This window comes from Semicossyphus pulcher, unplaced genomic scaffold (assembly GCF_022749685.1).
Source record: "Semicossyphus pulcher isolate SPU_LCO1_2020_fin unplaced genomic scaffold, fSemPul1.0.p SCAF_3, whole genome shotgun sequence".
In the NCBI taxonomy this organism is placed as follows: domain Eukaryota; kingdom Metazoa; phylum Chordata; class Actinopteri; order Labriformes; family Labridae; genus Semicossyphus; species Semicossyphus pulcher.
Window position 1 is genome coordinate 30818336 of NW_027211704.1, and position 126581 is coordinate 30944916.

The following is a 126581-nucleotide window of genomic DNA, read 5'->3' on the forward strand; positions in this document are numbered from 1 at the left end:
AGTCATTGCCTTTACATCAACAAACAGTGTTTACAAAGGATGCTTCAGTGGCCGAGGGAGCGGTGGTGTTCAATTACAGAAACACCGGCCGTCAACATCCTCCTCCCGCTCCTCCACAACGCAACTGTTGCTGCTGTGATATATGAGCTGTGTAAACTGTTAGTACTACGTTGTAACACCTAGAAAATGTTCACTACGGCTCCGCTGGATTCTCAGAGACACAGCATGTCAGGCTACAGAAGCCTGTTCAGACCAAACACAAACCTTATTTGTAAAGTAAGTTCGAACGAGGGCTCATTTGTGTTTATTTGTGTTGGTTAAACACATAATATGCTTCTTCAGAAATGATGGAAAAAACAAACACCATCGTGTCTGGGTTTATAACTTGACACAGCGGTGTCCACAGCTCTGTTAATTTCACTGCCTTCTCCAGGGACTGTTTTGATTTCCCTTTACTGCTGCTTCGAGCCACTTAAGGCTTACCAGTGCCCAGCTTGATGATCAGCTAGCTAGGTCAAGCTCAGCCTGGCACCTGGACTTCTAAGAAGATCACCAACTTCCACAATCCATTTTAGCTGCAGAGAGCCAGCGCAGCTGTATCTGGTTGGCAGATTGATTGTATCTCTAAACACACACCGGCTGCAATCCTGCTCACTATGATTGGAATAAATGGGTCTAAAGGATGCCGAAATAACTACATTATTATTCATGATGCAGATTTGTAAAAGTAAAAACTAAACTCTGTCAGGTCGCAAGAAGAGACATGAAAACGACCTCAATCTTGTTTTTTTAAATAGAGTTCAGAGAAACCATTTCTGATGCATTCTCAGGATATCAGGAGAATCTCTCGCACCTTTTACACTGCCAGTTCAAGGCGGGATTATTACGCCTCAGTTACATTCTGTCTTCTTTGTAAAACGCACGGAGGCGTACTGGCGGGGCAAAGTCGTTCCGCCTCTGAGTCGGCATCGGCGGTAGTAACAGCCGCGAAGCGGCGTCTGTGTAAACAGCGGAGCCGGCAGGGAGGAACAGCGCCGTGTGTGTGTGTGAAGCTTGCGCTGTTTGTTTACAACTCGCACATGTTTTGCTTCCACAATGCCGGAACGCTTTGTAAAAAACACACACTAGGGCGGCATTACGCCGGCATTGCTTGGTCCAATGTAAAATGACAAAGGCTGCATGACGGCGGAGTTACGGCGCTGTGGCTGAACCGCAGTGTGAAAGGGGCTTCTGATTTCTTGCTCAAACTATAAAAATTCTGGCCCAAGTTGTGTGAATACATGATGCATTTTGCGTCATTTGAATATTTGCATTTACTATGTAAAAGTTGCACAAAAAAAAATGCTACACTTCTGGGCAGATTCTGGGCAGACACTCTTTCCACATATATTTTTCTTTACAAGTTTCTTTTCATAGATGCATTGGGGTCTCTGAATAATGTAGCAATGCTTTAGGTTTATGTAAGCAGCATAAGTCTTAACAATGCCAACTTAATTTAAGATAAAAAATGTAGAAAGTTAAAGTTGGTATGATGGACGGCTTTAAAAAGAACAATGCTCGTTAGTCCAAGCTTGGAACAGTCGTGGAGTAGAAGCCAGTCAGAGACCAAACAAAGCTGGAGCACATTCAGAGCACTTTGCTGTGAGACAATAAACAAAAGACTTTCCAAAAGTTGTTCAAATTCTCCCAAAACTGACCCAGAATGTAAAAGTGAACTAGTTGAAGCTGCTGAATGTTTTATCAGTCTTTTACAAAGCGTAGTCTTTACTTTATTTTGTATTCAGGCAATGTCAGTCTAATGGGAAGACTGGGAAAACTTTCATTTAAACTTGGAAAAGTCATGCATTATTCCAGGGTGGGAAGCCCGGCAGTTAAACTATATAAGTCCCTTAAATGGGCAGGTTTTTTGTTTGTTTTTTTTATCAGGAAAAGTTGCACCGCTTCTGGTCCCCCACAGCGTCTGACAGTAATCATTTCCTTCTGATTAGTAACACATTAGTAACACATAAGTAACTTATTACTTTAAAATCCCAGCAATGAATCTTACTTCTCTGCAGACGGCTGGTGTGGCAAAAGGTTTTACTGCTCTGCCATCTGCTGCGGTGTCTCTCACCCTGAAGGTAGCTCTTTATAGTAGCTATTAATAACAGACTCAGTCATAACTTCAGGGCGGCAGTATCACTCAGCTGGCTGCGTGCTGCCAACGTTGCTTCCGGAGATGTTCGAGCTGCAAACTGAACCTGCACAGCTGTTCATTTTAAAGAGAGAGATTTCCATTTCTTATCTAGTATGAAATAAAAAATGTTACAGTGGAAATCAAATAAGATTGCTGGCACAGATTGTAAATCTTTGACCATATCTGCTCCACAAAAACATGTTTTATAAGACAGCTGTTGACCTCTGATTTTAAAAGACCGACTCACAAAGTTTCATTTATTGTTTTTCATTGTCTGTGCAGAAGCAGCAGCCGTGCTTACTGTACTGTGTCAGTTGGTGCATTCCCTCTGCTTGAGCTGCAGCCGGACAGCCCGGCTGGCTGGTTGACAAGAAGTTATTTATAGAGAAACCCCCAACAATGGCTGCCCAGCTAGAAGAACACATTCCTCCTCGGCTGATGAACTTCACAGAGAGGAGGGGGAGGAGGAGGAGGGTAATCATCACCCTGCACTCTCTTCCAGAAACTGTCCTTCCAGAAATTAAGACATAAAAGTCTCTCTGATGAGGCCCTTTTAAGGGATGAAGTCCTTGTGACATGACAGTAGGCTTCTGTGGACATGTTTCAGTGGTCAGAGGAGGAGGCGGCCACTTGTCGCTGCAGAGGAGCTGGGTGGGTGAAGGAAGTTCCCATGGTTGTTAAACTTTATGGCCCTGAAGAAATCACCCTGGGGTGACTGAGGTTGAGTCTGGATACAAGACAGGACGGATATCCGGGTCTCAGGGATCACCTCTACGTTTGGGTGGAGCTCAATAGCTTTGACCAAACGTGAGCATGTGCTTCCTTTTTCCTCAGCATGAATCAGAGCTATGTTGAGGCTGCTGTTCACTGGGCTGAGGTCAGATGTGACATCAGAACAAAGGACTATTCCTGCAGGATTAGAGATTTAAAACACGTTTAAACACTTTCTCTGGATTGGAAGTTGGATCCAAATTCTCCATTCGCATAAAATAGAGAGACAAAGGAATTCAGAGAGATAAGAAATGCAAACATCTCCAATCACGCTGCACAAACAATCCTTTGAGTCATGAACACTTGCTAAAGGTCAGGTCCGGGGTGGAATACGATGTTAAAGGGCATTAATGAGTGCAAGTAGCGAGTGACCAGGGCTATCATTATAAACAGTCACAGCTGCCAGACAGGAAGCTATTAAAGTGTGTGGAGTTAATCTGGATCGTAACTCAGATGCAGACAGGTGCGGCTGGCAGCAAACACATCATAAAGTATCTACAGTGGCACAAGCGATAACTTCTGAACGCACTCGAGAGGAGGAGCTTTAATGCTTCAGGGTTAAGTCGTAACTCATGTCTTCACCGAGACAAAGTGTTGGTGGTATCGGTTTCACACCTGAGCCTGGAAACACGGCTCAGACAGACGCAGTGATGAGGCAGGTCGAGTCATAGTTCACCACAAAGCAGAACAAGTACTCACAATCAGGGTTTGGCAAGTCTTCTGGCCTAATTCCTCCATCACTGTAATTTAATATCGCCACAACAATTAGTCGACATTGTGGACAAAAATTGATAACAAAAATAGTTGCCAATGAATTTAATTGTTGATAATTATTTGGTAACATCATCACAAGTGTTTTTCATGCTGTGTGCGGACATAACATTGTTTTCCAGAGCGGAGTTTGCTGAGGGGTGAGCCATCTCACATCCTTACTATCTCTGCTGAGAGGGGCCAAGCGTCAGGCAAACAAAACGTAGCAAAATGGCGGCGGCCGATGCAACACCATCGTATCCTAAAACTTCTAAATTCTGGGAGCATTCCACCCTCAATGCTGCAAAGAAAAGGATCGCCTGCAAGATTTATGAAGCGGACCTTGCGTATGACAGGAGCACATCGCGGCCGCTCATCCTTTGTTTATAAGGCAAACCTTTTAGTGAGTGATACATGTGACGGTTAAAGAAAGCAGGATGAGATTTTTTGTTAAAAACCACCACTTCAGAACGTACAGGACAAAATCAGTAATACCGCTTTGTCCACAGGGGGCGCTAAAATCAACACAAAAACAAAAGTTCCTCACAGGAGCTTAAAGTCACCATCTATTGCCGAATGAGGTAACACAATGGTGATTGAGCCTATGGCCCACTGATGAAAGCCTTTGCATTTGCAGTATAACAGGCTGGGTGTCTGGTGCAACTTTGCGGGGAAAAAAATCACAAGCGGCGCCCAGTTAGTGACGCGTTTTCCATCACCCAGCAGTGGTTGGTCTGCCAGAGAGGGTAGGCGGAGCTAAGCTGCTTTTCCGCTCTCTGCAAGTGTTGCGAGTAAACAGTAATCTACTATGGCTGAACAAACAAAGAAAAGATGGATGACTACAGATACAACTTCAACAATAAGTGAAAATCCAAAGAAAGAGAAACAAATTCGCAATGACTGTTTATCGCCATAGGCGCCGCCAAAGAGAACGAAACAGAGATCTTTGAGATTACCACATTAAAGAAAACACCCTTGTGAGTACCGTCATACAGTTATCCTGTCTTGATCGTTGCTTGTGTTGTATTAACTCTCAGATGTACGTCGCTTTGGACAAAAGCGTCTGCTAAATGAAATCGTAACATTGTAGTTATACTGGTACAAAATCATAGAAGAGGTCTGTTGTCTTTACAGCTTAAAACTACAGAATATATCAGCCTCCATATCAATAAGAGATTTTTGAGACCAGTGCCAATTTTAGAGGCTCAGGGCATTAAAACTGATTAATTAGCTACTTTCAGAAATTCCATAAAAATCCCAACTTATATTTTTAATCTTGTAGTTTCTGTGTTAACGGTTTAAATTAAAAAGAGATACAAGTTCAAGAAAAGTTGTTGCCATACAGAAACCTTTTCTGTTCAGTGTTGGACCTGCTCATAGCTGCAGCTGAGTAGTGTTACAAGTGCATGTGGAAGTTCTCACCACTGTGGGTTAGGCAAAGTATAGAGTAGTGTGTGTGTGTGTGTGTGTGTAAACCTTGAATTCTTTTGTATAATCCCATTGTTCAGGACAGTCACTGTGGATGGCAGCAGTCCAAACGAGACACTCATATTTACACAGAATAGGAGGGTGTGTGTCCACCCTCCTATTCTGTGTAAGTCTCACACACACACACACACACACACACACAGGTTATCATTACCAACTTAAGACACTGAGACACTCTCTTGGAAGCTGTATTTAACTGCTTAAAAGCCTGAGTGGTCGAGTGAGACAGAAGGTTAAAAACCATTACTGCCACAGACGGCCGGACGAGACCCTCAGCCAGGTGAGGGGGTCATCAGACAGAGGCAGGGCTTTATACACATAATAAAAGTCAGACTGGGCGCTGAGGAGAGGACAGATTAGGTGATAAGAGATTAATAACAAACCAAAGACAGTAGTGGTGGAGAGGACACAGATATTTGATATGTTACACTGATAAACTTTGAAAATAAGAATGACTCCACATCCAGCAGGAGGCTCTGAACCAGGACTAAAAACCAGAGGAGTCTTTGCAGTGAATGACTCTGCTGTTCCACCAGAGCTCCGCTGGGCAGGACGGCGGTAATCCTCCGGCAAATGAGCCAAACACAACCTTTGACATTGGTCTGCTCTGTCCCACCAGCTCCAGCCCTGCCCGCAGCAGATCCTGAGCCTATTTTGGACACAAGTGTGTGTGACTACAGGCCCAGTTCCATACTGAGGAACATACAGTATTCTTCCCACAAGCTGTGTGATTTGAGGGGTCATCAAGGACCAGCTGCTGCTATAGGCTGAACAGAGCTCTGCAGCAATTAGCTGTGTTTTTTTGCTGCTAGCCCGATGTGTAAACTGTGCCCACCCTGACCTCTGACAGAAGGAGACAAAATGTACGACACCATACAATAAAACTGATCTTAATCCAATATGTTTCTATATATATTACTGTTTAGAAATGGCTGATCTGTAAAAAGGTAGCGATACAGAATCCTAATAAAGTTTCTGTTGATAACCATGATAAATATTGGACGTTTTTTACTCAGCATGGATAGATCTCTGTCTATCACACAATGGATCGAAGGACTGAAGTCATGGGACTTTAAGCCCGCAGTCCAGCCAAAGCGCATCAGTAAGAAGCTGATTTTTATAGGTAGGCCTACATGACGGCTAGTGATGTAATGGATCATAGTTTATCCGTGATCCGTACCGATCACTCCCCACAGTTCGGAACGCATGTGATCGGCAGAACGGTGCAAAGTTTAACATCATGATATAAAATACGTGTTTAAATGCGTTTTTTTGCTGCCTCTAAATCCTTAAGCAGAGTTGCAGTGAGAAGAGACAAGACTGAGCGTTGTGTCTGACTCTTATTTGTAATGACTGATACCGATATTAAAAAGATGCAGCTTTTAATGACGAAGACTGTTGTAGTCCAATTTTTTTTACATGAAGTTGCATGTAGAAACGTTGTTCAGTTTAGATGAAGAGTGACAGTCAGAGGAGTAAAAAAGTTATTATTATAAATATCCTTTTTTTCTTGCCGATGCGAAATATGATCCGATTCATGACTTAAAAAACGTGATACGATCCGAACTGTGAGTTTAGTGATCCGTTATACCCCAGTAACGGCTGTGGCCCAGTGGTAGAGCGCATCCTTTTCTAATCGGAAAGTTGGCGGTTTGATGGCCAGCTCCTGCAGTCTACATATTGAAGTGCCCTTGGGTAAGACGCTAAACCCCAAATTGCTCCAAAGGCAGCCACCAGTGGGTGAAAGTGTGTGAATATGGTTGATTAGATCCTGATGGGCAGTTTGGCACTTTGCACAGCAGCTTCTGCCATCAGTGTGTGAATGTGAGTGTGAAAGGGTGAGTGTGACATGTAGTGTAAAGCAATCTGAGTGGAGTGAAGACAAGAAAAGCGCTATATACGTACAGTCCATTTTACCATATAAATATCTTCTACAGTTTAGGCAAAAGAAACCTCGGGTTTCTTTTAGCTTTCTTCAGGAAACACTTCAAACTGGTAGTTTTGTCACGTTATAAAAACTGTGACAAATATGATTTTTGGTCAGCCCTACACACGGGCTGACTGACTGACTGACTGACTGACTGAGTGAGTGAGGGTAGAGTTGCGACATCATAATGGCGGATAATGGAGCATATTGGACCTCCACTGACGCAACACTCTGTCTTTACAGCTCTGGATACTTTGTTCGGGGAGTAGGCGGGGCTGCTCCTCCTCTGCTCCTCCGCTGCTCCTCACCTACGTTCGCAGCGCGCACCTGCTTTCAAACACGTTGTCATCAGCCTTATAAGGACAGTCCTCGTAACACATTGACCACAAAAGCGCACATTGACCTGATGCGGTCAGCCACACACTAGGTTTTGACCTCGTCTTGTTGATTTAAAAAAATATTGTGATCAAATTATGACAAGGCAAAAGGCTGCAACAATCTACAGCTACTGTAAATTCCTGAGCATTATCTCTCGCCACACATCCGACAACCCAATAAATCAGAGGAAGCCAACAGAGGCCAGGTCATTAAGCACTTTGACAAATATGGGAAATAATAATAAGGACTTTATCGCTCTTAGAAGCAAACAGAAGCTGCAGTCTGTGTCTGTGCTCCACTGGACTGTGATATCAGGAGTAATCATGCTCACATAAACAGCACACAGCCACTGTCTAGCACTAACTCGCTGGGTAGGCTTAAACAATATGCGAGAGTCAGTGTGTGTGTTTGTGAGTGTGTGTGTGTGCGTGTGCTTGTGGTGGTGCACATCATTGTTTTCATGAGGCAATCCCTTCATAGAAAAATTAAAGCTCGTGTTTCTCATGCTGATTATGGTGGAGAGAACTGAGCGCACGTTATCTGAAAGAATGCAGAAACTCCTCTAGCGGAGACGGAAAGTAAGAAGGACAAGAGTTATTTTTTCCTGTCCGCTAATGTTCATCACAAAGTCACACAGCTCAGCAGCAGCAATGCGCACATAAGCAGCTGGGAAAGGGACGTACAGCTGGAAAGACAGCACTTAAGAGTGAGCACATAACACATGACAGCATAATGAGAACGACAGAGAGCAGAAACTTTCTGAAACACAGATGCTGAGTTGGGAGGGTTAATGGCTGAAAGAACCAAAGCCAAAGTACGACTACAACAACATTTGATTGAATTATTCAGAAAGTACCAGAGTCCCGATGCACATTTCTATTTATATATGCTGCCACCGTATTTTCTACAACGGCCACGCATACAACCGCCAACAAATGGCAACCTCCTCCTGCTGGCCTTCTTTACGTCTTAAATAATTCTGTGTTTTCTGTGCCTTTGTAGTCTCAATGCAACTAACTGCAGAGAAGGGCATCACAGCACACAATTTTGGACAGTCTCTCCTTGGAGGCATTCATGGTATCACTCCGCTGCACGCGAAAAGTGACAGAGGTAGTTGTGTGAAGAATGACGCCACTCTGACAAACACTTTGTTTGAAGCATACTGAGGCCTTTGGGCGAGCAGCACGAGCAGGCTGACAGCCAGACAGATTACTGAGAAGTCCACATTTGCAGGGATAGTCGCTTTTTTCCGGCCACTGAGCGCCTAAATTAGGTGGCCAAAGTACATTTTCGGTGGCCCAAAGGCAACCATATATAAATACAATAAATGCCAGTTTGAGGTGGCCTTCCTCAACTCCGACACTGTTCATAAAAATAATTCTATTTATATTTAGACTACAGGAAGGGCAGTCGACCCAAAGCAAGAGTAAGAGGCAGTTGGCCAACAAGATGGATGAAGAATCTAACCACATAGTAAGCATCCTCTAGGCACAGATCTTTTCTTTTAAAATGTCTGATGTAATCAGTAACACCAGTTTTCTCATGTCTCATGCCATATCTTTTAAATGGATATTCTCATGTTTTGTGGATTTCAAGTGAAAACTGCATAATTCTGTGTTTTTCCAGAATGATTTTTTTTAAAAAGGTCGCCTCTGAAATGGGCCGTTCAGAACAGCTGCAGGTTTCTACGTAGAACCTTGCTTTCACTGAAATCCACCAATCATTATTCACCATCATTCACCTCAGGCTGCCTTCATGTACTCGCTTGTAGTCAAGTCGTCAGCCAATCGTGGCTAAGGTCTAACCTTTGAATGGCTAAACGGCTTGTTTGTTTCAGGTGGAAGGAGAGGCTCCGAAAAATAATTAGATTAATATCTGTATACAAATTTTTCAAAAACAAATTAGAATAATATAAAATTGATTGCATAGCTAATATACGTCCCCTTTAAGGGCAGACTAAATAGTAGAAGCACCCATCAGTATCACGCAGCACAAATTACAGCCTCCGAAATGAACACAGAAATTAAACACCTCTCAAAGGTTTCAACCACAAGTGAACATGGGGACCTTCTTGAAGACGGGATTGATTGTTGGACGTATTTAGCTACGTGAACCCAATACAAAGCAGCGAGTGCATGTCACTCCCTGTTAAAAACATCATTAAGCCTGTAAATTAAATGCAGATTTCCAGTCCAGCAGTATTCACTGTTTTTCTATGACTTTTTAGAAACACTGCAGAAAGACAACAGTAGTGTCGTTACTGAGGTGTATCTCAAGGCACTTATATTGTCAGACTCTGATTTTACAACAAGACATTTGCACATTTGTCACATTCACTTGGTCTGTGCACCTTCAGCAGCTCCTGCAGCCAGCTGTGCCTCACCTCCACCTGGGTTTCTCTTCGCCTCACCTGATAAAGTGCTGGTTCAGGGCTTGTAATTCAGCAGGTCTAACGTGCTCTGAAGGCACACGCTCACTCTGACAGTCTTATCTTTTTTTTTTCTTTTTTGATGCTGTGTGTGAGTGACCTAACAAAGCCAGAAGCTGCTCCATATTCATGACTGCAGTCACAGGAGAGGGGACCAGACACACACACACACAGCCCCCAGGCCTTGACAGCTTGTTAATGCTGCTTGGCCTTACAGTACAGGATTTCATGCAGACAGCACTGTACTGACGGAGAATTTAAGCAGTAGTGCAGCCGTGATAGGGTGATGGGCCAAAGTTTCCTAGCAACAGTGGGAGAGACACTTCGCCTGTAACATCAACTTAAAAACTTCCTGTGTGTGGATCTCCAGTTAGCAGAAACTCCAATCCAAACTACTGCAGCTCATTTTTAATGATCCTGCCATTTAAATGAGATGATTTCCTGCTGTTTCAGGACATGTTACATTTTAACGAACTCCAAGACCACTGAGCCAAATGCCTCCAAATTTGGCACAGGGTCTCTCCGGATGCTGGAAACTACAAGACATCAAAGAGGGCTGCTGCAAAGACAGGTCCCCTAGAAACCAGGCATTAAGTAAAAAGAAAAGCTTAACTGCTGGTGTGCAGTGCATATGCAAGAAAGTGAAATCTAAGAGACAAAAGGACTGTTTGTGGGGGATCATCTCTTCTGGAAGCATTATTTTTAATGTTAGCACTACAGCAAAGAGATTTCAACTGACGGTTATCTGGGATTATCCACTGTCTGTCTGACAACATATTGATCCGTCTTTCATGTTTAAAATAACGGCCACCTATTTTCTTTAATAGTTTCAGGTTTCAAAACAACATTGAAACAGGCTGAAATCGATCCTCAGACACACGAGAGTCCCTATTATCATTCAGAATACAGCATGTCACTGTGGCATTAATATTTAAGACGCAAGACACAAAAGGCCGACAGCTGAAAGACGCTTGGAGACTCTGCAGCATCTCATCAGTTCCTGGCTGTCCCGTTATAACTATGAGATTATTTATCACTTCTTCAATCAACTGAATACTAATCTGTGCTTCAAGTTAATATTTTTTTGTGGACTTTAGTTTCTCAAACTGTTTGATGTCATTAAAAAAAACGGAAAAGCTTTAGGGTTTGTAACTGCTGCCAATAAAAAAGAAAACAATCTGCAGATGGAGTCCTACTTCTTTTTCTCTATTATCAGTTGATCATCGCATTCGAGGTCCAAGCCTCAGCCCAAATTTAAACCATCTAATCAAACACCCAAATCCAGCTAGATTTAGCAGCTGGTTCAGACAAATGCAAAACGTATCTTTTCCATTATTTTTTCCAAGAAATGCAACATTCAGAGACAAAGTCGTAGCTAAATGACCTCCAGCTTGTAACTGTACTTTAAACCATGAGGGATAGTGAGAAAGGACAAATATTTAGACTCTCAGGGAGCAGAAACATTGCTAGTGGCAGCATCAAAACACAAAAACAAGCTATTTTTGCATCAACAGTGAATGGGACAGCGGCCGGGGAGCCAAACAGCGACAGATGGATGTGATCAGAGACGGAAGCAGGATGGCCTCTGGCATCTCTCAGGGGAGACATGGACAGTTTGTACAAGCTGCACTGAGAGAATATGGGAGAACTGACCACATGGGCACACATGAACACAAAGACACCAACATGAGAAGCCTCGTCTCAGGTCAAAGAGGAACACACAGGAGTTTAGGGACTGTTGCTTGGATTAACCTCCTGGTTAACTGTGACCTCTGATCCTCTCTGAGCTCTTGGAATTTCTTGTCTAATTTATTTTGAAAATATTCCAAGGAAATTCAGTTAATCATGCAAAGCAGAGCTGGGAGAAAAACCGTTCAATTAAAGCAAATCCATAGTTTAGGAGGATGTTAAAATATGAAAAACTATTTGACTTAGACTTGAGGAGGGTATGGAACCACCATTGCTCTCCTGAGTTCCCATAATTCTTAGCAATGGAAAAAGTACTCCAGCTTTTCAAACAGAGGTAAGCTGCTGAGTGGGAAGTGTTTGGCACTGGAAATTAAACAAGACAGAAGCAGCCTGTAAGTCCTGCTAAAAAGCAGGTAACATTAACGGTATTAAACTGATTAAAATTGTACATGATGTTAGAATAATCAGATCTTTTTTAGGCCATGTTTGTCTATCCTAAAACACAGTCATTTCTTTGTTTCCCATTACCTCAAACACCGACATAAGCTACACAAGTGGAAAACATATTCATCAAATGTACAAAGTTTGTGAAACAGCTGTGATTTGTTAAGTTTGGTGAGAACACTGAGGGAAGTGTCATGAAAAAGATTTTGGTTAAATCAAGTAAGTTAGTTATGTTTGTAACACTGGAGCAGTGGACATGCTGTGTACACAAAGTCCTGTGTTAGTTTGACCCATCCATTGCCCCCATTCACAATTCCCAACTGGCTTTATCGCTGTAGTACTCAGCACTTCACTTCCTCTTTTTACTCATCATATTTTCCAAGGCCAATAGGGGTCTGCATTCTGACTCTAAACATAATGGGTTGTAATCGAGCGGCAACCCCCGGGGTTGAAAAATGAAGCCAATGAGGAAGAGCGAAAACTGCAGTTGTTCGAGTGCCCACTTGAGGCTCCATAAACCAAGAAATAACATTATGGCAGATGGGAAAATGCCAATTTTTACAGCAGAAATAAGCATGTTTACAGCCTGGTACAAAAAACAGTACATCACTGGGCGAGCAAGCAGCGAGTCCACTACTTCCACCACCACAAAAACAATCTCCTCTGTGGGTAACATGAAGTTAAAGTAGCTAATTCACAAGCTAATGGATCAGCCACAGACACAGACTGCTTAGCTTTGATAACTTGGCATTTGCCAACCCCTCTCTCCTCTCCAGCACCACCCTCTCATCAAATATGCCCACTTGGCTCCAGAAAACAAACATGGCGGCAGCCATATTTTGGCTACATTTACGCAGTAAAGAAACCAATGGGTGATGTCACGGTGGCTACGTCCATTTCTTATACAGCCTATGGTTGTAATAAGCTGTTGCCAATTAACAGCTAAACAAACCAGTTGATTTATATCACCTAGTAAAAATAACTTTCTCTTCTGTTGCAAAACAATACATAAAAACTTTTCCAAGACACAATAACATTTTACAGATATAACCTGAAAATAGGCCTAAAAAAGCCTTCCTGCTCCACTGGAAAAACAGACATTACAAATGCTTGAAACATTTGTTTCCTCAAGAGAAGTAATGTGAACCAAGACAAAAATCAGTCCTGTGACTCATTCACGCCGACACTCATTCGTCATCATTTCATTGTCCTAAACAGGCACTAAACAGGTAAACTGTACAGTAAGCAGCACAGATTTGGGACTGTGAACAATCAACCTGATTTCTTTTACTCAACGTGATGAAGAAAAAGTGATCAGCCCAAATTCAGGTTCTGGAAACAAGATGAGCTGTTCTTCTGTGAAACAGAGCTCAGTGAAGGATTAGCCTCCAACAGTCCTCTGAAACATTCAACAACTGTTATGAAAATGAATTTCCCACTGACATGGTACTCACCTCTGAGCATGCAAACACAATACACCCTCTCTCTCTCTAGAAACCAGCAGCATAATCCTCTTTTCCTTGCAACACTGCTCTTTTTCTGAGCAGCATTTTTACATATTGCTAACTGTTGCAACCTGAGGATAATCTTAAAGGCTGTGTTCTTGAAGGGCGGGCAGCGGAGGTGATTTTGCAAATCATGGACAGCATGCTCTCATGGAGGAAGGGCAGACCTGCACACAAACACAAACACACGCACACACTTTGGCATGTATAAAGGCTCCTTTCTGTGCCTGCCTGGGCAATAACAAGGGCAGTGCACAGGGAGTGAAGGGTAAATGTTAGTGTGGCTGCTGTGTTGTCTGGTCGTCTCTGAATGCTGTGTGTGTGTGTGTGTGTGTAAAACACACCGCTACACAAAGAGCCCCTTTGTCGTCCCATGCGGCTAATGCTGCTTTTCCATAGTGTTGCCTGCCTTCATAAACATTAGGGTGCGTGTTGCTTATGGAGCCACGCTTGTTGTGTAACGTATAAAGGTGGGAATGAGGCCGTAAAACAGTTTGAAGACCGCTGCTGGAGCTCCTTTTACCAGACTGCAAAAGTGCCTGGAGTGCAGTAAAGACTATATGAGCTTCTCCAACACGGATCCATAATTTAAAAAAATGTATTCTCTTGTCAAATTACAGCCAGCCACTCCACAGATTTGACGAGCCATGAAACCATAAAGAGAGTCAGGCATTCCCACAGCTGGAAGTTAGACAAATGGGATGATACCATAGACTTTATGAAAGATGTAGCCTCTTGGATTCAAAAGTGAAGCCAATGCAGAAGTGCCCAAAACTTGAATCCTTTTTAATAGCCTGAAGCGGGTGACTCCTCTCATTTTACAGAATAGTGTTGTGACGTTCGCAAACAATCCGATTCCTTTGAACGGCGCTTTGTTGCGAACGACGGGAACCGTGTCGTAGGAGCCGTTCTTTTTATAGTTGTGCCCAGATTTCACTGCCTGCCCGAGAGCCACTCCCCTTTACGCCGAATTACCAGGCAGCTTTATTCAACTGCAACTCTGCTATACTAGGACACATGCAGTGGAACATAGTGCCGATGGTGGGCAACTTTATAACCCTCTGCCAGGTTTGTTGTTTCTTTGTTAACATCTCTGTAGTCATACTGTATGAGCCGACTCACCAAGGTCTCCCCTCCTCTCGCAGAGCTCTCCCCTCTTCTCGTTGTTAATTGGACCGGAGTCCGCTATTGCAGCGAGGTAAAATGTCATCACGCTGACTCAAAAAAGGAGCGCCATTGCCTGTTGAAGACGGAAGACAGTCGGACCGGTAAAAATAGCTTATAATTGTTGTGCAAGCCCTCTGACCTCCATGCTCACCCCAGCTTCAGCACGGCTCATCAGCTCGGCTTCAGCACATAGGATCAAAAAGAGTACAACTCCAGAGTTGTATCATAAATTATTGGCAAATCAATGAAGTTGATTAATTGTTCCTACATCTTTCTGCTGTTTCCTTTTAAACATTAAAAGCCGGGAATTTTAAATACGCGTGTGTGCTCTCGGAACGGAGCCATATGACCTGGCTCCCTTCAAAGAACTGGAATTCCCAACACTGGTACAGAAGAGAAAATGACCCCCTACTCATTTGATGTGTCCCATCACTAAACATTTTCTTAATACTTTTATGGTCTCAATCAGTACTTTCAAACCAAAACAACATCGTCCTTTTGTAAATTTTGGTCCCATTTCAAGGGGAAAAAATGTAGAAAGCAGGTTATGTTTTTGGACGTGGATACCTGATATTGACAATATGATATGGAGGCGATCTCTCAACCAGTATAGAGGCAATGTGTTTCCACCAAGCCCATAGGAGTCACTCCATAGGCTTTAAAGCCAATTTGACATACTGCCAAACTGTGGAGTTAAAACTTCCTGGTCCATAAGGTGATGCACAGTGGCCCGGAAAAGACCTTTTCCAATCAGCGGATACATTTTCTAGGTACATCAATTTTCCACTACTTAAACTTTAATAGCGCTTATTAAAATCCTTCAGTTCTGAAGTTGTAAAATTCTCTATGGACATGCTATGGCGCATAACATTTGGAAGATCCAGGTAATTTAGTCAGGCTTTTTTGATTTCATGTGCCATTGAGCAGATTTTATAGGAAAGAATGGTGGGAAGTTGGATCCAGAACTTCTCTAACATCCATGGTTTCCACTCTCTTAAAAAAAGAAGATGGCGACGGCTAAAATGCCAAACTTTAGGCTGCAAAAAGGTAGTTCAAAAACCAATGGCTTGCAACACAATTGCTACTGACACTTCTTATATACAGTCTATGAAAGAAAGGTGGAAGATGTAGAAAGAAATTGAATGAAGCACTCAAGTCAGAGTCCAGCAAACATCCACTGAGGTCATTTGGGGATAATCTCTACCCTAAATACATTCCAGTTGACTTCCACAATCAGCCACCTCTCTTCACCGGGCTCTGCTAAATGCCACGGATTCCTCTTGGAGGTGAGCATGACGGTGCTTCAGCCCAGCTTTAGTGCTCCAGGCGGGGAGGAGACACCGCAGCCCAACAGCCGGTTATGGAGCTCGAGAGGGAAACATTTTTTATGAGCTGCTTATAATGCAAATGTAGTCAATATTTCAGGATATGTCATGGGGGAGGGTAGACCGCGTGAATCTGTGGGCGTGTGTGTGTGTGTGTCTGTGGCTGCACTCTAAGTATCTGTGCAAGTTCATATTGTTAGAAGCCTCAGTGCAGGGATATGTGTGTGTCTGTGTGAGAGAAGGCCACAGTGCGTCACATAATCTAATGTAACAATGATAACTACAGCGAGCTACCGTTCAGTGTAATACAGTCTAAGAACCATAGCACTGTCTAAAGCTATGAGTAATCTCCAACAACAAACCGCTCTGGCACGGTAGACCACCCTGAAGGTGGACTTGCCATCGTGGTTTTGGCCACCCTCTGTGAGCGTGCCCGTATGAAGCCGCTGCTGGGTGGAGAAAGGCATGCTGGTCCGACAGAACTGACAAACGGAGGAACTTCATGGAAAAGAGATGAGGATTAAAAACGAAACACAGATAAGAGCTCTGCACATTCCTGCCTGAATCCAGACTGCATAAATGTTGTTTACTTCCCAACTGACAGCGTGTGTTTGTGAGTGTGCAGCAGAGACATGAAGAGATATCATCACTGTGACTTTCTTTCACCTCTGCCTGTTTTACAAGCCTGAGGTGTACAAGCAGGTGCTGAAGGACTCAGGTGTTAGTCTGGTTATTAAGCAGCAGAGGTGAAGAAGGATGGAAGGAGAGGTAAAGAGAGGAGAGAGGAGTTACGCCTCCTATTTACCGCCCACCCTTCAAGTCTGTCAGTCACTCCATGAAGACTTTTCTCATATGAACTCCAGACAAAGTCAGTAGAAACAGATATACAACAGGCAATTGTCCATGTTGGAGGTGCTCTCACCTTCTGGAAACTCTCAGTTCGGTTAAGGCGAGTGGTGGCAACTGGGTAGAGCATGCAAGGTATGGAGGTGTACTGGTATGTGGACGGATGTAAAATCAACTCTACAGGCAGGCAAAAAAAGAGCAGAAGCAGCTAACACGCCACAGACTTTGTACTTAGGGGCAGGTTAAGTCCAGTTCAACTGATACAGACTCACATACAGCTCCTTTGGGTGATTTCCAGACATGTTCAGGGTCGCAGTGCTTGTGATAAAGGGGCTTTACTGCCAATAGTTTTCCCGAGATCTAGTTAAAGATACTTCTAAATTCTTTTCTCCCCAACCTGTCTCTGGATTACACTTTACATCTTTGGTGCATTTTAAACAAACAGTTTTTTGTATTTAGCCATTAATCAGTAAACAGACTGAGACATTTAAAAAAAAAGGAGGTCTAAGTGTAATCTCAGTTGGTCCATAATTTCAAAAGATAACCCACTATTTAGGTAATCTACTGAGTTGAACTGTCAAGAAAGCAATCCCCTTAAAGCGATGTAACACAGACTGTAAATAAGACGTGGTTGTAGCCACTGTGACAGTTTTTGGGATACCATGACCACATTTGGACGAGAGAGTTGCTACCATATGTATAAAAAGATGGACGACATGACAGCTCCCTAAAAGTGAAGCCAAATCGTCTCTAGGGCCTCATGCTGACTGGCTGCAGTGTAGGTCATAAAGCCCCCCTCCTCCATGTTAGGAGATGGGACATGAGTCAAACTATAAAATCAAAATACAAAATACACATCAATTACATTTTGCTGAAACATGGTTTCTGTCATTATAGTTAGTTCTTATCATGCTGATTTACGTGTGTTCATTTTTCTGTCCAGTTTAGTTTTAAGTAGTTATTTGATGCTATGAAAAGGATGATTGAGAGCTCGGTTGACAAATACTGCAGTCGATCTGTTCTGGATTAGCAGAGTGGAGGAGGAAGGCGAGAGGAGACGTAACTAAAACAATCACTACAGTCATTGAAGTTTCCCTATCTGTGAACGTCTGCTTCAGACCGACACAAAGTTGCTGTTCTGCTGTTAAACATGCCGACATGCCAGAACTTTGGCGTTATTTTCGGTATGTTAAGTGTGTGTTTTGTTAGCGGAAGCAGCTCCACCCGCCGATATTTACTCTGCAACTCTGGCATCAAATAACGTGAAATCGGAAGAAGGCAGCACCTGTACAATGACACCAGATGGAGACGTGTCATACATCGCCATGTCATGCTATGCCTCCATTCTGATTGACCAGTCGCCATCTTGTTTGCTAGACATCTTTTAGCAGCCAGTAAAGTTGCCCCCTGCTGGCCATCAGAAAGAATGCAGGTTTAAAGCACTTCTGCACTGGCGTCACTTTTGACACCATGAGGCAACATCCACTTCTTATATGCAGTCACTTAGTAACCATGTTACATATGTGCATCAGCATGTAAGTGCATCACATTTTCCTTGAGACATTGAAAAACAGTTAGCACAGAGGTGTCATTGTTTCCTCAATTAAATGAGTGAAACCTAGTGGCAAAGTAACCACACCTCCTCACAATGCAATAATATGGTACACGACGGCCCATTATTTACTACTTTCACATTATTTCTTTCTTTAAAAAAATGACATTCTGACTGACACAAATATACGACTCACTGACTGGCTATCAACATCCTTTGTCTGTCAATGGAAAATGGAAAAACAAATGAATAATGAAACTACTTTCCTCACTTCAGACTCACTCATCTAAACTCCATTTCTCACTCTGCTCTGTATATCATACTGGAGTCATGGAAGTACAGGTGCAAGAAGGCCTCTTTCACTCCCTCGCCATAAATAGTGCAGCATCTCTGCAGCAACTCTCGGTATTCAGAGTTAAATGCACACACAGGGAACATTTTCCTCTCAGCCCTGGCCTCATCTCCTACTGGGAATATATAGTAAAAATCTGCACAGCACAGCACAGCAGCTCGCTTTTAAAGGTGAGCCAGAAGGAACGGGGCTTAAATTATTTCTGTTAGACGAGACAATAGGGAGTGTAAAAATTTCAAAAGGTCTTGAAAATTTATCTGTGTTTGAAAAGAGCATGACTTTTTCCCTCTGGGAAGCACACAGCGAAGCTGCCTGTTATAGCTGTGGTTGAATTACTGCACAATAACGTCACTGTGTGTGCTGCTCGTTACATGGGGAAATTGTTTGGATTTTGTGGTTGTTGCAGTGTTCTGGGTAGAAGTTAAGTCATATTATGGTGAGTATTTTCAGCTGTGTGATGACTGAATGTTCATTGTGCATTCATCTAATGAGAGGTTTGAGGGACTGAAAGGCTTTCATTTGAAACCAGCAGAGGTGCCTTCACACTCTTCTTATGGCAGCTGGTGACGTTTACGGGCTAAAGCAGTCAAATACAAGCTGTGTAAGGCTGATGAACGCAGCGCTAATATGTTTGAGTACTTACTGAGCCCGTCAGCACAACATAATACAAAGATCAATAGAACAAATGAATGAAAACAGCAATTTACTTGAATGTTTTCCAATAACTGCGCAGTGAGTACTGGTGGATTCCATGAAACTGCACGTAATCTGAGGTTTTGTAAGAGCAGTAATTTGATTAATTTCTCAGCAAATTGCAGGTTGCAGCTAAAAAGCTACATTTTTTTAGGCAGCAGTGGGCTTGATTTTGCAGAGCCAGGTGGGGCTCTCATTTGTAACCTGCACAGGCATTAACACACCTACTGACACATAATGACTCGGCATTAATCACCTGGCAATTCATAACATATTAGGAAACTTCTGGAGCACTCCTACACGACTGACATAGGTGTCATTTTCTACGTAAGTAAAGACTTTATGGTAATTGAATATTCTGTGTACTGAGATGCTTGATAAGTACAGGCTAGGGCTGCAAGGTATTGGAAAAAAGTGACATTGCGACAACTTTTTATTATCACAGTGTGTTTTCATGTGCATATAAACAGTTAACAGTCATACTTATTATTTGTGACTTGTATCTAAATTAAGTCAATTTTCAACAAAACAAAACCCCCTTTTCTACTTTAACCACACTTGGTTCAGCGACACCCACATGAAAAGGCACAGAGAGCTCAGGTGGAGCGACACGTTTACTTATAAAATAAATCCAACTAGACTTGTGGGCTGCAGGTGTGTTATATGGAATGTAATCATACCATGTCATATAATTTTTAACAGTGTTCAAATGTATGTTTAATCAGCGTGATCAGCCTGACAGTGACGGTAACTTTCGGAAACGAAAGCTCACGTCTCCTACTTCCTGTCGACACACACAATCTCACACGTATGTGTGCTGCAGGGGAAGCCGCTAAAAGGAAACACTCCGCGGCACGTCTGCTCCATGAATGGCCTGTTTATGTAGCCAGGAGAACAAGTTGCCGCTGATAACGGGAATACACGCACTTATATATCACCTCGCGTAACAGTGCATCTGCCTCGTTCAGCCTGCCGACATGATCTGTGACGGCAGCAGCGTTGTGTGCTTGTTTACAGTTTACAGGCAGGTGACACACAGACTCTGCAGCACAGCGGTCAGTTCCCTCTGTGCTCTCAGATAGGGCTGCATTAATGTTACATCAGACTTTTTCTGTAGACTAGTCATTAAAAACGAGAAACTACCGAGTTTTCATTTTGCACCGAGCAACAATAAAGCAGCAGCTTGACGTGTTTCAGTTCATTTGCTTCACTATCGCACATCCTGCAACGTGACTGTTGCACATGCGCACATCGCAATTGCGATTGTTAGACGATAAATCGTGCAGCCCTGGTACAGGCCCAGATATTCAGTGCTGTTTTTGATACTTGGTGTTACAGACATCTGTTTGTTTCATCATAGATTTACAAAATATAGATTTCTCCTGCTTGTAACTTTGCAGCTTGCAAGGCAGCAACCTTTACAAGACTGTTTTTGTTTCATTTTGTGAAACTGCCACAATTCAGTGAGGTTAAGGCACCAAAACCAATGGGTTTGGTTTAGAAAAATATCATGGTTTTGGGCTAAATTATAATAATAAATCAAAGTTTTGGTTTAAAACAGGACACTGTGCTGTTATGGTCACAGAGCTAACTGAAGGCACCACGCACATTCTGCTGAAATGATCTGTATTTACGGAGAGCCATAACCAGCCCCAATGAAACTGTGATTTAAAGAACAATTATTCTAATTAATATATTTTAAGTAGGTGTTTGTATCATGTTCTAAAATTTCATCCACTGGAGAGTTTTTTTGTTATTTTAGTCAAAGAAAATATGCTAATACCCAGTAATATAAGAGGTACACTAATATATTGAAATTGCATTGTTCATGAGGCGTGAAACTCATGTAGCAAACTGGCACCTGCATTGAAAAGCTTAAATGATGCCCACATGTAGACACAACGGGGAATAAATGGAAGAAGAAAACTAAGGTGCTGGGTTTAAATGATACTTCAAGGTGGACAAAGACAGCAAGACCCGCCTGTACAGATTCACGCAGGAGTAATGTGTGTGTGTGGGTATGAATGTGTGTATGTGTGTACAATTGTTGGATGGTGAAGAAATTCTACAGTCAAGTCTCGAATCTCCACTCATTCATCATTGTGCTCCAGACAGCACAAGGGTCAACCCGCTCCACACACACACACACACACACACACACACACATACACCTCATTATACGGGAAGGCAGGGGATAACAGCACACACAGCCGCTGCTCTGAAATCACCCAAAGCATCAGTCACATCTAAACAAGGTCTGAGCGACCTGACCTTGGAGGCAGGCAGCACTGTGCTTTCATCTGGCCAGGAGGCAGGAACACAGGTAGAGACAGGAGCCAACAGAGCAGCTGGGACTGCAAAGCTAATTTACTAAAAAGAACACCCTCAATTTCACAGCATTTGTTAAAAAGAGCTGGAAACATAAAATCTGACCTGATCCACTGTGGTCCAGCGATGATGGGATGGAGGTTTATCCTCAGCCACACTTTCAGAAGAAGGGAGGTTGCCAGGTTCAGGACGGGGTGGCAGTCGATGGTGAGCAGTGACTTTCTAAAAAGAAGCAAAAGGACAAACATTTTCCTCATTAGTGTCTCAACTGCAAAAAAAAATAGATGATGCCAGTCAAACAGCAAAAAACCTGCTGGCCACTCTCAAGGTAGGAAAACATAACATCACAACTAATAAGAATCTTGCAATCCAACGAAGGAGAAGGTAGAACCCAATCCGCCCAATACAACACAAGTGTTTATCAATGAAAAATACATCATATATGGGAAAATTTAACCGATGCAAACACTAGGTAGAGACTAAATAGTACTAGAATTAACAGAAATGACCACAACATATGAACTAGGGCTGCACGATGTATCATTTGGGACTCCACAACCAGCTTGGTGACGGTACCTTTTGGAAACGAAAGCTCACCGTATCCTACTTCCTTTCAGCCCACACAACCTCACGCCGTGTGTGTGCTGCAGGTATACAACGCCACTAAAAGTAAACATCTGCAGCACGTCCGCTTCGTTACCAGTCCATACATGTAACCACAGCATTAACGAGTACCGGGACGAGGTGCCACACATAACTAAAAGCCTACCTTGATCATCCCACGGACATTATCTGTGACGGCAGCAGCGCCGCACGCACGTGTACAGTTTACAGACAGGTGAAACACAGACTACGCAGCTCAGCGGTCAGAACACTCTGTGCTGTCAGAGTGGCACTAATGTGATATCTGACGACTTTTGTAGATTAGTGATGGAAAATGAGAAAATGCAGAGTACACCTTTTGCACCAAGCAACAAAAGTAGCAGTTTGACATGTTGCAGTTAATTTGCCTCACAATCGTGCGTCCTGCGATGTGACTATTGCACATGCGTGCATCGCAATTGCAGTGGTTAAACGATTGGCTGCTAACCTGCCCAGTGAGCTCTAAACTAAGTAATTCGAACACACACACTCTGATGGCAACGCTTTGGGAGCAATGTAGAGTTCAGTAACTTCCACAAAGACACTTCAACATCCAGACTTGAGGAGCCAGGGATGGAAACGCCAATCTTCCCATTAGTGGACAACACTCTCAAGACATTGAGTCACAATAAAATCTCAACATTTACTGATGTTTTAGACGGGACTCGCTCATCTATCACCCATTGACCCCATGTTTATAGTAGCCAACTTGATCTTCCTACCGAGTCAAACCCCCTCCGTCTCAAGTAAGACCTCCACATTTGTTCATGATTACATGGGTAATGCACAAATAGTGTATTGCTTTCTTAGATATAAGTAAAAATAGTAACTAAGTATAACCTTAAATCTTTATATATTCAAATTCAAGTCAATAAAAACCACTCGCAGGAGTGAAGACAATTTTTACTTGGACTTTAAAAGCAAGGTCCCAGTCTGTGGTCCTGCGTGGAGGCAGCTCTGTAGACTGAACACTGGTTCAAGATCGCTTGGAAAGGGATCAATGATATAACACAGAGTCAGGCACACAGCTGCCCGAGCACTGATAAGCTGGGTGAAGTGTCAGTGTGTGTGTCACAACCTCCAACACACACGCAAACACACACACACACAAACACACACACACCTCTAACTCAGTGTTGTGACAAGCTGCCTCCTTGCAGCCCCGGGAGGTAAAACCAACGTCTCTCTCTTCACCCGGAGTAAAATCCATAACGTGCTACTCTTACAGAGATAAGCCTGGAGAGGCCACTGGTGCACCTCACCCCTCCATCTGCATGTAATGACGGCCCCGGCCAATTCCCAGTGAGACCAGTCCAAACCAAGCCAGAGTGAAGACAAGAAGATGCTCTTCTGTGGTGTGTATGTGGGGGATGATTAGGAGCTGGGACAGGTCACAGGCTTGATTTATGACTCATCCCAACCGTTGTGGGGCAATCAAAACGCACCAGTGGTCCCATTCTGCATCCATGTCCTCCTTCCCCCGGTGGCTTGGAAAAACAGGAGGACGTGTGCGTGTGTGTTTGTGTGTGTGTGTGCTGTGTGTTGGTTGATACTATGTGAGCATCTCCCTTCCCTTCTGTTCCAATACAGTGGATGGACTGCTACATTAAAAAGACAATAGGCACCCTCCCAGCCCCCATCAGTCTCCTGCTGGTACCAACAATGACTACTTTGTGCATCTGTGTCAGTGTGTGTGTGTGTGTGTGACATGGCTAAAAATGGCCATCACTAATCAGAGCTAACAAAAAGATGCCCATTAACATTACAGATGTCGCTAAATAATGACCAAACTGAGAGAGTGCATCACAAATTCGAGCCTTATTATCAGGACGTCGAGCAGCTGTTAAGACAGATAACATAGGAAGCCCATCACAGATATAAAAGCCTGTACCTTTAAAAATGAAAACTCCTATTGGATTGACCTGGAAGAAAAGTAAAGTCCTGTTAAACTGTGTTCACACCAATTGTGAGGTAAATCTTCACCGTGTGCCACTAGCCAACGTTTGAACGTGGGATTCTTTGTGTTTATTTGTGTTGGTAAAATACAAGCTGCAACATCTGGAGGAGCATACAGCTGGGACAATTTCACCACCTTCTCCTGGGCATTCATCTGTACTTAGGTGATTATTCCTGCTACTTTAGTCTGCCCAGTGCCCAGTCAGATGACCTGTACCAGGATTTCTTGGGTGGCTGAAGAGTGCCTGTCCATTTTTCTCTGGTGAATGGTAGTTTTATGTATCTAGCTGGTCACGCATTGGCTAAATCCTGGTTAACTAGAGCAGTGTAAAGCCAGAATACATACATTTTGCTGTGATTTATATGCAATTAAAGGGTTGAAAAGTAATGCCATCCCAGCTCCCAACAGCGTGATCTGAAGATGATTTAGCTTCTTACTGATCCCTATAATCAGACATCTGCATGTAAGTTCAGCTACCAATCTGCTCTAGATCTAAAATTTTACTTGACACGAATTCCCTTGAAGCTGTGTCACGAATGCTGTTCAGTGTTCAGATTTCCCGACTTCCTCGAATGCATCAGATCGATCTGTTCAACAAACAAGCATTTTAAAAGTTTTCTTCTCCGCTTGAGGACAGACCTGACAAAGCTTGAATTTTACCGCATCATGATGTTGAAATTTCGGCAAAGGTAAGACCCGTTAATAACAAGCAAATCACAAGAAAACGGTTTATTTTTCTTTGACAGAGCAGCACGCGGAAAAGGAAGTCTTGACATGAAGACATTTATCGCTAACCTCCCGGCGCGTTCACCGGTGACCCCAGAGGCTATATCGTCTCAGACTATAGCGAGATAGAGATTGGGAGAGTCCCAGACTCTGCCGAGCTTGGGCGACTCAATGTTCCAAAAGTTGCTCGCTCAAGTTGATAAAAGTTAATTTATACATTTCTTTACATTGACTTTGTGTGTTAATGAGCCACACACACACAAAAGAAACCTTTGCTTTTGCATTGAACACACCGATACCTTATTAACAGGCAGAGTTTCACAGGTTTTATGATTATTTTTTTGTTTTAAATACTATCGAGAGATGATCCAACAGCTACAAGTTACAAGTATAAATCACAATTGTTGTGCTTACTCAATAGTTCTTTTCATTAGTATGTTTACAGTGATGGATGCAACAAAACACAAAACCACACACCAACACAATACAAGACAAAACATATTGATAGTTTTTTGGTGTGATAGTTTGTCCCCTGCTGTGCCACAGACGAGCTCCTTTATAGATCAATAAAGAGGACGGACTGACACACACACACAGACTATAGCATCAGCCTTCACTATACAGCCTCCTCCTCCTCCTTGTGCAGGATCAAAGCCCTTCAGCCGAGTGTACAGCTCCTTTCTTGCAAGTTGAAACAGGATAATCACCAGTCAGGTTAGTGTGCATGCTTGTGTGGTTTTGGCCTACAAGTACACAATCAGACAACAAAAGACCTCCAGCCAGAGAATACAACCACACCCTGTGACTGCCATAGACGATCAGCAAACACATCTCTCTTTGCTCTTGTCTACAGTGGCAGGGGTATTATCAGTCTGCGCCCTTAAAGTTACAGCGGACGACATAGCTGGCTCCGATTCCTTTTCCTGTTGACTTATTTTCATGAAAATGTTATTTCTAATATTTTACTTATTTTTTTTTAGACAGAGTTCTTCTGACAGTCATCACACTTCCATGACCTGAGAGACGATCTACCAGGTGGCCTCTGGAGGGGAGCCACCTCTGTCGTGCATTTGCTGTAAACCTGAAGCCTTGTTAACTTGGAATCACAAAGACAAACACTGAGTTTGTAGACTCTCTTTGGTTAACTTTCCAAGCAGGCAATTTTCAGTTTTATTTCAGACAATTGTGCCTTTGTAGTCCTGGTCATCATTCTCAATGAAATGATTACATTTGTGGACATGGCAGCAAACAAAGCTTCAATCTTTAGAGCGCTAAAATAGAAATAATCTGTCAGAGCCGCCATGAGTATTTTTACTTATTTCTTTTTCTTCTTTTTGTGCTTTTATTGAGAGAGAGGAGAGTAGATAGTTTCGGAAACAGGGGAAGAGAGAGTGGGAATAAAGAGTGGCAAGGAGCCGACAGTAGTTAAGACAGGGCTGCCACATCGAGGACTGAGCCTCTGTACATGGGACACACAGTTTAGCCGCTGAGCTCAGCTGAGTCCTTTCTTATTGGAAAATGCTTCATATGCAGAGAATCTGTACAACCTAAGCTAAAAGATTATTTAAAGTGATAATCTCAGAGATTTTCATTGAAATAAATGTCAGTTAAGTCACTATCGCCGCATGAGGGAACACAATGGTGACTGAGTCTATGGCCCACTGATGAAAGCCTTTGCATTTGCAGTATTACCGAAAAAGTGGCGCCCAGTTAGTGGCGCGTTTTTCATCAGCCAGCAGTGGTTGCCAGAGAGGGTAGGCGGAGCTAAGCGGCTGCTTTTCCGGTCTCTGCAAGTGTTGCGAGTAAACAGTAATCTACTATGGCTGAACAAACAAAGAAAAGATGGATGATTACAGATACAACTTCAAAAATGAGTGAAAATCCAAAACAAAAAGAAACAAATTCAACGCTCAGATGAAGGCAAACAGTCTAAAAAGGAAAGCGACCGTCAGCAAGGAAAATGCAACACTGTCTGGATATCTGGGAAGTCGGCTCCCACAATTACCGTTTATCGCCAAAGAGAATCTTCCAGATTATCACTTTAAGTCAATTAACCATAATAATTGACTTGTGTGTGGAAATTGTGATAAATGGATAATTACTAAAATTGTAACATGTTTTCCATCAGATTGAAAGAAAACAATTCTGAATGAAAAGAAGAACAACATCTGACATCTGTAGTTGTACATTTACAATTATTTTTGTAACACTGGGTTGTAATTGGAGTGTGAATTTATGATTTAAGGCCAAAATGTTGAAGATATTCGCCTTAAGTGTTCATGACACATTGTCTTCACAGTGATGCAAACGACGGACAGCTGACACGGAAACATAAAGCCCTCGGCAACGGCTGTCGCCAGCGTGGAGGCATTTAAAACAAGTGAGAGGATTTCAGAATCTCAGTGTCCCAAATCTGCAAGACCTAATTAAAAGGATTGACTGGCTCCTAACAGTAGCTCTTGCATGTGTTGATGTGGTTCAGTCCCACGCCACTAAGAAACAACATGTTTACTTCTTTGTCTGAAACCAACAAGGAGACGGAAATATTTGGATTGGCTGTTTTAAGCTCCACAACAACTCCCTGTGCTGTATCTTACCCCCTCTTTTGTCAACGTGTGTGTGTGTTTGTGTGTGTGTGTGTGTGTGTGTGTGTGTGTGTGTGTGTGTGTTTGTGTGTTTGTGTGTGTGTGTGTGTGTGTGTGTGTGTGTGTGTGTGTGTGTGTGTGTGTGTTCTGGGTGCTGCCTTGGTTATGGGAATGATATTGAAGGATGGACAGCCTATTTTCACAGTCTCTCCCACACACTGTTATCTGCACAGTGGCCTGACAGCAGCCTAAGTACTAGTCATTACTCTGTCCTCCCTGCTGGCCGGCTCTGATAGGGCCAGACTCACAGCAGCAGCAACGCCATGACTGATGCTGCACACATGTCCACACCAGTAAAGCGCTCCACATGTAATCACACATTACAGAGTAAATTCATGGAGAGTTAAACTGAAATCCATTTTTACAGTAGTTTGTTTGCACTGAGGTGATGTTCAGAAGCTGACAGCTGTAGTAGAGCTGCAGCTTCAGTGTCAGCGAGTTTGGGTTTGCTGTGTGTCTCCTCATGCTGTGATGTAGATGTGTTTACACAGCCAGTAAACAGCAGATGAGGATACAAAGTGTGTTTGGTTTCACAGGCTGCTGGTCCTTTGGAACTGTGGGCTTTGAAGGTGTCAGGTAACAGATGCACAAGCTGGCAGTAAACCAGAGACCAGCAATGACACACTCAAACACACACACACAAAAAACTAGCTAATCAACATGTTAACAAAAATGCACAGTCACACTACAGTGCGGCTCCAATTCCCAAATGTCTTCATTAATTTTTCTTCCCAGCGGCGAGACCTCTGTGGTCCGGCCGGTTCTCTGAGCTCTACAACTACCATCAAAGACGAGCGGCTCCGCAAGCAGTCTGCTTTTCCAATCAGCTTCCTTCAGGCTGTGTGCACAATCGGTTCAATTGGCCGCTCTGTTCTCTTGTGAGTTTCAAGAGTCGGCATGTTAGCAGGGTCATTATGGAGACTCAGCACCCCCCTGCTGTGATAGGGCCCACACGCCCCTGTTTAATTGCCCTTCCATGCTACAAAGATTGTCCGGGGCATCCCATTGTTATGAAACGTGTTTGATCGTTTCATTGAAAATTAAGTATTCTGTGAGCTTTACTGCGTCTCTAGCTAACATCACACAGAACTGACTGATAATGTCGCAGTCCTCCAAAAAAATAAGGTCCAGTAGGCACCCTTAAAAGTCCACGTTGTTGGCGCATTTGGGTTGAATCTGTAACTTTTTCAGGAAAGCAAAGTGACATTGCATCAATGAGCTAGGCAAAGTTAAGCCCCTGACTCACAAAAGCAACATCTGAGGACACGCAACAATGAAGGCCAACTGTTGTGACGCCTGATGTCTCCCTTGTCTGTGCCAAGAAGTTGCACTTGAACACACCACCAAGGCTACAGCAGGCCACTAACTAGCTGATTTGTTCTGCTATTGTGTGAGAGGAAATAAACCTCCTTACCTGCTGGTGGCTGTTTTCACTACTCAACATGCAAAAAGAGAAACTTTGTTATGACAAAGCAGTATGCCTACCGTTTTCAAACCACTCCAACTCACCAATCAGACGGTTTCGTAATAGAGCTACCTGTCATCACTTCTATGTCTGATAAGAGGGTACATAAATCACTGGCCTTGTCAGCCTTTGATGTTTTGCTTGTGGAAGATGAAAGGACTAGTCGTTCGCCTGATTTCCTCGATCCTGTTTCTCTTCTTGTGCACGGATTCAATTAGCTGAACAGCCAATCAATTTTATTCCTCTCAACAACGGGCTCCTCCACCAATTAAGCATGCTCAATTTGCCAAAAAGTCGCAGACAAGGGTCGATTACCGCAAACAGTGAAGGAAACACAACAAAAACAAAGGCCAAACATGCTAGCTGACACACTGACACCCAACTATAGCAAATAGCTCACTGCCTGCCTGGTGTGTAAGGGTCCTGAGCTAGTCATATGTGAGAGAGCGCTCATTCCTGATACATTATCTTTGTAACTTAAACACCTTATTTCAGCTGACTAAGCGAAGAGAAAACATTTGTTTTGGTGATAACTTCCCAGACCACTGAATTCCTGTAGTATAAACTGCTGTATGTGTGTCTTGGCATGAATGTGTTACTCGAGCCTGACTTCCTGGATCGCATTTCATTGTCCCATCAGTACTTGAAGCAACATGTACCCACACATTTTTTCAACAAAAGATACGGCAATGTTATAGCTTAATTTCCTAAAAAACTAAGCGGGTTGAAATTCAAGGTCTTGGCTGCTTTGCATTACTTTTTTAACTCTCTATAAACGTAAAAAAAAAAACATAACTATATTTTTCATATTAAAAGCTAAAAAAAAACAAACGATCTAAAAACGGTCAAGAAACAGCTTGATAATTTAGACCACATGTTCCCACATGTGATGAAAAGCTATGATCCTGTTACAAAAGTGGTTCATAATCGGTGTCATTGTTCATTTCAATTTCCTCATTTACAATATGAAGGCAGAACATTCAGCCCACGTTGGACAGTACTATATACATAGGGGTGGGAATCACAAATCACGGTACGATGCAAGGCTCACGATAGAGTGATTCTGCAATAATCGATATATTGCAAGACAATTCTAAAATGATAAATCACGATATGTGATTAACTGAAGAATACAAAATGCCCCTAAAAGAGTGAAGTGCAGGATTAATGTGTTCCTTCGCTGCAATTGGGTGTCGGTTTCACTGAATTTGGCACATAAAATAAAAATGTACAATAAAATATATTTTTTATATAATAAAATGTACAGAACAATAGAACAACTGTAGAAACAAATTAGAAAGTGGCTGGTCAGACCGATTCATTTCTATTAACATGACCTCATTCGTGTCATAAGCGTCACCACAAGGAGTCATGAAGTACAGACATGGGGGGTCAAATTTGCAGGGAAATTTGTTAAGAGCGCCATATATTTGTAAATTAAAATATCGATATTTGGCGCCAGCCTATCGATAATTGTATTGCGCGAGTCAGGGCGACGATATATTGCCTAATCGACAATTCGCCCCAGCCCCTAATACACGCTCTTTAGACTAGAGGGGCTGTGGTCTTTGCTGCCTTTAATGCGGGCATTGGAATTTGAGTTTGAGTAGTTTTGCTTTTTGGCAGTTCTGCATTTTAGCATTTTCTGGCAGTCTGATGTTGATGAATGAGGGCGCACACTTTAACATCGTGTGTGTGTTAAAAAAAAACCTGGGACTGTGCACATCAGCACATTTTATCTCAACCGTCTGTTTTCACTGGGAATAAAAATGTGTCCTTTTAGAGGTATTCTTTACTCTGACTTACGTCATTACTTTACGATGGTGGGACTATGTATGTGCACTGTCTAAACTGCGTATTACCAAATGCCCTGTAGGATGATATGAGCGTAAATGTGTGCAAAACACTGAGATAGGGCTGCATCTGATCTGAAGCCAGTGCTGCACGTATAGGGGCTTTTCTATTATAGTAGGGTTTCGAGCAATGCCCTGAAGAGCCACGAGCAGGAGAGTAGCGATGGCACAACTCCTGGATGTGATGACACGTCTCTTTTGCGGGGGGTGGGGTGTTGTGTTTCTATAAATATCTTTTTGTATCCATAGACCTCTCCCACCATTAATTTCAGCACAAGAAGGCCGTAGTTTACAGACAGCTTTTAAAAGCCTGGTCATGTGGGCATCCTGCAGCTTTTCCATGCTTGGGTTTCTCTGTTAATGCTTAATTGGTCAGTGGTGTAACGCAGAGGGAAACAGTGAGGATGGGTTCCAATCTGCCAGCTGCCTCCCCCCCAGAGACCAGTGCCGGCGTCTGTGTGTAAATGTGCGCGCAGTGAGTTGGGGGGAGGGTGCCAAATGGCGAGTGTGTTGTTCTTTCATCACTGTGTGAGAGTGTGTGTGTGTGTGTGTGTGGGTCAATGGGTCAAGCCCGCTCCCTGGGGACTAGCGGACATTATTGATCAGCCTCATATGTGTGTTTAACTGTACCTCTGGGTATCATCTGGCCTCCATCCCTAATTTGTCCATTGTCTCTTTCCATCTATTCTCTCTCTTCATCTCCTCACTGTACCAACAAGCCTCTGCTCCATCCATTTCCTCATTGCCCCAACCTGCATTGCTTTTCTCTCTCGGCAGCTAATTTAGCTTTCTGTCTCTTTGCTCTTTCTCAGTCTGTCTATTAATTTAGTCTGTCTTGGATGGATGGGGGCAGGGAAGAAGAACTGAGACAGAGAGGACAGCTGGTTAAATGAGAAAGGTGAGTGTACGGGACAAGGTGGAGGATGGGAATTACTGAGAAGCAGAGAGAAATAAGAGACACTCGTCTTTGTTAAGACGTGTCTGTCTGGGAAGACTTCATCTACTACATCCTTTGGAAACCTAATGAAACCGTCTTAACCAGAAAAAAAAAGCAAACCATTTGAACACTATATCCCCTTCAATGTGGAACACTGGTGCTTTCAAACCAAGGCCCTATTTTTACATATATTTGGGTCTCTGACTAACTGGTGCAAAAAGTTTGGAACTGCTCCAGTGAATTTCTTCAGCTACAGGCTGCTAAGCGGGCTGTAATATCTGCAATGAAAGCAATGTGCAAATGCATCTGATGAATCCTGACCAAAATACACCCGCTTTGTAAATATTGGTAAGATTGTATTTTATAACCATAACCAGAATCGGCCATTACATCACTCTCCCCACAGCCACCAGACTCCATTGACTTTAATCTAATCTTGCAGAACACAGAGTTTTTGGTCTACTGCTGTCACAATCAGTTAGTTTGTTTGTGGTATTGTGTGACTTTTTAGTTTTACAAAGGTTAGTTCAGAGCCAGCACAATCTTTCAGCACGCAGTGGACAAGCAGCTCCTGTGTTCATCAAGGTAAAATTAGTGTTTTTATCACTGGAGTCTGGAGACTGGCATCTCTGCAGGGATTCTTCTTTTGTCCCAAAAGAATACATCTGCAGCCATCACAGCCGGTCCTGCAGCTGCCAGTCGAAGCGACCGAGTGCACCAATTCCAAAACCTTTTCAGTTATCTGGACAAAAATAATAGTAAAAGGTTTAAAAATACCTGAATGAACCTTTAATGCTAGACATACCACGGGCGTGGACAGTGTAAAATCTTATAACAGATGGGAAGCAAATCCAAACAGCTGCTAAGCCCCAAGCCTCAGCAACGAACAAGCAAATAATCAAAACCAAATACGAACACCACAGCAGAGAAGCAAATGGCATATCCTCTCATTTTAATACATTTGAATAGCAAAAAGCAGAGTGTGTTGCACGCCAGGCACAGCTGAGAATGCCTAATTAGGGGTGAATCTAAAAACATTTCATACAGAAGTGTTTTTTGTTGTTTTTGCTCTCTTGTTTCTTCTCTGGGGGTTTTGGACACATTTGCATGCACAGATCTGGGGAGTGGATCACTTCAATTACAGTAAAAGTTCTTTGTAGCTGGGGATGTTTTGGTTAAAAGCTCTTCCACTCCAAACCTCCTTGTTCCAGCTTTTTCCCTTCAACGTCAGCAGAGTGTGGAAGGGATGACCCACTTTTTTTTCACCTTTTCACGGCTTCCCCCACTTTCGATAGCACAGGATTCCAACATCAAAAGCAATACACTGCCCTGCAAAAAGCACTCAACCCTGCTTGGGTCTAATGTCCTTAAGGTCTGGGGCATCTTCAAGGAGGAGGGCATTAGAATTAAATATGGAACTAAATGGAAAAGAGCTTCAGGCCGCTGAAAAGCCCCAGTGACTGAAAGTCATGGGAATGGTCAAGCAGTGATTGAGATTCTGCGCCGTGCTCAGCTTGTCCGGGAAGCCCAAGATGAATGTAGGTGACTTTAAATTTAAAAGAAGAGGACACAATCAGCGAAATGAGTGTCTTCATCCCTCCGTCTTGTTCGTGGAAGTCATGTGAAGTTCAGGCATAGATCATGCTGCTCCTGAGACGAAAATACAATCAACAAAAAAGAAGACAAAAGGACGACTAAATGACATGATTTGATTATATCGTCCTGCTTGCTGCGAGCGTTTCCAGCTGCCTCGCTCCGGGAAAGTCACCTTGTCTCACTGGGGGAGATACGCAAGGGATGGCGCTTTGCATTACATCACTGGTTTATTTAATACGTTCATGTATTGTCAAACAGCGAGAAGAGAAACACGGAAAAAGACCTTAAAAAATGCTCAAATTGTTGTGCTTAGCTCGGTTATAAAGAAGAGAACCCCGGAGCCTGATGCTGCTCTTAGAAAAGGCAGCATCTTTGTCATTAGAACATTTATTCCCATGGAACAAATGGCCTGCCAGTGATTTACAGCCCTCTGGGGATGGATTTATGATTAGCAGCCACTTTCTGAGATGACCACATCCTTCTGGGATACACACAACAAGAGGACACCGAGTGATAATGGATGCACTACTGACGGACTTACTTAAGTACTCACTTAAGTACTGATTACAAACATCATTACATCCCATGAGGTTGACTCTGGAGGGAAATAGTGCAGTTTATTGTTTCTGCTTTCATCTACTCAAAGGCAAAGCAGAATATTTTGTCTATTTATTAATCCTCCCATGCATTGTACTGGAGCAATCATCACTTACATCAAAGAAGTGTCCTCTGTAACCTCCAACAAAGCAAAGGGTCAACATTTGTTTCTGATCTGAATAAAACTTTATCATTAATAAAGTTCAGCATCATCACTGGGGTCATCCACATTTTTACTTTTGAAAGTATCCAACTGAAAAATAGTTCCCTAAAAACAAAGAGATGTACACAGCCTTCTCTGTCCTGGTGGAGGATAAGACACCAGAAATGGGGGAGAACAGACCAGTGCAATAACCTCTCTCTCGCACAGGTAGACTGGGTGGCTTACCTGCCTGTCTACATCATAGACTGTATAAAAAAGATGGGCGACAGCTCCCTAAAAGTGAAGCCAAAAAAAAAAATCAGATCGCCCCCTGCTGACTAGCTACAGTATATGTCATAAAGCCCGCCTCCTCCATGTCAACAGATGGGACATGAGTCAAACTATAAAATCAAATTACACGTTAAATACATTTTTCTCAAACATGGTTTCTGTCATTATAGTTAGTTCTTATCATGCTGATTTATGTCCAAGTGTTCATGTTTCTGACAAATGTATTTTTAATTAGTTATTTAATGCTGTAAAAATGATGATTGACAGCTCTGTTGACCAATACGGCTCCTGCAGCCGAGCTGTTCCTGATTAGCAGAGTGGAAGACGATCGGTGAGAGGAAACATAACTAAAGCAATCACATCATTGAAGTTTCCATATCTGTGAACGTTAACCTCAGACCAACACAAAGAAGCTGTTCTGCTGTTAAACATACCAGTGTGCGGGATCCTTGCTGTTTTTTCGCTATGTAAAGTGTGTGTTTTAGTTTGCGGAAGTGGCTACAGCAGCGTCACCCACCTATCTCTACTGCACAGACTCTGGCTCCAAAATACGTCACCATCGCAAGATGCCAGCGCCTATCACAGGGGCTATTTTGGCATCAATTCTGTACAATGAGAGCAGTCTAAGTTGTATAATATTTATACAACTTAGACAGGCTTGGAGGATGCTCTCCCTGAGACAATCCTGATAATAGCCTCAACTAGGGCAGATTTGACCTACTGCACAGAAAAAATACATCAAATGAAATCAGCCTTGCTGTCTTTTTGGAAACTTGACATATCTGTCATTTTCAAACCATTATCTGCTGTACCGATAATGTGCAGATAATATTGTGCATTCCTACTCGTTAACCATCACCCTGACTTGACAAATAGAAAATGACACAGATGACACTCCATCTTGGAAATATGCAGAGTAATCTTAGACACTAGTGTTCTCTACACTAGTTTATAAACATGAGGAAAAGTTTCCTAATTTTGGCATCCCTTGTCTGGGTCAGCAGTATTTTGCTGTATAGCAGCTTGCTATAGTCGCACCACAAACTTGTCATCTACACAGCAGTGGGTATTTCCACTGTGAGCCTAACAAAAACATTCATTAATCCACATAGGTATTGGGCATGGGTCATGAATTACGAATATTTGAATAGTCTTTAATTTATAAAAAACAAAAAGTTGAAGCCACAGTCATCTCGTTTTAAAAATATATATTTTGCTTTGTTTTTACCAGCGCCTGGTTGTATGTAGTACTACTGCCAGACAGTGGCATGCCCATGTGAAAACTGTTTGCTAACCGCCATTAAATAACAAAAGAAGAAGAAAGCAATAGAGCCAGGTGCTTCTGCACTGATGTGGAATAGTTCTGAGTGAATGTCGAATAGTATTTTTGCTCTAAATGCCCATCCCTAATTGGAATAGGAAAACAAGCAACCTTATCTTGCAAGGCGGGCTCTCACGGATCAGCCCAGCATGCCAATTCACCAAAAAAGCCTGAACCCTACCAGCCAAAACTGTCTTTACAAAAGGAGAAAACTGACTTAGTGGAAATGTTAGAGCGACTCTCGCACTGGTATGAGACAGGACTTGTCGTCATCACTGTCGTCATTAGCAGGTCTCACCTTGCTTTGAGTCTCACTCATTTGCCGGCAGCACCAGTTAACATCAGTCTGAGAGGATTTTTCCACTTTGTTGAGTCTGTTTCATGTGGAGCATTGGACACACCTCATGGAGCAGCCAATAGCTGTCTCATTCCAAACCCTCTTTGGAGTCTGTGTAGACAAAACAGTACAAACCTCTTTTACCCAAGAACTACAAATAACAAAGAAACACCCGCACAAACCAAGCGCTGTACCCAACAGAAGGAACAGGAAGTGATAAACAAAACTTCCAATCCAACTGCAAAGTATTTCAGAGGCTCAGGCTCAGCAGTCCTCAGATGAAGCCCATGACTTGAGTTAATCTGGTGACGCAGTATGGGCTCATTTAAGCAGGTTTATTTGGTATCATTCCAGATTCTTTATCAAGCCCCCTAATGTTAGTTAAGATGTCTGATACCCTTAAAAGCACACTAATCTGCAGTCCCCTATCTACCCCTCCCAGCTGAAGTCTGCACGGGGCGAGCCAGAGCAAAGATTCTGAGCAAGGTTCAGAGAGACCTGCAGCAGCAGATGTGATCTAACACATGGTCATGGTGCAGGCTGAAGAGCCTTTTGTTCTCAGCACAGCATACCACACATCAACTACATTTACATTTGGCAGCAGCTGTTAAATCATGTCTTTGTTCTAATCAAAATAGCATGTACGGAACTGGTGTGTAGAGCTTTTTCAATCAGGCCTCAAATCATTTGGTGAAATGAGATGGTACATGTGAAATGAGATCATTGTTGAGTAAAATGGATTACTGACGGGGGTGGGGATTTAGGTGGGGGGGTTACCGGAAAGCCAGCTTTAGATACCTACAGGGTGGTTCAGATTTATACTACCACGTCACATTGCTGAGGTTGAAACACTACATGGATCAATCTTATGGCATCAGGGCTTATCATGCTATTATCATTTTCCACACATGGCACATCTGTGGCCTCTGCAGCTCCAAAACATAGTTACATTTTTAATTTTGGGTCTCATAAATGTAAAGCCCCTTTCCCACTGGTCAAATAACCCACTAACACCCGGCTTTTTTGCTTAGTGGTAAAGGTTACAGTCGGCATTCAGACCCAGGTCAAATGCCTCTGCAGTAGACCCGGGTGATTATCGCCTCGGCTCCGATCGGCATTGATGGAAACACAAAACCTGTGTCGACACGCTTATCTCCGCCCCCTTTCCACCGCGATGCTATGCTCTGTCAGTAGCTTCTGCGACTCCTTGTCATCTCAGTTACAAATTCCTCCCGTCTCCGTCCGAGCAGCGTTTGAACATTGTTTCAAATTTGTCGCCGCCGAGTTTGATATGTAGACTGTATGAGTCATAGAAACAATAAAGACCTAACCACCATAACATCTTCACTGTTTACTAACTCTTTACTAACTCGTTTACCGTTTCCGGTGCTTTTGGAACGTCAAACGGTGACGCAGGAGAAGAGAGACCGAAAGGAGGATACTCCACTGGCAATGGGAAAAGAGACAATTGGCATCTATAAGCGGGTCTTCCGGGGAAATTTCGGTAGGAACGGTATAATAGTAAGAGACTATAAAGTATAACAAATAAGTTAAAAATCAAACATCTAATTGTCTGTTAACTTTCGTGACGCTGTTGGAATTGGCTCGAATATTCATGCCACAAATTATGCAATTATTAAGCAAACCAATCATAAGAATATTGAATGGCAGCAATCCAGCTCTTTGCAGCCAACCTGGGTGTCATCTGCGGCTGATTATTGACGGCTCCGTGTGTTGAGTGAATGGTAAATGGACTGTACTTATATAGCGCTTTTCTAGTCTTGTGGCCACTCAAAGCTGCTTTTTCACTACATGTCACATTCACCCCATTCACACACTGATGCCACTGATGCCACTGAGGGCTAAGTGCCTATCAGATCTATGCACATTTAAGCACTGATGCCTTTAGGAGCAATTTGGGGTTCAGAGTCGTGCCAAGGACACTTCGACACTTCGAGGAAGCAGGGAACCGAACCACCAACCTTTCGATCGAAAGGTGATCGACTCTACCACTGGGCCACAGCCGCCCCATTGAGTGTTGACCATGGTTGTATATTTGCAGCCGTAGGAGTTCAGTGCAGACCCTTGATGATCATTTTTTGCATGCAGCATCTGTGCTACCATTGCATGTGCATGCTAACTGCTAACTGTGATAGCAAAGCCTTTTATAACTCGCCATTCAGTGAATTAAATTAATAATTTTCTCAAAGGCATGGCTTCAGCATGGCTGCATAATATCATGAATGCATTTTTACTATTTCAGGATACATTTCCAGAGGCTTTAAACCAGCCCTGTGCCTCAGTCTGACAGAAACAGGACAGTTACAATAATGGGCCCTGGCCTGCAACCAAACTGAAAATAAAATCAAAATGAATCATGCAAGAATGTAGCCAAACAGAAGATCCAATTTGCGTTTCCTTTTGCTAAATCAGATCAGAGACAATTGGTTTCAGGGATTCTGTGTGCCGTCTTGTTTTGAACTTTTCTTTAACACATCTTTCACTTGTACTACTGCATCCTTTAAAACAGAAACACTGTCCAGTATTTCAGAAAGTATTTCAGGATCTGGTTGTGTCCCAGACTGCCAACGGTAAGGAAGCCAACACACCTGAAAATACACCACACATTTCACTCTCCAGCAGTGTTTCCTGTCTACAGTGGCGGATCATTTCCCTGTAATCTAATGCCCGGTCTCTCATCTCCGGTAGCCTCAGCTATGTGCATGTGTAGTGTGTGTGTGTGTGTCTGTGTTTCACGGTTTAATTCTCTGAGAACAGTGAACCAGTAATTTGCTGATGACGACAGCAAAACAAGTGATTACAGATCATATTCCTAAACTAACCTGACTCAACATCACAAGTATGAAATCGTTTGTGCGGACAAGTTTGTGTACTTTTGTGTGTGTAGATGAGTGTTGGGGCTTGTATGTTTTGCATGCAACACAAGGTCAACCAGTGAGCCACCAAGCAAATGAGGTGTGTTTGTTCAGAGAATATGTTTATATGTGAAAATGTGTCCCTGTCCTTTCAGAGAAATTCTGTTAACAAGAGTGCAAGTCCTAGTGAACTGCACATGCATGGATCAATGTATTGGATCAGAACATTACATTATCATCTGATACAAAAGCAAAGCAGGGACAACTGATTCAGACCAGTCAGAAATAAATCGGTTGATTCAGCTGATTCAAATATTTCACTGGATGAGCAGATAAGGAGAAACAGCCACTTGTTTCCTGACTGGACGATCGGGCTGAACGATTATATAATCATAGTTTTGCTCCTATAGTGTGCGGATTACGCCAACCATTACGCCAAAACAGCACACCAAACACTAACAGATTCCATTCTCGAGTCCCGACTCTCAACACTGGAAATCTCGCAAAACTCTCGTGGTCAAGCGAGACTTTAGAGCAAACAAACATGGAGGACGACAGGCAGGAAGAAATGGCGATGATAGTTTTTTGACTTTTTACTGAAAATTCAGGGAGAAAAAAGAACAAACTGTGGATGAAGTGATGGAGACGGCGTGAACACGGGATGTACGCGTTACTTTATGCTTCACGTTTGTTTTGTCACCGTGGCTGTGGTTGTTGTGCTTCCTTCTTCAGTCAGCTTGTTCCCCATTGGCTATTATTTCGTTCTAGGTGACAATCCACAGACTGCATGCTCAGCTGTCATCGGAGTTCCCCCCCACATAACGGATCGTAAATATTAAACATGTTCGATTTGAAGTTGGTGCGGTCACAATGTTCCTCCGAGCAGATCCGGGAAAGTAAAGTCACTCTTAACATCCCTCACAGCACAGGAACATCTGACAAGATAATCTTTAGAACCATTGGAAAAGTCCGGACTTCGCTCGAAGATTGTCGGAAGGGGGGAATCGGGCCCAAAACTGGCAAATTAGTGAGTGATGAAGTTACACCATTGGTCTTTGAAAGTGAAAAGACTTGAAGGTTAGTTATACACTGTAAATCACAACTCTGTAAGCACAGCCCTCTGAGCTTTTGCTGGTGGGTTAGTCCTTGGCTCGCCCCACTTAATTCTTGGGCCACTTTGTTCTCACCTTGTACTTCGGATAGCTGTGATTGGATCATCAGCTACCAAAAAAGCTTTTTGTCGAGCCAATTGAAGGAACCAGTGGGACTCATAGACGGCTGCACTTATACTCATGAGTTTGGTAATTTATATTAGCCACAACCACCTACAGCATAGCACATCGACCATATACATCCCAGCCATAATCAATGATTTTCAAAGCTGCTGGGCATGTTACTTAAGCATGAGTAAATAGCTCATTTGTTTGGAACTACTTTTTTCAGCAGCGGATTAATGCACATTTGATGGTCTGTAAGTATTCTTTGCAGCAGAAGGGGTTTGGGATGGTCCGGCAAGTTCTACATGACTTCACTGAGCCAAACTTATTTTAGTGAACAATAATCCGCGTACACTTTGACACCTCTGTGAACAAGTCTAATCAGCCACTGTTGTTACAGAGTCACACTGCTTACAGCACAGTGTTCTGTTGTATTTCAGTATGCTTCCCAAAAAAAGGCCTAAGCCTCTGTCCTCCTGCTGAAGGACACTTGGATGGTGTCTCAAACCACTAGGTCAATCCACCACCCGGATATAGCCAAACCTGAATGATGGGGTTGGGGTTATGAAGCTGCTGACAGTCAGATGCGACCCAGGGCGTTCTGTCCATTTGGCTGGATTCATGGCCCACAAACAGAGGTTATGAGAAGACATAAAGGGTTGACCTACCAACACTATCCGCCTTATTCAACCACAAACACTTCCTGGCTTCCCCCTCTCTGGCATATCCTCCAACCAGGTCCTCCACACTCTACCCCGGCCTGGGAATAAATAGTCCTGGCTCATATTTCACAATGTAATCAAAACACTGGGCTTTGTGGGAGCGCCCAGAGGATAGGAGCCTGGCAGAGCGGTGGGACAGGGAGGAGGAGGACTTCGACAAGGAGGAGAAACAAGGAAGGGGGATTAGGCTTTAGTTTATGTAACCAAGGTCAGCTGGAGGAAAAACACAATAATCCTTGGCGAAGGCAAAAACAGTAAGAGAACAAGGGAGGAGGGCTGGCCAAGGGAAGGGAAATATGAAAACAAACAGATAAAAGTCACAGCAGGGAGGCCTCCGTTTGCGTGGCCTGAGCTTCTGGTTTGGCGTGGGGAGGAGTAATTGGGAGCAGTCGCTGACACTTTAAATAGCTGCTGACTGTGGTGGGATGCGGTTTGGGGGGGAAGTGGACTTGACACCACAGGAGGAAACTCAGATCCCATGAGCCATTGTGTAATTCAGATGAATTGAGGGGAATAGTTTAAGAGGCTTGAGTGTTCATCCTCTACACAAATCTAGCTATTTTGGTGCAAAATATCAGCAATTTCCAGAAAGCAAAATCCTCTTTGTTATGAAAATGAAGATGAGTGAGGGCTTCAATTTTTCACGCTACGTATAGGGAGACATATAAGTTTCCTACCCAAGGAAGTTCAGTCCTCCTTTCCTGCCATTCCTTATCCTTCCACGGCTCCCATGAGGATTTGTCCGAAACTGCAGGAAGACAAGCAGAGAGCATTTTTACAGCTTTCTTCCATGAAAGCCAAAAAGCATGACATAGAATACAACAAAAACTGAGCAGGACGCATAACGTGGAAACAGATGATGTTAGCAGGAGTCAGTGGCTGTAATATTCTCCTCTACAAAGTGAGCTTAAACCATTTGCAACGCCTGCCATTTCATCTTAATTCATGCTATGCAGGTGAGGGCCCCTTTTCTTCATACAAGGCAGCTATTGTTCAGCATGACAACAAAGACCTTCCAAAACACAGACAGAAAAGAGCAGCCACAAAAGTCACCTTTTAAAAACCGGACAAATGGCTGCCACAGAGAAGAGAGCGTGGCACAACATGAGACACGACCTGTCTGTAGCTTTTGTAACATTTATAAAAAAGTGAGTGGTTAGGAAAAAAAACTGGAAAAATGTGTGATTTCTGCTCTTCTTGCAATGGAAAATTAACTAATGTGTAATAGAAAGTGTAAAAGTCATGGACATGGTTAAATATCACTGCAAAATCGATTTGACATGTCTAATTCCACGCATCTCCTACCCAATCAACTCCATATTTCGAAACAGCCCCTGAAGTATTTACATTCTATTTACAGTCTGCAAAACGCAAACAACAGTATCATAAAATGTGCCCACAACCTAATTCAAAAAGGCAGCATTGGGGTTAACAGAATACAGCTACAGTTTTATTCAGAAAAACATGCGTCCAAATAGTGTCATTGAAATATACTACAATAAACTAACAGAAAACTTAGTGTTTGCTGCTCAGTAGTTGGAAACAGCCTTGGGAAACCATTTAGCAAAATCAAAATGAAAGTGAAAAAAAAAAAGTCTTATTGAACACTTTCCACTGAGTGAAAAGCTGAGTGAATCATGTTTTTGAGCACTTTTGATTCATGAAGGCCACTAACAATATATAACTTACTGTACCAGCTGAAACCTGCAACACTCTTAACCAGTAGGGGTCTAAGTAATGAGAGACTGCAATAAATTAAAGTTAACATTGAGAAGAAGAAAAAAAGTACTTGTAAACTGCTTTAACTTTATTAATAATTTTCCCATCTTCTAATCAAATTATCTTGCACAAGTGTCATGACTGGTAATGTCTGTATTTGTCTGTATTTTCCCCCATTTTTTTGTTTGCAATAACAACAGCAATTGTCTAGTTGAATTTTGGATTCAGGTCAATCTTGTAGGTAGGATAACTAACTTTTTCCACATTTGAACGATAGCTCAAATTACAAACAGAGTTCCATTAAACATCTGTACTGTAAACATCCCAGCTTGAAAAAAAAACCAAGCTCCATGGTCCCTATTCTGGAAAACAGATAAAATGAAATAAAACCTTCTTGGCAGCAGCAGTATTATTCCCTTGCCACAGGAGATCCGAATGACTGTCATTGTCCAGGAATGCCGCCTTAACTTGGACGAAACTTGGTGAAACCTGGAGGTTTTCCAATCCACCCACAAGGCTTTAAAAAATGTGGTTTTAAACGTTTAGCCCTCTGCCAACTGATCCCGCGGTTCCTAACTCAGCCCACTGGCTGGGATGTGTTGGTTCTTGTTTTACGATAGTTGCCTCAGGTGAGAAGCTGGCTCAGATGCAAAACTAACTTGTTCTCATTTATCTTTGACCCAGACAAGAGGGGTGAGGCCAGGAGCTGAGCTGCGTGAAGACGAGTTAGAAGCTTAGAGTGCAAAGAGTTTGGTGGAATTGTAGGTTAAGATTGATGGGCTGATAGGATTGACATGACAGGAACAGGAAGCATTGCTTGTCTTTTCTCTAATGTCTGTTCCCCTCAGTGAGTTTCCTATTGAAGGATTAAAGTCGACTTCAATCACACAATGGTTCATCAGGCTGAGCAAACAGAGGCAAGTTATCAGAAAGCCTGGAGCACCTTTACTTTGGGAACGTTGGTGAACACATTCAGAAGAAGTCCTTCAGCCAGTAGCTGTTTTGCTGCCAAACCAAATGAAAAAAACATATGTTAGAGCATGGTAAAGGGGCGACTTGAATTCAGATGCGTTTATTGGCTTTATTTGATGCCATGAAAAGGGACTGTGCCAATGTCAGCCAGCTCCCTGTTGTTTGGAAATGTACAGTGACTCAACTGGTGACATAGCTTGTTTGCTCGACCTCCAAATCCTATTACAGAGGGACATCAGACCCAGGAGTCCCTTCAAAACACATCCACAGTTACAAATACACATGGACCTTTTGACATTGCCGAGAGGGGACCAACTGAGATCAGGTCAGATTCAAATGTGAAATAAAATATAACTGCCACAGCAGAGCACAGGCAGGGGAGCATTCTTCTCTGTAAACAGGAGAAATGTCCTCCAAAGCAGCTCAAACGGTCACAGACAGGATTCTCGGGAGAAAACAAACTTTTAAAAAAGTATTTCCAGACATTATAAAGGGCTTAAATTAGTGTGAGCTTTCGACCTTGACTTGGCAGTGGTGGTGAACTTTGGTGCACATGATAGCACCATCATGTTCTCTTTTTTTTACTGCTTTCTTAATTTTGTCTGTTCTGAGGAGCTGGAACAAAAAAATTCTCAAACACATCAAAAAACTTGTCTCTTCACGGGAGGAAATGACACAGCACCACCAAAACCAACAGTGCCACCATTCCTGAGGTTGTTAAGCTGTCGGCCTTTAAACTAGCATTGACAGTGTGCCTTGGGCTGCAGCCGCTCTGTAATTAAATACCAGAAATTTCAGCTTTTTCCCTCTCTGTTCCTTGGAAAATATACACAGGGTCTAAATACAACTCCTGCCCTGCCCTCTCAAGCTCACTGGCACAGGACTGAGGCCATCCTGCTTCATTCCTCAACTAACATCTGGTCATTCAACCTCAGAATGAATGAAGGTTATACGAACAATTCCCACCAGATATAAGGCACAAGAGGCGGCTTTGGTGTCAAACTGGAAACTGTGTTGTGGTTAAATAGGTAAATGTGTTACTGAATCCAAAAAGCAGAAACTGGAATTACTCTGTGTGAGCACAAGGATTAATCCTTTAACTTTGTAGTGAACTAATGAGAGACTGGGCGTCTATCGCTAAGCCTTAATGAGATAGAGGATGAACGTTTTCCAGCGACAGCTTGGTCATTAAGTCTAATTGTGTTCTCGCACTGAACATGACAACCACAGCGCGCTGCCTCTTTGGCCGATTCATTCATTTGCAGTATGTTTTCTAATGGCATGCAGAAAGGGATAAACTCGTCACCCTAATCTGACAACAACACATGGAAAGTGTGCCAATTCCCCCAACTCGTACTAGTCCTGATTGATTTTTTAAGTCTGTGGGGGAAACACGCAAGGGGTCATCAGCGAGGCCTCGTCTGCTGGCTTTAATTAACAGCGCTATTCTGTCCATTCTCACTGTCCTGTCTCAAATGGGGCTTGAAATGGTTGATTGTCTCTTATCTATAAAAACACTCCTACTTCAAAATAACACTGAACTTAAGGTATATTGAAGAGAATTTTCTCCGTTGTAAAGACATTAAAGTCACTTTACATTGTTGTCTGTGAAAAAAGATTAAAGCAAAAGTGTATATGCGTTCCCCCTCCTTATTGATAATGTTTGCCGATTACCACCTTGGACTCATTCTTCAGTCATTCGTCAGTTATAAGGACCTTTTACTACGGTATCATTGTGACATTGCTGCAATGAAATACAACATGGTAAGATGGTACACCTACATGATATGTGGAACATCTGAGATACCACTGTTGACATCGTCTCTCCTGAATCCAAAATAATTACAAGTATCAGAAGAGCTGTTCTTTTTTTTCCACCAGGTTTTCAACGAGCAAATTTTTCTCACTCACCTCTAAGTAAGTCAGTAAGTAAAATGTATTTATATAGCGCTTTTCACAGACATGTAAAATGCTTTACGGGGACATCACAAACAGAAACATGAAAGATAAGATGGCCGTATGAGCCACACAAATAAAAGCATGCAAAAATGTTGAAACACCATCCCCTGATGCATTAAACAATGAAATACACAGTAATTGAACAATATGCATGTTGATTAACCTAATGCCTTAAAATGTTTTGTATATTTTCAACTTCTTCCTGAACCATCAAGCTGCTAACCTCGCAGTCGCAACCAAAATTACACCAACTAATCTGAGTGTAGCTGATGGATAGTCTAGCTCGGGCTTCATCTAAATGACCAAACATCTGTTGGCTGCTTTCTCTTAGGGCCTGTGATGCGACTATAATGAGACCCAAGTTTAATAGTAGTGAAAGTATGCTTTAACCTTTTTAAAACCTTTTTTTTTTTATGGTTTTCTGAGCATCTAGCAAAAGCCAGAGCCCGTTCAGGCTGGTAAAGTGACAAAGGTTAATCCTGCATTGGTGGCTGAATTTAAGGGGTCAATGCACAACATCTGACCTGGCTCTACAACATCCTCGCTGCAATGGAACAAAACATTTGTGTTTGGTGAACAGGCGTTATCAGTATTAACCAATAGTTATTGTGGTGACATGTGGTAACATCAGACACACTATGACACATTCAGAGGCTGGAAGATAGAGGAGCAGAGGAGGTGGAAAAAGATAACATGTTGGGGCAGGTCACAGACAGGAAGTGTGAGGAAAGCTGAACATAAAACTGTTTATGGAATTTAATTTAGCGTAATTGTACGTTTCAGCAGAACAACGCCTGCGGATTTGAATGTCAACTGTGAAGACAAAAGATTAACCCACTTATTCACATATTAATAACCTAAAAGGTGGGTTGAACACACCTCTCTTGTATGAAGGGGGCTAAAAAGGAAAGAGTCACTGTTCTACTGTCTGTTGTTTCCCCCTGCTTCCATCCTCTCTGGGTTTTACTCTCCTCCTGTCCCCAGGCGCAGTAACCTGGTGTGTCACGACTGTCAGCCACTTTCACACATGTACAGTTTTCACACAAAGTCAAAGACTACAGGGCTCGGAGTCAACCTGTTTTAGTAGCAGCACACAGCGGGTTTGTGTGGCTCGCAGCCACGAACAATCAATTTGCTGAAGAGGATGTCACGCTTAAAATCATCCAACAGCAGCAAGACAAATCTTTACCTGCAGCATCAAAAGCTTGTGTTGCAAAAATTCTCTTGAAATTCAAGGAAAGTAGAGCAGCAAATGTAGTGTGAACTTGTTCTTTTGCTCTCAGATTACACTCGATAATGAATCGGATATGCAGCGGCAGCAGCTGAAGCCCAGGGGCAATCGATGGGGATACCCCCCCTCCTGCCACTGTGCCAGACCCATGAAGCCGACAGTATTTACTCCAGTTGTTAAACAGGCCAGACCCCTTCAACAAAATCAGGACAAGTCAGTTTGACAGAGTGCCACTGACATTTAGTATACATCATGACTCAGATGCTCAGCTCAAGGTCCAAACTTTTGTAGTTTCCATTTTTCATACAGTTTTACACAGAAAGTAAACATTTGCTGCGCTGCAATCCACCCACATGACGTACGTCTTTATCAGTCTGATTTGGAAACACAAAGCCGGGCCAACGCCTCATTCACTACAGGGCAGGGATGTTTCATTTTCTTTTTAAATATGGGAGGAAAATCCTATCATGAACATCCAGTGTTTCCACTACTTTAAAATCAGCAGTGGCAGCCACATCAATGCTGCCACCAACATTCCCACGGGATTTCCACATTTTGAATTTGACGAAACCGTCAGTCTCAAACACAGAGACACTCCTTTTTCTGTGTAAAAGTGAGGCTCAACACTGTCCACAGTGGGAAAAGTAGAAGACTTACTGTGAGCCAAATCAAAGTTTCAAACTAGAGTAACATGAAGCATTGATGGGAACAGCTTCTAGGCCTAAAGGTAACTGAAAAAATGAATATCCAGTATTAAAATTCATAAAGTAATAGAAATGTCAAGTCTGTAAAGACTGTAAAGTCTGTAATGACAATATACTGAAATCACTTAATCTAAAACATTAAATTAGACCCCAAAAAATAAGGTTTATTCTTTTCTTCTTCAGCCTGAAACATACTCTATATTCTTCAAAATCCCAAACTAACTCTGAATGAATCCTACCACAAAGTATTTTGGTCGTATCTCTGCAAAGCAAGAGTGCTGGAGAAATGTACTCAAGTGTGACAGACCAACTGACAAACAGAAAACACAATGCTTCTAGCAATAGCTACTTCATCTCCTAATGACGATGTGATATGATCAAAATATGCTGAAAGGCTATTAAATAGACCATGAAGTGAGAAGGAGTTTATATGTGACTCCTTCCAACACTCAACTTCCTGCTGCAGCAAATACAAGTATACTCATGCACCATTCATTACAGAATGTTGAAAATAGTGCCCAACACTTGAGTCCTTTTTAAAAATGAAAAAATATATTAGTGAGGCTTTTGTAAAGATTTTAAAATGTTTAGTGCCACAGCCAGGGTAGGGAACTGGAGATTTGTTATCAGTCTAAATAATGGGTCACTCTAGTTGCACTATTGTTAAATGAATTGAAGAAAACCTGCTTCTGAAAGGGGGAATTCTATACTGCTGCGAGCCCCTGTAAAATAAATTAAAGGGTTTGTGGTTTGCCTCGAAAATGTCGTCTTTTTTTAATGTTATTTAATGTTTTTGAGAGGGATAATTGAACTATGTCTATTTAAAACCGAAAATGTCTACAATTGTTTCGGACTCAGCAGCTGGCCATGAAGATGTGTGTGTTTGTTTGGACACTGCCTGATGTTAAGAGACACACAGATATGATTCTAAAATACCATCTAAGTAGCAATTCAAATATCTATCTGCTGTGCTCACATTATAGCTAATTTCAGTATAATTTCAAACAACTTTCTTTTACAGCCCATCTGCTTTTTTGATTAAATAAAACTCATGCTGGACAGGTTTTCCTCTGGAGCTGCTTGTAGTCACTGTAGCTATGAAAATAGTTTCGGTTAATGCATCTTAATTACACTTCTTTAATCCAAAGATTTCTCCATCAGAGTCCATTAAAAGATTTGAAAAACAAGAGTTAGGATATCAGAGACTGTACGATCCTGTAGTAGCACTAATGAGAATGAGATCTAAAGAGGCCATCGCCTTTTGATTGCCTTCGACTGTGCAGGACATGGGGTCACGGGGTCATTAGAGTAATCAGTTTGTGGTCTGTGATCGATAAGCAGCAGACTGAACATGGGGCAGGGGCAGTATGGTCAGATGATGTCATCAGTGCGGTGCAGACTGGGTGAACAGCTGGGCTTTGTTTTATTTAACATCCCAGTGTGGAGAACAGGTCAATCAGGGGATTTATTCATATTTTTAGATTTACATTTTAGATAGCCGAGACCCTTTGGATAAAAGCATCAGCTAAATAAATGTAATGAAATGACGATTGAGAGCTTTCTACATGATTACATCTAATCAGAACCACTGGTTTCCCTCTGCCTCATCACAAGGTAATATGAAAGATGGGAGGATATCTGTGGGCAGTGATTTTAAAACGTTTCAGTGGCATTACAGTCCACAGAGCTCTGCCACGTTCAGTGATTTAGTTTTTGACTAACAGCTTAACACATTTCCCCTCATGCACGGGAGTGAGCGGTGCCAAAACCATCGCCCTGTGTGCCTGGATGGTAGGATTCTGTGTGTGTGTTTTCTCTTCATGTGATTGAGTTGTTGCGCTTGAAGGTCCTGACACCGTGTTCCTGCAGGGTCTCACTGGGACATCTGGGATGAACATACTCACTTCAAAGTCTTAATGCGGTTTGTTGTTAAAAATGTGTGTGATCTGGAAAAGCGTCAGAGAGTTTGGGTACATTTTGTGAATTTGTATTACATCACACTCTTTAATACCCCAAACATTCAGTTGAAAAGTAAAAGTTTAGTGTTTTTGCATGAATCAGCCAGGAATGTTTGAGCTGACAGGTGATAGAAGACAATTCCAGGATTGTTCAGAGGAGCTATAACTTGTGAGAGGGGCAGTTTAACAGCCTTACATACCTTGTCTGGTATGTTCAACTGCATGGATTTTTATGTCAGCTATGCTCCAGTTTCCATTCAGAAACTTCAGGATCACAAGCTAATATCACTAAATACAAATGTCAAGAACCACCAAGATGCATTGTGATGTAATCACTCAGAATCTCTTGGGGAGGTGGTCTGGAGGCATTTGACCACCTAGCGTTTTCAGTGTAAAAGCTAATGCAGCCTGATGTATCCCCGACAGGGTAATAAACAGGCCCCTGTATGATAACTGCAGGACATGGTGATTGCTTTGGTGACTGTGTGCAAGAAATGCTTGAAAAATTGAAGATCAATCTCAAAGAGTTGGAATCATTGGACACATAAAAGTAGAAGTCGTGTTCTGAAAGAGGTCTGAAATGCCTTAAACCTGCATTATTTCAATGGCCAGCAGGGGGCGACAGCACTGGTTGCAAAAAGAAGTCTGTTTGTATGAAAGCAGATGAGAATGACCCCAGGTTGAAGTTGACTTACAACCACATTAAACATTGTCCTAATGATTTTATGGTCCAAGTCGCCAGATTCAAGTCTTTTTTTAAAAAGCAAAATGTGTAATTTCTACTTTATGGTGGATTTATAGTTAAAGGCGGTGGGATGTGCAAACTTAAAGACACTCTCAAGGAGTTAGCCGCTTCATTTTTTGTAAGCCCACATTCTTTAAGGCTAGTTTTTTGTCTTAAGAAAATTAGCCTCGCAAATATTATCACAGTTACCAGGACTTACAGATGCACCTTGCTATCCAAGCCCGGGCTAGCGTTAGCTGATAACTAAGGGTTTGCTAAATCCTCAATCCTCTCAAGCTCCATCCCCTGGTTCAAATGTGGACACTTCTGTCTCCCATAAAAAAGATGGTGAAGGCAAAATGCCAACCTCTGGGGTTAAAAACTGTAGACCACAAACCAATGGGTGACGTCACGTGGCTACGTCTACTTCATAGACATACAGTTTGTAGTTTCAAAAGCCTGTACATGTTTGTTAACTCTTGTGATTTGTTTTGTTTTCTTAGCTAGACAATCATTTAAATTAGCTTTCCAAGCATTATTCCAAGCTAACATAAATTAAAATTAAATAAAAAATAAATTAAAATATTCTACACAGTGACACTTAAAAAGACCTCCCAATCTACCCATGTTAAACCTTTGAGTGAAAAACAAACCTGTACAAAACCAGAATTAGAGTACAAAATGTGGAGATGACTGCAACATAACTTCATTCCCAAAAAAGCTAATGTTAAGGCACGTGATAATTAACAATCAGTCTGAGCTACTCCAGTGGAAACAATGCCTAATGTGTTTCTGTAAAACACAGCAATAACGTCAGAAGAGGAGGGGTAGTTTGTGCTGTAAAACTTTTACGGCTCCCTTCAATGATCATCACTCCTGCTGAGTAACGCATGAGGCAAACCACCAACATTTTACTGCTCTGCTCTTTGTCTACATTAAGGCAAACTAAATGAGGGGAGGCCTTGTTGGACAGATTTTAGGATTATTTTCCCCCCTGTTTATTTCAGCCAATAATAGTAGCAGTTTTTGTTTTATTACAGCAACACAACACCATGTGTTCCGTTTCCACTGCTGGAGTAAGCCTCTAGACACAGTTTTATTACCTCTGCTCATTTGTGTAACAATTAACACTACACTGCAGCCAAATGTCAGCAATAACCAAAGGATATGTGGAAAAAATGATAGCAAATCACATTAAAATAGTTATTATTTTGGCATTCATCTCTGCCAACTCTTGTTTAAACATTGTAAATATTAAAAGGGAAAATTCTGCTGCCTTTCCATATTCACGAAAGTATATTATGCAACGATATCTCTTTACACCCTTTCTCTACATCTAATGGCCTATCAATACAACCTACTTATGTCGCTATCAAAGTGGCCTCCAGTCAAACCATAGCTGTGTCAGATGACACAAAAACATTGTGGTCTTTCATGACACATTAAGTTGAGTAGTTCTTTTCCTGCACTGTCTTTGATTTCCAAAGATAAAGTCTTTTTAACAGTTTCAGCAATTTCCTGATTTTCCTACCCTCGTACATGGAAAGAGTGATACAAAAGACATAAAGTCACTTTAATATTCTTGATTTATGGCTTTCCTTAAAATGTAAAAAGCTGCTTGGGGGTGACTAGTATACATGGCTGGATTAACACCTACTGCACACTATGGTTAATGAGCCTTTACATGTAATTTCCATGTCAAACAGGATCAGTCTACACTAGTGCTATCAGATCACCCTCCACGCTGAGGCTACATCCACACTAGCACATTTCCAATGCAAAACTAAAAGCATCTCTTAACAGATGGTGTTTTTGCAAGAATAAATCTTCGGTCATACCAACGAACCTTAAACTCCATATCACATGGCTGTTCACATACAGGCACTGGTTCTCGCACCAAAACAGCACATTCTATTTAGGACTGACAACCTCACTGGACATTAGAATCACTTAAAAAATAGCTTAAAGCCCCTGTGAGGAGTTTTTCACTGATTATAAAACAGACTGAAATGAATTCTGATTACTCTATATGACCGTCAGCAACAAGATTGATTATTTATAATTATGTTTGACGCCTGAAGCCGCTGGCAGGGGGTAGGTGTCAGAGGAAGCAGTTATGCACGCTGCCTTTGTTTACATTTTAGAGGGCAAAAATGTAAAGTGAGTGATACATTTGATCAGATATATAGATTTGTTGTTAAAAATCACCACTTAAGCATTAACAGGGCCTTACAACCATTAATCTCTATGCTAATATGACATTAGATTAAACATCCCTGGGGGGTACTCGTAATACAAAAAGCAGCAAACAGCAGATATTAGATTAATTGGTGAGAGAGACCATAAAGAATAAAACAGGATTTAACCTGAAAATAAAAATACAAAAGGACAACTAACCAGTGTGACCCAGACTGATGTTATTCAATGCTAATTGGCTAGCTAGCGCCCACAGAGATAGACACCTGGGGGAAACAAAGTGCATATAGAGGAGGAGTGTACTAAAGCAGACCAGGTGGTAAAGATAAGAACAGAGACGATTGTTCAACTACACTTTTACCATTGTGCTGTAATCTACTCTATAATGATTTGACTTAAAGACTAATTTCCATCACATTTCTGGTCTAAATGCAGCAATGAGAAGAGTTTTTAACAGTTGGGTGTAGACAAACTGGACATGCAACTCGCACGTGTTCCTGCAGATTTTCACTCCTGGACCGACTGTAAATGTCAGTACTGATGTTGGAGTTACATGAACTTGGGAGGAGGGGTGGACAACACACATACACACTCACAAACCCCCCTCAGAGTGCTCCATAACCCTGCAAACAGAGGCCTGGTTCATTTGCAGCCAGATTACGGCTACTGAGGTGGACCGGGTGGAAAAGATTATTCCTAGTAAGCAAGAGAGAAAAAAAGACCTTAAGCTCTCCATTAATAACATGAAGAGAGTTTTATTCATGAAAGCTGTCTGAAGGCTCATTGGTGTTCACACAGAAGCCTAGTATGAAGTAAAGTGTACTCTACATTACAACTTTATCGCAGACACAAGCACAGACACACAGCACATAGGCTGAACAGTGAATGAGTCGCACAGTTTGGTGCAGGTTTTCACCAGGATTACAGTACAAAAAATGAGGAATGCAACCAAAATTTCAGATCGGCTTAAGAAATGTCCAAATCAAAGCCTTGCAAATCCAACCCCGCGAGGCTGACGGTGCAGCCTGTAAACTGTGTGCAGCAGCTCAGCTTACCAGCAAGTGGCAAAGGTTGCCAGGAAACAGTGTGGGCTCACAGGGCGTTCACGTTCACACACAGATGCACAAACACACAGATGCAGTCACATATTCATACAAACATTTCCACACGAGTCTGAGTACCTCTGTGCTGGTAAAAGCTTCAGTACGGGGAACAAGTCCCGCTGAGGGAGCGTAGTGTCAATACAAGGATTACAGAGCCCTGTGACCCCTGACCCCTGTGGGAGCGTGAACCAACAGGAAGTGTCACGGTAAGACGACACATGATGGGCAGGTTGTAAAAATACTGCTCTGCTGGGGCAATATGTCTACTGTCTACGAATAACAAGTGATACCTTGACGATATAACATGAGGTTAATGCTTCCTACAGTAGCCATGTGATAATAAAATAAAGGCATTTTTAAAACACCAAACATTTACTGGTTACGGCTTCAAGGATGTGAAGACTTTCATCCATTTCGAACAGGGCTGTGTAAAGGACAGAACCTGGCAATATGTCTGTACATACACTGGTTATGACTCAATATGATGCAATATATTGCAATACTGAAAGCAAGGAGATAAAATGCAATTTTCTATATCTGATTTAAGGGAACATTTTAAAGCATAAAGAGCCATTTGCATAAAACCTGACTAACAAAATGTTGTGTTCTTATGCAATCACAACTGAAGGATCTGCATTTGTGTCTTTCCCAGTCCTTGTAACATCCAACATCTTAGCACTTCTTTTTGCACAACAGTTCTAAAACTTCTAAAATGTAAACTATTAAAAAATTATCAATAATAGATGGAATATCACAAAACATGCAATAGCAAGGGCATTCATATTTTCTTCATTTCCTATCACTGCATAAAAAACATCATAAAACTCCAGGGCATCAATATTATCTTACACCAGTCATTTCATACCACTGTAAAACCAACTGCAGCTCTGCTGTTCATGCTTTCACTTTAACTGGACCAGGGTAAATTTATGACCTTTGCTTATGAGACCCTTTTAAAGCCCACTGTATCATTTCAAAGGGCACGGTGTCCTTTAAGCCAGGAGCAGTGATGTTCATCTTGCATGCCCAAAGCTAGGTAAGGTCGTTCCAGGCGTCCCAGGAACATTGTTCTGTACTAGTGGAGTTCACCAGCAGCCGGCCAAGGTCCTGAACTTTTTATACGCCTCTCCAACATTCGTCTTTGGCTTTCCATAGCAACCCCCTTTTCCCAGGCCGGAGGGTCCCTCCCCACACAGCGTTTAAAGGGAGTTTAAGGGGGGGTTGAGTCGATTTAGGGGGAGCTGTCTTGAGAAAAAGGGCGTTTCTGGGGAAACTGAGCGGTTCTCTAAGAGCTTTCATGGTTGCCACTTGGCAACAGTTGGCTGTCGGTATTTCAAAATGCTGATTTTCACGCTTGCCTGCGTGCCACGACAAAGCCACACACACTAACATGAAGGAAGAAAAAAAACCCCGGCTAGTGTCACCACAGCAGATGCCTCTCGTATTGTTGCCTCTGGAGTCAAAAGCTAATGCTAGCTGCCTGACGTCATGTAAATGATATTCAATTTCAAGCGTGCTTCAGGGTCCATTCATGTCAAACACAAGTCAGGATGAAATGCCACCTGTCTGACTGTAGCCCTGTGATGCAAAGAACAATGCACATAAGCAGAGGCGATTTCACGCTGATTACTAGTCCATTAATATGCCCATAAATCTCAAAGTTTCTAAATAAAAACGTCCCCACAAACTTTAAAGATAACTCCACTAAGTCTATTTTCAAAGGAGTTCTCTAGATGCCGAAACCTGAACGTTATCTTCCAGATGGTGGACACTCCTCTTCAGCCACACCAACTCACCTGTCCTTCCTCCGAGGAGACAGAAGAGAAGTCTTCGGTAAACACCAGCTGTTTTCAAACTGTCAAACAGGAGGAGGAGACACTCACATCCTTCTCTCACTCTCCTCCCCCCTTTCCTCTTTTTTCGAGGTACGCCCTCACCTCTCTAACCCCCCGCTTTTCCTCACATTCCCCCTCTCTGGTTGGCTGGTCTTTCAGCCTCCTCTTCAACAAAAGAAACAAATGGAGGCAGGGCCACTTTCCCTCTTTAACCCCCCTGCAGTGAAGAGAAGAAGGGGGTAGAAAACCTGCAGACCAACCCCTACCAAAGCTGCAAAGGCCTTGCACAGCAAAAAGTGTCTGCAAGCAAAATTCTTACACAAAACGTATGCAAAAAAAACACATGCAAACAGCATTCCAGCATGTTCTTCTGCCGAGTATGCATACTAGTTTGCCGGTGCATACAGTAAATGCAAACAGCTGTATATTTTGTCTACTGCCGAGTTGTTTACACATTCTGATCAGTTTGGACATGCACAGCCCAAAGTGAATTTCAAAAAGTGCAAGGAGTGTCCATGTACTTTTAAAGCCGTTATACGTAGTTCTAGTTTTAGTCTTTAGGAGTGAGGGTGTTTGTGTGGGGTGGGGCCATGCTGGCAGCTTTTTACGGGTAGCTATTTTTCCAGTGTGGTGCTGTGCCATGCTGTGAAACAGTCCTTTTCCACTGCAGGAAGCTAATAACACGAAGCATAACATGTAGCCATCAGCTCAAACTCTGCTGTCCAGTGTTTGTGGGGCTAAAGCTGAGGTGATATTAAATGTAAGTTCCAGCTTCTTTCAGGCGTTGCTCACATAAAAATTTCCCAAAAATAAAGACCCTAAAGAAAACAGTTCAAGTAGAACAGTTTAAAATAGTCCTGGCCATCATATGTAGTTGGGAGCGGGAGGCATTCAGAGGTGGCTGTAGTCAGCGATTAGAAAACAAAAGATTTGTCAGGGTGTGGCATAAATGGGAATACAAAACACAGATGAAACAAGATAACATACAAAGAACCACAATATGAACAGCTCAACTTCTAACATTGCTGTATGTCTCATAAGCTTGTACTTCAAATAGAGAAGAGAAGAGGGGCAGTGGCTGTATGGAGGTGTGTGTCGTTGCAGAGTTGAAGCAGGAGTGGTGAGATCGTCGAGTGGCTTCACAGAAACAGAATTCATCCAAACTTTCAGTACGTCAAACCAAGAATGAAAAGATCAGATTCAATTTGATTTTTTGCTGTTCACACAGATATGAGTCACACATGAGCAAAAATTAATCAGATTTGGGCCACATCTGCCCGCAGACTGAACGCAGCCTCGGGGGCTGTGTTCTAATTTACATCACATTTTGTAATTTTGGATTCTGATGACAGTTTTCTCTCAATATTAAAACACTGGTGCATTTGAAAAAAATGACTCAATTAAAGGAAACTTTCTTTCTCTGCATATTTGGCTCCAAATTAAAATCCTTTTGAACAATATCCAGCCCCGCACAGCAGTTTCCACATCTCCAGCCATAAAATAATGATAACATAAGCCTTTCATCTAATCTTGTGTCTAAATTTATCTGGGTTTAAAATGAGGGTCCATCCGGATCAGATTCAGTTCAGTCTTAGCTTTAAGACAGAAGAAATAAAGCTCAGATAATGGGTCGATGAATTCATGCCTTTAAGTGAAGGACCTGTTTTTGTGTGTTTAGATATCCTCCACCCTCACCTACCCCAGGTGGAGGTCTCATCTCGAGTGCAGTGACAAAGCCCTTCTCATCTGTGTCACCCTATCTCACCAGCCGGGCCTCTTTCTCTGAGGGCTGTATACAAACGGCTGCTTCAGCTCCACTGATGGGAAGTGATACGGAGCATGGGTATGCATGAATACAGGCACGAGGGAATACTGAGAAAATGAGAGCCGCGGAAAGTGTCAAGTGTTGATGTAGGAGCGGTGAATTGTGGAAAGGAAGGATAGGGGGAAAGTTTTGCACTCGAGTCTGATTGAATCAGAGTCAGAAAGAGACAACGTGTATAGAAAAATATAAAGGAAGAGAATACAGAACAGATCAGGTAAATGCCCTCTGGGAGCAAAGAGTAATGCAGAGAAAGGAACCACTAGTTCTTGTTCTTTTTCCACACTGTCGATTCCCATTTAAAAAATTCTGTTCATGATATTCTTAATGCAACAAACAATACAGACACACAGCTTTCTCAACTAATGTTCGTATATCATAATACCCTTTAACCTCAAGGGATGGATGTAGTCATAACAGACAGGGACATGGACAGTGTCTAGTGTTTTACTACACTGGGTGTGAGCCTGCTTGTACTGTTGTGGTCCCACATGTTTGGCAGTGCGTGAGGTCTGTGCATACAACCATGAATTCTGGGCTGCACACGGACAATTTGCATGGAATCTGACATTTAGATCATGCAGGCTATTGAGGCCACAAGGATTTGGCAACTATGTTGCATTTGCTATGAAGAATAAGCTAATTAGAGCATAGACTGTATAAAAGACCATTGTACTTATATGAGGCCAAGCGCTGCCATCTTGCGCTGGTGATTTTATTTGTGCAGTACAGATCGACGGGTGGAGCCGCGGTAACGATGGCCCGCCCCTTCTGCTCACCAAAAAACACGTCACGTCGCCGAATTTACCAGAAGAACAGCTTCTTGTGTTGGTCTGAAGCAGATATTCAGACATGGAAACTTCAGTGACTGTAGTTATTGTGTTAGTTTCGTCTCCTCTCGCAGTTCCTCCTCGACTCTGCTACTCGTGAACAGATCGGTTGCAGGAGCCGTATTTGTCAACAGAGCTGTCAATCATGGCGTTAGACCCTTTTTTTAACTGATAAAAACTAAACATGTCAGAAAAATGAACAAAATGACAGAAACCATGTTTGAGAAAAATGTATTTGACGTGTATTTTGATTTTATGATGACTCATGTCCCATCTGTTAACATGGAGGAGGCGGGCTTTATGACCTATACTGCAGCCAGTCAGCAGGGGGTGATAGAGAGGGTTTGGCTTCACTTATAGGGAGCTGTCATGTCGTCCATCTTTTATACAGTCAATGAATTAGAGGCATACTTCAGAGCATTTGCAAACATTTTTTTCAACATGCTTTACTGCAGAAATTTAGAATTAATCTGGTAAGCTAATTTTAACTACTAAATATTGAATGAGGTTTCCAAAAAGTGTTGTCTTCTGTTTCAGCCTTTCTGTTGATGCATCCATTGTTAATCCCTCTTGAAACACAGCAGCAAATCCTTGGACCAGCTGGGCTAGTGTTTAAAGAGGTTTGAACCTACACATGGAGTTGAATACAGGTAACTTCTTGTTCAATGTCGACGTGCAAAACTTTCATACTTGTTCAAAAACCTAAATGAAGCAAATACAGAGGAGATGTGCCTCCAGGGGAGAGGGTGAACCACAACCACACTGAATCCAGCCAAACACTTATCAGATTAGATGTCAACACAAAAAGATCACATCACATCTGGTCCAGACAAGGTCTGCCACCGAAACACCAAATTGTACCGAAGCAACTTAAATTAGAGAGTAAACAGAACCATGTGCACAGTCCCTATCTGTTTACCAATTCATTATTGGACTTTGAGCCTGTAGCATTTTCTATGTAGAAAATAAAAAACTTTTACTTCACTGACGATTGGGATAACACCACCGACTTAAGCTAGCTCAATATATCTCTTTTACCAAGCCTTGAACCTCTCCCAACTCTCAATCACTTTAATCGTGTCCTATTTCACCCTTTGCAGTTTGGGTATAAAGGCGGGGAATTTTCACACAAAATCTTTCAATTACCAAAGTTTTGATGCTCTGGTACTTAAAAGTTCTCAGTCAGTCAAGTTCAAGCTCAAGAAACAGACCCGGCTTGTGTAAACCATCAAATCATATGTACCCCTGTTACAACTCTGACCTTAAGCAAACACACAAGCCTCATTCATGACAGAACAGAGTACACATAGACACATAGACACACACACACACACACACACACACACACACACACACAATGAGCGGCATACCCTGATGAGTTAATAATTCACAGTCTTACAGAGCACTTCAGTCGCTGCTTCAAAGGGATTTCAACACTCAAATCTATTTAACAATCCACAGCACTTCATGTATCTGGGTTCCCATTTACATATCTGAATAATGAACAGGCCTCCCTGTCTAATTAAATCCTCAGAGAGTCCTGAGGAGGGTTATCGCTGCTCTTAATATCAAAGAAAATGCTCACCCCACCCAAAAAAAAAATCAAGACTTTGCTGATTCAGATAACAGACAAGGAAAGACAGGAGCTGTATCCTGTCCAGCTTAGGGCTGTGTGTTGTAATGTTCACCTCAGGCAATATACAGAGAGATGTAAGTTACTCCAAGTGTGACTCGCAGTAACCGGAGAGGAGTCTGAGTCTCCGGGCACAGCAGCACTCCTCACGCAGGCCTACCCGTTAGCAAAGAGAGACAGGAGGAAATCATCATATATTCATGTTGCTGCGACTTTAGGGGATTTCTTTAATCAGCCCGAAACTCTCCATCAATATGCAAAAAAACTAACTCAGCCGCTCTGAGTTGTTTTTTTCTTTTATCTCAGTGTTTGTACGTACAAATGTGCATAATCACTGCATGAATATGCAAATGTAACACTGCCACAGCTCAAAACAAAAGTACAGTACATGCGCAGAGCTACTAATTTCATTTAATGATGCATTTAACTATCTTTAAACAATTTCCCTCTTACACTGACACTTACACACTGCACTCTTCTTGTATGAGGCTATATTTAATGTCTGCTATCTTGAGGTGGTGGTGGTGGTGGTATCTAGCAGGAGGGGGCACCTCGTATCAGATTCCTTGCCCGTCTTTTATCCCTCCGCTCCGAGTTTGCACCACTAGCATATTGTCCCTAATCTCGGTGCATCTGTTGGCTTACAAAGCCCTATTAAACAGCCAGACCGCTCTGATAAGGTTAGTGACTTAATGCTCAATGACATAATTAAATTGAGTATTTAATCTCGCTATGTGAGCTGAAGAGCTCTAGACCCCTGCCAGGCAAGCCGAGCGTTCACATGTCGAATCTCCACTGGCCTTTCACAACAACTTGTAACTTTAATCCCTTTTGGGGTGATCGTGCTCTCCAATGGGAAAGATAAAAATGGGTGCAGGGAATGATCACCCCATGTTTTTCCTCTCTGCAGATTTCTGCTCCAATTAATCTATTAAGAAAGTAAAGAGAATTGAGGTTTGAAGATATTAAAATGGGGGATCACACTGAACTACTCAAAGAAATTAATATAACAGATATAATATTGATGTTTTCAGTTAGAATTGGTATGGTCAAAATAACATAGCATACTGTTATATTTGTTCATTGTAAGACAGGAGACATCCAACGATCACAATCCATACGGAAACCATGATCTACCTTCACAAAACCTAACATTAATGATAGACCAGGTGTGCCATTGCAAATACGTGCTCCTTTAATTGTTTTTAACGATATAGTTTGAATGGAGATTCTTCAAACGATGGCAAACTTGTATTTATAGCTGTTACAAATCACACTCTAAGGTGGTGCAAAAGCTAAGCCTTAATAGGCCATTTTACACAACTTGTTCAAGGAGGGACTGTTACGCCATTATTCTGCCTTTACATTAAGTATCAAAGGTATGGAGGCCGAATGAGGGGGCCAAGTCTTTCAATTATTTAGCCAGCAGCAGAGGTAGTAACAGAGCCAAACTGAGGTGTATGAAAATGGGGGAGAACTGTGTGTGTGCACGTGACGCTAGTGCTGATGAAAGCGTCAAGCCTTTTTGGCTCTTGTAAAGCCAACAAGCTGTGTAAAATCACACACTGAGGCAGCGATATGGTGGCGTTATTTGGTTCAGTATGAAAAACAATTACGCTGGCCAACAGCAGAGCTTCTTTACTGCTCGAGTTACGCATCTTTACATAAAAATGGCTAATGACAAGGACCCAAATTCAGACAACATTGCTCAAAAATGGGATAAACCACATACCTTCTAATTCTCTCCTCAAAGGCATTCATGGTATTTCACTAAAAGTGAAAGACATAGTGGAGTGAAAGATGTATAAACAAATTTAACCGACACACCTGGTAAATCGCTGTGTAAAGTAGACATGCTTGTCAGATCCTGTTTCTCCTCAAGGTGGGAAATTAGCCCCAGCAATCAGGCAAATACTCGTAAAATATAATCGGTGCAGGCAGCGGATTTACTCTTGAAAGGCCGAGCAATCATTTGTCAGTGGCTGGAAGATGCTCACTATTTTAAAATCATAACTATCACAAACAGGCCTGTATCCTACAAAACAAACATTGCCCTCACAGCCTCAGTTTGGCAGATGACACCATCTGATTAAGTTTTTTTACAAGGATGTTTGGCTGGTAGCAGGGTTATGATAAAAGGATCTGACACCACATGCTCCATGCAGTCCCTCCAGTTGCCAGACACAGACCACAAGAGCAGTCGACACCCAACCCCCCCTTCACCTTTTGACCTTTGGCACCTTGACTGTGACAGAATTTGTAAAGTGAATCTTGTTTATTGGAGAGGCACTTAACCACCTCTGCTGTCACAAATCCCCGTCTGTTAAATGCGGCCATCTGTGACGTTGTTACTTAACAATTAAGTGAAATTAATTGCATGAAAGAAATCTGATTAGTTTAATATTGACAAATGAAAAAGTTTAAGTGTTGACAACTTTTAAAGTCTCCATCGTAAGTTGAACTATTTCTTCTTTGTTCTTCCACAGATTCTACACAACAGAAGAACTGCCCATAAATTCTTCTTTAATGTCAACCCTTGAAATTCCAGTGGCACGGTTTGCAATGCAAGGTTTTATTTTTTTCTGCATGCCTTCCTTAGTGGAAAGATTGAAACAACAAATAGTCCTTTTTATTGATCTGGCACCCTTTTAAAATTGCTTTTTTTCCCATCGTAGGTCACTGCGGGTCAAGCCTCTAAAGGGAAAATGTACACACATAATGACGGCATTTATACACAAGGCCAAAGGTCATTTTACAAGTCCAGACAGCTCTGAGTGCTGGTGTCTGACTTTATCCAGGTACAAGTATGAAAACGTGCCAGCTACTAGTTCTGATAATAAACAGTGTTTCACTTCAGGGGCAATGAAAACATGGTCTCCACTCAAGTCTCAGAGCCTCCACTTAAACATCCTTTCTATTTTAGTGCAGATACACCGGCTCCATTCTGCTGTCAAAAATAACTTAATCCCAAAACAAGTTGGTCTTACATGTTTTTCCTAATTATTTGAAGTTATTAACAAAATACAGAGATGTTTTTTATGTAATAAAATGGCATTCTGTGTTTTGTTTCATTGTAGGAAAATTTGTTTCCATTTAAAGGCACAGACAATAATGTGAGCACCCACCAGAGCAAGAATGAACAATGTCTGGGCTCATCCCAGTTTTCCCAGAGCTTCCCACAATCTGAAATAAATGAGCAATCATCATCATCATCTGGAGGGTACATACCATCTCATTTCCTGGCTTATACTAAGCCATCAATTATGTTATGAGGCAATTGGAGCAGATGGACGTGGCTTAAGAAGGCACCAGACTGTGAGAGGAGATCAACACCCCTGGGACACAACAACACACTCTCACTGGGCGCCCCTCTGATGAACTGTCAGCCATGACACTTGTAACCAAGAGTGTGTTTATACTGCACAAGTGAAGGAACTATATTAAGAAGAAAAAAAAATGAAGCGCTGCAGAAGACCTTTAAGAGGACAATTATCAACCATAGCACACATTACTCCAGGTGATTGCTTACATTAACTTGTACTTCAGTTAATGCCTTTAAGCTTGTATGAAGGTGGCATTTTCACTGACAACTGTATTAATAAATTGGAGTTATTTTGGTGGAATGATCATCCTGGTTTGCACTACAGTTCTCAATTCCAATGACTTGCTAATTGAAAATGATATCTCTGTCTCCATCTGTGCTGTAGTTAACTGACACTTGGCACATTTTGTGTTTGTAAAATAAACATCTATCTTTCCACAAGCCACCACTCTCATAAACAGTTAAATCACTCATATGGTGTTAGAAACAATCCCAATGCAATAAGCCTGCAACACTTAACATGCATGTACCTACAGATTATAAACATATATATGATTATACTATAGTTTAAAGACAGGCCACTGTATAAACTAGATCTACGGTCAACCTAAATTGTTTTTCTACTTCATGTATAAAATACTACTTATAGTGCTGCTGTTCATTGTTGCTCTTTAAAAGGTTAAAGATATACTATTCATTAATATCTATGTTTTTCAAACTGATTCTATTTATACTATTATATGTTATATGGTCACCTGTATGTTTTTGAAAGTGTAAGACTAATTTCTGCTGTTCCATGAGCAGATGAGCATGCAGAAGTTGACCGATTAGGATTTGGTAAGTCCAAGTAAGAACAAACACAAACACTCAATAAAATTAGCATGAATTACATGAACTATTAGGCTTTTACAGTAAATTCGGCACATACATTTTACAGAAATGGGGCACAATTAACTGGTAAAAAAAAAATCTCACAATCCTTGTTAGGTTGATTGTAAATTGTAATGGGTTTTATAGAGATGAAATGTGACTACTTTAATGGGAAAACCAACTATTTTGGTCGTAGAAAACGTGAGGAAGTTAATGATTGACAGAAACTGCACAGTTTGAATAAAGAAACCCGAGTAAAATTGACTTTGTCCATCAAAGACATGAACCGAGGACGAGTTAAGTGAACTTCTGCTGGTATATTAGTTGTTGTGTATGCCTTTTTGTTTAAATAACGATGATTTTGAGACTTTATCAGCACATGCTAGTGTTGGAGATTTTTTTGAGCTCACTTCCAGGGGTGGACAGTAACAAAGTAAATGTACTTGAGAGTGCTGTACTTTACTTGAGTATTATTTTTGGGGGAAACTTATTACTTTTACTTCACTACATTTTAAAGACAAATATCGTACTTTTGACTCCACTACATTTCTATGCATGTTCCTGTTACTTGCAACTTTTGCTCCAAAGTCATCAGATTAATTTTCGAAAGACAATGAACTGTGTTTGTGTAGTTCTGCATGTGCTTTGTCTAAGTGGTGTTGCTGTACCTGTACCTCGAGCGTCTCCATGGTTAAGGTAGAGCAAACACAAAGCAGACGTCACTCAGATCAAGCGGTGCATTTAGTGCTGGTAACGATGGCTATCTTCCATGTATTCTGGACTGCACTCATATATTGTGAAAATATAACATATGAAAATAATGTGAAAATAATTTTTTTCAAGTAATTTGAATATTTTAAGCTCCTGTGAGGAACTTTCGGTTTGTGTTGATTCTGGAGCCCCCTGTGGACAAAGCCGCACGTCTTATCTCTTTGCTGACTTTGTCCTGCAATTTATGCCCTGAAAAATGTAAAGGCAGCGTGCAGTTGATCGTTTCGTGTGACACCTACCCCCGCCAGCGGTTTCAGGCATTAAAAATAACTATATAGAAATAATAAATATTGTTGCGATAGTCTGGTTTGCTTTTGTAGGTCATATAGAGTCATCGGAATTAATTTCAGCCCGTTTCATAACCATTGAAAAACACCTCACAGGAGCTTTAAGTATTTTTAAAAGCAAGTGCTCCAGTACTTTAACTCAAGTAATAATTTTACTGAGCAACTTTCACTTGTATTGGAGTAATATTGGACCAGGAATATCTATACTTTGACTCAATTAATGAAGTTGTGTACTTCGTCCACCACTGGTCACTTCTTAATGAATTACTGTTAAAGAGTGTTCACACCTCCAAAACGAATTAACATTATTTATAGCCTGGAGCAACAACGCCTAGAGGAAGTGTAGCCTACTGGATAAGTTAGTTAACTTGCGTGAAGCACACTGCTCACCAGTTATTGCGCTACATTGGGCTCTCTTAGCGTTAAGTTAACAGTTTGTGTAGATTAATTAGCAAATATTAGCAAGTGTTTAACTACACACATAATGATGTTTATGAAGAAGTTGCAACAAAAAAACTTTATCGATACTGTCACGAGACAAAGTCATTAATTCAGAGGGAAAACAATTGGACAAACACGCAATTGTAATTTAAACTGATAAATAACAGCAAAAGTAGCTTCTGCTCAGAAGAGGCGGACTACACAGCCCAGTGTGCCACTCACCTTGTCCTGAGAACAACTCTTCAGTCACTTGCTCCAAACGCTGGCTTACTCCTCGTTACAGCGAAGCAAACAACTTTTCACCGTTTTCATTCAGAATATCCAATCTGTGCAGGACCGGTGCTTTCACACGCAGACAAATTACCCGAGACCGATAAGGTAGTTTCTCGAGGTTACGAGATCTCAAATTCCATTGCCATTCAGTCCAGACTTGCAAATCTCCTCTGAGGCATCCAACTTTGACTGGTTTACACACCTTACTGAAAAAAATCAGTGCAGTTATTCCGTGCAGTAAAAAGTCCCGCTTAGTTTTGTTTCTTTCCTCTGCTTGGTTTCACCCAGCAGGTTTCTCCCCCACATGTAGCCGGTAAGTGGTGGTGGCAATGATTTGGGGCTTTCAGCGGCCAGCTCTCCACAGGCGTAAAAAGGGGTTTGGCAAAGGGGGATATAGCGTGCTGCATTCACGGGCTCCTCGTACTTTTAAGAACCAAGCAACTTGTGCCCACCAAACCAGATCAGGTACATTTCAAGGACTATTGAAAAGTTTTAAAGGACATTACTTGTACTAAACATAAGTGAAAACAAAACTATAGCTTTTGAACACACCTCTGTTGATTATAGGGATGCAAGATATTATTGGTACGTTATTGGTATCTGCAGATTATGTATTGGCAGATATGTCATTTTTCAGCCGTTGTTTGCCGCCAATAAAACAACGCTTTAATTATAACTAAATGCTCGATGATTCCCTAAAAAAGCTTGACGAATATTAAAGTTTAATTTGAAAGAAAATGTTACATACATATAAATATGGCATTTTGTACATAAACTAAGTTGTGAATGTGTACATTTTAAAAAGCACTGTATCATGTTATTTCTGCATCTGCCAGTGGGCCACTACAATAAAAGTAGGCATGATATAAATTCCATTACAGGGGAGACTTAATGTTCTCTGCAATTAAGTGGAAAAAAACATGTGCTATTATATCGGTATTGAAATCAGCAAAAAGGGTTGAAAAATATTGGCATATCAGATATCGGTAAAAAATGCAATATTGTGCATCTCTATTATAGACGATTTGAACTGTTCTCTGCCAACATATTGCAACTCAAAATCTAAACTACCAAACCGTAGTTAGTTCACACAGAGCAGAGAGGAATGGAGTTCGGTCTTGTAATATTTAGGCTTTCACTGTGTGGGGGTTTATGTGTGCTGCCATGTACTGTAAATACAACATTTCCCACAGCATTTGAAGGCAGCATTAGCGGGATATGACTTGTACATGGTGGACCCCTTCTGGCCAACCAGAGAAATGCATCCCATTCAGCTCTTTTCCCCAAAGTTTGTCATCACAGACCTACATTATAAACTATCATAGCATCAGCAATAAACCACCTAACAGTAAATACATTGTCAGGTCGATGCAGCTGATGCTTTTTTAAAGGTACATGCTTTTGTGTAGATACACTGATTTCAGTGTATTTGACATCTACCTATCTCTCTCCAGGACCCCAGGGGATGCATGTCCCATTATTTAATACAACTGCTTTTATGTTTCCAAGCTCTATAGGAAAACTGTTAAGTCCGCCAATAGCAGAAAATTAAAGATTAATAAATAAAGAGATTTTCTTGCACCAGCCTAAAGCTGTAATAGAGTATATGACAAGGATTCATTAAGAATTAAGCTGGAATGGCTGAAAGTAAAGCTGTAATCTTTGTCCTATGTTCATTGATGTTGTTCAGTCCTCATCCCTGCGTTTACAGAGGACGTGTAACGATCTGAAACATCACATGCATTTCAATAAAGACCACACAGAGATCACAAAACCCTTCGAGGACGATCTCTCTCCCACTCTCTCTCTCCCTCTGTATCTTTGTCCCCTCTTGTGAAAAGACGCCTTTTATCTCCCCTCTCTTAATTCTCCTGTAATGAAGCTAAACTGAAGCTGGATAAGTCACACTCACTTCAAAGATCACTCAGCCCCACCCGCCATTGCCAGTCTTCAAAAAAAAACCCGGTTCAAGGACAAGATAACAACAGCAGGGTGTGCTCTGCTCTAGTCTCCACTATACTACAGCAGCTATGATATTCCTTTATAAATACATATCTGCAAATATTGCAATCAAAACATTGCACTTTTACTCTTCGTAGTAGTGCAATAGAAGCCAAAATGTAAGATCAAAATATGTTGGTAAGAAGTTCTATTTTCCCCAAAATGCTGATGCATTGTGTCATTAAACTTTCAAGGCAGTTTTGTTCTTCTTTTAGTTAAAATGAAGACCAATGCTCTTTGGAATTAATTCTCGTTCTGAGTCAGACTCTGCTGAAGGGATGAACAGATGTCTTTGTAAAAACAGAAGATTACGGTGCTTACACTACATTACATGCTGTGAAGGCCACAGAGTATGATTCACATCATTTTCATCCTCATTAATGAGCCCTAACATATTATGAATGCAAGATATCTCTCAATATCGATGGAGAAATGCTTTATCATTACATATCTGCTCATCTCCTCCAACATATAGCAAGTAAATCACATTTTTTTATAAAACCAGTTCTTATATAACGTTGTAAAAATCCTCTGACACACATGAAATGTCTCTCATATCTCTGGTTTGGTAAACCAGATAACTTTACACAACTATGTGTAAGGTTACAGCACAAGAGAGTCATACGTCCATTTGTCAAAACAAATACAGAAGCAGAACACAATTAGACACACACTGTGTGATGAACTGTATAAATGAGCTTTAGGAAAGAATCAGAATCAGAAATATTATTTATCTTATTTATCTCTGGGGGGGGGTTCATGTGTTACAGTTGCTCTGACACAGAAAGAGGCATGGAGAAATATATGGTCTTAAATAGAAGTAAGAAAACATGTCAAATATGTGCATTATACAGTATATACAATGAAATAAGGAATAAAGATAAAGATTAAATGCTGAGAAGTGGATCTATATCTAACAAATTTGCATTTAAACAAAAAGGTGAAGACATTTAAAACATGTCATATTTACTTGATGCAGCAATTAGCCATCTATATACATAACATTTTAGGTAGGTAATAAAGTTTTTAAAAAGTTTTCAGTAACATCTCATACCCAGGAAATCTAGGCTATGGCTGTTTGTGTGGATTTGTGTTTTCCTTTCTAAGCACAGGCCTGCATTCATCGCAGAGGGAGAGAGAAGTGAGTCTGAAAAGTGAAAAAGTTGTAGTGTGAATGAGCACGTCTGTCTGTCAGGAGCAACACACTGTATTCATGTCCCTGTGAAAAACACTGACCCATTCATCTCCAAACTTACACACACACACACACACACACACACACACACACACACACACAGCTCGCGGTCACTGAGAACCAACTTGTCGTTAGAGAGGCTGGGTGGGAGGGCTGGGATGGGGGAGGGAGGGTGGGAGTCTGGTTGGTAGGCGCTGGATGGCTGGGGGAGGTGTGGGTCAGAGGGCAACCCCCCCTCTCTCCTAATATGCTAATTATCACATACCCAAACAGTGACAGACACTCCAGCCTCAGCTCTAATTCATGGAGTATATTTGCAGGACAACTTTCAATCAATGACCTGATATCCATTTTTTAAGTTTGTCATAGATATTTACAGCTGACGTGATAGTTATACATCACCTTAGTCTCCTTTTAGATTGAATGAACAGTTCACGGGTCTTAGAAACCTGCCATGATGTAAGATGTTATTTTACCAGGGGTTGTTTTGTTATGGGGATTTGCAGCAGCATCCCCTGAGACAGAAAGTACCAGAAGAACTGCCTAAGTACAAACAAGATATCACTCAGCAGCTGGACTATAGATATTTATTTATTTGATTTGTTTGTGTTATTTTTGCACAGGATGTACAGTGAAAGTTGCAATAGTAACCCCCCCCCCAGCACAAACAAGCAGTCTGCAGCTCTATTTTATACTTTGACAGTAACAATGGGAGGAAGGTGATTTATTATGCCGTCCTCAATAAAGTGGTCAAAGCAAAACATGTACAATTTTTAACTACAGTAATAATAAGAAGACACCAGTCAGAACAGTTAGCATAGAATTAAATCAGCATCCATATTTGTTTTAATGGGTGGGTTTTTCCCAAAGTGTAAACTACATTTGGTCAAAAGTTTATCCCTGAGCCAATGAAAAACTGATGGTGAGGCTTCATATCCAATAGCACCACCATGTGGCTATTTGTATGTCACACAACATCAGAAGGATATGAAAAATGTCTAATAATTTGCTCCATTTGCTCAAAACAGATCCTTTGAGACCACCACTTACTCCGCTTTTCAGCAGTGTTTATTATTTAGCAAAACAAACATAAAAAGTGACTTTATAAAACCTCATGATAATATTTGTACTGTAATTATCATCCAACATTCATACTACAATTATACATATTCTCCTTTCCACACATAGTTCATCATGTTATGCAATAATTATGTGCAATAATTTCTGCTACACTGTGCAATATATTATCTCATACTGGTTTTAATCATAATACAACACACCATGTGTGTTTTTAATTTTAAAAAATGAAAATTATCTGAGCAGAAAAATAACCCCTGGATCTTTTGACAAGGAAAAATGTGTGAATAGTTTTTTAATTATTTTTGTTACTGTTATTATTTATATTGTCATATTTTTTAAATCTTTTTATTGCCACTTACTTTTTGTCTTTTTTTATTTATTTAAATTGCCTGCTTTGTGGGCTGCTGTAACGAGTAAATTTCCCCTGTGGGGGATCAATAAAGCTTAACTTATCTTATCTTATCTTGTTAAAAAATAAATGAATAAAAAGCAACACAGATCAAACAATATGATACAAAGTGCCTAAGCTATTAAATGCATCATGAGGTCAGGTTCTTTTGCTGTCTAGATTTGTTTTATAGGTGGATAGTTGGTGAAAAAGTAAAAAGTAAAAATCCTTTGAAAGCTCAATTTATTTATTTATTTGCCCGTGTGTTTTCAGCATAATATAAGTGAGTCGTCCATTTTAAAATATGTTTAACATGTTTTAATTTTATCACAAATTTCTTTTGCATTGGCGACTGCTCTCGGTCATCTTGGAAAAATGACATCAACATCCCGTGATTTGCTGAGAATTGAATACTCCTAATACTGTATTTAGAAAGAAAAACAGAGGAACATTTCTAAATGACCAAAAGAAGCCAACCTTATTGATTTCATAATTTAACTTATTAATTTTAATTTTAGAGATGTCTTTATTCTGCTGAAAGTGTTTTTAGTTTATGCATAGTGTAGGCGTCCCTAAAATTAATGTAGGCTACAGATGTTACAGATCTGCTTAATTCCTTTTTTTCAGTGTGAGACAAGAAGAAAAGAACAACATTACATTTTACAAATTTTTATTGTACATTTTTCCATTAATAGATGTTGGAACTGTCCTCATCTTATCAGCCATGACAGAGCATTATGAGCTAGCTAGACACACAGACTTTGACCAATGCTAACCCAGTCACTTAGAAGCCAGAAAAACAAGAATAAAAAATAACAGTTAGTTTAGAATAATTTAAACAAAGGTTAATGATAGTATGTCAGTTTATAATTTCAAAAATGAGACTTGGTGCAACTGTCCCCAGTCTCCCGTATGATCCCTTATTTCTTATACCACTCGCATTTTCCAGTAGATGGCGAACCCGCACTTGCAAAAAGCACCTGAGCACCTCCGCTATTGTGCTCAGGGCTGTGTCAGTGGTATCTGTACTCACATAGCACCAAGTGACAATCAAATATCTCATTAACTTCTTCTCTTTGAACCAGACAGAAAGATGGACTAACAGCTGTATTTTGTAAGATTTTTTTTTTTTTGTCATTAGTGAGATAATATGACAACAAACAAAAAAAACCCCGTGACGTTTAGAGAACATAACATAATAAGCACGAAATAAGAAAATAAATAAAAAACTAAGTTAAAATGAAGAAAGAAGTGGTTTAAAAAGTACTTATCATGATGATACTAAAGTAACACAATATAATGTAAAGTAATATACCGGTAATATAAGATGTCTTGAAAAAGATTGATGCCACAGTGTTACAGGTAACAATGAGGAACTAAGTTTTGAAAGCATAACTATAACTGGTATAAATACAACGGAGGAACTGAAATAAAAATATAAACTAAAGAAAAATATGTGACTAAAAAAAACTATGAAACGCCTTGCTTCCTCTTTTATGACGGCGGACACGCGCAAATAATCATTGTGCGTGCGCGTTTCCGTGAGGCAGAGACAAAAATGGCGGCCGCCGCCGGATCAGGTAAGTCGACTTAAGCGACAGTTTAGACAGTATCTTTCATTAATTTTACTTTAGGGGCACCATTTTTAACATAGCACATTAGCTGCATAAACGCTTAACCATTCATATGAGTTCATATGCTGTGAAGTTTTGACTCTTTAAAGGACTCTATGTGAAAGAAAAAGCTCTCATTAACGCTGCTAGCTGGTTCATTAGCTAGCTAAGCTAACCCTCAGTCTTTGAGCAACACCCGGCCGTCTGCATCAGCTTTAATATAAGATGCCACTGAGAAGCTTGCCGGTCAGAGAAAAGGTTACGTTAGGATTAAATCCACACCACAGATCACGGTTTTCTGGGGTGTTGGTGGGTTCCTCAGCTCTGTATGCGGTGACGCCCGTCCTTAGCATGATGGGCAGATAAGTTGTTTGCTAAGATAACGTTAGCCGGCAGGACAGCCTGTTCAGCAACTGGAGAGTCATTCCGGAAGAAATGCTCAAAGGTAGCTTGTAACGAAGTTTCTCTCCCTTAAACACCAGAATTTCCCTTAACGCCTCAATGAATACATTTAACTAAGACAAATGCTCTTTGTATATATGTAGGTTTATTGTATTTAATAAGTATATTGACACACTCAAAATAATTTGATAATTTACGAGCGTTAAGCCAATTCATTGGAAGCGAACACTACATCTGTGTGTTCAGTCTGAACTTCTTTAAAAACGCGAGTTTTGCCAACAAAATGTTACAGTTGTAAACAGGCTTCATGGAAGTGGTTTGTCAGTCAACGCCCCTTTTTATTGTCAAAGACATTTGCTGAGATTCTAATGATTTCCAAGGTTCCCACAATCATGGAAAACCTTGAAAAGTTATGGAATTTGAAATAGTGTATTCCAGGCCTGAAAAGGCTTTGAAAATTGATTTAAAAAAAAATCCCCTCAAGGTTTTGAAAAAGTCTTGAAATGTTTTATTAATTAAATCATACTTTAAGTTTCTTTGGTCAGCAAGCTTATCATGATTTCCTTAAAGAATCTATGGAACCAATCAGCCAGCCAGAGGCTCAGTAACTGTCTCTATGAAAATGCCACTCGTTGTTCATTATGCATTTGGCCCTTCTGATATTCAAATTTCCGGCCACCTTCCAGCAAGAAATATACCTACTTTAGCGTTATCACACAAAAACTCTGTAATGGAAATTTGGTAAAACGTTATGGAAAATTTTTGAAATTTCAGAAGTGAAAATTTGGGGGAACCCTTGATTTCAGTTTTATATGTGCTGTAAACCAGCGACATATCACAGCTATCACAGAAAAGCGTTATCAATTCAAATGTATTCGCAGTGACAACACAGATAACTCTGCATCAACATAAATTGCTTTTCAAATTTCGGAAAAAAATCCCTTTAATTTACAAGATTATGATGGTGCATTTATTGTTTAAATGTATTTGCAAGCGGGAAAAAAAATGCATTTTTGCATTCAAGAATAAATCATATTAAGAGTGTTCATGCTATAGGCCTAAGACAAAAAAAAACTTGCATAACAGGTAAGCTAGAAAGCTGAAGTATAGGATTAAAGATCTTCAATAGGTTACACCTAAGGGTGTGTATAAGTCAGAAAACTCTTAACAGGTTGTAGGAGTATCCTTAAGCTTAATTTCACTAAGCAATCATGACAAATTCTGACTTTATTGACTTTTGTAAAGGAAGCATGATGTGCACTCAAAATATTATTACAAGTGCGTGATAAGGCAGAAGTAATACATTTTTTGAATTCATTCCTTATCTGTGTGTGAAGGCGTTATAGTTCCACGCAACTTCCGGCTACTGGAGGAACTGGAGGATGGTCAGAAGGGAGGTGGAGACGGTACAGTGAGCTGGGGCCTGGCAGACGACGATGACATGTCACTAACTGACTGGAATGGCATGATCATCGGTCCACCAAAGGTGAGCCACTCCCAGGGCCAACAGCATTTTATTTAGGCCTAAATCATACTGCTCTTCTCTTTCAATGAGCTTCCAGCATTGCATTGGATTAAAAAAAATATCCTCCAATGCCCTGAAGGACAATCAAAACCGTGTTCAGGATTGTTCAGTGTTGAAAAATATACAACTTTTATGTGTGCTCAAATCACTAACAGGTCTAGTTTTCATTAAGTTTGTCCTTAATAAGTAGAAATCTGACTGCAACAAAAATCAGTGCACGAAAGGCACATGTTGCATGTGCTTCGTTGGAAAAAAACCCAGCAACTATCACTAAAGCTCTAACGTTAGGATTGACTTCAAATACCAAGTTATTTTTTTACCTACCACATTGAAATAGTGACCTGAGGTAGGCAACAGGCCCCTTTTGTAGTTTGGGTGAACCTCCCACAAGTCATTTCATTAAAGAACACCCTCTACTGGATTGTTGTTGCCAGAACAGTAGAGCGCAGAAATGTCAGCTGAATATTAATTTAGTGTATGGTTATTTAACCCAAACTATTGTCTACCTAATACAAACTCGCAGAATAATTTGATTTTCAATGCAAAGCAACACTGGAAAAGGCACACTTCATTTCAATTCTACAACTTGCAGCTGGTGGATTTACATGAGGGAAAAGCAATATGATGTGATGGGTTTTTTTGTCAGTCGATAGTTCGGTCCTGGCATCTGTAAGCACTAACTTGTGGTATGAGTAAGGTGACCATAGAACTTGTGCTTGTTTCTAGGCACCGGCATTTGTTTCCAATGCTCTCAGCCAATTCTATGCAGCAATTTTTAAATGCTTTAAGTTAAACTGAGACTTGCTGTTCATGCAGATCACGCTGCGGTTGTCAGTGTTGCCTGGCCCAATCTCAGAGGAATGCACATTGTTCCAGTATCAGGCAAATGATATAATTTGGGAATAAAAACAGCAATTCAAATCCTATACAAATGTGTTAGCACTAGCAACTTTGAAAATTAGAAACCGCAGCAGGGTTGTGCAGAGGTGTGTCAGTGTTTGGTTGAACTTGTAAACATAACCATTGTTCGACATGTCAAGTTTGCAATCCTGCTAGCTACCGGTGCTGCAGCTAGTGGTAGCTGGCAGCCTACGGTAATATTGATTGTTATGAGGGTGGCGGCTGCAATGGCGATCATGACAGTGCATGTCCTTGAAAAAGCTGAAAACACAGAGGAAAACACAAAACAGCACGGTGGCATATAGTAAATAGGGGACATTGTAGCCGCTTGGACCCGGAAACGGTTAAATGCGGAGATGTGACGTCACCACTTAACAACCAGATAGCACCATCATCTGGACAAAATACCATAACACAATGACATGGCTCTCTCTGCATTTTATTCTGGTATATTGGTTGCACAGGTATATAAGACGCAGCCCACTTTTTAAATGAAAAAATAAAATCTATATCAACAAGTGTATGGACACCACACATCATTCAATTTCCTTGCCTCAGCCTTTAAGCAAACCTTGTCATCCTTTCTTTTATTGCAGACTGTCTATGAAAGCAGAATATACAGTCTGAAAATAGAATGTGGACCCAGATACCCTGACCACCCCCCTCTTGTCCGCTTTGTGAACAAGATCAACCTGAACGGCGTACACAATTCAAATGGTGTGGTGAGTATCAACATTTCAGCAAGAGTCCGTTCCTGCCTGTTTGATCACCATTGTTAGATCATTTGTGCACTGTTCCGCTTACGTATCGTGCTAAAAAAATTAATGCATTTAATAATAATGTCATATTATTTTATACCCACACAATGAAGAGTTTTTCTTTTATCTGTGAGTGCTTATAATTAAAACTTCTACCCATCCTCTCTCTTTAGGTGGACATAAAGTCAGTGACACCGCTGTCCAAGTGGAAAAACTCCTACAACATCCGGATTGTACTGCAGGGGCTCAGGCAGCACATGATGACGAAAGAGAACAACAGGCTGTCCCAGCCGCCTGAAGGCCAGGTGTACAGCAACTGATGCTCCTGCTGCATTCCCTCCCTGCCTAACACACACACACACACACACACATACACGCACACACGCACACACACGCACACGCACGCACACGCACACACACGCATACACACGCATACAAAGCATCCTTAATACTTAATACTGATTCTACCACTTTCAAAAAACAAAACCATCATATAATCCAAGACTCTCGACTCCCTCTTCCTTCCTCGGGAGCCTCCCATTGGACAGAGGGAAGGATGTGCAGGTGAACCCTACATCCTCTATCAGTGCCCAGTCATTATTACAGAATAAGAATACTGTACATCTTACTAATGTTATTTTTTATTATCTTTGTGTTCTACATCCAGATTGTAAAATAACAATTGACCTGATTGAGTGTACCAATAATGTGTGTGTGTGCTGGATTCTTCACAGTTAGTCCCTGGTAACGACTCGCCACGCAGCAAAACAACTATTCTTCAGCTGAAATGTTAATCGTTTGGATCATTCCGATTTGTCTTTTAAACATCTTACAGAATGCCTAAACTGATTCCCCTGAAAGATAACAAAAGCACCCTAAAATAATGCTTTGCTTCATCTCCCAGCCAGCGTTAGCCTCAAATTCCCCAGCTTCCGCAATCCCGACGATGTGAATTTGACGGGCCTCTCTAAAACGAGTGCATGTCCGGTACATGGGGATAAACTGCTACTAGACATTCAGCGGTGTATGTATCAACAGGGCACTACTGGCTCATCACTCATGTTTTCAGACTTGTCTTCTGTGTGCCATATGGTTCATAGCGCTTCGTGATAGTGATTGATTATTAGCAGCCAGTGGGAGGGGAGGGTAGGGGGATGGGAGGGGGGGTGCTATAGGTCTTTGTGCTTTCTCTCTTCAGAGAACATAGAGTCTAAACGCAGGATCACCACTGTACTTTGGTCTGTCGGAGCAGGAGGAGTTGTGACTGTTCTTGTTTGCTGTTTTTTGGGTTCTTGTTTTGGTTTCTTTAGTCTCTGGGCTAACCTGAGTTGTCTCATCTCTCATACAGTAAAAGCCCACTGAACGCAATGTATGGATTTGGATGTTTATTTTATAACAAGGGTTGAATCTAATCAGGGTGATGGTGACCTATTGCATGGGTTTATTTGAATTAAATGTTATTACTTTTGCACGCCTTTGTGTCGTGATTCTCTGAGGCAAATTTCAGTTGACTCTATTCCGATGGAAAAGCAGCAACACAACTTCTGCTGAAAACAAAAGTAGATAGACCCTGAAAAATACTTTTTGAAAATGGAAGCATCACTTTAACTTTATATAAATTACAAACTCTAAACAATTGAATACCTTGTTTTTTACCTGGTCAACTGTGAAGTGATTTCCATCTATAATGTCAGTCTTAACATCAAATTCTTGCCAACGTTAGACTTTCAAAGTAGTTATTAATTGTTTTAATTTTTCTGTTGCATTTGACAAAGACGGCAAAAGTAGTCAGAAGTAAAGTAGTGCACATTTTAAAGCTGGGGTTCTCAAACTTTTTGGGCCAGGGACCTCTTACATGGAAGGACCCCCTCATAATCGTAACAGCGATTAAGCATATGCTCACTACCAATACCACGTATCAACCTAAATACTTAAATAAAAAGGAAAACATTTCAATTAGAATCATGTCAATACCACTCGTAAAACAGAGGGTCATTTTATTGAAATTGCTTGTGGACTCAACTTGACAGACTGTTCAAGTAATTTTAAAAGCTTTCAGAAAATAGTAAGACAGCCGCAGGAGGATCAGTTTCTATTGGTCCAAAGCTGGGTGGGTGGGAGTAATGGACACAATATGCTTATTTCATTGATGCAACTTATCCTCTTCTGTAGACATGCAGTTTTTAGTGATACAGCACAATTTTATAATTCATTATAAATTTATTATAATTATTTCGCGGACCCCCAGGCTATGATCTGCCGACCCGCATTGATTGGAGGTCTCTGCTTTGAGAACCACTGTTTCAAAGGAGAGGTTGGCAGTTTTCCAATCCTTAAAAATCTGCAGCTTTCCTACAACATGATTTCATAAATCAAAATCTTCTTAATTCAGTGTAAAGTGCAAACTTAAATATACTTTAAACAAACACAGTGAGTCGTCCCCCATCACTTACATTTACTGCACATGAGATCTTTTAACGGCATTAATGAAAAGAACAAATTTTGACAGAAATGTCTCCGATTGCTCCACCTTGTCTTGTGTGACAAGTCTCCAGAGGCACAGTTTTACATTTGAAAAAGTTTGCTCCTTATCAGGATCAGAATCTGCTTTATTGGCCAAGCATGTGTACACATGAATTTGACTCCAGTCTACAGGGCTCTATGTACGGACAAAATACACAATAGAGCAATAAGACAGTAGTGCAGTTATAAGCAAGGAGTGCAAAAAGATTAAGATAAATATAACAGCTATATATACAGTATGTAGCTACAGGTGCATAGTTTTGTGTTGATGCAGTGTAATGTTTACACATGACAACAGTGTTTTTAAGCAGACAAAGTGCCCACCACCATGGCATCTTACAGCTCTGTATTTGTATTAGTATTTGTTGCCAAAAATAGCTTTGCATTGATCACATTATAATGGAAATTGTCGTTATTTTAACATTATTTTTACAGAATGAATAATATGAATTATTTTAAGATTTATTTTTATTGCAGCTGTCATGCACGTCTGCAGCTCAAAGTGTTTTGCAAAGAGGAAAATACATGTACCAACTGCTTAACATGGAAATAGACAGAATTGCCATAAAAACATGGCCAAGTGCCTAAATATTAAGATGGAAAGTAAAACCCGCTTGATAATAAAATCAGCCAGAAGTAAAACATTTTAAATGCAAAGCACAATAAAAAATAAAAGGCTGGATCATAAAAGTGCAAGTATAAGACTGAAGTAAGAGACAATTATGTAGCTCCTTCAAAACATATAAAGCTTGCAGGTTTGCTGGTAGATATTGGTAGTGTGTTTTGGGGTGTAATTTGCAAAGGCTGAATCCCAAGCTGTGGCTAGGAACCTCAAATAAACCAGCAGTTGGTGATCACAGTGTTTTTGCAGGCAATAGAAGTTTTGACCACATTTTGACCACCTGCCTAATATTGTGTAGGACTAAAAGAGCCCTGACTCATCGAGGCATGACTCCACTAGACTTCTGAAGGTGTGCTGTGGTGTCTAGCACCAAGACATAGCAGCAGATCCATCCTGTACTGTGTGTTCTGACACCTTTTTATCAGAACCAGCATTAACGTTTTCAGCAATTAAAGCTACAGTAGCCCTTCTGTTGGCTCGACCACCGACCATGACCATGTCGCCGTTTCACTGGTTTTCCTTCCTTGGACTACTTTTGGTAGGTACTGACCACTGCAGACCAGGAACACTCTAAAAGAGCTGCAGTTTTGGAGATGCCCTGACCCAGTCGTCCAGCCATCACAATCTGACCCTTGTCAAAGACGCTCAAATCCTTGTGCTTGCCCAGTTTTCCTGCTTCCAACACGTCAACTATGAGGACAAAATGTTCACTTGCTGCCTAACATATCCCACCCACTGACAGGCCTTGTATTGAGGTAATCAATGTTATTCACTTTACCTGTCATAATGTTATGGCTGATCGGTGTAGCTTGATCCCAGCCCATTAAAGGGTTTTAAAAAAAGGATGACTTTAATGGTCCAGTTCACTGATTTTCAACCTCAGTCCTATCATGCTATTATGGGGAGCTAATGCCGTTATGATATTAAAAAAATGCAACTTCGCTCTGTACCTTTGGAGGACGCTTTCCACTTCACCAATTGGACCTGGAATACCTCTGCCAGACTCATCTCTGCGTCATCTGGCGGAGGTCAGTGAGCTTGCTAAACTACTTCCTCAACCTAGGACGCCCACTTCCGATGTCATGTCCTGTTCAAAATCGTCAGGTTTGAAATGTAGACTGCAGAACCGAAAATATTTTAGACGATCCACCGGTATATTCTCCAGCCATTTCTCCACAGCTATGGTGCCAAATTCAAATATTATTGCTTCTATCAATTACAGAGAACACCAGCTTTGACTGACAGTTGCTTTTTCCAGGGGCCAATTGCTCCTTTAAAATACATTCTTGTTGTTACAAGAAGAAATAAAGAAACAGAAAAACTTCAGGGCTATTGATGCTAACATGCACTTTCCTTGTAAAAAGTCAAAGTGAGAGAACCCAAAGCACCAGAACGATGCAGTTTCATCCATTACATCAAACCGTAGCACATTGTGAGAGGCATCAAAGGTAAAAAATAAGCTTTGGAGTTTGTATAGAGGCCAGTGTGCCCTGCACATACAGCACTTCTCGTCCGTCTTACTGGTCTGACAGCAAGATGCTTCTGTAAGCGTAACCAGACGCAGCATCCCCATTCAACAGCTGTTGTTGCTTCCATTTGCATCTTCTCTGCTGCAGGGAAACAGGACAAAGAGTGGCACGTGACCCGAGCTCTAGGGAGAAGAGACTAGTGAATCAATCACAGTGGGTGATACAGCTGGGTGCCCTTCACATGCTTTTATACCATACACAGAAGCTCTTGAGGACTTTCAAGGAGAAACAGTTAGCTTTGTGCAATGCTGTATACAACAAAAACAACTAAATGGACATAAAGGCATTAGAATTTATCTGACATGGATGATGCCCTATTGATCCGCTTGTACCATATAGTCAAATATTCAAAACTTTATTTAAAATTTAAACAATCTTTTTACCATTTTTTGGACATGTTTGCTGAGCGGGACCATCTTAAAGGTGAAACATGTCACAGTTCCACATCCAGTCCCTGTAACAACCCTTATCTGAGCTGGACAGCTCGGTCCCTGTGTGTGTGGGATAGGCAAAAACTAATGGACAAGCCTTCAATCACTTTAATTGTATCTTCTGTGATGGACAAGCTCCACATTCGCCTAACTGTATCAAAGAAAGAAAGAGAAGACAACATGGTGTGTCACTCAATCAGCATAATTGTATGTGAACAATCTCCATTCAACCTTGGGGCCATCTGACACACTCTAAGGAGCAGGAAGGAACAAGTTGATTTAGAAAAGTTGAGCAACCAGTGGTTCCCCTGTGTCCCTGCACAAGACCACCCCTATGTTTTATTGAATTACAGAACAATTTAGAGGATATTCTGTCATGCAATATGGAAATTGTCCTTTCTCTGAGTTCCTGACACGATCACTCCACCACAGGAGAATTTAACCAACAAAAAGGGAATGATCGACCAAATCTAAAAACCTGATTACTGTGCACACTGTATGAGTGTAAAGATCTTGTTCACACATATAATATCTTGGATTGACAGCCTACATACATTATTATTATCCCATAATAGTATAGTTTTGATATACAGTGTTTGTGTGCTCATTCACACATATATTGTTCCCCCAGTAAAATAGCTTCCTTCCTCTGACAAAAACACAAATTTACATGTGTGTGCACAAATATGTATATGTAAGGATCTTGTTCCTGAAGTGTAATATCTTGTTAATCCTGAATAACAACTAATAACTTGGTTACATATATTCATGTTTACATGTTACATGTGTGTGTAGAAATCTTGCCCAAAATGTTATATCTTGTTCCCTCAGGCTAACAACCTGTTATATATTTGTGCTATCACACACTCTATATGTATGTAGGGATCTTGTTGCAACCCTGTTGTTTCCCCTTCGACCAGCAACCTATTTCCTGACCTAATTTGACAACAGGGTTGTAGGGATCTTGCTCCCACAATGTAACCTGGTTGTATGTAGGGATTGTGTTCTTTCTTAACCACCACTACCTTCTCCCTGTGTTTGGATCTAACCCGGAATCATAACAGGTATCAACATATGTTCTCATCCCAGGTCGTCAAATACGGACCCTTTATCACACACCTTTGACATCTCATTCAGAAACACAAGGTAGGTGTCTTGCATCTCATACAGACACATGGTAGTGTCTGTTTTCTTCCTGTCCAACACATGGTGATCGTCACATGGTCGCTTTCTTTTTTAGACTGTTTGCTTCATCTGAGCATCAAATTTGTTTCTTTTTCTTCTGATTTTCACTTATTGTTGAAGTTGTATCTGTAGTCATCCATCTTCTCTTTGTTTGTTCAGCCATAGTAGATTACTGTTTCCTCGCAACACACGCAGAGACCGGAAAAGTTGATTGTGATTCTTTCCACCAAAGTCGCCACAGACATCCAGTCTGTAATACTGTAAAAGCAAAGGCTTTCATCAGTGGGCCATAGGCTCAATCACCATTGTGTTACCTCATTTGGCGATAGATATTGACTTAACAGACATTTATTTAAATTAAAATCTTCGAGATTATCATTAAGGTTAGGGAAAACATCATGGGATAGGTTAAAACAATAATGCATTGTTTACTTTTGGTTTTGTAAGGTCTGGACCTCGTGCGGACCTACCCTTTCACACATGTAGCACCAGCCAGAGACTGACCATGTAAGGCCATGTAGGACACGGGTTTTTTTCAAAGCATAGCTTTTTCTTTGCGTTTTGGTCTTTCATTCACACACAAACGCCATTTTAGGTCACTGAAATTGATCCTTTTCAAAACTCTGGCCAGGGTGAAGTCTTTTAGAAACTCCGTTTCCACGGGGACGTGTAGACGGAGTAAACGGCGTTTTTGGCTCTTCACGTCAGGCTGTGTATCGTTATCTCCTTTGTGAGGCGTCACAAATGAGGCGACATTCCTTGCAAAACGACGGACGTGAAAAAGACAGTGATGCTTCTAACCTTGCTAACAGGACTTTTTACATGTTTACACATATATGTACTCGTCCACTATATTGATATATCGTCCCCCTTCCTCGATGCGCCATTGCAGCCCACCAGGTAGTCTTCCGGCAATAGACTTTTTCAGGCTTTTGATTGGCTGAGATTTTATTTTTCCGTCTTTCTTCTTTCCATGACCGGGTTATATCACTGCCTGTTGGTGTGGCATTCTCATGACAGCGTTTCTGTTGTGTTTTTGCGTTTTCATTTGGACAGGGATTTTTTTTATAACCGTGCTTGTGTTGACAGAGGTTTTTTAGAAAGGAAGGAGGGAAAAATACCTGTGTACGTGAAGACATGGCCTAAGACACGTTCTCAACTACTGAAAATGCTCTATGTGGTCTAAGCTAGGGATGATGCCTCAAATAGGGTGTTAGGAGGAGGAGGACATGTCTGTGTCTATGACTGTTTTTGTGTTTAAGGTGCATTTTGACGTATCCATAATATTAATGAAAGAGTAAAAGGCAATATACAGGCAAGCAGAAAGACTATGAAGCAGCAAATCACCTGTTTAGTTCAAACTTCAGCTAACTTTAAGGGTACAAAGATTTTTCCCTGGAGGGCTGACAGATCAAAGCATGTTTAATGTGTATTTTATCTGAATCAGACTTTTGTGTTGTCAGCCCCTCTGGGTAATGTCCGGACATGTTCCAGAGTGCAGTGCGTGTGTGAAAGAGGCTAATGAGTCAGTGACAAAGCATCGGCATTTGGCGCCTTGGGGATGAGAACAGACTGCAGGCCCGTCATCAATACCACCTGCCAAAAAGAAGCAGTTTCCCACTAGTGTCCTACAAGACAACAGGTTTGATTTCATTTTTCTGCCCTGCTTGTCTTCCCCTTTGACTGTGAATAAGATCAGATACATTCTGCAGAAGCTTCGAGGATAACTTAGTGTATCTAAGTGAAGTTGAAGATGACAAGAAAAGTGACACTGTCTAAGAGGACCTGAGCGATGATTTATTTTCCTTTTAAGCTGTGACTTTTACACTTAGTGCAAGTTGCTTGGATTTGTTATGAATGGACCAAACACAGCTAAAGAAATGGATAAATTCCTAAAATGTCAAATCAATATCACCTGTGTGCTTTACCCCCCAAATGTTGCCTTCACCATCACTAATTATCAATGAAAATCTTCATTCACCATCTTGATAATTAACTCCATTGGCTGGATTGCACTCCATTTGTTACATTCACATGTAAAGCAGAGGGTGTGTGTGCGTGAGTGTGTGTGTGTGTAGACCAGTTGTCGGAGGTGTCAGATGGTCGCTGACACACACACTCCCACGTCCATTCTCCTGCACGACCCGGTGTGTGTTCGGGGCTCAGCAGAGCAGTATGGAGGAGCCCATCTGCTCGCGAGGTCAATACCACTTTCTCCATTCTTTCTCTCTCTCACACACACACACACACACACACACACACACACACAAACAGAGCCCCATGCCGGGCGTGCCAATTAGCCAAATGAGACAGATTTTTCCTCAGTGGTGATTTGCATTTTTTATGGTGAGCACATGGTTTTAATATTCACAATTAATAGGCTGAAAAGAACATTTTTGTCTTTAAATAAGCAGAATTCTTTTACACTTCAGGCCACAAAGAAATATTTGCTTATGATTATTATTTTGTTAAATGTGATTATACACATATTATGGCTTATATAAGAATTCTTAGTCAAAATGTAAATAAGTAGCCATGATTTTTATTTGTACACTTACTGTCCTTTAGCGACAGCAACAAGTGAAGCTGACTTTTGATCACTTTACTGGTTTCATTTTAACTTTTTACACACTTGTTAAATTTCAAATTATAAAAATATCTCCACGGGGGAAACTGCCTTTACTCACTTGAATAAAGCTGACTGCAAAAAAGTACATACATTCTTTTTTTAACTGCGTTTAGTCTTGTGTTTAGGTGTTGGGTGTCTTTTAACACTGCTTTATGTGTGCTTCTTCCCGTGATACTGGTTTCACTGTAAATCTCAGTGGAATGACAGGCGGCCAACCCAGTCTGACCAGCTCAGCTGATGACGAAATATACTGCTCTCAGTTTCATCTAGACTTAACTATTTCCTCTCTGATGTTGGAGATCATTAACAACAAAACTACCAGGTGAGTGTAAAACAAATCTGTACTTTTATCAAGTACACATGTGAGAGCAGGGCAGAGCGGATTTATAAGAGAAAAGAAAGCAGCACAATAACAAGGAAATTGCCTTAATGTGATGTCAAATGCAATAAACTATGGAATAAATATGATGGACTTTGGCTGGTCAACGTTAAATGGATAAACAATCTCCACTGTCTTGAGCTCTAAGTGGAGGGAGGTGTCGCCTGCAAACTTCACACGCATGACAGACTGATGACTGGAGGTGAAGATGCTGGTGCACAGGAAAAGAGTCACGTGCTGTTTTCTGAACGTCAAGGCCTGAAATAATTTCATCCTGACTGAGAAAATGAATGGACTTATAATAGTTTCAGATAGCCTCTGATGCTGTGTGTTGTTTTTTTTAAGGCATTTGCTTTCTGGATGTAAACAGAACACTTGATTGAAGCACTTTTATTTTTTAATCATTAACCTCGACTGTAAAGGCTCCGGCACACCTGCGGTTTCTTTTACAGAGGTACACATAAGGAAATATATATATTATATATATATATAAATATATATATTATATATATATATAAGAGAGAGAAGTCAGAAATCCTGTTCCTTTTACTTGTTACCTTGTTACTTGTTGTATAAACTTTAGTACTGATACAACGTTTCAGACCTTAATTGAGAGGAGATAGTGGATACACTCAGAGACTCACAGAGGCAAAGGGCCGAGGATGGGAGTGGAACCTGGGGCCGCTGCTTCGAGGACTGAGCCTCTGTACGTGGGGCGCGTGATTTTTAGCTGCTGAGCTAAAGCAGCACTCACACCTGTTTGTTCTTTGGTTTTCAAAAAGCATTAGTTAAAGCATGAGACCAGCTTTCACCAGTATCAAAGTCCTGCGGGTTGTGTGCCCATCACCCACTCGACCTCCTCCCTGAAACTTGTGTGTGCAAGAACATAATACAATAATCACATTTGTTTGTGACAGTTAAGTAGTATATAAATAACATGTTTTGTTTGTTATCAGCACGTGCCCTGTTACATTCTCGAGACACATTCAGAGTCTGCTGGAGAAATGTACTTAAGCCACATTTCACACTGTGTGAACAAGTCAGGATTTTGTGTGTATGTCCTCTGTGTTAAATTTTGCACCCCTGCGTTCTGAAATCTGGCAGCTTGATTTTGAATTTACTTAGTAGTGTTGCCATTAATAACCTTCCACTCCACTCCTTAACAAAATGAGCAATAAAGCAGAGTGAGTGTTTGGGAAATGGAGAGTCCTCTGAGTGGGGTCACCGGGGCTGTAAATTTCTCCCCCCGTGTGACAGAGCGTCTGCAGCCTCATGTGGCCCGGCCTGCCTGCGATCTGCAGTGTGGATGGTTGTAAGGTGACGGAATGTAAACCCCCACCGGCACCCCTCCCTCATCCACCCTCCACCTCCCTCCCTCACACACCCACACTCTCACCCTCAGCACCATTATGAAATCCCAGCAGATGGCCAGGAGACAAAGGGTATGTGAGGGTGAGAGGCCCACATTTCCCCAACCCCACCTTGTCCAGCGAGAACTCGGCAGTCTGTTGCCGTATTACAGCTGTAACCCTCTGAAACTTCTCTCTCACCCCCCCTCGACCCTTACACACACACACTTTCTTGCCACGTGCCTCTCAATTAAGACAAATCGACAGCGCTTACTCCGTCCCTTGTTCATGCAGATGTGGTGATTTAGCCTCCTCTCTCCTACAGCGGAACAAGCTCCTTTAATGTGCAGACATTAGCCTAAATGATTCCTGGTGTCCTTTATCAGGCGAGAGCTCCCATTTGGGGCCCGGCGGCAGGTAATTCTTCTTTTAACAGTGCAATTGAACCGGCCAGCGCTGAAGGGCTATTTGGCGAAGAGCCATTTTGTGTAAGTGCTCTCAAGGCCGGCGAATGACACTTGTAGAGACAATGTCACCCCCACTGACACCATCAGTTGATTGTGTATTGAACAGATATGCAGGAGCAGTGTAGGCCCCAGGCCAGGAATATGCAGCATTATTGGCAGGGCAAAGTCCAAGGCGAGCGTCCGGGGACAGACGAATTCAGGCGAGCTCTGCGGAGGTCTCTGTCAATACCAGGTGCCAAGGACACCAGGACAGAGACTGGGGGGTGATAAACCAGCTGATTTAACAAAGTGAGTTGCAGGATCATTTTTTACTGACTGCAGCAGAGCACAAACACTTAATACAGAGGAGCTTTCAACAAACCAGGAGGAAGTCCTTGTAAAAACTGACCTTCTGAGTTTGATATCACAGAACCTGAGCAGAGAAAACATATCTACAGGGCTAAAAACCAACAAAGGGAAGGGGAATTCATTCTGTAAAAACAACCCTTTGGAGTAACATCAAACATTTTGAAAAGAGTCTGAGACTTTCCTGACATAAAATAGGTTAAATATAATGGCCAAAAATACAGCTATTGAACTGACACTTTACCTTTATTGTTAGCTGTTTCCAACTTACTTTATAATTCCTTTATCCTGGTCAATGCTCAACAATTTTGTGCACTTTTGTTGAAGCACTGCATTTAAATCAATGAGCCTCTAAATGACCGGCAAACAGTTATTTTGGTTTCTAGTACCAAAGATATTTGACATGCTGATATTTCCAGCAGCTTTACTGATGTTTGATAGCTACTGTTCCTTTTTAAAGCAGGTCTTAAGTGTTACTCTCACAAACAGAAATATTGAAATGAGATTATGATTTGAGGAGAGGTCACAAAACCAAAGAAGCTGTCTCAAGGAATAGTTTCTGAATGTGATGCCCCCTGAGGCAGTGAATTGTTTTTAAATTCATATTTACTGATCTCAAATACCATCGACTACTGTCCGGCAACAACTTAGTTTTAGGAAGTGTAGCCAGTGTGCTTAGAATATCTGGTCCAATACTTCTGCTTAATTTTCCTCTTCCGCCCCCTGTTATTGTTGACAGTGAAACTTGCAGCTGCACTGTAATCTGCACTGCATCTCTATTTAACGTATGTAATGTTTTATTCAATTTTATACTGTCAAAAGCAGTGGTTAAATCGTGTGTCCCATGTACAGAGGCTATAGTCCACAATGCGGCCCCTTGCCGTGTGCAATCCCCACTCTCTCTTCCCCTGTTTCCGACACTATCCACTGTTCTATGCCCCTAAATAAAGGCATAAAAAAAGGAAACTAAAGCATTTAAAGCATTTTAAATTCCCTCTGTGTTTGAAATGTGCTGTAACGCTGCTCTGCCTTTTCTTGCCTACAGCAACCAGAGATGTGTGAATGGAGTTGGATGAGGGAGACTGGATCTGTCATTCAGCTCATACAGATTAATAAAAAGCTAATCGTCATCTAATGATGGCCCATGCATTTAAATTGTTTTTATCTCTGCACATACCATGTTTTTATCATACAACCAAGCTCGCTTAAGCAGGACTGGTCAATGCTATAGTGGAAATCAGAACGCCTCCAAGAACAGAAATCTCTTCCCTTGTCTACAGATGCTGCAGTCACAAGCAGATATCTGTTAATAGAGATAACAATGAGGCTAACCAGGCCTCGACTTCAGCTCATTAACATACAGACGTGAGGTTTGGGTTGTTCTTCTCTGGCACTCTTTGTTGAAGGATCAATTTTAAGCAAATCGGTAGATCGGTATTCTGAGTTTTTATAATTTAGAATATTTAATCTTGTAAATATTATTCATCTGTTGTTTTACTTGCGAACGCAAAGCTTCATCTGCCATCAGGCATGTCATCATTCTCACCATATTTCCACTTCATCACTGTGGTTTTTCCATTTTGGACGGCATCTGTAGCTCTCGCCCCGCTGCTCCCCCGAGACTCTGGCCTGCACCCGAGCAGAGGCCAGTGACACGTGTGATTGATGACCCCCGAATGAAGAGGAGAGAGATGGACAGATTCCTTTTATCAGGATTGAGGTCTGACTAGATTAAAATGCACTTGTACAACGCCTCCTCCCCCCTTTTTTGGCATCCCCGTCGGCCTCTTCAGCATCCCCATTCTCTCCTCTGTCAGTCACCTCACCTGACGGCTGGGACTTTTTTCCCTCATCTCCTCCTCTGACCTCTCCTCCCGCCTCTCCACTCCAGGTGACACGGTGCAGACAGGGCCGATTGTGCGAGACTTTAACCAGTCACTTCCAAATTGACTTAAGGTGTTTTGTTATTTGCTTGTGCGGACGGAGAAGTGTGCGAGACAAATCTCAGTGGAACGCTCCTAACACCATTTGCACAGAGCTGGTTGGTTAAAAAAAAGGGAACGCAGCATGAAATGTGTTGGAACATAAATCACAAGTCTCTCTGCAGCTCAACCACAATCAACCCTTTAAAAACAGCCTGCAGAGTGAAGAGGGGAAATTCTCCGTTTTCGCACTCACTAAATGCTGATTAAAAGAAAAGAGACAATCACTCTCATTCAGCGGCGTGCAGCTGCCTCGCTGTCAGATGGCGGAGTGGGAGATTTCTGTGGAGGTGCTGAAAAGATGCCTCAGTGAAAAGGACCTGCGTTTGTTTTTCAGATGGCTCTCTAATGACTGGATGTGATTAACACAAATTATCTCACTTATCGCAGCTCAACAGGCGGAGATAGACAGTCTCTGGGTGCTTTTCTCTGCAATGCTACTTAACATGCATTTAATCAGACTCAGCAGGCAGAAGCACACACACAGGGAGGCCAAGACCACATTTCTCCAGCAGAAATACTCCGCTTCTAGTTTTTAAGCATAATATTATTTTTCCAGCAGGGTAAATTCCAGGGTGTACCAGCTTTTTCACGATATTGGCAAAGCATTTTTCATCAGACAAATGTAGTAGTACGTCTTTTATTAAACTATCTGTGGGTTCTTTGACACTAGATATTTTTAGTTTAAACAATTATTGGTGAAGGACATTTTCTTGTTCTTTCAGCAGATATTTTTGCTTATTTTAAGAAATATTCTCCCCACTTACTCGCTTTTTTCTTTGTTTTTGGAAGCTGCTTCTTTGCAGTAAAACCATCTGTGCATGCTTTATTTTGTTTTAAGAAAATACCATTCCTTTTGCTTCACAGTTCTGGGCTCCAGCTTCAGCTTTGACCACCATCATGACCATATTGTGTGTAAGTTTTTCAGTACTTGAGGGATAATTTTTTGGGGTGCACATCTTCTAGTTTTACTCAAAGATTGTAGGTCAATCACCTGAGAAACTTTATGAATCAGCCTACAATAAAAACATGTTAAGACAAAACAACATTGTGACCGACCTAGCTCTGAACAGTCAATATGAGCTATCACCATCAAACTGGAGTCACATGGTCCCAGGTTTAAATAAGGTTAGACTGAAGCACTCTCTTGTTCACCGGTCCATTCTGGGATTAAACATCGAACTAAATCCCAGATCAAAAGAACGTTAAAGGGCCTTGAACACTGTCTTCTGTGTTATAAAAAGGTTATGTCGAATGTATGTATGTTTGTATCGTGTCCTTAACTTTTATGTTGCAAATGGAGCTGCTGTGATCCAAGAAATCTATTACCTCCTAATAAAGTTCTTTAGAGCATCTAGCTAAACCGCTGTCTTCTTTTATAATGTCTTATTTTCTTTCTGCTCATGCCTCATACCTCATTGGATTTTTTTTTGTTGTTGTTGCAAAATACCACTGCATCCTCGAAGATCTCAGGAATGAACTTTGTGCAATGTTATTGTAACTGACAGGACCTCTGCCCAGAGTTAGAACTATGTAAGTGTAATAATAAACTTTTACTCCTGCTGTCAGGAGTCTCAGAAACTTTCCAAAACAGTTGTCTCTTACGTTTTAGCTAATGTTACTCAAACAGAGGGAAACAATGCATTTGTTTAGGACTATTTTCAGAGGCGGACTAATCCACATGTGGTACTTTAGTGTGCGTTTGGACAGCATGACAGTTATGTGGGATTTCTTACAACATAAATACAATGGAGTTGCATGTCACAGGATCTATGTGTTGATGTGTTGTTAGTAGTTTTTGGACAGCTATGGAACTTCTTTAAAGCTGCTATGAAGAACTTTCAGTGTTTGTTGATTTTGGCGACCCCGCTGGACAAAGTGGTACCTCTTATGTCTTTGTTGATCTTGTCCTGTACATGTGTAAGAAATGCTTTTTTTGTCACTGGCTGTGAATCTTTGTTGTGGGAAATATAGAAAAAGGCTGATTTGGCAGCACCTCGTCTGACACCTACCCCCCGGCAGTGGTTGTAGGCATTAAAAATAACTATAAAGATATTATCAGTCTTGTCACTGATGGTCTTGTTTGCTTTTGTAGCTCATATAGAGGCAGCATTATTCATTTCAGTCCGTTTCATAACCAGCTAAAAACTCCTCACTGGAGCTTTTATACACGTGTCGGTAGGATCGATTCATTATTATTAGATATCAGATGTTTTGTCGCCATCTTTGAGATTCTTTCACACTACACCAGACCACAGCTGATTCCTCTTCTGTAAACATGTTGCTGCTTGAGCCACTGAATTAAAATCCCCCCCAACAACATCTGTCTGTGAGATTATATATTTTTTATTATCCAGTCAAACTGAACTGTACCTCACAGAGCCATCTGTGACCGAGCTGCCCAGGCTGCGTTTAAGCTGCTGTCGTCTCTCTGGCCAACCAGAGTTTGACCCCGTGACCCCGCAGGCACCAAGAGGTCAGCCCGTCACAGCCGACGGACCGGAAGTCACCGAGGGGGCCTTTTTATTCTGATGAGGGTTATATGGTTCCATGGAGGGCCGGGGGGTCTTCAGAGAGGCATAAACCTGCCAGGGACATAGAGAGGATGACAGTGTAAAAGCTGTAAGCTGATTTACTAAAATACAGCGTTACTAACAGTTAAATGAGTTTTACTTGCATTAGTCCAGCTTCAGTTAAAATGTAATCTACTTTCCTTACATATGGATGTCACGCATTTCAACTACATAGACTGATAATAAATATTAAATGAGACAGGCATAGTTAACTGTCAGGAGGTAAATTGGTGCCTTCGTGACACTTGCGTTTGGTATTGGTACCAAAATCACTTTTTACAGCAAAACTTTATTTTGAAAGTCTTGTTATTTCCTGTAAAACTCCTGGAAAGAACTTTGTAATTTATACCAGCTAGATTTCCAACAACAATTTCCAACAAATCTGTGTTACCGTGTCTAACCTGTCCTTGTTTTAAGTGTAGTATGTCGATTTTTGTGTCTGTACATTGAGAGTAAAAAGTGAAGTACAAATTCCTTGTATGTGCCCACATACTTGGCCAATAAAACTGATTCCGATTCTGATTCTGGATTCTGATTGATCCAAATCAAGCTCAATTTTGACACTTCTGTTAAAGCCGACTGTAGATGTGCAGTTGAGGACAGCCAGGGTTATGTCCTCTTTTTAAACACAAGGTGGATAAGAGGTAGTGTAAATTATGTTTTTTATTATCTAACCAGGTAAGGATAATTAACGTAAATTAAATGTGTTTTAAATCCTGAAATATTTTGCTCTTTTGATGTCAAAGAAACTGAAGGGTTGTTCTAATTTATTATCTTTAAGGTTATACGTTTGTTTGTAGAGCCTGCAGAAATGTAAGGATGGTTTCTACGTTTCTACTTTGGTTCCTGGTCTGATTTTCAAAATAAGGGTGTCTTGTAAGCCAGTTTTCGGCTTACAAGAGGGCCATTTTTTATTTCTTTCCTCTGCTGAAGTGATTTCAAAATATTATTCATGCTTCGTCTGACAAAATAACTTAAAATGGTTTTAAAATAGCTTATAAAAAACTGGATGAAAACACAACATAAAGTTTCACTACATTCATATTTGCCCCCCAAAAAACATGTGAACAAGACAAGTTATTATTACTTTTTACCACCCAGGCTCAGGTTACTACTAAGAGTACTGAGATTCAACACAAGTAACAGTAATGCAGATATTTGTATGGAAGTCACCGTCTCTGACCTGAATTTGACACAAACATTTTAGTAATTTACCAAAGATTTGAATCAATAAAGAAGAAAGCAATATTCATTCTGTCAAAGGACTGACTAAACCAGAACAAATAAAATCTTCTTCAAACAGCAAATAAAAGCAGAAAAAGATCAGCACATCGGAGGATTTATTGTGTGTGCTTACTACTGAGATCATACAAGTGATGCTGATGCAGATAATTGTATGTAAGTTACAGCCACTGTGACCTAAATATGATAAAAATAGCATAATGCTATTTTAACAATGATTAGCATTAATAATGATATCAGAGGAGGTGTTGGTGTGAGGAGGGTTGGGGGTGCATTCGGGGTAGCATAAATTGTGTAAGCTACTTCATTGAAAGACAATGGAGGACAAGATGTTGTGTGTAGTGTCACCCACGTGCTTCTGCACCACTATTGTCTGCTCTCCTTCCCTGTGAGAGGGGAGACGGAGGGGTGAAAGCAGGAGGAGGAGGATGTGGGAGGAGGAGGGTTAGCTGACTGCTGTGTGTGCATGTGTGTGTGTGTGTGTGTGTGTGTGTGTGTGTATGTGCAGGGAGAAGCACAGACGGCTCGTGGTAATTTGATGTGTGTCCCCGGGGATGTTTGATGGATTAATGCTAAGCAGCTCCCTCTTCCAACGCACCACCTGATCTTTGGGGCTCGTGCCCCACATATAAAAGGCTGCAGTAGTGCTGAGCTCAGCTAGTCCAGACATCTCTCTCTCTCTCTCTCTCTGTTTCTCTGCCTCTGTTTCCGTCTTCCCCTCCATCCTCTCTGTCCTCTGCTTTCTCTCTTCTCTCTCTGCTGCTTTCACTACATCTTCTCTTTCTCTTTCACGCTTTAAAGCATCTCCAGGATTTTTGGAAACCCTATTTTTTTTGTACCATTTGTTGTTTGTCCTGACCAAGAAGGCCGTCTGGAAGCCTGGTTTATTTCTGCTCTGTTCTTCTTTTTTTTTTTTTTACATCCTCAGTCTGTTGACATTTTTCTATGAGGCTGTAGCATCAGTTTTTCATCAGGGTGAAAAAAATGCCACGCTCCTTTTTGGTGAAGCAGCCGAAGGTTCACGACTTCTCGTCTTCCAGCTACTACCATCAGCAGCAGCAGCAGCAGCAGTGGGACGACTCTTACACTGTAACACATGCCATCACTGAGTCGGCCACCAACTTGGCGGTGCGTTTGAGTGAAAATGGTAAGTTGAGTTTCAACTTTTTCCTTCATTTCTGCTGCTTTTAGCTCTTTAGTCCTGCATTTGAAGATGGTCTTTGTCACAGAAACGGTGCAGAAACAACAGACAGGCTTTCATGCAAGTGTTTATGTTGTTGTCTCTGCTTTCTAATCGCTCATGGAAACCCCCAAAAAGCCCCCCGCCGGCATCACTTGCCCCCCTTCTGTACGCCTCAGGACTTTTGTTTTCTAACTCGGCGGATGCTAAATAGTATTCAGGTCACGCCGGCTCAATCTGCTTAACACTCAAACCAGATCACACAGCAGCCTTTGGCTTTAATACTATTGTGTACATGAATGATGAGATATACGTGCGCACACACGGCGGGCATTAGGCACGAAATGTGATGCAAGCCTTTGTCAGGTCCAACTAGAAAGGAGGAGAGAAACTGGTGAGAAAGCAGATAGCCACATGGGACTGTGTTGTCCTTAGATGGTGCAGTTGCCCTTGAGTCTTTCCTCTTATCATCCCCCCCCCCCCGACTCGTTCATCTCTCCATCTCTCTCCATCTGATCCTGCAGGATGTTAGATAGCCACAGGGAGTAGGATTGCAGCAACACAATCCATATGTGGAGCAGCGAGAGGTGATGGAACAGGGTTTTTAGAGGATGGGTATTGACTGGAAAATAGAGAGTGCTGCAGGTAATTCAATAAAGTGCAACATGAGCAGTACAGTGGCAGACAGTAGATTTCTGCACAGGCTGGAAGTGAGAGCAACCCAGCGATGCAAACAATATGTGTGTGCGTGTGTGTGTGTGTGAGTGTGAGTGTGTGTGTGTGTGTGTGTGAGTGTGTGTGTGTGTGTGTGTGTTTGGCTTTGAGAAACATCCAAAGAAATGTATGCTTTGAGCAGACCCCCCCTCCTTCCCTAAACCACCAGCAGCATCACAGATCTTGTGTTCGAGTTGAATAATTTGTCCCCCAGATTTAGGATGCCAGCTGTCTGCTTCCCTTTGTGTTCCAGTGTGTGTGCGTGTGTGTGTGTGTGTGTGTGTGTGTGTGTTGTATGGGCTGGTAGAGAGGGGGGGATTGGGCTCAATATACCATTGACTGCTGTTAAGATCAGACAGAATCCCCCCCACCCTCCACCAAACACACACACACCCTCCCTTTCCTTTATTTTGCCAAATCGCAGTCCCCCACCTGTCACTCAATCTCCCCTTACTTTGCTCATGAACACTGTGAAAAAGGGCACAGATGGAGAATGATCTGATTAAAATGATTTAGTGATTGAGGGGATTTCACTGCTGAGACGCTCTGTTTTGATCACCCGCCCCCCCCCCGGCTCCTCCTCCTGCCCCGTCACAGAGTCAGATGCTGCTGATGCTCGTGTTCGACGCAGCGACAGGTGGATTGAACAGAGGAAAAACTCTCCGACTGTTTTGTCCCTGTCAGCACTTTCTCTTTGACTCTGTTTTTCCTCTCTTATCGTAGCACTTGTAGGAGCCAGTTGAAGTATTGATTAGGGCAGAACTGTGCAGCAAAGACTCATTAATATTTCATCCTCAAAGCTTGCTGAACCTGGCACTTACAAATAGCTTCCTGTATAGGTTTCCTATTGATTAGAGGGCACTTTTCTTCAGAGGTAACGGAGATCATGAGCGATCCCATTCCTTTATTCCAATGAAAAAAATATGTTTACACTCTACAAGTAACAGAGCTGCAATGAGTAATCAATTAACTCAAATTATTCAAGTAACTGTTGCAGATTTGATGAATCATTTTGGTGATTTTTCAAAGTAAAAATGTCAGAGAGTTGCAGGTTTAAGCTTCTTTAATGTAAGGACTTGCTGGTTGTTGTCATTTTAAGAATACAAAATCTTGGGTTTTAAATTGTTGGTTTGAATTTGAAACAGTGCGGAGCATGTTTAACAACGTTATGACTTCTTAAAACTAGGCGGTCAATTTAATAATCCTCAAATTAATTGATTATAAAAATATAACTTTGTTGCAGCCCTGCAAGGTACAAATATTAAGCTTTAAGTTGCTTATCAGCCTGCATATTGTCTCTTTGTTAGTCATTATAAACCACTTATTAACACCCTGTTCTGCATGGCTATATTCTGTTACTACTAGACCATTAACATAAAGTTTCCTCTCACTAACCTCCTAATTACTGCATCTTGGTTGTTAGTAAGTAGGTTACTCAATATGCTTTACTCAGTATGGACTGAATCAGGTCGCTCTGCCCCAAAACTGAGCAAAGCATAGTTCGACTTCCTTACTTACAATCATCCATCCATGTTCAGGGTTGCGGGGGGCTGGAGCCTATCCCAGCTGTCATTGGGTGAAAGGTGGGGTTACTGGTCGCCAGTCAATCACAGGGCTGACACATAGAGACAGACAATATTTCGCACTCACACATACGGGCAATTTAGAGTCATCAATTAACCTTACAAGCATGTCATTAGACTGTGGGAGACCCCGGAGGGCACCCACGCATGCAAAGGGAGAACATGCAAACTCCACACAGAAAGGCCCAAACCAGGGTTTGAACCAGTGACCTTCTAGCTGTGAGGGAACAGCGCTAACCACTGCACCACCACGCAGCCCTTACTTACAATGAATGAGCAGTAATTAAAAAGTTTTTTATATATCTTATTTGCTGGACAAGTTTAAAACGATGATCTCAAACCACTCCACCTCACTGTGCAGCTGCTTTCACTGAGTTTTGTCCTTTTTGGTTTGCTTCAGCTCTGCATTTTTTTCCATCTAAACATAGTTATAAATGAGGGAAACCTCAATGACTTTCGAGGCTTAAATAAAGACATGAATGAGTGACCTACAAAAGCAAAGCGCACCTAGAAGATGTTCTCATGTTCATCTATGTCACTGTCACATTTTCCGCTCCAAAGTTGGCAGTGATTGTAAGTTACACAGTTTAAAGAAAGCAGGAGGAGAGTTATTGTTAAAGAATACTACACGTGCATGTTAAGGATCAGCAAAGAGATAAAATGCACATACTTTGTTCTCTGGGGCCAAAATCAGCACAACGTGAGAGCTCTGCGTTATGTAAAGCTTAATCAAAAATATGTTCCATCTGTTTATTAAATGCTTTTTTTTCTTTTCCCAGGCTACATCCACGATTACATCATCCCCTCAGTGTTGACAAGCACAAAAGAGTCAGGTCATGAGCAGACCGGGCTCTCCACAGGGCCCCTGTACTCCCCGGGAGGCAGCGGCGGGGAAGAGTTCTCCGATCACGACATGGAGCATCCAGACAGCCCCGTCTCCAGCGGCACAGTTGAATCAGACACCAGCGGCCATGAGCTGGAGTCCTGCAGCATCAACACCTTCCTGGTCTCGGACGGCCGCTCTCGCAGGAGGCCCAGCAAGAGGTGTCCCTGGAAGCGAGGCAGCCAATCAGACAGCGGCGAGGATGTGGAGTCAGCAGACTGCAGCCCCGCCAAAGGGAAATCCAAAGGGCGCCACATGTGCGGCGAGTGCGGCAAATCGTACGCCACGTCGTCCAATCTGAGCAGACACAAGCAGACTCACCGCAGCCTGGACAGCCAGCAGGCCCGGAAGTGTCCCACCTGCCACAAAGTGTACGTCTCCATGCCAGCGCTCGCCATGCACATGCTGACCCACGACCTGAAGCACGAGTGCACGGTGTGTGGGAAGGCCTTCAGTCGACCCTGGCTGCTGCAGGGCCACATGCGGTCCCACACCGGGGAGAAACCGTTCGCCTGCGCCCACTGCGGCAAAGCGTTCGCCGACCGCTCCAACCTGCGCGCCCACATGCAGACGCACTCGGCCTTCAAGCACTACTCCTGCAAACGCTGCCACAAAAGCTTTGCCCTCAAGTCCTACCTGAACAAGCACTACGAGTCGGCCTGCTTCAAAGGGCACCAAGAGGAAGATGACTGCAGCTCTGAGGACTGAATGTTCATCTTTTTCATTTCTATTTATACACTTTTGAAAAGTTCATACATCAAAGTCAGAGAAAACTCACCACTTCTTCTTCCTCCTCTCAGGCTTGTCACCTGCATGCATCATAATCCTGCCTTTTGATGAGCAATAACCGCACTCTAAATTATTCAGGAATTATGAATGAAATCCATAAAAGTCTCAGTATGTGAAATATTTTATATTGTTTTTATAAATTGAATTGCAATAATTAACATGCCAGTATTATTTTATACGCCGAGTAGCTCTTAATTTACCTCGAACATTCTTATTCGTAAAATGATGCATTTGTGTATTTATTTATTTATTTAACTATTTATTTGCCAATTTTTAAGATTATTTATTTATTATTGGTTGATGTATTTGTGAATTTAACATGGATTTATTACAAGCCATGTATTGGAATTGTTGAAAACAAAAGCCAAAATATATTCTGACACATTATATTTCTCTGTCTGATCAATTTGGTGATGACAATAAAACTGATAAAAATCAATTATTTCTAAAGCTTCCTTTACTCGTGCCTGAATATAAGCAGATGAGACACACATACACTTACATTTGAACAGTTTTTAAAAGATACAGTTCACTTATATTCTACATGCAATAATGTCTTGTGAATGGCTTATTCACATGCCTGCCCAATGACTGTATATATAGACTCCATCTGCTCTTATTGTACGAAATTGAAGGCAAAATAGCCCCCGTGATAGGCGCTGCCATCTTGCGATGGTGATGTCATCTGGAGCCAGAGACTGCACAGCAGACATTGGCGGGTGGAGCGGCCGTAGCCACTTCCGCTAACCAAAACACACACTTAACTTACCGAAAAAACAGCAAGGATCCGGCGTGTTTAACAGCAGAACAGCTTCTCTGTGTTGGTCTGAGGTTAACGTTCACAGTTATGGAAACTTCAATGACTGTAGTGATTGTTTTTGTTACGTCCCCTCCCGCCGTTCCTCCTCTACTCTGCTAATCCGGAACAGAGCAGCTGCAGGAGCCGTATTGGTCAACAGAGCTGTCAATCATCCTTTTGACAGCATCAAATAACTAATGAAAAGTAAACTTGTCAGAAAAATGAACACTTGGACATAAATCAGCAGGATAAGAACTAACTATAATGACAGAAACCATGTTTGAGAAAAATGTATTTGGCGTGTATTTTGATTTTATATTTTGACTCATGTCCCATCTGTTAACATGGAGGAGGCGGGCTTTATGACCTATACTGCAGCCAGTCAGCAGGGGGCGATTTTCTTAGGCAGGCGTCTATGTGCCTGCCTAAGAAGTGCCAAGCATTACTTAAATCATATTTAATGAAAGCCTTTAAACAGCCTTATTTTTAGCACCAAAGTTTCCCAAATGTCCTGTTCAAATCTCCACTGGTTGGTTTGGTGTTAGGACAGCATTTAAGACGTGTTCAGACCAAAAGCGAAGAATATATTTGCCTTGTGTCTGTCGTGTGTTTATTAGCATTGGTTGAACACAGCCAATGAATTTTTGGCCTTCCAGATATGTTAGCAAATCAAACTCTGTCATGTCTGGGATCATAGTATCCCCAGGATTTGCACACAGCTGCGTTAATTTCACCACCTTCTCCAGGTATTTCGTCTGGATGAACTTTACTGCTTCTTCCAGCTACTTCAGGGTGATCACTGCCACGTCTGATGACCTGTTCGCTAAGTCAGACTCTGCTCAGCTCAGTACGAGGATTTCACTGATGGAAACCCACTAGTGTCTCTGATGGGTGACAGTTTCACTGCAACAACCAAGTGACACAGCAGCTGTAATCTGGCTTAATATCAAACAACTTGTTGTTATCTCAATGGAGGTCAGACTGAACATTTCCAGTGCAATCTCAGGACGTCAGGAAAATCTACAAAGCTGAAGGGCTTTTGCAACACAGCTTCTTTCTCCCTCATTGTGAAATTTTTCACACAAAAAATGTCAACAAAAGTCACTTTTCTTTTGGTCTAAACACACCTTAAGAGTGTTTCTTTAGTTTAGTGTTCAGAGTCCTGAAGACAGAAATACAAAGATTAAGTTAGTCAAAGAAAACTGAGGCAGAAATATGTTTTTTTCTTCCCTATTTTGCGACTGCTTAGGTTTATTTTATGACCACTTTTGGGGTTTCATCCCGCATTGTTGACATCCTCTAGTTTAGAACACTAAATGAACAGTGACAGGTTCAGGGTGTCTTGTCTCTGACATGTCCGTCAGGTCTCAGCCTCTCAAAACGCAGTGAAAGTGTAAAAAAAGAGATGTCTGCAGTGCTCCCCCTGACCAGCAGAGAGGGCAACCTTATAAACCCCACACAGCCAACATCTGACCCCTCCCTGGTCCCTGGACAGTCAGGGCTATACACACATGAAGAAGATCAATGTGCTTGTCCAAACAGCAGTCAAAAGCTGAAAATCCACAGCAGGGGGTGCAGTCTAAAGCCTGCCCTCATCCCACCCACCCTGCCATGTTAGGAGAAGCATGAACGGATCCCCAGCAGCACAGCGCTGCAGCATGACCACAGGATGTGCTCCAGGTCAGGTGTCATGAGAACTGGACTGCTGGTCCAGACCAGACACAACAAGGCCTCATGGGAAAAGCAGGAATGTGTCTCAATAGACCACAGACTGGAAATGGCTATTTTCAGATACAATGGCCATCATTAAAAACACATACTCATGTCTGTACTTACATATAGTGTACGCGAGCACCAACACACCTACACTATATAAGGGAGATGAGGGTCAACTCAGCCTGATGGAATTATCACAGTTCAGCACTTGAGCCGAACCGATGGAGGTCCAAGACCAGATTTATTCTTCAATTGTCATTATCAAAAGGATTTGATAAGGTATAAATCATCCAGAAACCAGAGTAGTGTGAGCCTGGACTTAAGATATTTCCCTCGGAGGTTGACGGAGACCAAAACAAAAATAAAAACAGAGAGAATATTGGACTTATATTTATCAGCTGGACAAAAACATGACTCCAAATAATTGCTTATGTTGAAAAAGGTGAAAAAAAACAGGTACACAAAAACTGAAAAGCCTCTATTCAATTAGCTATTTCATCATGAAAATGCAAAACACACTGACAGGTCATGTTAAAAAACAAGCTGAGTAACAACCCATGTGTAGCGGTGGATGACAAGGGCAATTGCGCTGCAGCAGTCATCAACAGTCATCAAAGATTTCCATTAAAGGAAACAGTTTGCAAATTCAGAGATGATGCAAATTCATAAACACATGCAAAGAATGCAATGACGGAAACAAGCTCACAGGTGCAAATACAAGAACAAAGTCACCAAATGGCTTTGCAAACAAACAGACTAAAAACTAAAGGGACAAAGAAACACTGCTCACAAATCCACAACACCTAAGGCGCCAAACCTCATTCACCAGAACAACTACAGAAAAGAACTGAAGTCAGTGTCTTCATTTAAACCTGGATATACTGAGGCATGATTGCTAATGTTGATTCCTAAGTGTGGGATGTGTAAATAGGCAAGTTGGCTTACACAGTAGACACAACAACTTCCATCCATCCATCCATTCTCAATAGCACCCTCTGTTCGCAAAGGGCTGGAGCCTATCCCAGCTGTCATTGGGCAAGTGGCGTATACCCTGGACTGATCACCAGTCAATCACAGGGCTGATACACAGAGGTAGACAACCTCTCACACTCACACTCACACCTACGGGCAATTCACCTAGTCACCACTGAACCTAACGAGCATGTCTTTGGACTGTGGGAGGAAGCCAGAGTACCTGGAGAGAACCTACACATGCACGGGGAGAACATGCAAACTCCACACAGAAAGGTCCCCTTCGAGGTTCTTCTACCTGTGAGGCTACAGTGCTAACCACTGCACCACCGTGCAGCCCCAGGACAACTTTATGAAGTAAAATGTCAATGTTGAGCAAACTGCTGCCAAAAAAAAAAATTTTTTTAGAAGATCTAAGAATGCACATTTTGGTTGATCAAGGGAATCAGTTAATCATCCAAGTTATTAACAAAGCACACATACACTGAGCCTTCACCCACATATCTTTCCATAGGAAAGTCTGACAAGGTGTAAAGTACGGCTCACTTGAGCCTATCATGGACTGTTCTCAGACCCTCAAAAGGATATACCCATAAAAACAAGCACTCACGCTGTACTGTACAAGTCTGCAAACATGAAACTTCCTCCACAGACAAAGGAGCAGAGCATGACTGCAGGTCAACACGGCTTGCCAATCAACATGGAGGATACGAGCGCCGTTTTCAGAGCAGGCAGAGTGACCTCGAGGCCAAAACGGATGAGTCTTTTTATAGCTGCCTTGATCAGATCTCAAGCCTTGTCAGTTACATCATGTCAGACAAGCTTTTATGGCCACCATGTAGATGTCTGTGGTGCGATAAACTCTGCTGACCCGCAGAGGCCTTGTCTTGGAGGTCCCAGGTGACTCCTGAGGAAGCCGACAGACGTGGGCTGAAGGAACGTCAAGCCCGGCCTGTTGGACATTAAAGGCAGCGGTGGGCTTCTCCAAAAGAATCATTGCGTGTGAGTCAACTTCCTGTATTACAAGGGCTGACCTGATGTTCTGCCTGTTTTGGGGCCTTCGGGGATCCCATGGGAGATGATGACACACCAGTTCATCAGCCCCAGGATTAAGTAACACCTGCTTCTTTTAATATTAGCCCCATAAAGTAGCCTCAGGGTGTTTATTTAAGCTCTTACAAGTTTAAAGAAAGTGTCACCTATAAAACTGCGATTTTCACATTTGGAGCTCGAGAACAAACCCTCACAGTGATGTAATTTTATATGTCATGACAACTTGGCATCTTCAAATAACGAAATTGTCTAGTTAAGGTTTCATGCTAGAGTGAGACAAGTGGTGGATGTGGCTGCGGCCATTTGTTGAACTTTTACTGACACACCGGCCCACCTGTCCTTGTTACTCAACGTGTCAGAAGCTGTGAAAGACGATCAGCGTCTTCAGGAGGGAAAAAAGGGGAGAAAGTGTGGGAGAGGGTGGAGGAGCAGGACAGATAGATGAGCGTTATCTTGAGGTCACATTTAGGGTCAAAGAAAGACAATACTGTTGCTACCATCTTGGGGTTACAGTAGCTTTAGTCAGCAAGAGAAGCACCAGGAGACATTTAACCAGATGATTATCTTCTGCATTAACTCAAGGCCTTAATGGGTACATTAACAGGTTTCACAGCTGAATGGGGACAACAGCAAAATACAAAATTCCTTTAGATAATTTATTCCCATGCTTTCATTAAGGTAATGGTCAACCTTTTGGGAAATAGACTTTTTGAAAGTTTAACGACAAGATTGACAGGTCAAGCAGGCAATGTAGCGTAGCTTGGCTAGCCTGACTGTCCAAAGTTTCAAAAAGCTTTGTATCAGCTTAACTCAGTTTAACAAACATTTTACATCTGTTTCAAGTGAAGTCGTGCAGTAGTTAAGTGGTAGTAGTTTAGTTGTCACACGTTGCTCTGTGCTTTCTGCTGTCTCGTTTTTTTTTTGCTTTTGGAGGCTTTGGACCTGCCTGCCTCACCAGAATGTTTCCCATTACCAGCCTGCCTGCATGTTAATAAGCATAAACCACAAAAAAACCTGACTTTTTAGATTAGTCAAAAGAAAATGCTCTTCTTTATGAACAGATGGTGGAACCACTTTTGGGATTTCTCAGCTCATGACAGTAACTATGTAAATATACATTTATGTATAGTTGGTAATGGCTGCTTTCTGCATTCTCCAAAGTCAATGTTGTTACTTTGGCCGAGCTGTTGCTTCATCTGTCTGCAGAAACTGATGCACCCTATATTTACTGTTCATTTAAAATAAGTTAAAGAGATAAACTGCGCTGTTATGCTTAAAGGGGACATATTTCAGCTATGCAATCAATTTTCTATTATTCTAAGGTGTTTTTAGATCACATTGGTAAAGTCTGTTGTGTTTTAAAAATTGTAAACATATTTTAACTTCCTCCTGAAATTAACAAGCTGTTTTGCCATTCAAAGGTTAGACCTTAGCCACGACTGGCTGAGAGTATTTGGAGTGACCACGTAGCCCTTCCCCCACGTGTGCGATCCCACGTCAGGGAGTGGCAGCGCTGCACTGTCACTCCAAAGTTGTAGAAAACATGGCTGCTCTAGGATCGGTTATTTGGCCTTATATGTACGAGCCAGAATCACCAGGAGGTATCGGAATGATGAGTTGAAATCTTGACAACGACTTGACTACAAGCTAGTGCAAGAAGGCAGTCTGAGGTGAATGACGGTGAATGATGATTGGTGGATTTCAGCAAAAGCAAGGTTCTACGAAGAAACCTGCAGCTGTTCTGAATGGCCCGTTTCAGAGGCGACCTTTTTAAAAATGCCAATCTGTCATTTCACTTTTTCACTGTGAACAATAAACACCCAAAAATGTGAAACCCATGAAAATATGACAATATCCATTTCAAAGATATGGCCCTCTTTAAAAAAAAGCTGCAAATATTCATCACTCAGGAATGTTCATCACTGCAGGCCCCACCCCCACAAGTTCTTGTTATTGACGTACCCACACTTCTTGCAGGGACTTTTTGGTGGGTAAAATAATGTCCCTGCAACTCAATTTCGACCCTGGACCCGTCAGTTTATATGCACTGATTTCCTTACGAATAAAATTCCTAGTGGAAAGCTTCCCACAGTGGAAAAAAAGCAAAAGCTAAGGACATCACAGTCGTGAGTGTTACATTAGGACAATGAGGGCGAAGTGATGAAGCCTGTCACCGTTTTGGAGTTATTCCGACTGTTCAGTAGTTCTTAATAAAGAAACTGGTGTCTGTTGTTTACATGAACATTTAACTCTAATCTAAACTCCTCAAACTTCCCCACCCGCTCTCTCTCGTGTCACTCCTGTCACTCTCTGCTGTGCTCCATTTAATGAAGCGCTAACACACACACATGTGCACACAAACACACAGATAAATCATGAGTGGCCGTTTGCAGCGGGCTGCAGCTGGCTGCTAGGAGGAGGCTCTTTTCTCTCCAGTGCAGCTGTTTCCGATGAGTCAAGTTATCTGAGCGCACTTTTTCCCAGCAGACAGCTAACACTGACGGCCGTGCACTCACCGTCTCGTCACTCCATACTGTGCTGTGGGGGGTAATACAGAGGGGGGCATACAGCCTGATGCTGGAAAATCTGCACTGTCTTTATCTTGTCTGGCATCTGGAGATCCCTGATATAGTTTGTTCCTTTTTTATGCATCATAGTCAGTAAAAGTAAAACACCACTTGCTTGTATTGATCTTCTATTAAAAAGCAGAAATCAGCCTTCTGTGACTTGATGGTTGACAAGCTGTGAAACCTGAAAATAGATGTGTTCAACAAAATTATCGCACATTTACAGTGAGTGAAAAACACTTAGTTGGACGAACACTGCCAAGAAACCAGCGCAAAAACTTGAAACCATAACTCTCCCTTTAATAAATAATAAAACCATTTCAAAATTCACAAAGTATTTTATTTGCCCAGCACATTGCAGTAAGTATTTTGACTTTAGCCAGAGCTGAGAAATCTTTTAATGATCCAGGATAATGAAATGCAAAGTCTCCTCATTGAAAGGTCTTCTACAAACAACAATCTATCATCAGGTGATTGTGTTTGTATAATACTATATAATTGACTATTTTCTATAATCTTAAAGTTTTATATATTCAAGGGAAGTGAGGTCTTTGAAGATACTCCAAGAAATGACATTAAAATCCACTGTAGCACTGGATTTCTTCTGCAGATGCAGATTTCCTTTATTTACATATAAAAATATTATTTTAGCTTGATTGATCAAGGGATTTGATGCACTTACACTTAGTTGACTTTTGCAGCTTTGAGACACTTTCTGGAGGCTTCTCTTGGACACATTTCTCATCCATCAGTGGTCTTGTGACTATTTTCAGCCCTGACAAGAAAGATATCAAATACATCTTTTAACATTTAAACAAACTGCACTACATACTATTTTGAGTAAAAATTGACAACCATCACACTTCATCATTACTTTAACCACCTCAACAGGAATTTAATGGCATTCCTTCAGGTTGATGCAGGGGGCGAGGGGTTGGGGGGTTAAAGTATTTACGGTTCCAAACTGTGAAGCGCTGGTGGTGCTGGGGGGGAGAAAGTGCAGCGGGGTCGTGTTGCTGGCTGGCCACGCGTGGTAAAACACCATGGTGTCCCGCTTTATGAGCTGAACCAGGTTCCGAACAGGTCACTGTTGTTGGTGCAGCTGAGCTGGGGGCCAGGGGCCGCCAGGGCCCCGGTTTGATGTGTCGAGGGGGTGTGTTTGTAAAAACAGGCCCTTTGATGACACCCTCTCCCCTTTCCAGCAGTCGGCCCCTCCCTCCCTCCACCAGCACCGGTCAATCTGGAAGCCATTTGCTTACTTTCCACAGGGAAAGTTCAGGCTTGATCACCTCCGGCATCTGCTGAGTGTTTATTTACCCGCAGCACTTCAGCCATCAGACAAACTGACACAGGGCCACTACAGAGCCACGGGTCACGATGACCCTCTGAGGACAGGAGCAGGCACGGTGTTACCATAATCTAGAAATACATACAATGCAATGTAATTGTTTATAATAAATCGTATACTGCTTAGGAAAGATGTTAAGTTCCATGCTTCACAAGACAAAGTTTTGCTTGTCTATAAAAACTTTCTCAACCTGAACACTTGGTAAAGATATAGAGGATAAAGTACATGAATGCATTTTGATATTTGAAGCTACTTCCCTTCTAATGAAAGACAGATATTTGAAGTGTGCAAAATTCACATTCACAACTGAACAACTTTCTAATTTTGGGATTGTGACATTTTCAGTGACTAAAAACAGACAGAAAAAAAAGAGAAAGTCTGGAATAACTGAGGCAGATTTAAAAGGAAGTCCAGAATCTGAGAGGAAATACCAAAGTGCTGATCTGTGCGACATGTCTGCAAGGTACACAGCCACAAGTGACACAACACTTGTGATACTAATGCTGTACTTTGTTGCACATTTAAGGAACCTTATAAAGTTTTGGGGGGACATAGTGGAGTGGTGAGCAATAGTCTTTCAAAAGATACGTCATTGGTGATGGAGAACATCTGCAACACATCTACCAAAATCTCGGAAAGAAGATTTTAGAAGAAATTGATAGACAAAATATTTTTCATTTAAACTTAATGAGTGTAAAAGAAATAAGGGCATTCAGTGTTGCATTATAATCCTGAATTATCATTACTGAGTCAGATATATCTTTTTTTAAGGAACAGAAAACACAAATGCTGCAGTCATGTTTAACATGCTGTAACCACTCCTCTACCAAGGCGCTTTCATTAAATATAAACAAATGATTTTTGCAAGATACAGGGAAGTGGAGACATGAGGTGTGTGTGTATGTATGTTTGTATGTATGTACCAGTATGTATTTATGTATCAATCACAGGACTCTTCTTGATCAATCTCAATCAAGAAGAGTCCTATGGTCCTCACATATTGTTTATTTACTTGTTCATTTATTCTATTTATCTTCTACTGTTAGCACAGACAAATCTGGTTAGTTAGTTGTGTTTGTGAGTTTTTTGATAAGGATACAGAGTAAACTAATTACTAATTAGTTACGAAGTGGAGAAGGGGTGCTCCTTTGGGGAAAACTATCACAGTCTATTGGACTGTAGGAAAGCTATCCTCCCCTTGCTGAAGGGAGACGAGTCTGACCTTTTGAGGAGGGTTTGGCTATTTTGCCAAATGTAGAGGACCATAAACCTGCTTTCAGGACTAAATCACAGCTTTGTTTTTGTAAAAATACAAATTTAGAAAGGTTTAGCTCAGCAGTTAAATCGGCGACCAACGGAGGCTATAGTCCTCGATGCGGCGGCCTGGGGTTCAACTGCCCGCCCTTGGCCCTTTGCCGTGTGCCATCCCCACTCTCTCTTCCCCCATTTCCGTAACTATGCACTGTCTTCTGTCTAAAAAATAAAGGCATAGAAAGTAAAAAAAAAAAAACTCCCCAAAAAAAACAAATTAAGAAAGGGTTGGACCTCATATTTAGTAGTGATTGAACAGTACGGCTCCAGAGAGCTTGTCACCTTTACTAGCCCACAATAGCCCAAGCCATCATTTTCATATAAAGTTACTAAACTGTTAAACAGTTTTGCAGTTTAGGCATCGCACATAACCAGATTGTTCTACCAATGTTTCAATTCAAATATGTGTGTTTTACAGTGTACATGAGCACCCTTAAAAACCTGACCTATACTTCTGTGAATCTACTCTTGGGTATGGTGTAGCCGTGGACTCTACATTCAGCGTGAACCTCCAGAAATGTAACTACAAGTTAAAACAATGCAGACCACAACATCTATGATTGGTCAGCGTTGTAGCTTTGCTAAAATACAGAGGAAACTAAACTTGATGCTAGTTTGTAGCTAGCTGCTACAGCCTCTTGGCTTCAACAAGAAGCTACAGCTTTAAATGGTGACTGCCATTCTCTATATCGTGCTTGTATCATTTCTACGTTGCAGTTATTATAGTAAAACTATTCATTAGCTCTGACTTTAACATGTGTTATAGGTCTTGGTCGCAAACTAGCTTCTTGGTGCAGTGCAGACACAGCAGTGCACAAGTCTAAATGCTCACAAAAGCATGTGCATAGGTTATATGTAGAAGCAATGAACAAGTTCAAATGAGCACAACATGTGTAAAAATAAACCAGCTGCACACAGATCTTCCTGACACTGCAAGAACACATGCTGCACTCAAGACCCATTTAGCTTTGTAAATTGTTTTAGGAAGAAGGATGTAACAAGATCATCATCAACAAAAGGGAGGGTCTAAATACAATTTGAATAGTAGGCCTACTATCACTTTACTGCAAGGTTTCAGCTCCCTGCCCACTCTTTGCACATACACACACACTTACAATGGATCCATCATGAAGGATATAATATTAGGCTTTTTACTCAAAACTCAATATTTTAACTGTAAAGAGAAGTGTTGGTCATTTTTGAGGCTGCAGTTTGTGCTGCTGTTGAATTGTACCGTACAATACCGTCATACTCTCATCATAACACTGTAATGTTGGACTGCATATGTCTTAGAATAAGTGCTAAATAACTCCTATTTAAGTGGGGTTTTTTAAATGTGAATTTCTTGTACTTTTTGCACCCCTCTAATCCTAATCATACTGTTCACTAAACTATTTGGCTCTGTGTCCCAAGGTGTCAGTTTCTACAAATGCCGGTGTGTGCTAATTATGAGCTCTCTCCACTCATAAAATCTCATTTGGGTGAGGGTAATATGTCCACACCTTGCCATACTCAAATGATGCCATCGCGTTTAAAGACCAAAACATTTGGGAGTCTGGGGGCGCGTGCATGTGCCCCACCCCTCCCAGTGCAGCTGAGGTGCTACTGTAGCTGCTATAAGAGCCCTCCCTGCTATGCACACTATCACACTGACTGGACCATCCTGTGCGGAAGAGTCTAAAGAAACCGGGGATTTCTGCGGGCTGAACCTTGGAGTTACAGCGACTTTTACGCGCGGCTCTTGTCTGCATGCAGCTTGTTTCTATTTGGAAATAAGGGACTGGCTTTCCTCTGTGATGATGGCTTTCACAATGCTGAGGCCGGTGTCCACGCATCCTTTCTCCTACCCCGCTGACCTGACCTTGATGTCGGACGACGAGGAGGAGAACCGCAGCGAGAGCGACGGCAGCACCGACCAGGGCTACGGCTGCTGCGGGATTCCGGGGGAGTCAGGCGTTCCAGTGCGGCAGCGGAACGCTGCAAACGCCAGGGAGAGATACCGGACCCAGAACGTGAACACGGCCTTCACGGCGCTGCGGACACTCATCCCTACGGAACCCGTGGACAGAAAACTCTCCAAAATCGAGACTCTGCGCCTGGCGTCCAGCTACATCTCACACTTGGCCAACGTGCTCGTGGTCGGGGATGGGAGGGTGGACGGCCAGCCGTGCCTCAGTGCGGTCTACAAGGAGGTGAAGGGGGGTGGAGAAGGCAAACAGCCCCGGAGTATCTGCACATTCTGCCTCAGCAACCAACGGAAAGGGGTAAAATACAGTAGTACAACATACTTACGCTCACAGAAAAACTCTTAACAGTTGTCTCATATATCACCCCAAACTCCATTTCAACATTGTATTTATTCTATTTCTAAATGCTTTTCAGACAAATGTTAAATGTATAAACTCTACAGGATATTTTTTATATTATTTTATACTTCCTTAAAGTCCACTGTTAAACGGCTTACATTCACCATGCAACGCTTTTTAAAGTGCAGTTTAAATTTGGATTGTTATTAGGCTACCAAAATCGTCTGCAGAAGATTCAACGAGGAATCAAAGTGTGAATGTAATTTAGGGTGGGATCCATTAAGTAAATATTGTTGATGGATAATTATACCGAAATTCCAGTAAATCCTTAATATTTCTTGAAAGATATGCAACTCATTGTTTTATTACAATATGTTCCTTTTAGATGTAGGAAAATAAAAATGGTTAATTTATAAATGGGGTCAGCACGAAGGAGAAAGGTCAGTGTGTCCGGAACACCAATAAATAAAAGCTTTGGTTGAATATTAATATATGTTTTCAAGCAGTGAAGCCGTTAGAGACAATATGATAAAAGTAAGAAGCTGGTGGTTATGCTGTATAGAATATGTATGCTATTATGCAGCATAATTTATTTTATTTTTGTGTTTTTAACATAAAATTTGTTTTTCAACAATTCATGAGTGCATCAAACTGTTTGGCTGGAATGAGTTTGTTCCACTTTAGAGGGAGGTCATGTGACACTGTGGGGTTAACAAACTGCATGGATCTCAGTCCACCCTGAAGTTCAAATCTGTGTGTTGGGATTTAGTTTATTTATAGGTGCCATATTATTCAGTGCATGCGTGGAGATATCCTTTAAAGGGAAACTGTTTTGTCAAATCTAGAAAGCCATGTTACTGCACTGAGAGATCTATGCACTCAGGGCTGTCCATCAAACTATCTGAGCTTTTGTAAAAGTCTAATATATTTCCTACACGTACACAGTGATCATGTTTGAATTGACAGTAACAGTGATGTCCCTCTTTGTCCACAGGGGAGACACAGCTCGCATGACAGGAGAGACTGTGCCAAAATGCATGGAAGCAGTGCGAGACAAATAAGTCGGCGATGAAACTGTGACCTGGAGTAGGCCGGGATCTACTCTTTAAAGCTGACCTCCATCGACCACTCCTCAAAATGTAGAAGCATCTCAGCACCACAAAAAAGACATTTACGATTGCTCTGAGATTTGGGGACTCATCTGCCCCTTTACCTTGCATGAGTTATGGATGGAGGATTGACAACAAAATCTTCTATTTGTCACCAGCAGATACATGAACTCTTTACAGTATCAAACTAAAGTTGAGGGGAATATTCAAACAATGACAATGTAAGAGCTGCTATATGGTCATGGGAGAAGAACAAGGATAATTCTCTGATTTAAAAAGGAAGTTAGTAACATGAGCTTTTTGCATTGTTTATTTGGAGTTTATTAAACAAATAAATAACATTTTACAGCAGTTTGAAACCTACAGGCCATAAACCGCTCTGAATTACCATCAGGTTTACACGCATGAAGCAGTTTGGATAATGCTGATCACCTAGAATTACTTAAAGGCACAGCCCATAATCCATAATCTTCTGCATTCAAGACCCAAATCTCTGTTGTCAAAGTTTTATAGTAATTTTTTATTTTTTTTTACATGAACAAGTTCATTTTTATGTTATGGAAAAACTCTTGTTACGTGTGTGATATTACAAGTAATCTACATAATTTCATGATGGCCCTTTAAATATTGCATGCTAACACATTAGCCTAACTGCTAATGAGTTGTTTCAGAGACAGGTGCCTATCCCCTTTTTATTACTGTATTTGGTTAGCAACTGATAAGCCAAACTCCCTGAACAGTTTGTATCGTTCTTTAAACCAATAATCTTGAAGATCTTCAGACACAGAAATGTCTGTTATCGACAAACGAGTTACCAAAATGGTGCACAAGTCTGTGGCCCATCAATGAAATTCATTGTATTTGCAGCAAATGAAGTGGGTTTCAGTGGCGAAAATCACTGGAAAAAAACACAAGACTCGCTTTTTATGTCTCTTCTGTGTGAAGGGGTGTGTTGTTTCCTCCAGCCTCTTAACATGGCAGCACAAACAAGGAAAAGATTGATGACAATGGACAACAAAACTTCAGACCATCAAAGAGAAGAGACAGAGATCTTTGAGTTTGTTACTTTAAGATGTCTTTGGCAAGCTTGGCGCTCAAACAGAGCTGTGCAGAGCAGTTACAGGAATGAGGACAGACCGCTTCATTCACCTAAAGCTGGTGTTGTGAAGATGTGTGCGACAGGTGACATCTGTGGGACACTCATTTGTTTGCTTTTTTCTAACATGTTGTAATCTACTTTGAAATTAAATTTATTTTTACATAGAAATGGCTCTTTCTATTTTGACTTCAATATCATGTTAATAGAGTTTGCATGTTAAAGGTAACAAGAGTTTTACAATATAAAGGTTTTAACCATTTTCATTATTAATTTCATTATTGAGCAGTCATATGTTCAAATATTTTTAATTATTGTCTCTTTAAAAGCTGTATGAGTCATGTAATGTCTCTACTTTTTCAATGGCCTCTGGTGAGATCTAGTCATGCAGATTTCATTCATCCAGTGACCAGTTGCAGGAGGTTCAGCTTAACAACTCAAGCTTAACGTCCAAACTAACCAAAGTATTGACAGACACAGCTGAAGCAGTGTCTCTGTCACCCATGTACCAGGGACAGCTGTGCAAAAATACAACTTTACAACATGAGCAAAGAAATCACACAACTTTTGTTGAGAAATAGCTCCCCATCTACAGATAGCTTTGCTTAAGTAGCCACTGTTAAGTTTAGCTACTGATCTCAGATAGCCATGCAGCTAGCAGTACTTCTTTCTTTATCAGATAGGACAGTTGAAGAGAGACAGGAAATATTGGGAGAAGAGAGCGGGGAATGACCGGCAGTAAACTGCAGAGGGCAGGAGTCCAGCACCACAGCTAGCAGTAGCTTACTTTTAGCTGCCTCTGCCCTGTGTGCTGGTTTGGGGAGTGAACACTAACACACCCCTGTGCTCAGAGCCCAGAGTCAGCTGATAGTACCGCTAGCTGCACGGCTAGCTTAGATCAGTTAGCAATACTTTGCTCTTGCTTTTAGCTGTTACACTGAGTGCACCTGGAGCACTTCCGTTGTGTTGACCAGATTTGCAGCATTTTTCTTTTGCATTTGTTTTCTGGGTTTGTGTGTTTTTGACATTGCATTGTTCCCGTATTTGCAGCCTGTTGAAACCCAGTAAATCTGCATCTTAAAATGTTTGCCTCCAACCCAACAAAATGCAACTATTCTATTGGGGTAAAAGTAGAAATCTGTGACACAGATATAGATCAGCGATAGATACTAGCAAAGGGTTGATAACAAAATAGGTTCATATCATTTCTTTGAACTGACCCTTTATATATACTGCAAGCTTTGCAAGTTTGAGATCATTGTAGCTGCAAAAACGTAGGCTCCTCTGTAATTTATAACCCCTTCAGAACTTTATTTCCCTGAATATTTTAAAGGTTATAAAACACAAGTAGAGTTCATGTAAGTTTAGGTCAGCTGGAGCTCAAAGAACAGACCACTTAACCATTTCTGGCATCTTCTGCATGAGGAGGAAACATATACGGGGAATTCCAAATGAAGCTTTACCTTCTCCGTCTGAGTAATGCCAAGGAATCTGTGCAGAGGAAGCAATCAATCTCTTCCTCAGCAGGCTCCCTCTGAAATCTTTGTATCCCAGCAGTATGTGACCACAGAGAGCCGTGTTAGGGTGGTAGGTGCACTGTGCCAGTTAGGAAGGCATGAATCAGAGTCAACTCTGGGAAAAGGTAAAGCCAAAACAGGAAAGACACAAATTAGTGTTGTTGGATCTATTGTGCTGACTGATGATTACTCATGGGGACCATCAGGGAGTGGAGCACATTACTGGATCCATGCCAACAAGATCAACCACGGAGAGGAGGAAGCTGACTTTTCCTGAATGCAACTCAAACTAGAGCACAGCTTATTTTCTGCTTTCATAAATAACACTGTATTTAAAGGTTTTGGACACTTGGAACTGGAATCCAGGAAAATACTGAATTCTAAGGGCTGATCTTTGGCATGGCTCCGCTCTGGTAGTAAATCTCCTGAGTTAGGATCCACATGTGGTGTTGATCAGTCACAGCTAATATCACCTAGCACCCTGTGTCCAGACAAACACAGCTGTTGATGAATTAATGTTATAGATCACACATGGAGAGCAGCACTGTGGCATGTGTGAGAATCAGTGCATGCAAAGACAGATTTTTAATTGGATACACCTAAAGCAAGAGAAAGTGCTCTATGGACCTTTCTGGAAGTTTCTGAAGAATCAATGCAAACAGATTTGTTTGAGAAAACTGCACACCCAATACCTTGCAATAATCATAAACTGTAACGTGGCTAAAATAAAAGAAAATAGCGGCGAGCAGGGTTTATGCTTCAAACCCTTTTCTGGTCAACAGAAGGAAGAAGCTCTTATTACCCAGAGTTAAAATTGTGAGCAACAACAAGCAGGTTTCAGGCTTTTCAAAGCAAAGCTACTTCAGCTAGCACTCAGAAGTTGCTTTAAGCAAGGAAGTTTGATGTATCGCTTTGTACGGCTTCTGCGGACAACTTATCTCTTTGCTGATGCTGTCCTGTACATGGATGAGAAGTATTCCCTGATGAACAATCTTGTTCAGCTTCATTCTGATTGTTTAATATATAACTTGCTGTGAAGATTTGCCTGGTTGAGTTGTCTAAATACAACCTGCTGGAAGCGATCTTCTTCTTCATGTGCTTGCATATTATCTGGTTTGCTTTTGTAGGTTTTATAGATCCATCAGTATGAAACTCATTCTCTTTCATAACCACTTAAAAAGTCCTAACAGTAAGTTTTATATCTCAATGTGCTGTGTAACACTTGAGTCACAGCCAATAATGAGATTTATCACACATTTTAACCATTTGACAACTCAGTTATGACTAAACTAAATCCTTTAATTCAGCCCTGAAGAGATGTTTAGAGGTTCATCCCTCTGGAAGAAAGTAATAACACCCGCAGTCCTCCGGGGCAGCACGAATAGCTGCACACTTGCATAAAACTTCCCAACCCTCCGGTTTCTCTCCACCTGTCAGTGCTAAAGCCTAATGAGAAGCTGCTGTGCGAGCTTATCCTGCAGCGCTGAGGGCCCAGTGGAGCCCGCTCAATGGCTCCCAGAGGCCCCCACAGGCAGGAAGATGTCATAGACGGACAGGAAGGAAAAGGCCTGACTTCTCAACCCTCCCTGTGGGGCCCGGGGCCCTGGGTCAGTGCCAGCTTTGACATCAATCGGGGTCCACAAGTTCCACCAAACTCAGCTGATCCTTATTTTAATTCCTGGGTGGGAAAGCAGGGCTGAACAGAACTCTGAGTCAGACTAGAATTGTTGTGATTCAGATTTTACAATGAATGTGCACAATAGTAATGTCAAGTACACATAACATAAAGCAATTTTAATAAAACATGTATGTTAAGTATAAGATAAAATATACTAAGATATATGAGTTATATACAGTATATACACACTGAAATGTTATTTTTTAATGTCAACGTTGAGCAATTATATAAATGTAGAGCACTCATCCCTGTTTAACATCACATAAAGTGCCTTACGTGAAATAAAGTAATAAATACAAAGTGCAACTGCTGTACTTTATTTTGACCTCATCCCACACCGGACACTTGCTGTTCTATGAGTTGTACTGAGCTGTCAAACTAGGCAGCCCTATCCACAAGCTAACCTGATGTAAGTCAAAGATCTTTGATAACTGTTCTAAACAAAGAACAACATGGCCAGCTCAAAAAGCCAACCAGGAACTGACAACTAAAATTTCACTTGACTGATCAGCTTTGTTTTGTTTTAACCGGTCCATGCTTATAGTAAATGGATGTGCTTGAGAGTCACACAGGCAGATAATCAGAAGCTGGTACCAGTTTTAATACCAACTACCTGCAAAATCAGATCTCCAAAGAACAAAAACTAGCAAATATCCTGCAAGCACTTCATCACTGCAATTGAGTGTAACAGCGTAATCATTGGTTGCTTTTATGGAGCATGCACACAGTATTCAACCTTCAAAAACTTTTACTGCGGCAGTGATAAAAACCTCTGACCTTTGACCTTTGCCTTCTTATTCTTGACATGATTTTTCTTTTAGGAAGCCTGATGTAGACTGTATTGCACTAAGTTCTGAGTAAGGACATCCACAGAGTGAAAATGGTCTGTGTTTGTGATGTGCGAGTCATGAGTCAGTCATTCGAAATGAACAACACTTTTTACTGACTCAGGAGTCCTCATCTGCAATAACTCGTTTACTGACTCACCCCTCCTACTAGCCGCTGCAAACTGCGAATTTGAAGTTAGACCACCGCATAAGCCGAGCCCCATCAGAAAAACAACCACTTTGCCGCTTGTTTTAACTCAGTACTCGCTCCCACAGTCCGCACCGGCGCTCGCTCCCTGCCCTGAGCTGAAGGTCTAACTCGAGTAACATGAATCACTCACTCAGTACCCGCTCTCCACTTTTTCCGCACACAATCATGGGAAAGCGAGCGTCAAAAGCCCCGCTTTACTATTAGAAATCGATCAACTAGGTCCAAAAACAATCAGGTCTGCACGATTCAATTTAATTTCCGTTAATGTTAGCGGAGTGCTAAATCGGAAGCTAGCCCAATTGGGCAACAAGAGTCTCTAGTGCTGTCTATTAACACTTGGGCCGGTGGGGGATTCAAGCTCTGGGTAACTGGTTTAAGTGACTCTAGTGACTTGAAAACCCAACTGTCTTTAGTGAGTGACTCATACAAACTCGAGTTAGTAGAAAGAGTCGAACCTCCCATCTGTAGTCTGTGTTAACATGAACTGAAACGGCTGAATCCCTGCCTAAATGGGGCTAAGTTTTAGCATGAGAGACTATAAATTGGTGCAATGTTTCTTTGACAAAAATATTAATAGTGTAATATTAAGTAGTGTTGTTCTCTGAAAGGGCTAACAAAGATATTAGAGGTGGAGATAATACTGGGGGGAAGTCATTCTTTTAGTATTATTGTAATCTTTTATAATCACAGGAGGTATAAAGGAATGCATGGAGCAACCACCTCTGACTGGTGTGATTTCTTGTTAAAGTTAGTGATATCCCTGTACAGGACACTATTAAGTTCCATTTAAACATAAATTAATCTGTCAAAATCTTCAATGACGCTTTTCCGAACTTCATCTCCATCTGGTAAGCATTAGTGGAGGATACCATGGGGCAAATAGGAAGGCTAAGATTGCAATACAGTTCCACACCACCTCACTTACCCCCTGAACAGACCCTTATGGTGCTGTAGCTCATCTGTTTGACAGGGCAGACATCTTCCGCCCCCTCATTGCCTCTTGTTCAACCTCATGGTTCCCCGTTCAGCCGGCCTGACGGAGGAGATAATCGCCATCGGACACGCAGCCTTGGATAGACCATTTCCGATTTTTATGATTCTTTTCCATTGAAGGGTGGAGTGGGAGAGCAGGGAGCAACCTAATATTGTGCAGCAGCCAAACAGACACTAACCGAGCCAGAAACAATAATGTGTGTGTCTCTGTGTTAACTTGTACATGGAGCTCCACAGAAGTAACTATTGGAAGGCCACTACAAATACAATACTTTCAGGTTAGGAATACCTGCTATAGGAATAAATATACATGGGTTTGCTTGTAAAAAGGGACATGGTACAAAACAATGCCCTGCAACAGGATATATGCAAACTGTAGTCAAAGCGTCTTCAAGTTTGGTTGCATTTAACAATGATGCACATGAAAGTGTTAATGTAAATCATTATTGAGCAGTTCAAGCCTCACAGCAACACTTGGAAGACAATGTACGGAATTAACCCTTTAACTTCACACAGTATTATAACTGTTTTATTATATAACATAATGTGTTATGCCTTTCATTGTTCCTTAATCGTGTGTACCTGTATTGAGACATCTGCCTCAACCACTTCGGGTCAACTCCTGCCGTTTTTAAAATTAGCTCAATATATAAAGTGACGTGTTGTGGCTTGACCTCATTTGTCACTTTCACAAGCAACGATCTAGCATCTTCCTAGCGAACAATAATGTGCGATACTTTTATTTACTATGGTAGGAAGCTGGGAATCTGGTAGGATCTGGGTGCTCGTGGAGGGGTATAAGGGAATAAGATTAGAAGATAAGATAGGTAAAAGAGAGCCAATACATGAAATAACTTAAAAACAAGTAATCTTTAAAATGTATTCTAAAATGAACAGAGAGCCAGTGTAGGGAGGCGAATATGGAGAGATATGCTCACACCTTTATGCACCTTTTAAAAATATAGCAGCAGATTGCACATACTGCAGACGTGAGAGGGAGGACTGACTGACTCCCACGTACAGGGAGTTGCAGTAGTCCAAGTGAGGAGTGATAAAAGCATGAATGAGTTTTTCAGTATCCTTGAATGTTAAGAAAGGGCTTGACTTTGGCTCGGGCTCTCAGTTGGAAGAAGCAGGCTCTCACCACAGAGTTTATTTGTTTGTCAAATTTATACAAATCCAAAATCCCCCCCCAAGGATTTTACACATGTTGACAGTTTATTACAGATTTGGCTGGTGGAGTCAGAAAGGCCAAACACAACTACTTCAGTTCTTTGATCATTTAGCTTCAGAAGGTTTTGGGCCATCCAGCCTTTAATATCCCGCAAACAGTTATTCATTGTCTTTTCATTTGATGATTTGTCAGATACTTTAATGTGATTTGTAACCTGAAAAAACAGCAGAACGCTATTGTAACTTTTGATAAAAGCACTTATACAACACTTAGTTCTGACCAGGTAATTGGATACAAGCATCAAGCTGTTCATCTTCATCACACAAGACATTTCACTGGTTGATGAAGAAGTTGTAGATTAAAAACCTACAGATAAATGTATATGATAAAAAACAGTGTGTGTGGACACAGAGTGCAGCAGAATGTTTGTGTTGCTTGGCAACAAAAATCCAGTTTCGGTGGAACTAATTGAGTTGGTGGAGCAAAAAGTAATCCATTGTTGATGTTACTTTTTATTACTATTTGCCGCTTGTATGGCTGTTGTTTAAAAGCAATATCACACTCGGGGTCGTGATGTTGTGCTGCATGTCAGATGTTGAAGAACCTTCCTGCTCATGTCCTGTAAGGTCAATATCACACAGACGATAGAGAAGTTGAAATTGTGGGTGTGAGTATGTTTGTTGGCGTTTGTTCTGTACAGGCGAATGTGTTGCAGACACTCTTGGGACTATTGTTTCCCTCCCAACATGCAGTGGGAGGAAGCGGAGGAATGACCCGAGACATTAGCACAGACAATATCATTCCACCGGGGCAGGTCTCTGATTGCTCTCTGCTTGGCTCCTGCTCCTGAGCTTCACTTCAGGGCGGCGGTCCTTAATGCTGAGGTGAAAGGTGACTAATCTGAGGCCTGATTTCTCCCCCTGTCAAAATAAAACTACAGTTTGTTTGCACTAAATGCTCTGACGGAGGAAAGAGGCAGACTTCCGCAGCAGCCTTTCGTCCATCACAGCTACACTGAGGCATTGTGTTTCTTGCTTTTATCTGTGCCCAGTGAAATACTTCTATAAGAGATCTGCTCTTGTCTTCGCTATGTTTATTTGATTCTAAATGTGCTATAAGCAATCCACTAACTTAAAAAGCCAAAACATTTTCCTACATATAGTTTTTCCTATAGTTTAACTGCACTATGCACTTCCTTCAAACTCTGCAGTTTGTTGCAGAGTAATCACAGAGATTTTCAGGAGATGACTGTCTTCTTGATTCAAAAAAAGACACACACACTCACAGAGCCACACAAATTAAGCTGTGACATTGCATGGGAAAAACAAGGTATAAGGAAGCCTGTGGATCTGCATGTTATCACGGCATGAGGAATGATCTTTGGGGGCATAAATCAATTGTTCACTGTTCGGAACCTCCTGTAACTGGGAGGTGAATGGGACAGAGAATACATCTGAAAACTTTGAACTACTTTCAACACCCAGAGCAATTGTTGAGAGGATATCCTCAATCAAGGCCCCAAAGAGCACAATGAATAGTCTCGCTGACAGAAACCTGCTGCCCCCAACAACCTCCTCGACCTGCCTGCTGTGTGCTGGAAAAGAATAAATGATCCAAGCACAACACCACAGTGACACCTGAACTCTTCTCATTGAAGGATGCCAAAAGGAGACTCAATGTCAATTTAAATATGTTACTTATCTGAGAATGGTAAAGTGGTTTCTGGCACAAAGTGAGATAAATCTTTCTAAGGTTAGGGCTAGCCATTCCCAAAAGAATGCCATAGCCCAACAGTAAAAATAACATTGGGTCCACCCAAACCTCTTATTATAATATTCTTATTTCATTATCAGAAACAACTTATGTAAAAGTGGGCCTACGGATATGCAGTTCAAATAAATAATCAATCCACATACATGTTACAATTTGTAAAGCAGCAAAATTGGTGCAATTGGTGTATGTAAAAAAAATATTTATTGCTAGCACTACCACTCCCACGTCTTCGTCTCTTATTTTGGTTTGTTAAGACTATTAAGGCCTTCTTACTTGCTAGGCTGTCCTTTGCCTTGAGATATATATATATAACATTGCACCTAAGGAATCTTAACTATTTAGCACAATTGGTGCAACAATTACATTTTAAAATGTAAAAAAAAATAAAAAATGTTTTTGTGTAAATTACCTTTTTCATCACTCCACCACCTTTCCACTGTATTTTTTGTCTTCTAAAAAATAACCAAGAAACATCTGAGCATAATTTAAGCCCCCAAAAATTAAAGTCTTACAAAATTTTGACTCATGGCAAAACCAATGCAGGGCCCTTCTCCTGATAGCGGAGACTTATTTGGTATCTAGTACACTTTCATACATTGTTACAATCTTCCTCATCATGGACTTGGTTGTTTTCTATAGTTATCAATAAAGTTCCATAAAAAAGTAAATAAAGCATTTTTAACTTTTGTGCTTTAACCATGAAGGTGAACAGGATTATTTGTTTGAATTTTCTTTTGAGATGTAAAATGAAGACTTTACAGTTTATTAAAACAGAGTTGTTGTTGTTTTTAAATGAATATTACATTTAATAAAACACATGGTCTGACCTACAACCCTGATGGCCTCTTGAAAAGGGTGCTGTTACTGTCCTCTTTGTAAAAGTGTTTGATTATTAAATGCATACTGGCACACAAAGCTTTATTTAAAATACAAAAACTGTACATTACTTTGACCCATGAATGGTGATTTATAGAGAGAGAAGGAATTCTTCTGTGTCTGTTTTGTTAGTTTTGATTTAAAAAAAACAACTTTAACTTTACTTCTTAAAAAAAAACAAGACCATAGATTTGATGAAGAATTGAATCACTTATTACCAATGAATTTCCCTGTAGCCCGCACGTATGTCAGCAGGGCTGTCGCTGAGAGAAGAGTCAACTGAAGTCTGCATGGCTTTTGAATGTTTTGGCGCCCCCTGCTGTAATACTGAGGATTTTTCCCCCTGGTTGATTTCTTGAACAGATATTTGTAAGTTTTGTCTTGGACGCTTTATTTATTTATTAAACTATTATAGCCTATCAGAAATAGCCAACATAAAAACTAAATAAAAGAGCATGCTATTATTATCCATGAATCATGCAGCCATTCCTTCTGCCTGTCAGTAATAAGGAGTATCAATCTCCAGTGAAGTCAGACCGCTTCTTTAATAGGCCTTTTAAAGATTTTGCAATCAAATTAAAGGCCAAATCAACTCAATCATAATGTTCAAAGTTTAAATGAAAGACGGATAATCTGTGTGTATGGACATATATACCCCAATCTTTCAAAAGACAACTTAATACAGAAGCCTACAGGTCTCCCTGACTGCTTACCTGCTTTGACCTATAGACAATTCACTGTAACATTAATGACCATATATCTGATGTGAAGTCATACTTAACCTAAAAAAAGGATAAAATATAAAGTATATGGTTTAATGCAAAAAAGACAAGGAAGTAATGGTGGCAATTAACACCCATACACACCCATAAATGAACGAAAAAATGAAAGAGAGATGTTGAGTTTGAAGCCAAGCATCTGCTTGACTCACCAGAAGCCATGCCTCCCTCCTTTAAAAATCCCAAGATCATCAACCAGGCTCAGGAATATGCCAGGATCCTGGTAGAGCAGCAGCAGGAGGCCCACAGCTCCAAACTGTTAAGTCCACAAGAGGTGGTGATGGATGTGGTTCCGAAAGTCCTGCAGGGCATCTGGGTGCCTCGGTTAACCACCTTCTTCAACATGCCCTCCCAGAAGCTCAGTGTAATGGCTGTTGGCGTGACTCAAGCAGTTCTGGATCGAGTCTCCTCTGCTCTGTCCACCATGCTCCATAAGGTCAGCTTCTCCTGCTCCATGAGAGATGAGATGGTCCTCTCCATACTTGGGAAGGTGAGGCAGATTTTCTCTCCAGACACTCTGAGGATGAAGCTGAGGCGATTTGAGCCAGAGCTGCTGAACGTCATCACTGATGTTGCAGTGGAGCAAATCTGTGAGCTGTTTAAACCTCAGACTAAATCAGTCCTGGAGGGTGAGGTTAGGAATGAGCAGCCCAGTGAAGAACCTGCTCTTCAGACCGTCCATGATGCCACGCAGAATGATCCATACACACAGCAGGGTGAGGTCACCAAGGGACGAATCCAAAGATTCTTCAGGTGGTTTCAAAAAGCATTTTGCTGCTGTTTCCTGCCCGAGGATGAAGACTGAGAATTCTTCAGTCTAATTATTACTTTCATCAACAAAAAAAATAAATTCATTGTTAGTATTAGTCTGTTTCATTTTTCGATATGTGGAACGAAACCTGAACCAAAGACATTCCCTTCCAGGATATACAAAGTGTTTTAGGTTTTTTGGTCTTCATAAAGGTAAAACTTCACAGGACTGTTTGCAAAAGCTTTTAAAAAGAAACATGTTAGTGTATTTAGACAGCTTAAAAATGACGTTATATTGACAGAACATATAACAAACAATGATTGTGTATACAGCCGTGGCCAAAAGTATTGAGAATGACACAAGTATTGGTTTTCACAAAGTTTGCTGCGTCAGTGTTTTTACATCTTTATGTCAAATGTTACTAGTTGTATAATTACAAGCATTTCATAAGTGTCAAAGGCTTTTATTGACAATTACATTAAGTTTATGCAAAGAGTCAATATTTGCAGTGTTGACCCTTCTTTTTCAAGACCTCTGCAATTCGCCCTGGCATGCTGTCAATCAACTTCTGGCCAACATACTGACTGATGGCAGCCCATTCTTGCATAATCAATGCTTGGAGTTTGTCAGAATTTGTGGGTTTTTGTTTGTCCACCCGCCTCTTGAGGATTGACCACAAGTTTTCAATGGGATTAAGGCCTGGGGAGTTTCCTGGCCATGGACCCAAAATTTCAATGTTTTGTTCCATGAGCCACTTAGTTATCACTTTTGCCTTATGGCAAGGTGCTCCATTATGCTGGAAAGGGCATTGTTCGTCACCAAACTGTTCTTGGATGGTTGGGATAAATTGGTCTCAGAGGATGTTTTGGTACCATTCTTTATTCATGGCTGTGTTCTTAAGCAAAATTGTGAGTGAGCCCACTCCCTTGGCTGAGAAGCAACCCCACACATGAATGGTCTCAGGATGTTTTACTGTTGGCATGACACAGGACTGATGGTAGCGCTCACCTTTTCTTCTCCGGACAAGCCTTTTTCTGGATGCCCCAAACAATCGGAAAGGGGCTTCATCAGAGAAAATGACTTTACCCCAGTCCTCAGCAGCCAATCCCTGTACCTTTTGCAGAATATCAGTCTGTCCCTGATGTTTTTCCTGGAGAGAAGTGGCTTCTTTGCTGCCCTTCTTGCCTATAGGCCATCCTCCAAAAGTCTTCGCCTCACTGTGCGTGCAGATGCACTCACACCTGCCTGCTGCCATTCCTGAGCAAGCTCTGCACTGGTGGTGCCCCGATCCCGCAGCTGAATCAACTTTAGGAGACGGTCCTGGCGCTTGCTGGACTTTCTTGGGTGCCCTGAAGCCTTCTTCACAACAATTGAACCTCTCTCCTTGAAGTTCTTGATGATCCGATAAATGGTTGATTTTGGTGCAATCTTACTAGCAGCAATATCCTTGCCTGTGAAGCCCTTTTTGTCTAAAGCAATGATGACTGCACGTGTTTCCTTGCAGGTAACCATGGTTAACAGAGGAAGAACAATGATTTCAAGCACCACCCTCCTTTTAAAGCTTCCAGTCTGTTATTCTAACTCAAAAGTATGACAGAGTGATCTCCAGCCTTGTCCTCGACAACAGTCTCACCTATGTTAACAAGAGCATCACTGAAATAATGTCATCTGGTCCTTTTGTGGCAGGGCTGAAATGCAGAGGAAATGTTTTTTGGGGGATTAAGTTAATTTCCATGGCAAAGAGGGACTTTGAAATTAATTGCAATTCATCTGATCACTCTTCATAACATTCTGGAGTATATGCAACTTACCATCATAAAAACTGAGGCAGCAGAATTTGTGAAAATTAATATTTTTGCCATTCTCAAAACTTTTGGCCATGGCTGTATATATATATATGTATAAAATAGTATGGATATAGATGTGGAAACATTTATAGCGAGCTGAATATTCTATGAAACACATTTTATATTTCCAAGGAGATGTTGCAGGTTTTTCTGTTCACTTGAATTCCCTTCCATTACCCTGTAAAACTGGCGTCAGAGTTTGGCAGTGGTGGCTGCAACTTCTCTTGTTATAAATAGAACAATCCACAATTAAAGCGATGACATATTCCTGTTGTATGGGATCTATTCAGTACATTGGATTCTACATGAAGCAGAGGTTAATGTTCTGATCTTCAGCTTTAATGTCCACATTTCATGAACAATGTAAGAATTGTAGGTTTTATTCTTATACGTAGTCAACACATAAAATTACAGGAAGTGCTGACTAAACATCAGCAGAAACAGAATCCGCACTTATTTGTGCACTCACAATAATTTACTCTAATTTACGAACCTAAGAATTACACAACAGCTAAGAACAAGAATAACAAAGCTGATGTGAAGAGAGCTAGTTATATAAAAAAAGTCACTGTAATTAAAATCTGGTAGTAAACTGTTTGAACTCACTTGGTGTCTTCCCTGCTGATGCTCTGTCAGACCTGGACTGCAGCCATGTCATACATGGCTCATATAACTTCTATCCTTCAGACTGATCTTCAGGAGTGAAACACATTGTCAATGACTGACCAGGACAATCAGGTTATACAGTTTGGCGCCTATACTCGTCATTGTGCTTATACAGAAAAACAAAAACAACTCAAAACAGTTAGCACTTTCGGTTTAACGGCTGCTTTGTATGGCATACTGGGTTAACCTGCGAGGACATAGTAGCTCACATCCAACAAAGGACATTTTACAGGAATGTTGGGAGCATAATGAGTCCAGGTTTTACAGTTTTGGGTGGATAGGAAATGCTAAGGCACAGCATATAGGCCTAAGCAATGTAAAAGTAAGCCCCACTGTTCCATCATCAACTATTCCTCCGTGGAGGTTCATTATGCCATTCATAGATACAAGTCCGCAGCAAAAATAAAGACAAACCTAAACTGATACCAAAATGGATAATAGTACAAAATTATATTGACCAACAAAAACACAAGTTATTCATATTTACAGATGGTTCAAAAGAACCGGAGACTGGGCATGCAAGTGCTGCTTTCTTCATCCCTCACTGTGAGGTAGCAGTGAACAAGAGAGTATCTGACCACCTTTCAGTGAACACAGCTGAGTTACTTGGAATATTGTTAGCATTACAATGGATGGAAGAAAATAATCAAGCTACTGCCATAATTGCCTCTGATAGTTGTAGTGTGAGCCCTTTAAGGGATAACGTATGGAAAGTTGTCATGCAGGCAGGATATTATAAAAGATATTTTTCATGTGCTACTCAGACTACATCATAGAGCATTGGCTATCTCCTTCCTTTGGGTGCCTGCTCATGTAGGGGTGTAAAGAAATGAGAAGGCAGACATACTGGCTAAATAACAGTTAAAAAGACAGTGTAAAAGACCATATGTGCAAAATTTGGCAAGAACATTGGGACCTAAGTGAAACAGTAGACATCTTTACAGTATTCAAAACACCTAGGCATTGGTGAAATGCAGAGCAGGAACCCAAGGGGGGAGGTGATCATTACACATCTGAGAATTGGACACACAGGATTACATCAAACACTTCAAAGAATAAACAAGCACCCTATTGTACTATGCATATACTGTAATAAACAGGAAACTGTCAAACATGTACTAATACAGTTGATTGCAAAGGGTATGATGAGCA

At 41.4% G+C, this 126581-nt stretch overlaps 3 protein-coding genes and 1 long non-coding RNA gene across 4 annotated transcripts; 3 read left to right on the forward strand and 1 right to left on the reverse strand.

Moving 5' to 3' along the window:
- Positions 1-21940: 21940 nt before the first annotated feature.
- Positions 21941-65896, reverse strand: LOC138605383 (uncharacterized). Its single transcript, XR_011309320.1, has 3 exons — positions 65743-65896; positions 41821-41891; positions 21941-22041 (listed from the first exon to the last, which is right to left on the reverse strand). It is a non-coding gene; the product is annotated as an uncharacterized lncRNA (long non-coding RNA).
- Positions 65897-71982: 6086 nt separating this feature from the next.
- Positions 71983-77126, forward strand: ube2v1 (ubiquitin-conjugating enzyme E2 variant 1). The gene is made up of 4 exons (XM_069678796.1): positions 71983-72037; positions 73810-73958; positions 75494-75619; positions 75829-77126. The coding sequence occupies exons 1-4, from the start codon at positions 72016-72018 to the stop codon at positions 75973-75975; spliced, it is 444 nt and encodes a 147-aa protein (XP_069534897.1). The 5' UTR covers positions 71983-72015; the 3' UTR covers positions 75976-77126.
- A 16722-nt stretch (positions 77127-93848) lies between these two features.
- Positions 93849-98259, forward strand: LOC138606219 (transcriptional repressor scratch 1-like). The gene is made up of 2 exons (XM_069678683.1): positions 93849-94058; positions 97168-98259. Exons 1-2 carry the CDS (start codon positions 93896-93898, stop codon positions 97977-97979), a joined length of 975 nt encoding a protein of 324 aa, XP_069534784.1. The 5' UTR covers positions 93849-93895; the 3' UTR covers positions 97980-98259.
- Positions 98260-109622: 11363 nt separating this feature from the next.
- Positions 109623-112458, forward strand: LOC138606252 (transcription factor 15-like). The gene is made up of 2 exons (XM_069678717.1): positions 109623-110090; positions 111127-112458. The coding sequence occupies exons 1-2, from the start codon at positions 109623-109625 to the stop codon at positions 111202-111204; spliced, it is 546 nt and encodes a 181-aa protein (XP_069534818.1). The 3' UTR covers positions 111205-112458.
- The last annotated feature ends 14123 nt before the right edge of the window (positions 112459-126581 follow it).

Bases quoted from the DNA above. Each gene is read 5' to 3' on its own strand.
- ube2v1 (XM_069678796.1), top strand. From the start codon at position 72,016: ATGGCGGCCGCCGCCGGATCAG. The intron at 72,038-73,809 runs GTAAGTCGACTT...CTGTGTGTGAAG, and splicing joins GGCGGCCGCCGCCGGATCAG to GCGTTATAGTTCCACGCAAC. The intron at 75,620-75,828 runs GTGAGTATCAAC...CTCTCTCTTTAG, and splicing joins TACACAATTCAAATGGTGTG to GTGGACATAAAGTCAGTGAC.
- LOC138606219 (XM_069678683.1), top strand. From the start codon at position 93,896: ATGCCACGCTCCTTTTTGGTGAAGCAGCCGAAGGTTCACGACTTCTCG. The intron at 94,059-97,167 runs GTAAGTTGAGTT...TTCTTTTCCCAG, and splicing joins GGTGCGTTTGAGTGAAAATG to GCTACATCCACGATTACATC.
- LOC138606252 (XM_069678717.1), top strand. From the start codon at position 109,623: ATGATGGCTTTCACAATGCTGAGGCCGGTGTCCACGCATCCTTTCTCC. The intron at 110,091-111,126 runs GTAAAATACAGT...CTTTGTCCACAG, and splicing joins TCAGCAACCAACGGAAAGGG to GGGAGACACAGCTCGCATGA.